At 43.5% G+C, this 144179-nt stretch overlaps 1 protein-coding gene across 1 annotated transcript; it reads left to right on the plus strand.

The window, feature by feature from the left end:
* The first annotated feature begins 22322 nt into the window (after positions 1-22322).
* Positions 22323-104329, plus strand: HS3ST3A1 (heparan sulfate-glucosamine 3-sulfotransferase 3A1). The gene is made up of 2 exons (XM_065910426.1): positions 22323-23689; positions 103406-104329. The coding sequence occupies exons 1-2, from the start codon at positions 23091-23093 to the stop codon at positions 104025-104027; spliced, it is 1221 nt and encodes a 406-aa protein (XP_065766498.1). The 5' UTR covers positions 22323-23090; the 3' UTR covers positions 104028-104329.
* The last annotated feature ends 39850 nt before the right edge of the window (positions 104330-144179 follow it).

Below are 144179 nucleotides of genomic sequence, written 5' to 3' on the forward strand. Positions count from 1 at the left end.
TCATGATTTATGAACAAGCGGAAATAGTCATAAAGCAACCTCTGCTGAGAGAGCAGCCATCAGCCCACCTCTTTCCTTCTTCTTCTTCCAGGACAAAGGTGCTGCTAGCAGCCCTGGGGAGCAGGGAGTCTGCTAGGAAACCAGCTCAAGTCAAGTGGCCTCCCCTCCCATCAATGCCTTCTAGAAAAGCCACTGGGTAACCCCTCACTCGCCCTGCCTCTAGGGTCTCACGTCAGACTCGGCCACTTCCTTGTCACCACGGACTCCTCACTCAGCATCCTGTGCCTCTGTTTCCTCGACTTTGCGCTGCACCTGTTGTGGTTATTGTGTCCAGAATGATGGACTGCATTAAACGATTCACACACAGCAGAAGCAGGAAGTGTTAGTTATCATCCCCAGGTGGGGCTCCACTCTGAGACAGTGAGCGAGCCAGATTGGAACAGGGGGGTCAAGCAAATCCAGGGACAAAGTCCCAGGGATGGGCTTAAAGCCCGAGGTTGTGTTGCAGCCCCCAGTGAAATCAGTGCGAGGTGGGCCCACGCCATGACAAGGGGACCCCCGCTAACACATGGTGGCCCTCAGTGCCTGGCGTGGCTCCATGCAGCTCACATATATTAGCTGCTTGCCAGTTTCACCACAACCCCGGGAGGTTGTAACTATTTATACCATCTTCCTCATTTCTCTAATGAGGAGGTTGATGCCTGTGGACGTTGAGAAAACTCCTTGGGTCACCTGGGATCCTGTGGCTGCCTGACTGGCTTGCAGGGCATGATCTCAGCCACACCACCCTCCACCACTCAGAGTCAACGAGGCGGACCGTCCTGGGGCCAGATGGTCTGAGCTGGGCTCAGCCTTCTAGAGCCTAGCTGCATTGAACGCCTTCATTTTGCAGAGGCAGGAACTGGGGGTGAAGAGACGGTTTTGGATGATGCCATGTAATAGGGCAGTCTGAATCAGAGAGGTTGCTGAGAGTTCTAACTGTGCCGCAAAATAGCCCCTGACTTCAGAGGGCTCACTAATCACTAAATTGCACCTGAGTTTAGATTCCCACACCTAGGGTCCTGCCTCCTGCCTGCCTCACAAGGTGCAGGGAAGACCCTCTGGGTGCTGGGCATGGTGAGTGCTACCTGGGCCGAGGTGGGGTAGGTGTTCTTGCCCAGTTTCATGCAGTTGAAGCGGTGGGGTCCAGAAGTCTGACCTGAAGACTAACTCCAACTCCAGGAGGCCTTCCCCTGCCATCTGCTGTCTGGAGAACAGAAATGAAAAACAAAGCCAGAAGTCTAGTGAAGCCACCTGCCTGGACTCCACCCAACATGGTTTCCAAACCCTCAGAGCCAGGGCGGGTCACAGAAATGGGGGCAACAAGAAGAGGGGCTGAAACAAAGGAAAAAGAGCTGCCAATGTAACCTGGGGCAGCCACTGTGGTAAACAGCAAGAAAAGCTCCTCAAAAAACTAAAAATAGAGCTATCATATGATCCAACAGTCCCACTTCTGGGTATGTATCCAGACAAAACTGTAATTCAAAAAGATCCATGAACCCCGATGTTCATAGCAATACTATTCACAATAGCCAAGACATGGAAGCAATTTAATGTCTGTTGACAGAGGAATAGACAAAGACGTGGTACATGTATACAACTGAATACTATTCAGCCATAAAAATGAACAAAATAATGCCATTTTCAGTAACATGGATGCAACTAAAGATTATAATACTCAGTGAAGTAAGTCAGACAGAGAAACAGAAACACCATAAAATATCACTTATCTGTGGATAGGTGGACCTGAGGAAATGGCAAGCCCCTCCAGTATTCTTGCCTGGGAAATCTCATGGACAGAGGAGCTAGGTCATCCATAGGGTCACACAGTGCTAGGCATGACTGAGACAACTTAGCATATGTACGCATGGAACAGAAATGGACTCACAGACGTAGAGATCAGGCTTGTGGTTGCCAAGGGGATGAGGGTGGGAGAAGGAAGGACAGGGAGTTTGGGATTAGCAGATGCAAATTAGTATATACAGGATGGGTAAACAATAAGGTCATACCATGTACCACAAGGAACTATATTCAATGTCCTGTGATAAAAGGAATATGAAATGAATACACACACACACATATATATGTATAACTGAATCACTTTGCTATACATCAGAAATTATCACAGCATTATAAATCAACTATACTTCAATTAAAAAAAGAAAAAAGAGGGTCTGCCTATAGGAGGAGCATTGACAGGGCAAAGAGCCCTGAGTCCAAGCCCCGCCCCTCACCCATCGGCCTGGCTCTGTGCCAGAGAAGCCAGTGACCCTCTAGGCATGCCTTGACCTCCCCTTCCCAGATCCAGGGCTCAGGTTAAATTGGTCCTCTTCCTAGTTACTAGATGTCCATTCTCTAAGGCTCAGTTCATTTCAAAGTTCATTGCAGGGTGCCCTGCTGGAGATACACAGAAGTACACGGGGAACCTAGAAATGGGAAACCTGGAAAGTACCTGGTTACCATGCGTGGTTGGGGGTGCAGTTTAAGCACACCATGTGGGAATTTTAAGGAGGATGTGGTTAATGCAGTTTGGGAAAGCGAAATGTTGAGCGCTTTGTGTACGCAAACGTGTTTCATCCTGAAAGCATTCTCAGAGATCAACATAGTTAATTTTGCAGATGGAGCTTCAGTGACAAAAGTCACGTACTCAAAAGGTCAGAGTTAGATGTTGGGATCAAACTACGGAAGCAAAAATCCAAGTCCTTGCTACTGTCTCACGTTGCTTCTCAGCGTTTATGGAGTATCTACAGTGGACCAGGTACTCTGCAAAACATGTTGCACATATTAGCTTATTTAATCCTCACAGAACCCTTGGGAGACAGATAATATTAGTCTCAATTTCTAGCAAAAGGAAGCTTTAGTAACTTGCCCATGGCCACATCAGCAAGACAAACAGTAAGATTTTAACTCGACAAGATTTGTGGAGCTCCAAAACCATGCTCCTTCAACTACACCCTCATTTTCTCCTTTTTCTCCTCTCTTTTTTTTCCCTATAAATTTTAAACAAAACATTCCCAGATTCCATCAGGATTTTGATGACAGGCTGCCATTGCTGCAAGTGAGCATAATCCTCACCATCCCTACCAGACCTTCTCTCCTTATTTCAGGGACCAAATATTACCTCTCGAGCCCTACATAGATAGCTGCCAGGTCCAATCACTTCCTGTGATGGAAGACTTCTAGGTCAAGCAGCAGGTTGGTGTTGCGACCTTTGTGTACTTAATCCATAAGCATGCCGCCCGCCCCCCCAATCCAAAGTGACCACCTGTAACCCTTCCTTCTACCTGTGTCCCACATCCCATCAGTTATCAGATCCCTGATGTTCAAAGCCAGGCCCCACTTTCCCATAGGCTTCCTCAAATTCAGGGAACCCCCCAAACTACATCTCTTTCAAACCTCTCCATTGACCTCGGGTGCCAGACACATAACTTCCTAAAGAGCAGCAGAGGAGATATCAGGAGACAAACAGCACAGCATCCTAACTGAAATAGATAGTATGTGGAATGGGGAGTATAGAGAACTGACTGGTTTAATGGTTTTCTGCCGAGATTATGGAAAGGTGACAAAAATATCCCTTCTCATTCTGAGTCCAGAAAGAAGCTTCTGAGTCTTTTCTCTGTAAAGGCAGCAAACCCTTATTTGTCAAAGGAGACGTTTTTTCTGTTACAAAACCCACAGCCTCTGCATTGTTGTCATCTTCATATGTGTGTGTGTGTGTGTAATTTTATTCATATGTTTATTTTTGGCTGTGCTGGATCTTCACTGTTGTGTGCAGGCTTGTCTTGGGCTGTGGCGAGCGGCAGCTGCTTTCTAGTTGTGGCGCCATGGGCTTCTCATTGCAGTGGTTTTGCTCGTTGTGGAGCACAGGCTCTAGACTGTGAGTTCAGTAGTCATTGTGCACCAGCTTAGTTGCCTGCCCCTTGGCATGTGGGATCTTCCCGGACCAGAGATTGAATCCATGTCATCTACATGGGCAGGCGAATTCTTTACCACCTTTTATTTTGAGCCCTCTGTTGTATTTGCATTATTAAAACTCTCTCTTTTGATCGGTCTCATTCTAGTATCTTTTTTGTTGTCTCTTCCAACCCAAAAGGTGATGGAACAGCAGTGAAGCAGCAGTCAGGTGGAAAGGAAGGCAGGTCAGTCCAGGAATCGTCAGCCTGACTCTCCTCCTCAGGTGGGGAGACAGAATGTCCCAGTTTGCCTGGGGACTTTCTCAATCTTAGAACTGAAAGTCCTACATAATGAGAAACCCCGCAGTCATGGACAAATCAGGAGGGTCAGTCACTCTATCTTTCTAAGATGAGAATAGAGAGGGGTAAAGGTGTAAAATTAGTGTGAAAAAGCTAAACTTTCCCTAGGGTTTCTTTTCTTTGGAACTAAGAAGACTTTCTAGAGATGGCAATCCCCCAGAAGATGTGCTAAAAACACAGATTGATGCTTTCAAATTGTGATGTTGGAAAAGAATCTTGAATCCACTGGACTGCAAGGAGATCAAACCAGTCAATCCTAAAGGAAATCAACCCTGAATATTCTTTGGAAGGACTGATGCTAAAACCGAGGCTTTGGCCCCCTGATGTGTAGAGCTAATTCACTGGAAAAGACCCTGATGCTGAGAAAGATTGAGAGCAGGAGGAGAAGGAGGCAACAGAGGATAAGATGGTTGGATGGCATCACCGACTCAATGGACATGAGTTTGAGCAAGCTTTGGAGAGATGCTGAAGGACAGGGAAGCCTGGTGTGCTGCAGTCCATGGGGTTGCAAAGAGTCAGACAGGAGTTAGTGACTGAACAACCGTGCCCACCCCAGTTTCTGCTGAGGATGTCAGGATAGAGTGGAGTACCTGCATTCCTGACAAGGTGCCATGTGATGCTGCTTCTGCCGCTGGTCCAGGGACCACACTTTGAGAACCACCGCTCTCCAGTTTGCAGATCTCCCCTCCAGAAAGTACAGGATTCCTCCGACTGTGATTACACTGGAACCATCTTGCCACTAGGTCTGACCTTGTGCGTGCCCACTGAGCCATTTTATTCTTGCTAAAGTCTTTATTGTTCAGAGAGAGCGAGTGAGTGCCAGGCCAGTGACGTGGCCACCACTGATTAATGAGCCTCCTGCAGCCCTTGCATCTTCGGGAGACCCTGGCATGCGGCTTTTGCCCTCAGAGCCCTGCATTCGAGGGGGAAAGAAATGAGAGGTCTCTTTAGAAAGGCCAGAGGGTGAAGGCTGGAGGGGCCGGGTGAGGCTGCAGATCACTGGAGAAAGACCAACCTGACCCTCTCCAAACCCACAACAAAACCTTTTCTTGAGTGATTAGCCCCAGAGAAAGGTGATTTGTTAAAGCCCTGGGTTCACCGCCTTTGTGTCCTGGGCCTTGGACATCTGGCAGGAGCCAGCGAGTCCTCTGATAGCGGGCTTGAGCCCCCATTCTCACCCAGTGGACTGTGCATCATTGAAACACTGGCTACTTATTCTCATGCTAATCCGTGAACTCGAGAGCAGATGCGAGGCGTTTGGTTCTGTTCTTGCGCGCTTGTAAAGAACTAATGCAACTTTTTGAAAAGGGAAGGGCAGAGTTGGGCTGAGAGAAGGGTGAAGGTGAAGGGGGAGAGGGAAAAGGAGGGGACGGGGTGAATTCCAGAAAGAAAGAAGAGTTTACTTGAACGACTTTCTCTCTTGGTGGGCAAAGCACTGCAGTTCATGCAAACTCCAGCCAAAGAAGTATAAGACAGGAAATGTGAATTAATATCAAAGCTGTGGGACACCTCCAACTTGCAAAGTGGACAATCAATGTTCATAGAATGCAAAGGTGGAAAGGCATAGACCTTTCTCTCTCAGTAAGCTCCCATGAGTCTTTTTCTCTCTGTCTAGTGCAAAAACTTCATCTTCTGGGGCATGGAAACTTTATTCCAGCCAGTAAAGATTACAGGTGGCGCAGCGGTAAAGAATCCACCAGCCAATGCCTGCCAACCCAGGAAAATCCCCTGGAGGAGGGCATGGCAACACACTCCAGTATTATTGCCTGGGAAATCCCATGGACAGAGAAGCCTGGTGGGCTACCGTCCATAGGGTCACAAAAGAGTCAGACATAACTGAGCGTGCGCGCTCACAGATTGCTTGACACACACACACACACACACACAGATTGCTTGACAAACTGATGACACCCTTCGTTTTATAGTTAGAATGCCATTTGAAAATTGAGATAAGTTAAAGGGGAAGCTGGTAGTTGTTCAAAGGACTATGTCTCTATTTTTATATGCATTTCTTTTTTTCTATTGATAAAAAGATATGTATAGATTTATAGAGAGAAGGACAGATAAATAACTTTCAAAGCTGTCAGGAATTTAATACTGTTATTCCTGTGTGGTTCATTTGACTAAAGTGCCTATATTATTGATTGCATGGTAAATCTGTTAATGAAAACATTGATTCTGTGGAATATCTAGATTTGTTTCCTACACTGTCATCAGGAAAATTCTTAAGGAGAAAGACTTATGATGCATTTCCTGATGGTGGACTGTCCCTCTTGCCCAGAATTTGTGACCTATTTAATGCACGCCACGGACATAGGCTGACATCTGCAAAGCATGCCAACTCAAAATTGTTTACAACTCTCACCCAGATGTCCTCTCCGGGCCACCAGCTAGCATCATTCACTTTAACAGCTCTGCCATGTCAATAGCCTCTTCGTGCTAAGTGACCGGACCGCCACCTTCCACTCTTGAATCTTTCAAGAAGTCTCTGAAGTCAGAGTTGTCCAGATTTCCCAAGAGGTGAGAAGAACGTGGAATGCTTGTTACACAAAGACCTTTCTGGGCCTTCCACTAGAGACCTTTATTCAGTAGATGAGAGCAGGCAGGAGTTCTAGCACACCTGCCAGGAGTCCCAGGTGACTCTGACCAGCAGAAATCTCTGGATCACATTGTCCAAAAGAGAGTGTTTTTGACAATTGTGGGGTGAGCAGGGGTCTCGCATGTAACCTGAGCTGCATGCCCGCTGCCCCTTCTCTGCGAATGCTGTCCTCCTTTGTTGGGCAGGTGCTTGGGTGTATAGTATTTAGTTGTAATTTTTAAAATAGCACACCTGTTTCTCTCGTGATCTAATTCTCCTTTGGTACACTTGTGTTTAGCCTCCTGTGACTTCTGATACCTGGCATGCCTGTTTTCACTGTACTGCCATTACCTGGAGCTTCTGTCTCCTGGTACCTGGTCCTCAGTTCTCTGTCTTATAGAACGATGGGCACAGAGACATTTGGTGATGAAATATACAGTGCAGTAAGTGTATGGGCTTCCCTGGGGGCTCGGACAGTAAAGAATCTGCCCACAATGCAGGAGACACAGGTTCAATCCTTGGGTCAGGAAGATTCCCCGGAGAAGGGCAGGGCAACCCATTCCAGCATCCTTGCCTGGGAAATCCCATGGACAGAGGAACCTGGTGGGTTACAGTCCATGGGGTCATAAAGAGTCGAATACGACTGAGTGACTAACACACACACAGACAGTAAGTGTATAATATTTAATTGTAGATTTTTAAATAGTGCACCTGTTTCTTTCATGATCTAATTCTTCTTAGTACACTTGTGCTTAGCCTCCCTTCAGGCGATACAGTGGTAAAGAATCCGCTTGCCAATGCAGGAGACACAGGTGGCGCACTTTTGACCCCTGGGTCAGGAAGATCTCCTGGAGAAGGAAATGGCAACCCACTCCAGTATTCTTGCCTGGAGAATCCCATGGACAGAGGAGCTTGGTGGGCTACAGTCCGTGGGGTTGCAAAGAGCTAGACACGACTGTGCACGAAAGAGCATTTTCTTTGAGTCAGTCACTCTACAAAACCTTTTATTTGTATTAACTCATTTACTGCTCATGTCAACTCAGTCATCATAGATAATCATATTTACTGTCATCCTCCTGACATAGATAAGGAAACTGAAGCCGGAAGAGATTAGGTAACTTGCCCAAGATCAGGCAGCTGACAGGAGGTGGACTCAGGGTTAAACCCAGGTAGTTCAGCTCCAGAACTCAGCACAGTATACACATCAGTTATCCTTTCATATAATCCCTCCGTTCCTCATCTGTAAAATGGGAGTGTTAGATTTGATCTGATGTAACCAAGGACTGTGAGGAAAGCTGAGCACCGAAAAATTGATACTTTTGAACTATGGTGTTGGAGAAGACTCTGGAGAGTCCCTTGGACTGCAAGGAGATCCAACCAGTCCATCCTAAAGGAGGTCAGTCCTGGGTGTTCATTGGAAGGACTGATGTTGAATCTGAAACTCCAATACTTTGGCCACCTCATGCGAAGAGTTGACTCATTGGAAAAGACCCTGATGCTGGGAGGGATTGGGGGCAGAAGGAGAAGGGGACGACAGAAGATGAGATGGCTGGATGGCATCACCGACTTGATGGGCATGAGTTTGAGTAAACTCCAGGAGTTTGTGATGGACAGGGAGGTCTGGCGTGCTGCAATTCATGGGGTCACAAGGAGTCGGACACAACTGAGCGACTGAATGGAACTGAACTAAACTGAACCAAGTTTATTTCTATAATGGGTATATGATCAGAAATTCATCTGTGCATAAATTCCAAGGACTTTTAAATAACTTTTACTGAATGAAGAGTATCTACATTTAGTGATTTTTAGATGTGACTTCACCATGATTCAAATGCACAGGGGGTATAATTTATATCTATTTTCTTTCTGTCAGGAGTCCATTATGTCAGTTTGGTGATGTCAATTTAATGAAGTGAAAGTTCAGCAGTTCAAAACTGTGTGACTAACGACATTGCACTTTAGTCATAATTAGCACTTGATCCAAGGATGCTAGAGATACACCTGGCAAAGTTAGTTCTGCAAAAGAACCAGCGAGACTGGTGGCAAATACTTGCTGCCCTGTGAGGTCACGTGTGTTGGCCCAAGTGATAGAGAACATTTGGTAACAAGCCTCTGGGACACACGGTTGGCCCCCAGGTCACACAAGAGCAGTGGAGTAGAGGAGCGCACAGCCAGGCAGATCAGCAGTGCATCCTTGCTGACACCTGCTCAGCATTCAGAGCCTGGTCCAGCATTGAAGAAGCTGTAGGAGACCTGTAAGCTTTAGAGTGGATACAGATAAAGCATCTTGCTAGTATTTGGTGAGGGGTTGGTTATTTGTTTTTAAAATACCTATTTATTTACTTGGCTGCACTGGGTCTCAGCTATGACACGTGGGATCTTTAGTTATGGCATGTGAGCTCTTAGTTGCAGAATGTAGGATCTAGTTCCCTGACCAGGGATCTGTCCTGGGTCCCCAGCATTGGGAGGGTGGAGTCTTAGCCACTGAACCACCAGGGAAGCCTCATATAGCTAGTATTTTAGACTTGCCAATCGGTAGAGTCTGCCTGCAATGCAGGAGACCCGGGTTCAATCCCTGGGTCAGGAAGATCCCCTGGAGAAGGAAATGACAACCCACTCCAGTATTCCTGCCTGGAGAATTCCATGGACAGAAGAACCTGGAAGGTTACAGACCAGGGGTCACAAAGAGTCAGACTCGACTGAGTGACTAACACAAACAGTACAAAAAAAGCAGCTTCTAATTAAGAGCCAATTCCTTTAAATAATTAAATAAATGAATAAACAAAATATATGGAGAGAAAAATGGATGTAAAGATGCATCTATGCATATGTGTATGGGTTGTGACTTTTAAAAATTTTATTTTTTACTCTAGGCCAAGGTCAAAACCAGTTTGGAAAGTATGCCTTTAGGTCTTCATGTGACCGATAATTGCACCATCTCCAAAAGCCCCGTATCAGCATATACTATTTTTCTAGTCACTCACCTCAAATTCATTGGTTTTTACCATTTCTCACTGTTTGACGCCCACTCACACCTTCCCTTTTATCCCACTCAGCTTAGATTCTACAGTTTTCCATGGAATGGTTTTCCTATAATCCCTCCCTTAACTCCCTTTTCTTCTTTGACTTCAGAGTATTGTTTGACAACCTCTACTTCGGGGTCCCTAATCTTGATGCTTTTCAGCTGTATCCAGGCAACTGACTGACACAACTCAAGAAAACACAACTGTGCTAATTGTTGTTCATGACCACACGTGCCAAGTGGACTGCTGTGCTTGCTATATTTCTGGATAAACTCACTCTCCTACTCTTAGATGACACAGTTTCACACCTTTGTGTTTGTTTTCAATCTCAGGCAAATTCTCTCCACAAGGAGGCTAAGGTACCTGTCTTCATTTTGTTGTATAGCTAAAGACTCCATGATAAGCAGTGTATATTTTTCTGACGCTTAGTAAAGTTCTCGTGAAATACTTTAATTAACTGGGTTTGGGTCCTTTTCCTGTTCATGAGCCAATTACTATGGCCAAGTTCTGACTTTTGTGCCACCCCTCTAAATCAGGCTGGATCCACGCTTTCCAGGCCGTATAGATCAAGAATGAGGGGGTGCTCCCTTCCCAAAGACATATTTGGGGTACCTCCAATGTAATATGAGACAGAGAGTTCTTGCTTTGCATATGAGATTCATAACACAATGCCTAGCACCCAGCAAAGAAACATTGAAAGTGAAAGTGAAGTCGCTCAGTCGTGTCCGACTCTTTGCGACCCCATGGACTAATGTAGCCCACCAGGCTCCTCCGTCCATGGGATTCTCCAGACAAGAATACTGGAGTGGGGTACTATTTCCTTCTCCAGGGGATCTTCCCGACCCAGGGATTGAACCCAGGTCTCCTGCATTGCTCGATGCAAACAGCACATAGAAAAGCTTTGGGATGTAGACAAAGTCCTACTTAGATAAAAAGCTAAACCCTAAAAACTTGCATCACTGAACAACAAAAAAATGAAAATAAATAAAATATGCTCTCTATTCTTGCTCAAGATTCTAAGACAACAAAATACATCTAAGGAAAGAAGAAAAAAAGGAAACAATAGAGTTACAAGCAAAAATCAATTAATCAGAAAATAGAAAACAGTAATTTTACTCATCAGTTGTTTTCTCTTTTTTTAGATATAAAATAAATAAACGTATGTAACTCTGGCAGCTTAATTAAAAGTGATGTGTGTGTGTTGAGTCATGTCCAGCTCTTTGGGATCCCCTGGACTGTAGCCCACCAGACTCCTCTGTCCATGGAAATTTCCAGTCAGGAATACTGGAGTGGGTTGGCATTTCATACTCCAGGGGATCTTCCTCACGCAGACATCAAACCCAGGGATCCAATCCGCATCACCTGCATCTCCTGCACTGGGAGGCAGATTCTTTACCAATGAGCCACCTGAAGGGAGGCTAAATACAGTATACTAAATAAGAATTCAAATCATGAAATAAACAGGTACAATATTTTAAAAATTATTGAATATGATCCACCATTTGAATGCTTTGATGAAGAGAATGATTTTAGCATGTTTTTAATGTTCATTGAGCAAATATTATACAAAGGAAACATAAGCATATTGTCAAAGATAGAAATCAATTACATACAGCAAAAACCAAGAACACCCCCTTTTCCTTCTCTCTTGCACTCTTCTTGAAAATAAGCACTGTCAAGAGTCGAGAGTTCATTATTTTTCTTCCATTGATGATTTACATATGTATGTGTTTATGTCTTTGGTGTCATATGGGAAAATCTACCTGTGAGATAATATTATCCACACTGCTCTGGGACTTACTTTTTCACTTAAGCAAATGAGTTGATGATAAATCTAATGCTGATATGTAGATCTATCTCATATGATTTTATACCTTCACCATGTTCCTTAGGAAGGTAGCCTTTTATATGACTTAACCACTTCTCTGTTGATGGACATTTAGGATGTTAGCAACTTTCTTTTTATAAACATGAAAAATGAGCATCTCTGAATCTTTGGGGTCAAGGGCAAGTATTTCTTTGGAATAAATTCATGGAAGATTTCTATTTCGATAGAGGGTGGCAACTTGTCTTCCTAAAGGTCGACACCTAACTCTTTTTGAATCTTCTTTTTGTTTATTCGTGAAAATGTCTGTCATCAATGTTTTTACTCTGCCAACGGGATGAGGCCACCCAGTAATTTATCTCAGGCTTTCACTGCTCCCCAGCGGTAATTTCTATTACTTATTGATCAGAAGAGTCAAAAGATAAAGCTGCTTCTTCAGCTTTCATCTCTCCAGACTTGGGAGAGACTTAGTAAAATTTCTCAGGCTTATGTCCATTCACTAGAATGGTCTCTAAGGATTGAAACAAACTTAGGCGCAGAATCAAACATTACTGCCCAGCTCTATTCCAATTAGTTTTCCTCTCTTTTTCTTTCATTTCTTTCCTTCTGGTAAATTTTGTAATGGGAGAAAAGTAGCTTGTTTCTCAATTTTTATTCATTTATTTAGGAAATGAGTAAAAGAAATTACTGTGAAGATTTTCTGGGAAAGAGATTTTCGGTGAAGAATTTTCCATCACAAGGGAGAGATGGAGTTGAATCTTTTTTATGAATACAATATTCTCTTGATCCTCACTGATGATGTTAATTTTGTTATTGAAAAGGGTTTTTACTGTTGTTGTTTGTTCTTTTTTTACAATTTACCTACAGATATTGTTTCTTCTTTTAATGCAATTGAGTATCAATCTTACCTGGTGGCTCAAAGGTTAATCAAATGTCATCACTGATTGGCTATTTTGTAACCTATAAAAACAGTGAATTCATATCTTTCAAGTCTTGTAAGATCCTTTGTTTCTCTGCCTATGATTTTTTATGTAGTTTGGGCACTGATAGGGTTACCAGGTGAGGTGGGCTGGCCCTTTGAGACCCAGAGCCTCTGACGACTTCCCCTTGCTAGACCAGACGGCAAGCAGTGTGGGTGGGAAGGGCAGAGGAAGAAGGTTGAGCATCTCCTCCTGTCTCGTCACCCTGAGGAATTACTCCTCCACTTTAAACCCACCTGTGGCTGTGGCCTTGGGACCACACGGCGGCATACTCATCTCACAGCATGTTGGGGAGCACTTGGCTCCCTGTGTCTACTCCATTCTCCTGGCTTGCTTTCACGCACTCAGCAACATTTCTGGTCCACTCATTACACTTTTTCCTTTCCCCTCCAAGGTAATGAGTGCTCAGATTACCACATTGATCTAAATTTTCATGAATAATTTTAAGGAATAATTACTGATTCAAGAAATGGTGGAAAATCTGAATATAGCAACCATGATTTTTTTAAACTGTCATTGCATACCCTTCCCCATTAGGGCTCCAGATTCAAATTGCTTTATGAATAATTTTTATATTACTCTCATATATAGTATTTCTACTCTTGCAGAGTGTGGGAAAAAATATAGACTATTTGGAAAAATATAGATTTTTTGGGATCATTTTAGAAATCCAGATTAATCATAATAAAAAATGACAAAATTGAATACAATAAAAGTTTAGCCTTTTGAATGAATATTGATATAAGCATTTCAAATAAAATTTTAGCAAAACACATACAATAGCAAAATAAAATAATAATAATAATACTACATTACCACAAAGTGCACACACTTCAACATTGACACACATTAATGTAACATGAAATACTACAGAAAACAAATAAAAAAGAATAGGTATCTCAGTATCTGTAAACTATATTAAACAAAATCCCAGTTAATATGTATTTCTACATTTGAAATGAAGTTATCTAGTTCTTTAATAAGATAAAAAAAATCCATAATGGAAAAAGAACAAACATTACCTTTTAACAGTCAAAATACAGAAGTATTCCATAAATAACATAAACAGAAGGACATCTGATATTTTATTATTATTTTGTATTATTTTTGTAGTTCTAACCAATTCAATGTGGCAAGAAAAATGAATGAGGTAGATGATTTGGAAAGCAGATTTAAAAGTTTTGTCTACTAGAGATTAAATGATTGTCAACTGAAAAACAATGAAACTAGTAGGAGTGTCCACTAAGGGTGCTAGTTACTGAACATATGTGGAAAAGGCAGTAGCTTGCTTATATATCAGGGGGAAATCCTGAAAATATCTTGAGGAAAGATTTATTTACAAAAAGATCATACATCTAACTCACATAGGAATAACCATAACAAAAGATGCAGGAATGTTATGAAGTCAATGAAAAATTCATCCTGTAGCCATGCAATATAATTCAATAGAACAGAGTAACTGGTGCTCTAGAATAAGGCATTCCATGTTCTTGGAAGGGATTACACTTATATGTATGTATATACATATATGTCTGTGTTTGGGTGTGTGAATTTCCTCTCAAGTTCAGTAAATTGAATTAAAGTCCAGTAAAAATGTGAACAGCATATGGGGGAGTGGTAGTTGATATAACAGACTTCAAGTTTCCAGGAAAATAAAGATGTCAGAATAGTCAACACATTTTGAAATGCTAGTTTGGGTTTAGAGTCGCAAAGTGATAGTTCACAAGTAATACTGTAATGATAGTATGTGATCCTCATGGGAATTGTGTGTGTGTGTGACATGGTCGTGTCTGACTCTTTGCGACCCTTTGGACTGTAACCCACCTGTAGCCCAAGCTCCTTTGTCCATGAGATTCTCTAGGCAAGAATGCTGATGTGGGATGCCATGACATCCTCCAGGGGATTTTCCCAACCCAGGAATCAAACCAGCATCTCCTGTGTTGCCTGCATTGCAAGCGGATTCTTTGCCCACTGAGCCATCATAGAACAAAACAAAATGTTCCAGGACAGATTTGAATATGGATTAAGTTAAATGTGGGCTTTCCAGGTGGCTCAGATGATAAAGAATCCGCCTGCAGTACAGGAGACTTGGGTTCGATCCTAGGGTTGGGAAGATCCCCTGAAGAAGGAAATGGCAATCCACTCCATTATTCTTGCCTGGAGAATTCCATGGACAGAGGAGCCTGGCGGGCTATACTCCATGGGGTCACAAAGAGTTGGACAGGACTGAGAGTCTAACACTTTTCAAGTTGAATATAGGAGAAGCATGTCATTTCAAGTCAGCAAGGAAAGAATAGGTATTAGGAAAACTAGTTCATCATTTAAGAAGGTAAAGTTTGAAGGTTAACTTGCAATAAGTAGAGAAATTGCTTAGGTAAGAAACATACTCAGAACACCCCTTTCCTGGTGATATTTCCTGGTCTTGCTCATGATCTCTTAGGACATTTAGTATACTAGATTGAATTTCCCTGTTTATAAAGGAAAAAAAAGAGATCTAATGATATACAAAGAAGAAACTACTTTTTTAAATCACTGTATAGCCATGTCTAGAAATGTTTTTTGTTTTTTGGGCAAATGGGTCTATAAAAACCACATTCTTATACAGTCCAGAATTTGAATTATCCCACTTCCTTTCAAAGGGTGAGAACTGTGTCAGAGGCTAAGCTGTAAAAAGCTCAGACATGAGCTTGGGCTTTTAGTGTTTAATTAGTAAAGATAAGCTTTATCTTTGCAGCCCCAGCTAATATTATGCCAGAAGTTGAAAGGCAGAATGCTAAAGAGATGGGGTGTGATCAGATGGATAAAATGACCAAGTCCATGTGCAGAAACTATCAGCAGGAATGAATCTTGCACTCAGTTACTTAATAATATGTCTAGAAAAGGTATACTATAGTATAGTATAGTGTAGTGTAGAAACAATAATTGGAACTAAGAAGTAAAATAAAAGCCATTTGTTGAAAGAAGTACTTTGCCTTGGTATGTCAAGGCATGTTCTGAGGAGTTAACTAAGCCTAGTGTCCATACCTACTTCAGAGAGTCTGTTGTTTAGTCCCTCAGTCATGTCCAACTCTTTGCGACCCCGTGGACCATAGCCCACCAGGCTCCTCTGTCCATGGGATTTCCCAGTCAAGAATATCGGAGTGGTTTGCCATTTTCTCTACCAAAGAATCTTCCAGACCCAGGGATTGAACCTGAAACTCCTGCATTGGTGGGTGGATTCTTTACCACTGCGCCACCAGAGAAGCCCTCAGTGTTCAGTTCAGTTCAGTTGCTCAGTCGTGTCCGACTCTTTGTGACCCCATGGACTGCAGCACGCCACGCTTCCATCTTTATCACCAACTCCCAGAGCTTGCTCAAACTCATGTCCATCACCAAGTTGGTGATGGCCATCCAACCATCTCATCCTCTGTCGTCCCCTTCCCCTCCTGCCTTCAATCTTTCCCAGCATCAGGGTCTTTTCCAATGAGTCAGTTCTTCTATCAGGTGGCCAAAGTATTGGAGTTTCAGCTTCACCATCAGTCCTTCCAATGAATATTCAGGACTGATATCCTTTAGGATTGATTGGTTTGTAGTAGTTAAGAGAATGTAGTGGGCACAAAAAAATCTCAAGTTGGAAATTAAGTATTCACAAAGTAAATTTTTCATACTTTTGAAAGCTGAACTGAATTTCCATTTTTAGTGCCTGCTTTAACAAGTTTCAAAAATGTAATCATAGCCCATTCTGGGTACCCTCGGGGTCTCCTTCTGTCTCCCCTGCTCCCATCCCCTTATCAATTCCTCTGCTCCCACTCTGTTGTCTCTTGTTTGGTCTTAGATATGCTAAGACACCACAGAGAATCTGAACTTGGGCCATTGTTCCCATCCACTGGGCATCGGACGAGCTGTCCTTTGTCCTCCCTGTCCTTGGTCACCAGCGCATGCCTATCGCAGTTGCATCACTCCTTGTTCCTGACCTCCAGGCTTCTCCAGACCCTGCATCCTTATCTGGACCCCACTGCCTCCCGGTTGTTGCTTCTCCCATGACTCTGGCGTTTTGAGGGTGCCTCTGGGGAGTTGTTGCTGGCGCTTCCTGCTAAGGAATCCCACAGCCCTTCTCCTCCTTTGCTCTGAAGTGGGGGGTTTCTTTGAGGCTTGCCATTTCTCTGGGTTTCCCTGGAGGCTGTTGCACAAGTCTCCTTTGTTCTCAGATTCCCTCGGCTCATCTAGAGGGTCTAGCTCCTGCCAGACATAATCTCTGGAGGAGGGTGGACAGGAAGCATCAGCCTGTCTCTCTCCTACTTTTCTTCTGATTCGTATCTCCTTCTCCTGCAACACAGGAAGGTTAAAAATCTTCTCTAGAAGTGGAGAACTAAGGGAACTCACTCAGAATCACCAATCATTCAGGCCTATTGTTTATGCCTCGCATCCTTCTAAAGTTCACCTAAAAGATTAACTCAGTTTGGATCTTCTAGATGGTAACTTCAGACTAAACACAAGATTCCTAGAACACAGCTCTATTGCTTGACCACCAGCCAATCACCCCAAATGCTGCCTCCTGTTTCTGGGGACCAGTGATGACCATCCTGTTAGGTCTCCTGTTTGGCCCCTGTCTATTTTATCTCTGAGAGGCACCAACAGTTTCAAACTAAGTTGCTGTTATTACAAGAGTAAAAGCTGATTTCAGATATAAAACACCCCAACTTAGGTCAGGTATAGAGAGACTTCTGCTCTGCTAGGCAGGCCTATGCCCAGGCACAGCAGGAAGAAGTTACAGAAGAAAGAGACCTCCGCCCCAATTCCCAAAAAGCATCTTGAGTATGAAGTCTCTCAGGGGGGAGTTGTTAGGGGAAGCACACTGCCTGTCCGTACATCTAATGTTACTCAGATCTCAATATTCAACTGCGCCCACAGATGATATAGAAGACCCATGATTGGGCCTTCCACAGAAACAACAAGACAGGGGGGAATGTGAGGCTGTGCCATGACAGGCAGCCTAGGTTAGGAGTAGGCCTGGTTTTCCAGGGTAACATGATTATCAGGCCACCTGGAGCCAGCCAATCAACATGCGCCTAGCAAGAAAAAGGGAACCTATCAGGGGAAAGCTGAAAAGCCCGCGAACGCCCAAGTTTGAACAAAAGCCCGCGAAAGTTTGTACCAATAAAATTGCTTTGCAAACATGTAACCAATCCGCTTAAGCCAGCTACTAACTGCTTATGCTCACCTTATAAATTTGGGTAACAGCCTCTGCTCAGGGCTTCCTGACCCTGCACCACTGCGTTGGTTGCGGCAGTGAGCCCTGACTTGAGTCAGCAATAAACTTCCCTTCTTTGTGGGGAAAAAAAAAAAAAAAACTATGTGATTTCTTTAAAGTTGTTTTTTTTTTTTTAGGTGGACCAGTTTTAAAATCTTTATTGAACTTGTTATAGTATTGCTTCTGTTGTTTTATGTTTTGGTTTTCTTGGCTGAGAGGGATCCAAGCTCCTCGATCAGGGATTGAACACACACTCCCTGCAGTGGAAAGAGAAGTTTTAACCATTGGACCACCAGGGAAGTCCCTATGATATCTTTTAAATAAAGGAAATGCCAATATTATAATGAAACAGAAGAAATTATGGACTCAGCATCCTCTACTTTCAGAAAAGAAACACAGAACAAATTTTTAAAAACCCATATAACCCACCTTGAATCAACTTTTAGCTCTCTGTTATTTATGTAAATAGGTACCGTTTTTTCAAGTAACAGTACTTAATTCTTCTGATGCTTAGCTTTTATTGTATTCAGGAGATTTTGAGAACCTGAGCGATTAGTCTACTGAAAATGTCCCTTGATCCTTTTTCATGTTAATTTACCTCTTGATAAGGTGTATTTCCCAACCTGTACCCATTTATTTCATATGTCACAGAATCGGAAAGAATTGACTCAGGACAGAAGCAAGATGCGTGAGTAATTATCAACCTTTCCAATTATTTTTTTGCCAAATCAATAATTCATGAAAATGACCATTTATCAAGACCTTAGTTAAAGTCCTATCCCTCAGGGGAGGTGTGTCCCTGGAGAAATAATAGAACAAAGAAAATTCCAGATACATGGGTTGAACGTCTCCCACCTGGTCTCAAAGTAAAGCTAGCCCTCACTATCTGCAGCTGAGGCCCCTGTCTGTTCAGAAAACATTTGTCCTCTGAGGTTCCTGACAATAGCAAGCCTTTACAAAGTTTAGGATTACATTTCTTGAGGCATGTTCTGAGAACAATGAATGTTATTGGATAGGACATGGGTAAGAGGAGTCCATGGTCCAAGAGGCTTGGAAAACATTCGATGAAGCAAATTTAACTGGTATCTTTACTAAAAAGTCATCTCAGAGACTGTAGAATGCTAATGTCTATTGGGAATACTCAAGAGGGTACAGTCTTTCGGATTTATTCAACTGTAGAATACTTTGCTATGGAACACCCGCCAGGGTTCGGGATGTAGCTGGGGAAACTCTGGCCTCTTTCAACACTGGAAATGGCAAGAAAAGACTTGAGCATTCACTCAGAGTAGGATGCTAGGAGCAAGCCCCAGCTCCTACCTGGCCTTTAGTAAATATCATTAGTCTCTCTCCCTCATCATCCTTTCTTTTCCAAACTTCAGAGACTAATACTGGTCACTAACAGCAGTAAGACAGCTTCCCTGGTGGCTCAGCAGTGAAGAATTCACCTGCCAATGCAGGTGAAACCGGTTCAATTCATGGGTCAGGAAGATCCCCTGAAGAAGGAAACAGCAATCCACTCCAGTATTCTTGCCTGGGAAATTCTATGGATAGAGAAGCACGGTAGTCTACAGACCACAGGATCACAAACAAGTCAGGCACGACTTACTGACTAAGCAACAACAGAAACAGTGGTAAAAGCACTTCTTAATATGGTCTTGTAATAATTTTGCTCGTTTCTCAGTCTGGAAATACCACTATGCTCATCTCCACCTGCAACAACCTTACTCCATCTTCAACAAGGTCCTTCTTCAGGTCCACTTACTTTGGGAAATCTTGGCCATCTTTCAGGGCACATCCAGGAGCTGGATGTGAATCTGGTGAGTGGGTAGCACCGTCAGTCATTCGCTGGAACACGGTGCACTGTTGCATTCTAAAGAATGTGTGCATGTTTTGTCTCATCGAGATTACAAGCCCCTAAGACCTGTGTTTCCCCTCATGCAGGACATTAGCTGCTTGCTCATCCAGATCCATGTCACCCCCTGCTTTTGCTCCAGGAGGCTCACCTGGAGAGCTGACATCAACAGGCCCCCAAGCTCTCTGGCTTCCATGATGGTTTGGCCACTGCGGGGCCAAACACAAGCTGGATTTTTAAGACTTGGTATGAAAAGAAAGAACATAAATGACCTCAGCCATATTTATATTGACATGTTAAAATCACATTTCTAGGTAGGTAGGATCTATTACTAAAATTAACTTCACCTGTTTCTTTTTACCATGTTTAAGGTGGCTACTAGACATTTAAAATGACCTATGGGGCTTGTATTCATGGCTTATATTTTATTTCTAAGGTACAGGGCTGCCCTAGAGCTAGATATGGTGTGAGTGGTCCTGAGAACCCCAGTCTCCTACATACTGTGGGTGTTTAATACCCACGGAAAGGAAATACCTGTACTTGGAATGTGGAAGTCATGATATTCTGCCATGTTGGAGCTAAAGCTAGAAGGAAACTTGGCCACCACCATTTCCAGATGGGAAAACCCAACCGTGTTTGTAAACATTTATGGGATTGCACATGTTTTCAGAATAACTTTAAAATTATCTTCTCTTTTTTCTTTTTTTGGTTTTATTTCTGCAAATCAGACTGAAATACCTAGAGATAAACTAAAATACATTAAAGCTCAACTAGATTGTTGACATCCAGTATTAGGACACAATGAGGCATTAACGCTTGGCAGGACTTATTGCTCATCCTTGTAAAAGCCCATTGCTTTACGGCAGCAGAACCTAACAAACTCTTCACCAGAGGACAGAAAAGGCTGGGATTGGCACTTCATAAACAGAAAACCACGTCCAGCCCTGAGTATTTATCCAGCTGGCCCACATACAGCTATTCCACCTAGGCACCCAGAGTCAGAAACTGCCAGATCGCCCTGGAAAGGTTATAAAGACTTCACTTCCATGTCAGATGGAGCGCGGGAAGGCAGGCGGGCCAAGTCCCCACACTGGGCAGCAGGAGCTCCCCGCACCCCGGCCCCGCGGCGGCGGCCAGCCTTGGGCAGCACCCACCCGGCGCCCCGAAAGCCGGCCGCGAGGCCTGCAAGGGTGAGTGTGAGGCGGCCAGGCTACCGCCCACATTGCGGGGCGTCCTGCTGAGACCAGGAAACCAAGAAATCAGGAACAAATCGGATTGGAATTAAAAACCACCTCATGCAGGTTCCACGGGCCACCTCCCTCCATTAAACAGCAAGGCGATTTGTAGGCCTTTCTGACCCGCTCTCTGAGGAGCGCGGGGAGAGGATGTAGGGTCAGGGGGGGCAAGCGAACCAGGAAACCGCTGCTCAGGAGAAGACATTTAACTCCGCACTGGGGCGCGCACGGTCGCGCACGAAAGCGCGCACACACACACACACACACACACACACACACACACACACACACACACACACTAAAAGAATTCGCGCACGGTCGCGCACGAAAGCGCGCACACACACACACACACACACACACACACACACACACACACTAAAAGAATTCGCGCACGGTCGCGCACGAAAGCGCACACACACACACACACACACACACACACACACACACACACACACACACACACACACACACACTAAAAGAATTCCCATCAAAAACTGGGCCTATGGATTTGGAATCGTAGTTGATTTCTTTTAAAAAAAATCTGAATTTCTCCATTTGATTCAGTTATTGGCTCATTTCCTAAGAGGTTGGTCCTTTCCAGGTCCAACGAAACTTTGATCATCCAAAACTAACATAGGGAAACAATGAAATGAAAAACAAAAACAACAAAACACCAAAAGCTGCAGCGAGCAGAAGGCTTCGCCCGGGCGTCCGCAGTGGACAGCAGGGTAGGTGGGAGGCGAAGCCGCAGCGGAGGAATCCAGCTCGTCCCGGACAGCCAGGGGCGCGGCGCCCGGCGCGGTCCCGGGAACCGCCACCAACGAAGCTTCCGAAGGTTCGCGGAGGTGGGGAGCTGGCAGCTCCGGGGTCAGGACGGAGCGACCCTGGAGGGAGGGACCCCGAGCACAGGGATCGGAGGGGTCGGGGCTGCGCTGGGCTGAGCGGCGTCGGAGCGGTTTGGGAGCCCCTGATGGAGCGCGTGCCTCGCGGGGTGGAAGTCAGGCCCCGGGGATCCGTTCCCCGCGCCTGCCGGTCAGAGGTCCCCGGAGCCGCCGCAGACCCGGCCCGGCTCCGAGGGGGCGAGGCAGCCGGCTGGGGTGGAGGGGGCGGGGTGGGCGGAGTAGGGGAGGGGCGTCGCCTTGGTCGCCCCCGCCCTCTCCGCGGTCATTGGGCGGCCGCCGCGGGGTCCGCGCCACCTTCCCCCCAGTGCGCCCGCCCGTCCCCCCTGCGCTCCTCCGGGGGCTGGACCGGCCCCGGCCGCTGACGTCACCGACAAGTTTGCTGCCCTCGGAGCTCCACGTGTGGCGGCGGCGACGGCCCGAGAGGCGGCGGGGAGGTGGGGAGCTCAGTGGCCGCGGCTGCAGACGGGTCCCGCGGAGCCCGGTTCAGCCGCGCCGCTCCCAGGTGGGGCCGAGAGCCGCCGGAGCGGCCGGGTGCGCACGGAGAGGGGCGGACGACTGGGCGAGGCCCCTCTGGCTCCCGCTCCGGCAGAGGGACTCGGGGGACTTCGCCCCAGGGCCGGGAGCGCGCACCCAGGCGGGCCGGGGACAGAGCAAGCAGCGGCTTGGAGGCGCTGTCTCCGCCGCGGTCTGGAGCGCGCGGAGCCCAGCGGCCCGGGAGCCGCGCGTCCGCTCTCCGGGACTGAGCGAGGGATGCGCGATCGCTGAGCTGGGACGCGTGCTGAGAGGCTGCTCCGGCCCGGGGCTGAGACGCACTCCTTCGCCACCGGCCGCCGAGATCCCCGTTCCGGCAACTCTCGGGGACCTGGGGCGCCGAACGCGGCCCCGGGCTGAGGACTTGCGCGAGTCTAAGACGATGGTTTCTTAAGCACGGCATCACGTCCCCCTTCCCGCCCCCTCGACCGACCGGAGGCTGGGATCCCGCGCGCGGCTCCGGGGTCTCCTTCTCCCGGAGGAGCCCCGACTGCTGCCGCCCGGGCAGCTTGCACGGCCGCAGGGGCGCAGGGCGATGTGGCCTCGGTCCAGCGCGCAGGAGCCCCTGGAGTATGTCCCGGCACCTGGCGGAGTCCCGGCCTAGCATGGCCCGCGCGCTGCCCGACGTCGCCTCCGGCTAGGATGGCCCCTCCGGGCCCGGCCGGCGCCCACCCCACCTCTGCCGAGCCGCTGTCCCGCAGCGTCTTCCGCAAGTTCTTGCTGATGCTCTGCTCTCTGCTCACGTCCCTCTACGTCTTCTACTGCCTGGCCGAGCGCTGCCAGACCCTAACGGGCCCTGTCGTGGGGCGGTCGGGCGGCGGCGAGGAGGCGGGGACCCCGGGCCGCGGCGTCTCGGCCGGAGGCCCGGGGGAGCTGGCCGCTTGGCCAGTGGCCGCGCGAAGGAAGCGCCTCCTGCAAGTGCGGCCGCGGCCGAGGCGCCGGCCGCCCGCCCCGAGAGACGACGGCGAGGAGGCGGCCGGGGAAGAGGAGCCTCCAGGGCTGGCGGGGAGTCTCGGCGGCTCCGGGGCCGGGAGCAGCGTGGCCGAAACCCCGCCGGGGACCTTGGCCCTGCTACTGGACGAAGGGAGCAAGCAGCTGCCGCAGGCCATCATCATCGGAGTGAAGAAGGGCGGCACGCGGGCGCTGCTGGAGTTCCTGCGCCTGCACCCCGACGTGCGCGCCGTCGGCGCAGAGCCCCACTTTTTCGACCGCAGCTACGACAAGGGCCTCGCCTGGTACCGGTGAGCGGGCGCGGGGCAGGGCGGGGGCGGCCGGAGCGCGCGGTGGGGGCCCCAGGGGCCGGTGGCGACCCTCACCCCGTGCACTCCCTCCCGGGTATCATCAGAGGGGACAGGGTCACCAGTCGCGGTCCTTAAGACGAGGGCTTTCCCCCACCCTGCCTCTGTCTAAATATGGCGAAATATTTAGTACTAAACCCCTGTATTTTCGATTTGCCATATAGACTTTATTTCCACAATAAAGCGGATGGGGGCGAGGGGTGGATATTTTGGCCTTGGAGATATCTTTCTTTAGTTTTTTGGATTCCTTTCCCCCCAAATAGCCCATCTGTTCATTTTCTCCTACTCTGTGGAAGTAGAGAGAAAATGTCCCTGCTAAGTTAGAAACCTGCTCACCAATTACTAGATAATTGGTGGATCCTTTCTACCAATGAAACCTGTTTCTATTTCTCCTTTATCTTCTGGGCGGTTGCCTGGGGTTAATGCAGTCTTTGCCATCGCTTATTTATTTACTTATCTTAACTCTTTGCCAGAGAATTGTCCTGGATGGTAAGTAATATAGATAATTGTTGTGAGTGGTAAGTAATACAGACACTTAAAGTGTCAAGAACTAGACTCTAGGTCTGGGGGTATGTATGTAAGAGTGTTTTTTAAAAGACTTTGTTAGCAATAACTTTTGTTTAGGGCGAGGAAATTCTACAAAATGCCCTCTGTATTTCTGGGAAGGAGTACCTTTTGTCTTTGGACTGGCAGAAACTTTTCTAAAGATCTTCAAACAATTCCCTTTATAAATGAGGTAGCTGAAATTTTTGTTAAAGGAAGAAAAGTGGGGGAAAAATAGGAATCTTGGTAATGCTGTGAAAAAACCCTCCTAATGCAGTGTAGGAAACAAGGCTGATTTAGATCTTAATCTTAAATTTGCCAGTCTTCTCAAATTCAGACCACCTTTAATAACAGAATAAGCCAAACTCTAATAAATCTTAGTGTCACCTGGGTTTTGTTTGCCATAAAATATTGGTGTTTTTTCTCTCCTCGGAGCATAAGGAAAAATATGCTGGAATTTTCCATTTTCTAAAGTTTTATCTTGTTCATTAAAGGTGCCTTCTCGTTTTTTTTTTAACTGAAATGATAGTACAAAAGTTACACCACCATTTAAGTATATTTCAAAAGCCCACTCAATTAGCTATTCATCCCCCAAAGAGAAATGAACGTGATTTGACAAGTTTATTTACTTGAGAGTCAAGCACAGGAAGCAAATTTACAGTAACCCAACTCAGGAGAAAACGGTTTCGTCCTAAAAGTCAAACTTGAACATTAAACATGTTTCAAACAGTAACTTTCCATTTGTTGGAAAGAAAAACAAACAGCCTTCCCGTGCTATGGGCTATATATCATTTAAAATCATCAGCCACTTAAAAAAATCCCCTTGTGTTTCTGTCATTTCTGTTGTATCCTCTGGGAAGTTCTTATAAAAATGACCTGTTGAATCTGGAAACAACAGGTCCTTCTTCTTAGCACAAAGGCAGCTCTGTTTTTTCCATCAAGGACACAAGAAAGAAGTGATTAAAGACCCCCTAAAACTCTTATCTAAAGCAGTTTGCATTGAATGCGGCCCGGTCCTCGGCTGTAAGTGAACACATTTCAAGCCGACTGCCCCAAAACATCTAAGACCATGTTGGACTCTGAGGTGCTATTAAGTATGGTGAAATATTTAGTGCTAACCCCCTGTATTTTCGTTTCGCCACATAGACTTTATTTCCACAAAGTAGGATTGTTTCTTCCCGTTTCAGAGATGAGTATCAGAGGGTACAGTATATCCAGAGAGCTGGATCTTATTTTCCATGGACCTTTCTGAGCTAGTGTAAGAGAAGGGAGGTTTCAAGGTAACTAGAAACACAAGTTTTGTTTTGTTTTTTTTTTTTTTAAGAAGGGAGAGGCAATTTAAAAAAAGAAGAAAAAGTCATAAACTTTTAGGCTGTTCTCTTGCTTGGAAACTGGATGCATGCTGTAAAGTAAATATCTCCTTGGATTGTTTACTTGGGTAGAGGAGTTCTATAAAGCAATTTATGGTGGTTACAAAAATAACTGCACAGTAGACTTCATGGTTTGGTGAATTTAATTTTCTAAGTGTTAGAGCAATGTCTTTGTTTTACCATTTGCAATGGTCTTTTATGGGATGCATAAATTTAAGTTTAACTCAATTACATGGAAAACTCTTATTAAAAACGTCCAACCTATGGAGCCGGGATTATGCGATTATTTAATGAAATTTTGCCACAGTTCTCTTTCATCTTGGCTCTGAACTTGGAGTTAGATATTTGTGGAAAAGACTGAAGACTTAAACAAGAAAAAGAAAATCACACACAGCACCATCTATTAGGCACGTTTTAGCTCTTGTGTTTAGCCAGTATTTAGGTAGAAGGATTCCTTTTAGATCTTCTTGATTCAGTCCCAAAATTGTAATATAGGATTTCTAACACACACTTATGAAATGCCATCCCCCCGCCGCCCCCCTCCCACACACACAAAGGAACAGAAAGAAAACCCTAGTATTTGAGCCCTGAAGTGAGTTATTTCAAGAGGAAAAAATCTGTACAATATTTTTTAGATGCTCATTGACATGGGAGAATCTGCAAGTTTAGCCTTGTTTTTTCACCCAGTGAAGTTTCTCTCCATTTGCCACAATAGTTTGTTGTGGCAGCGCCCCCTACCGTCCTGATGATGGCACAAATCTGTTGCTGATGGGAAGTTGGGAGAAAAATCTCTTGGAAATTGAGTTTGATAGTTTAAAACGCCTCTTGCTAGGATGTGTCAATACATTTCTCTCTCTGGGGAAGAAAATTAATGGTACTTTTTAAACTACATCCCAGAAATAGTGTAATCAATGGTTTCTTCGTTTGGACAAGTGTGTAGCAAAGCTTAAGAAAACAAGTTTATTCAAAATCTCAAAAAAGGAAATTATTCATATTGATTTTAAATGTCCGAATAGTACTCTCAAATCAGTGAAACACAGGGACATATTAGTATGCCAGGGAATTTGTTAATGATAACTTAGGAAGCTTCAGTGGAGTTTTCTGGATATGAAACTCTGCCCTGATGGGGTTTAGAAAACATTCCACATGACTTAATTTAGCCGACATGCTATCAGGACGACGACAAATGTCTGGCTCGCGCATCACGGGAAAGCAGTCCTTCACCATGCTGTGTCTGCACATCCATTGGATGTGTGGCGGGTTCCTCGAGAAAAGTGGGGAATTGTTTCATTAATTTCAAAACTTTAAGATTTCTTCTGAAAGTTAAGACCAGATACCTCTGCTGTAGTTCAAGACCAGGTGAACTTGGAATTCAACAAGAACCCCCCTCCCCCACTCTGCTTGTATGTTTGCACCAATTATAATGTATGGTTATTTTTCTCCTAAAAGATACCTTAGCTTTTATCTTACCTCCTAGGATAAAGAATACCTATTTATAAAGTATTTAAAGATACATGTGTATGCTTATACATACTATGTATTTATATATGTATGTATATGTTTGCATTCTGTAACATTTCAGTCTTTTATTTGGGGACAAGATAGTTAAGTGTTCCTTGTCTAATCTCTTATGCTAGCATATCTCATTCCTATATTTTGATTCAGTTTTTTTAGTGAGACCAGATGATTTCCACAGAGAAAAATGTTTCCAATATTATTTTACTCTGTAGCAGTGGTCCCTAGCCTTTTTGGCACCAGGGACGGGTTTCGTAGAAGACAATTTTTCCACGGACTTGGGGTGGAGGAGGGTTTCAGAATTATTCAAGCATATTACATTTATTGTGTGCTTTATTTCTGTTATGGTTACATCAGTTCCACCTCTGATCATCAGGCTTTAGGTCCCAGAGTTTGGGGACCCCCGTGTAGTAACCAGGAAGATCAGAGATGACTCAGCTTGGAGTTCAGGAGATGGTTCTTTCCATGGCTGCAGAATGTGAAGCTCTCTGGCCCTTCCCGTTCACGGCCTTGTTTATCAGCCACGGGAGAGGCAGGCTGAGCAGAGGCACTTTCGGTTCCTATCGGGGGTGATGGGCGTCTCAGAGCAGCTGGGAGCAGCTGTGGAGCACCCCCGTGTTCGCTTTCCCACCCTTGTGAGCCACCAGCCCTTCTGCAGGAAGGGTGGGGGGTGAAATGTGAGCCACAGGAGTCTGGCCACCAATGCAAGGTCCTGGGGACTGCCGTCCAAAGAGGCCCTGTGTCCTCGGAGGGGAGTGAAGGACCTTGGAAGGCATGAAAGGTGGGGCAGGGCGGAAAGTGGGGAGAAGCAGCTTTGGGCCCGAGTCCTGTGTCTTTGGAGGGGGAAAGGGCATCATGTCTTTCATTCATTTGCTCCCAGGAGTCCTCAGTGACTGGACATTTCCTTTGAGTGGGAGGTTGCAAACGGTGCCTTCAAGAAGCCTTATGCTGCCATTTTGTTTGCCCTGGGTTCATGCCCTGGTAGACCTCCCCGGCAAGACAGGTCCAACAGTCTCGTCTGTGTGTGTGTGTGTGTGTGTATGTGTGTGCACTCAGTTTGTGCATGAACCCACCTTCAAGAGCAGGCACCCAGTAGGTGGAGAAAGTGATAGAACTGATAACAGGAATGTTATTTAGTGGTTAGGGAACTTCTGAGCAGTATCAGACACCTAAGTGAAACAGGGTCTAGGATATTGAGTCCAGCCATTAAAAACAACAACAGCAACGGCAAAGCCATGCTTGGTACAGCCTGGAGTGGGAATACCTGGTGTGAGTGATTATTGCCTTAGAGCGACGAGATTTATCACATGCTGATAGAGCTTGAGATGGCTGGATGGCATCACCTACTCAATGGACATGAGTTTGAGTAAACTCCGGGAGTTGGTGATGGACAGGGAGGCCTGGCGTGCTGAGATTCATGGGGTCGCAAAAAGTCGGACACGTCTGAGCAACTGAACTAAACTGAACTGATAGAGTGTATGTGAAACGCAGAGCCATCTAAGAGCAAAAATCCTATGGTCATCTCCTGCCTTCCCTTTAAAAAAAAACTAAAAATGCTCTGGCCCAAAAATTTGTCTCATGGAAATGTCTGTGGATGGGCCCAGAAAGAGGACATGCCAAATCTGTGTTCTGGAGGGGTCATGAGAACAAAATAAGCTTGTGCAGTTAATGACAAGAGGGAGTGACCTTACATAGACCAGAAGCTCCCATCTTAGGAGAGTCACAGAGCAAACAAACCCACTTGATATAAACAACTAAGGCTTGCCTGTCTCTACGGGATGCGTTTGAACAACTGCACATCACACTTACCATCACTCAGGTTGCTGGGTCGGAAACTTCATAGATGCAGCGCTTTTCCTTAGGGAAAAGCTTTCTCTTTCTCCACCAAGGAACAGGAACTTAGCTGATAAAGAGCGTCATTTTTACGTGTGCTTCCTAGTGATACTGGACTTGAAGCTTTGTGAAAGTTTGTTTCTCCTTAAGTGATGAATCCTTATTGTGGAAATGAGGTTTCTTGTTAAGGCATATGCCTTTAATATTATAACCAGAGGAAATTGCACCTCAGTAATATTTTGGCTCCCTAGTCTTTGCATTTGTAAGGATGTCTTTAAAATGTTTGCCAGCACTTTAAAATCTTTGCTAATTTGATACAGTTAAAATGTCTCTATGGGCATAGGGATATTGATACAGTTAATAAATAGGCCTATGTGAAATAAACTTAGGTGAAACCAGAACCTAGAAATTGAGGAAATGCCGAGTTCAGAGACCTGAAGCATATTCCCAGCTGCTTGCCTCCAGGGATGCAACTTCTGATTTTTTTATATCACTCATGTGGTCATGACTGTTACATTTAATCTGTGATCCTTTGAAAGCTATATTCCAGAAGTTCAGATTTGCTGTCAGATGGCTGTAAATGTGGGCTTCCCAGGGGGCTCAGTGGTAAAGAATCCACATGCCAATGCAGGAGACCCAGGTTCCATCCCTGGGTTGGGAAGATCCCCGGAGAAGGGAATGAGAATGCACTCCAGTATTGTTGCCTGAAAAATCCCATGGACAGAGGAGCCTGGCTGTTTACAGTCAATGAAGTCCTAAACAGTGGGACATGGCTTAGTGACCGAACATGCACGCAAGGCGGTAAATGTTAAAAAAAAGAAAAGAGGGAATATTTACTAAGAAGGAAACTTAGTACTTGGTATTAGGCTTGTGATATTCTTGCAAAATTTTAAAAAAAGAGAAAAAAATCTTGTTCAGGGGACTCTTGAGAGCAGCCCACTTTGAATGTGACGTTTAGCGCCACCTAGTGGGAGGGAGAGTCAGCAAGGAACCCAAAGGGCTGGACTTGGAAAACTTCATGATCAGAGTATATGTGGTCCCCCCATTTTTTTTAAAACAAAAAACAAGGAGGGAAAATCATGCTGGGTAGCACTTACAGCCTCTCTGCCTGAGCCCACTCTTTCAGGCAGGGAGGTTATCCTTTAGAGAGAAATAAAAAAGGCCTGCCTTGACAATAAACCTGAACAACAAGGTAGAAGTGATTAGGAGATTTGTATTAGAAATGTGCATGCCTGAAAGAAATACCATATGCCCCAGATTAGTTTTGTTAGTGGGTTTTGCCTCTGTTTCTGAAAACCAGCTTCACAGGAAAATACTTCCAGATGATTTTTATTTCAACATCAGTCATGCAGTCTTATTTCTTCCACCCCGCGTTGGACGGGCTCTTGAGGAGGGTCCCAGGATTCTTAAGGGGTGGCACCCAGAAGCCGGTTTAACCCTTGATATGCCTGAGATACACTTTGCAAGATCTGTCCGTGTGGGACAGTCTTACAGGAAGGTCCTTTCAGAGTTTCCAGCAGGAGACGGCTTCCTGTGAAGCCGTCCAGGGCCTGGGGAGTGGGGTGGGCAGGTACACAATACTATATATAAAATAGATTAGCCAACAGTGGACCTACAGTATAGCACAGAGAACTCTACTCAGTATTTTGTAATAACCTATATGGGAAAAATATCTGAAAAAATAGATATGTATATGTATCTGAATTACTTTGTTCTAGATGTGAAATTAATGCAGCATTGTAAATCAACTCAACTCCAGTTGTTGTTGTTGTTGTTTTTTTTACGTAAGCATGGGTGGTAAGGGGCTTATAGGAATGTTACAGTGGAGGAACCTGGCAGACCCCACCCAATCCAGGTGATGTGAGTGGCATCCCCTTGTTTTCCTATTGAGATCTTGTGTGTGTGTTTGAGTCAGTCATGTCCAACTCTTTGCGACCTCATGACTGTAGCCCACCAGGCTCCTCTGTCCTTGGGATTCTCCAGGCAAGAATACTGGAGTGGGTTGCCATTTTCTTCTCCAGGGAATCTTCCCAACGCAGGGATCGAACCCGAGTCTCCCACACTGCAGGCAGATCCCTTACCATCTGAACCACCAGGGAAGCCCCTGAGATCTTGTATCCCCTGGTGTAGTGCAGGAAGGAAGACTTCACATGCAGGGTTTTCTGCCCCCGCCAAATGCTCAACCCCCGTCTGGTCATGAGAAAACATGAACGGATGGGGCAGCCACAAAATACCTGAGCAGCGTTTTTCACAAATGTCGAGATCGAGACTAGCAAAGCTGAGACACTTGTCACCGCTGGGAGGGGACAAAAGAGACTAATTACTAATGAGTAAATAGAATCTGGTACCGTCCACTGGGTCCCGGAATAGAAAAAGGGCGTTGATGAAAAACTGAGGCTATGTGACTGGCGTCTGTGGTTTAGTTCATGGTGTCATACATAGCAAGGTTAGTTTCCTGGTTTGATCCTTTTCCAGGGAAGGTGATAACCCCGGGGGAAGCTGTCTGGGTTTCTGAGAATTTTCTGTACTGTTTCGTTTACAGTTTTGTTGTCTAGAATGACCCCAAAACCAAGGGGGAAAGAGCATCATTAACAAAGAAGGCAGAGGGGTGGGATGAGGGTCCGAGAGGGAGGGGCTGTGTGTACTTAGAGCTGATTCCCGGTGTTCTACAGTGGGAACTAGCCCAACACTGTAAAGCAGTTATACTTCAATTAAAGGAGAACAGAAAAACAAAAACAAAGAAGGCGCAGAGGGCTTGGGTGCTCATTCTGAAACCCTCCACCAAGCGAGCCCCTTTCCTCCTCTCCTCCCAGCTCCCCTCCACGCCAGCACCTGTTGCTCTGGACATGCTGATCTTTCCCTCAGCTTATTTCATAATAAAGTTGGCTCGGGGCTCCCCTTCCTGCTCTCTTGTCTCTGAAACATGGGCAGAGACGGTTTGTGTTCCTTTTCTGTTCTTTGTAGCTGGCAAGTGTCACGTCACGAAGGTATAAAGTCGCTGAAGCCCTCTCAGGCTGGAGAGCAAAAGCTTTGATGTCAGTGATGGGATTTTGAGGACACAAAGGACTGAAGTGGGAGTCAGAGGAAAATCTGACGTGGGCATCTGGCTTTGTCTGTTGTTGCTTCCAACCAAGGAGGAGGAGTTGTCAGGGGCGGGGAAGCTGGCGATGTAGGTTAGAGGGATGGACGGACCCGTGCCTGCGGATGCGCCTTAAGCTACCATGACAACACAGTCTAGATTTTAGGGGTGAGCGTAAATATTCTTTTTTAAAAAATATTTATTTATTTGGCTGCACCAGCTCTTAGCTGGGGCATATGGGCTCTTTAGTTGCAGCATGTTGGATCTAGTTCCTTGACCAGGGATCAACCCTGGCCCTCTGCATTGGGAGCGTGACGTCTTAGCCACTGGACCGCCAGGGAAGTCCCCTCAGTTTAAATAGTCTGTCTCCTTACTTGACCTTGTGCTTTAACCTTTGGTTTAGACCCTGGCTTGTGAGACCCGCTGCAGCAGCGATGCAGGTCTGGAGCAATTGCAGATGTGAAGGAGAGGGAGAAAAGGAGAAAGAGGGCTGGACCTGGGCCTTCTGGGTGGTTCTTCCTGCTGGAACGACTAAGCCTGGGATGCCAGTGTTATCAGGCTCCAAGTTCCCGTCCTGGCAGCACACTGGCATTTTCTGCTTCTGTTTTTAAGCGCACAGTTGTGCATCGGAGGCTCTGGCTTAATAGAATTATGAAAATCTGCCTCAAAACATCCCCTTTGATATTTTTAACGACTGTCAAAATAAAAATCACATTTTTACTAAAGCAAAACAAGAAAACAACTCTGGCTACAATACATCTCGAGACTCTAAGAAGATAACAGTATTTCCTCTTAATGCTTGACTCACTCACCTTGATTGAATCTGTTTTATGAACCTGTGTCGTGCCAAGGACAAGCTACTAAATGCTTGTGTAGATAAAAATAATTTCTATGATTTAATGCTATTCTGGGCTTGTTTGGCATTTTTCCACCTTAGACGGCATACACTTTTCTTCATGCAGCTTGGAACTTTATAAGTATAGCAAAATATTTGAACCTGCAACATACATTTGATGAAATGTCATTTTAGTTTCTATTTCACTTATTTTCACTCTAATTTTTGTTATTTTCTTCCTTCTGATAATGTGAGCCGAGGTGGTTCTTCTTTTTCTGATTCCTTGAGGGGTAAAGTTAGGTTGTTTATTTGATTTTCTTGAATGCAGGCATTTATCACTATGAACCTCCCTCTTAGAACTGCTTTTACTGCATCCCCTAAGGTTTTGGTGTGTTTCTTTTCCACTTTTATTTGTCTCAAGTTATTTTTAAAATTTCCTTTTTGATGTCTTCTCTGACTCATTGGTTGTTCTCTGACTCATTGTGTCATTCAGTCTCTACATAATGTGAATTTTCTAGTTTCTTCTTGTCACTGATTTCTACCTTCATACTATTGTGTTCTAAAAAGACATATATCATGATCTCAAGCTTCTTAAAAGTGTTAAGACTAGATTCGTGGTCCAGCCAGTGACCCACCCGTGAAAATGTTTTGTGATGTTTACAGAGTTCATCTGTAAGCATATCAGAAATCCTGAGCCATATCACCCCTCCATTAAACAATAACAATTAGCATGGGAAAAAAAAATCCTCTTTGTTTAGTGGTCCAGATGAGCAAGTTTCCTCCCTCTAAATGGCTGCATGGGGATGCCAAAATATTGTCAGAATTATAACGAGAAGGCCACTGGCTGCTCCTAGAAGTGGGGGCAGGGTGAGTTGGTGGTTGTTCTCATTCCTTAGGATCTTCAACCCTGTGCTCTCTTTTGACTGTGGGACACCCCCAACCACCTCGCCCTGAACATGGCTGAGTCACTGCCAAAGTCCATCTTTCTTACTCTTTTCTGAAGTATTTGCACTTCAGATTGACACTTTTATTCTTTAGAAGTGCTAATACTCCCAGTCAGGTCATAGCCAGTTTTTACCCTCCAGCACTCTCTGTTGATCTTCATTATTATTGTTATTAATAACTTTTATCTAATTATTCTGCCCGTTGGTCATTAGTCGTGCCAGGCTCTATACTATAATGGTCAGATCGTTGCCAAGTAAGACGTGACTGTCGATATGCATTTCTTTGGTTCTAACAATCAGAAACCGTAAAGAAAATTGGAATTAGAAGGTATCTTAGAGATTGTCTTCTGCCTATGCAAAAACAGGGTGTCTTGCCTAAAATTAAACCAAAGACAAGAGCTCAGAGCTTCTATTTTTCATGGTAAAATTCTGGAGACTACAACTGGGAAACCATTGTTTGCTCTGAATTACGTAAATTTATTTTGGAGGATTTATGTCAGTGGCAAAAATACTCCAGAGAATGGAACAATTGATAGCATTATTTTATCTCTTTCCAAGACTGGTGAATTAAAACACTGAATCAAATTGAGTCAGTGATCAATTCATCTTTGCATTTCTGGCTTTCATCTCAGATATTTTCACCAATATTTTGATGCTTATAGATTTTGGAACCCAGCTAGCACTATTGGCCTATGGATCCTCGTAAGTAATTAATTTGTTTTATGGTTGTTACCTGTTTGTAAAAGATTAGTGGGAGAAATCCAAGTACAGACAGGAGAACGTTTTCTTTTTCTCTCTTGAGCGTTTGGAGTAGGAAGTAATCAATCAAATTATAGGAATAAAATTCCTTTCCCTTTTTCAGAGTTCTCATTTGGATTAGAGCTCTCCTTTCCATAGGAAATATCAAAGTTGCCAGGCTGGTTTGAGTGACAAAGTCAAAAATGGTATGTTTGTTACGGTCATAAATCTTTGCAGATACTCATTACGCTCAGGTATTTTAAAAAGGGAACTGGATTAAGCCGCAGTGAAAGTTACATTCCCAGGGCTAACTGCTCCCCTCCCGTCGTCACCTTCCTTAACTGAAGTCATGTTTGCTCCCAGTGGATGCTTTGAAAAGTTCTGGCCCTACAAACCGGCTGCAGAGATGAAGCAATTTCGTTTTACAAACAAAGCTGTTGAGTAAACAAATCTGGCATCTGGTTCTTTTTCTCAATTTTCTGCTGGACTTTAATTATTCTTGTAGTTTTCTTTCATCAAATGTTGTGGGCTTGCTTTCTTTTTTAAGAAATAAAGGCGGCTTGTTTTTCTTTCTACTGAGGTCTTTCTCTTTCTTCTTGCTGTAGGAGGACTTGAGATTACAACAGTATCTGTTAAAAAGGCTTTCCCCAAATCCAGAGGGTCTGCTAAAATGCCCTGCTAAGGTTTAATGATGGAAAGAAAATACATTTAATGTATTTCATGTTTATAAGGGAAAGGTCATGGGGAACTAATGCTTGTGATGAAAATTCTTGGGGTTTTCAGGTGCACTTGCTCTGTGGCAAAGGGTGGCAAGTTGGAAGCAAATATTGGAGAAACCGCTTCTCGGCTCCAGTTGACAGGAAAGTAGATTCTAATTGCCATGCCCTCTGATTTCTCTAAAGAATCTTGGGATGTTGATTTGTGAAGTAATTAGCCTCCAACTAATAAAAATAAATGAAAAAAAAGAGAAAGTTAACAGGAAAAAAAATAAAATAAAAATTATTTTAAAAAAAAGAATCTTGGGATATTGATTTTTTAGAAACCATAGTGAGAAATAACATATTCAAAACAAAAACTCAAAAAAAACCAAAATTCTGCAAAGAATGGAGTAAATCAACCTCTGACCCAGAGTGGCTGCTAGTTTTTAACCTTTGGCTTGCAGTGAAGATCCGTGTCAGCAATAAAAATCTGGTGTGTACTAAGAGTTTTTCAAACTCTGAATTACAAGACATTGGTGTATAATAAAGCCAATTATTATTTTTTAATGGAAGGGGTTATAATAGCATAAAATAGGAGAGTGAATCCCAGGTAGTAACCCAGGCAAATGTTACCTTCACAAACTTGCTTCAGGTATGAACACAGATAAGTAGATCAGGTGTGTGCAGGAAGGTTGGAGATAAAATGTACTTGTCAGTAGTGGATCTCATTAGAAAAAACTTTGAAAAACCCTGGCCAGTGTGAGCAGAGGTCCTGTGTGAAAAAACTACAATGAACATGCCAGGGGTGTCCCTCCAGAAACTCACCTCAGTCTTTTTCCACCTTCTATCTCCGGGCCCTGGAACTTTACCTGTCACAGGAGAGATTCACTATTTGTTTAGTGAAACAAAAATGATGCCTTAGGTCATGGGCCAGCAGTTTTTTCCTGGAAAGGGCCGGTAGTAGATGTTTTAGATTTTGTTAGTCAGATGGGCTCCATCACAAGTATTCAAGTCTGTTTCTTAGCAGGAGAGCAGCCTTCTGGTTTTTCAGTCACTCAGTCATGCCTGACTCTCTGCGACCCGATGGACGGCAGCACGCCAGGCGTCCCTGTCCTGCGCTGTCGCCTGGACTTTGCTCAGATTCGTGTCCACTGAGTTGGTGATGCTAGCCATCTCATCCTCTGCCGCCCTCCTCTTGCCTTCAGTCTTTCTCAGCATCACGGTCTTTTCCAATGAGTGGGCTCTTTGCATCCGGTGGCCAAAGTATTGGAGCTTCCTTATGTGAATGATGGATGTGGCTACCTCCCAGTATGTAAATGAATGGGCTTGGCTATGTCCCAGTAAAACTTTATTGACAAAACAAGCCTTTGGCTCACTGGACATGCTTCTCAGACTTCTAGGACAGGCTAAAAGTTTCATGTATGCCCCAGACCTTCCCTGACTTTACTTATCATGTAACTCTCAGGTGAGTATCCATCATGAACACTCACAGGAGGTGTTGAGGATGCATGATGTAGCTGATGGACTCCCCACAAGGTATCACTCAGAAATTACAGCTCCTCTTGGCCGGATGAGGCTAGAAGAGTCCATCCTGGGAGTGACCTGTGGGAACTTTTTGAAATAAGCAGACTTGTGCAGGACGATGGCATTTCATATAAAGGTGATTCATGTGCTCAATGACAAACATTTTACTTTGGAAGAGACATCATATAAACACATCTAAGCGGTCTTTGGTCTTTTTCTTTTATATAAAAAAAGTTTAATAATGCATTTTGCTCTTTCCTTGACTTTGTACTTGAGTACGTGTTTAATTTGCATACATCTTCCTCCGCTTCTCCATCTTTCCTTCAGTCCTTTGGATGCCTGGGCATCCTGTGTTGGGGTCACTTGACCTCTGTCCTGAAATGCAGTCCCATCCTGTGGTTTCAGCCAACAGTCTGAGTTTGCAGGTGAGGAGTGAGACGTCAAACTGGGCTCAAAGTGTCGGGAAGGATTTTTGAGGCTATTCCATGGCATGTGTAAGGAGACTAATAATATTTTGATAGAAGCCAATACACCTGAAATATTACAATTTCAATGCATAATCAACAGTAAAACATTATCAATGAGATATTTTGCATTTTTCATAGAAAATCTTTCAACTCTCAGATGCATTTTATTTTTTAACACTTTATTTTTTAGTTTCAAGTTTTAAATTTTTTAGTTGTGCCACATTGGCTTGTGGATTTTAGTTCCCTGACCAGGGATTGAACCCCTGCCCCTGCATTGGAAGGTAAATTTCTAACCACTGCACCGCCGGGGAAATCCTTTTTTTTCTTTTAATTGCAGATTGTGTTCTTTGGATAGATGCTTAAGGCTTCCTGCATTAGTTTTTACACACAAGTAGCATCTGATATTCCTATTTAATTTTCTTGAACATTCTGGGAAAAGTGTAGTGGCTAATTTCCAGGGCAGTGATGCATGAGCCTATTCTAAACTTCATCACAAGGGTAGAAGGCAAAATAAACTTGCTTTAAGAATCCTTATCTTACTGAAAACCCACTCAAAATTTCCCTGAAAGAATGAAAACATTTGAATACTTTGTGTTTTCTCTTACCAACACTGAAATTTAAAGTTTCAGCTGTGGATATTCTTTCATTGGTGGCATCTTATTTCTTCTCAATGAATGCCTAATGCTTGTGATATTTTCCTTTTTGCTGGGAATTTTGGTGATGACGAGAAAGCTTTAAAAAAAGGGAGGGGGAGAAAAAGCTGAGAAAAGCAAACCAACGTATTCCTACTGTTTGACTCACAAATTTATTGCTTGTGGGAAAAAAATTGTTTCTGTAGTGTTAATTTCTCATGTAAGTCAATGGCAGTCATTTCTGTCTAATTCTTAGAGGCTCGTGGAGAAAGGACTTGGAGGACATTGCAAGTTGAAAATGACTAAAGGATACTCGAGTATCTAAAGTTCAGAAGCTATTTTCATGGCATCTCTCTAGGTTTAGTCTTGGAATATTGTAACTGATTAATCTATTTCACTATGGTGGTCCTTTCTAGGCCACTCAGAAATTGAGGTGGAGGGGCCTTTAAACAGCATGGTGATGGATCAGGGGGATCAGTTTGGAGAAGAGGAGGGAAGGGGAGTGTGTGAGACTTGCAAAGAACTGTGGCAACCCACTGCAGTGTTCTCACCTGGGAAATCCCAATCACAGAGAAGTCTGGCGGGCTACAGTCCCTGGGGTCACAAAGAGTCAGACACAACTTAGCAACTACACAACAACAACAATAACAAACAAGTTCAGTTCCTAGAGAGCTGAGATTTAGCGCAAAGTCTGTGAAACTCAAACAGGAACTGAATATCATAAAACTAAATCCAGTCACACCGTTCTGAGCCTACAGTGCCCTGGAGGGCTTAAGGGTATACAAATGACTGCATGGACTCTTTGCTTAGCTAATATCTTATTAAAATGAAACCAGTCCCCCCATAGCCATCTGCATTTGTGCGACAGAACCAGAGAGCATTTCACTGTGTGGCCAGATTACTACGTAATTGCAGCAGTGGAGAAAGCAGAACACTAGAAGGGGAAGAGAAAGAGAAACACTTTGAAACAAATGCCTCAGAGGCCACCGATAAAGGGGCCTAGAGACCCACGTGGAGGGGTATGAGGTGGGAAAGGTCGTTCAAGTCTGGCTGGTGGGCGCCCTTCTTGGTAGATTCCTCCACCGAGATGTGTGTCATGGCATGATTCATGTCCAGCAGATTTGTAAGTGAAGTGAAAGTCACACTCTGTCAGCGTGCCTGCTGGGATGACTGTCCTAGACAGCATAGCTAAAAAAGAGGGTTTGGGGAAAATATGACAAAATGTCAAATGTGATTTCTTATAACAGATTATTGATTTCTTAGGGAGAGGGAACAGGAAAATCATGAGTGGCATGATATGATGTGTGAACAGAGGTATACAGTTGTAATAGGTGATTATTATGAAGTCCTTACAAATCCTGATAGCTCAGTTGGTAAAGAATCCACCTTTAATGCAGAAGACCCCGGTTTGATTCCTGGATCAAGAAGATCCGCTGGAGAAGGGATTGGCTACCCAGTCCGATCCCTTGGGTATTCTTGGGCTTCCCTTGTGGCTCAGCTGATAAAGAATCTCCCTGAAATGTGGGAGACCTGGATTCCATCCCTGGGTTGGGAAGATCTCCTGGAGAAGGGAAAGGCTACCCACTCCAGTATTCTGGCCTAGAGAATTCCATGGGGTTACGAAGAGTTGGACACAACTGAGTGACTTTCACTTCATTTACAAATCTGTTAGACATGAATCATGCCATGACCAATCCCCTGATTGTTATCAAACTACATAAATGGAGAGATTTATATACATGCACATATATAAATATGTATATATATGTATAAAATATATATTTGTGCATCCTGAAATTCCCAGATGTAGAGATGTTTGTACCTGCCCCTATAATATATATATAGGGCTTTCCAGTTGGTGCTAGTGGTGAAGAACCTGCCTATTAATGCAGGAGACATAAGAGCTGTGGGTTTGATCCCTGGGTTGGAAAGATCCCCTGGAGGAGGGCATGGCAACCCACTCCAGTATTCTTGCCTGGAGAATCCCATGGACAGAGGAGCCCATGAGGAGTCCAGAGGGTCCCAAAGAGTCAGACACACCTGAAGCTAGTTAGTATGCTTCAGGGCTAAGATACACAGATGCATATGTATATATCTAAAAGTCTGTATTGATATATAGTTGATTCACAATGTTGTACTAATTTCTGCTATGCAACAGAGTGACTCAGTTATACATCCATGTATCCTTTTCCATTATGGTTTATCGCGGGGCCCTGAATACAGTCCCTGTGCTATACCGCAGGACCTTGCTGTCCATCCATTTGGACAGATTGTATTTTGACTCTCTTCTTGCAGGCATTTCCCCTTCATTTATAAAAAAAAAAAACAAACAAATCAAAAGTAGTTCATCTAAACAGCTCTGTTAGTACATAGACTTGAACATGGGACTTCTATGCACCTAGTCTTATAGTCTTAGCACAGTTTTAAAGGTTCAAGTGAAATGGTTCAAAACAGGAAGTTCTTAAAAATTGCATTCTCACTAGATACGTAAACAATTTCAACACAGTGATGTGGGCGTCTGACTTCTGATTGCCTCTTATCAGAACTTAGTAGAATATGCTAGCTCTGTTTTTGAAAGCGTGGGCAAAATCATTTTCCTTAAAGAAAGTACTTTTCGTTCCTCCCCAAGGCCTTACAGATCTGAACTGTTGAACCCGGACTTGAGTAATGATGTCCTATACTTTGCCAAACAAGTCGTTTCCCCCTTTATCACATCCTTCAGAAGGGGAAGTGTCCCGCCGGACAAACTGTTTCCCAGGAAAGGCCTTTTCGTGTGTATGTGTCTGTCTTCTTAAGTCAAGCTAAGTTGAAAATCAGGAAAATTTCAAGTTGGTTTCCGTATTGTTTGCAGGTGATGTTCATGAATCTGAGTCTGTGGGTTGTGTTCTGTCGGCACCAAAATGCTGAAGCATTAATCAAAGAGGAATCTATAATCACAGAAAAATAATGCAGACCGTTTAACAGCACCCGATCATGTAAAAAGGATGGAAACAAGGCATACTTGCAGCTTTCTTAGACACAGCTGCAACTAAATAAAAGATATGTTGTAAGTATTTTTTTGAAAACATGAAAAATTTAGGCCCAGAACAGTGTGACTGAATTTACTTTTATTGTATTTAATTCCTGTTTGAATGTCAGAGTTTGTACTAAAGCTTTCTCTGGAAACTGAACTTGTTTGTACTTATCCCAAAATCAATTATTAAGAAATAAGTACATGATCGTAAAATCTCATATTAGCATTGGAAATGACCGCTGAGTCATTGGCCCAATACTTATCTGATAGACCAAAGTTTATTAATATTAAAACGGCTCCGTAGCTACTCTGGTCAACAAATCATCTCCTGATATATCTTAAAAAACTGATAACGTTTGTGTGTGCTCAGTCTCCCAGTCGTGACCCCATGAGCTGTAGCCCGTTGGCTCCTCTGTCCGTGGAGTTTTCTAGGCAAGAAGACTGCAGTGGGTTGCCAGCTCCAGCCCCAGTGGATCGTCCTGACTCAGGGATTGAACCCGTGTCTCTTGCATTGGCAGGCAGGTTCTTTACCACCGAGCCGCATGGGTTGCCCTTTCCTTCTCCAGGGGATCTTCCCAGACCAGGGATCAAACCCCCATCTCCTGCACTGCGGGTGGGTTCTTTTCCCCTGAGCCACCGTGGAAGCCTGCAAGAAACACTAACTAGGTGAATGCAGAAAACTGCACTCAGCGGAACTGAGTTGTGTGAGAACAGACACGTGCAGATACGTGCCTCACCTATCCACCAGCCACCTCAGCTCAGCTCCAGTTCTGACTCATATTTATCCGTGTCTGGTCAACAACTTTCTGCCGCCTTTTTGACAAGCTTCCTTCAACACTTTACAATAACTCCTAAGCTGCGATCTTCCCAGTGCCCACTTCCATGGAAAACTTCAGGGCTTTTTCAAGGTCAAGGGTCATATTTATTGTTGTTTCTATGAGTTTCTTAACCAGTTCAGGTGTGAAAACTGTGCTTCCCTTATTGTTAGGTTCCTACCTTTCAAAAAAGTGGGCCCCTGATAAAGTTTGAGAGTGTTGTACCCTTACTCCATTTTCCACAGAAGCTCTGTGCTTTTTATAATGTGAGTCTTCCCTGGTGGCTCAGAGGTTAAAGCGTCTGCCTGCAATGCTGGAGACCTGGGTTCGATCCCTGGGTCGGGAAGATCCCCTGGAGGAGGAAATGGCAACCCACTCCAGTATTCTTGCCTGGAGAACCCCATGGACAGAGGAGCCTGGTGGGCTACAGTCCACGGGGTCGCAAAGAGTCAGACACGACTGAGCGACTTCACTTGACTTTATATAGTGGGGGATTTGGGAATGTGTATTGTGAGTTACAGCACAGCTGATTATGTACCATCACAGAAAATGTAGCAATGTGGTACAGACAAGCTTTGTACCAATCTAATGTATTTTTCCCTCAGGCATTTTACTGTGATCGCATATTTTAAAAATTTTGTTGATCTAATTAGACTCAGGGCATATGTACAGTTTGTTAGGAGTTTTATCATTTAGAAGTTTCATATAAACATTTTCTAACTACATTGTTAGACCTTTGATAAATATTGTAATGACTTCTAAGCCCTCTTTTAAGAATATGTCATAATTTACTTATCATTTAGCCTTTAATCACTTTTTGCTGCTGTTCTGCTGCTCCGTCATATCCAACTTTTTTGCAACCCCCCTGGACTGTAGCCTGCCAGGCTCCTCTGTCCATGGGATTTCCCAGGCAAGAATACTGGAGAGAGTTGCTATTTCCTCTTCTAGGGAATCTTCCCAACCCAGGGGTCGAACCCATGTCTCCTGTGTTACAGGTGGGTTCTTTACCCAATGAGTCATTGGGAAGCCCAGGTAATCACTTTTTAATTTGGGACTATTTTACACAGTACTTTGATAGATATATTTGTAGAGCTTTTTGTTATATTGAATCCAACTTGTTTGGAATGAACTCTGAGAAATAGAATCATAAGGTCAAAGGCTATGAATATTTGATACATGTTGCTGAATTGATTTCCAAAATGATGGTGTGAATTTATACTCCTAGCAGTGTTGTACAGGTGAAATGTGATCAAGTTTCTCTGTTTCCAGGATTCTCAAACACAGAGAGAAAATTCTATTTGAACAAGAAGACATGAGCCCTGCATCTGCAGAATCAGATGTTCAAAACTTCTCTCTCGTTGCCTCTGCTGGCTCCTACCTTGTTCTTAGCATCCTGGCTTCTTTTAAATCTCCTTCTAAAATGTCCAGGAGTGTTGTCTAGTCCTTTCAAGTCACATCCTCGAGACAGAGGTCCAGCTGTCCATCCCCTGGGAGACCTGCTCCTGAACCCTTCAGGTGATGACCTGGGACAAGTCCATTCCCCTTGTTAGGACCTCAGTTTTGTTTTCTTAAAAACTTGAGTTCGACTCAGCGTTTTCTGAACATATTTGGCCATCTTAAGAGACATGTTCTCACTGAATTCATAGAGGTAAGAAAGACATGGTAAAAGTTGAGGAGAAGGGAGATGAAGGCAGATGAAAAACATCTATCCCTCTATGACTTAGGAGAAGACTGATTTTCAGAATAGCATTTTGTTATGAAACATTTCAGGATAAAGTTAAAAGGATTTTACAGTAAGTGTCCATCTACTCACTACCTAGAGTCTATTTTTAACATTTTTTTATATTTCTAGTAATTAAAAAAAATTCTTTTGACCACACCATGTGACATGCTGGATCTTAGTTCCCCAACCAAGGATCAAACATGTGCCCCGTTCATTAGAAAGCGAAGTCTTAACCACTGGACTGCCAGGAAAGTCTCACTGTGCTTGTTTTATCACATATTTTTCCGACGACTGTGGATTCTCTTTTATTTTCATGATCCCTCAGGGCATGGCGACTCTCCTCAGACACCATGGGGCTCTGGGAAAGTTGGGGTAGTTTTGGCAGTTAGTCCCTGAAACCATTGGAATTGGCATATTGGTACCCAGCACCATCTTGGATGCCCTTTGAGGGAGATTTTCTTCCTACAGTTTCAGAGAGAAGAGCTTATACTAAAATAATGCATCAGTTGCAGAGTGTAAAATATAAAACTAAGGAGACTGGATAAGAAACAACACAGGATCTGTAGATCCACACGAGCAATGGTCATCAAAGACATCTCACTATAGACATTCCAAGGTTGCCACCACACAGAGTAAGGATTTTTTTCTTTTGGACTTCCCCTCAGGACCATACAACTCACAAGAACACTGACTTTATTGCTCTGGGAGGCACACGCTAGTTAGACTAGTGACGCTGCTCCTCCAAGCCACCCCCAGCCCCCACTTTCTCCCGTTAACTCCAGCTGTGGCTCTTGTTCTCATGACCCATGAGCTTGTGTGGGCTGAAGTCACGAACCCTGAGCGGGATCCCTGGGTTTGCAGGCATCTGAGGAGAGAGCTTTGATGACAACGAACTTCTCTTGCCTCTTTGTGCTGCTGAGCAACTCATCATCAAATGACCGTGGTCATCCTTTCCTTCTCTGTAAAACACGGCCAAGGATTTTTACCTGGTTCGAGTTAGAGGGTTATTGTGATTTAAAAAAAAAAAAAAAAAAAATGAGGTACTTGGGAATCCCACACTCCTGTAAATACGTGAAAAGCACATGGGATAAAATGATTTTAAATAACAGTTTGTGATACTGATGGAGGAGGGCATGGCAACCCACCCCAGTATTCTTGCCTGGAGAATCCCATGGACAGAGGAGCCTGGAGGGCTACGGCCCATGGGGTCACAAAGAGTCAGATATGCCTGAAGCAGCTTAGCACAGCATACATGACACTGAAATAAAAGTAAGGCCAAAAAAAAAAAAAAAAAAAAAATTGAAAGAAGATGCCTTAAATACTAGCATGCTGAAATTAGGTACCAGTGATGATTTCTCTTCCTATTTCCAAGATTGTTTAGACAGTAAGTCCCCTACAAGGGAACCTTCAAGTTGTGGGCTTTCAAAGATGGGGACGTGCATTTCCATGTCCAGTCATGTCAGTTAGCTGACGTGTCTGGAGCACATTGTCAAATGCGTGCATCCTCTACAAGTGGCTGAGCTTTTGTGCCCTTGACTGTATAGCGCTGTGTAGGCTACAGTAGCGTAATATCTTCATTTCAAGCCCAGGCTGTCCCAAACTTCCCAACAGAAGCGAAGTTCCCAAGAAATCTTCCCAAACAGAAGCAAGCCTAAAAAAGCAGTGGTGATGTAGCTGCTACTGCTGTCCTTTTCAAAGTATGGTAAAAATAAAAATGTTTTATTTTTTGTTTGTTTGATTTTAATGTATTATTAGTGTGAGAAGTATTATAAACCAGAGCTTCCCTGGTGACTCAGACGGTAAAGAATGTGCCTGCAATGCAGGAGACTTGGGTTCAATACCTGGGTCGGGAAAATCCTCTGAAGGAGGAAATGGCAACCCTCTCCAGTGTTCTTGCCTGGAGAATTCCATGGACAGAGGAGCCTGGTGGGCTGTAGTCCATGGGGCCACAAAGAGTTGGATGCAACTGAGTGATTCACACACACATGTTATAAACCTAGTAGAGTACAGTATTATATAGGCGATTGTGTTAGTTTGGTACCTAGGCTAACTTGTTTGGACTTACAAACAAATTGGACTTAAAAAACATACTCTTGGAATGGAACTCATTCATACATGTAGGGGACTTCCTACCTTTATCGTGAAAAAGTGTATTAGGTCTAAGCATCTGTTGTTCTCATCATCTTAGGACAAAATGCAAGAAGTGATTTTGTAGTAGCCAGTGGAAGAGGTAAGCCATCAGTCTTCTTGGGGAGAGACTGGAACATCCCAGAAATGAACCTCCTTTGCCTGCTGGTAGCCCCGACTGCTGATTTATGCCTTCTGCAGCCTACGAGCATTTGTTTACTTTGCATCCCTGGGTAACAGCTGGAGTCTCACAAATGTGTTGAGAATATTTGACTGTCAATAATTCTGGAAGGTTTTATCATGTTGGAGCTGTCGAGAGACTTTGAGAGGTTAGATTAACTGCTAGGTTAACTCACTAGCTCCTGTCTTCTGTGCTGTGCCTCTTTCAAGGGGGGATTAGCAGTGCCCGGAATAGAATCCCCAGGTCCCAGCTTCTGTGAGCAGGAAGGTGGGAGGAGTGGGAGATGGCCAAGACCCGTTTTAGGATTTGGGAGCAGAGAATGTGGAAACCAGCCAGGTGGCAAGGGCAGGCATCCTTGAGAATCTTGAGTGTGTTCTTTGGAAGTTCTGTTTTGCCTTTTTTCACCCCAGGGGATTGGATGTACATCAGAATTTTACTTCCAGTCTAGTTTCCTGCATTAAAATTTCAGAAGTTGCTAGTTGTGAGAAATGAACATCTTAAAAATCTTGGCTGGTCAAGTAAGTCAGATGGAGAAGGAGAAATATTGCATGACATCCCTTATATGTACAATCTGAAAAGGAACAATACAAATAAACTTACTTATAAAGCAGAAATAGGCTCACAGACTTAGAGAATGAACTTATGGTTGCTGGGGGGAAGGGATAGTTAGGGAGCTTGGGATGGACATGTGCACACTGCTGTGTTTAAAAGGATAACCAGCAAGGATCTACAGTATTGCACAGGGAACTCTGCTGTGTTAGGTGGCAGCCTGGGGAGGGGAGTTTGGGGGAGAATGGATACATGTGTATGTAATGGCTGAGTCCCTTTGCTGTCCACCTGCAGCTATCTCAACATTGTTAATCAGTTATGCTCCCATAGAGAATCAAAAGTTTAAAAAATTTGAGCTGGAATATAAAGTATAGATCGTGGCTGGTTGTACAGAAAGAGGGGAATGGGATGAGCTGGCAGGACCAGGAGTGAGGACTCATCAGATTCAGTCTAGAGTCAAAGCGAGTGTCAGGCTTTGTGCACACGATGGCATTTCAAGGAGTCTACTTTGGGGGACTTGTGTGCTGTGTGTGTCTGCCGTGTGTTCCCACAACATACGCTTAACTTCCCTCATGAGATGTGGGACCAATATAGTCGCATGAAAACAGCCTGTAATTATTTCAGAAACACTTGCAGGGGACAAGCCAAGATGGGAAAAGACATGCTTTCCTTCCGGCCTACCCTCCGCCGTCTAACAATAAACACACAGGAAATGTTGCCGAAAATGTAACAACCACCACAATGGCTCAGACAGTAGAGAATCTGCCTACAGTGTGGGGGACCTGGGTTTGATCCCTGGGTTGGGAAGGTCCCCTGGAGGAGGGCATGGCAACCCACTCCAGTATTCTTGCCTGGAGAATCCCCGTGGACCGAGGAGCCTGGCGGGCTGCAGTCCATGGGGTTCCAAAGCATCAGACACGACTGAGCGACTAAGCCCGCAACAGAAACACGTGCGCCCCGCCAGAGTCCGGGGACTGGGACTCCCGCCTGCCCGAGTGGTGCAGGCTAAGACTGTGGTGCCCGTGGCGGATGCCCAGGACGGGGGACCTGCAGCCGGAAGGTGGGCGTTCTGGGGTGCGGCCTGTGTTTGCCAGGAAAGACAACACAGTGACCCCTACTTCAGCCCAGTGCCTCGACACACCCCCTGCACTTCGACCTCATGGCTCACCTTCCAGGCTCAGAAAAACGTGGCAGAGAAGCTTGCCTTCTCAACAGGAGTTTGGGCAAAAGAAGAAAAAAAAAAATCACCCACAAAAAATTCAAACCGCGGTTCTGTATGTTGGGATGTGGTCTGAGCTTATACTTCCTGTGAATGTGAGAAGTACTCACTGAGACGTCGACGGGAGAGTTGGTCTCAGGGCTGCTGAAACCCCTGGTGTCTTGGGCAGGGGAAAGAAAAAACTGCTCTGGATTTTCTACAACTTGGTTCCCAAGAGAATTCCTCAGCCTGAACAACCACAGTAGAGGGTGTGGACACCATTAGCAATTTCAGTCACTTGAGAAAAGAAATCAACCGTGAATGAAAGGCAGGAAATCTGGCAAACCCCAGGCAGACCTCAAAGATATAACACTCTGAAAGGTGCTTACAGCTTGTTTTAAATTATTAGAGAAATTGTAAAATATGTAAAAATTTTTTAAAAATGTAAAAATTACAATGAAAAAGTGTGACAGCAGAAAAAGATTTGGGAAAGGACCAAAGAGAATGTGGGAGGAACATTGGAGCTGAAAAGAAAGACTCAGTGCTGGGCTAAGCTGCAGATTGAAACAGAAGACAAGCAGTAATAACCAAGAGATCAATCTGACAGGTTTACCAAACACAAGAGCCAAGCGGCCAGAACATATTGATAACTAAAAGATTTGATGAAATCACCAAAGAGATAACAGGATGGGGGACTGGAAGAGGATGGTTTATAGGCAGAGAATAGACTTGCTAGGTCCAAGGTACATTTAATAAGATGTCCAGAGAACAGAATGTGAAGAACTTTCAGATAAATAGAGTTAACTACACACAGGTTTTTGCTGAAACAACTATTAAATGACATATTTTATCAAGGAAGACTGAATCCATAAGGAAAGCATGATGTATTAAAAATAAAAGCCATGTGGAGCCAAGAATTGGGTAAATATGCTAGTACATTTAAATGAAACTTAATAAAAGTGATAAATGGGTTGGATTATTAATGAGACTAAGAGGTGAAGTGGGGGCAGTGCTGACAGTGATATTCACTTTTGATTTTCTTAAGTTAATCATTAGGCAAACCATTTACATGTAACCACTGAAAGAATAATTTCAAACTGGAGGACAGTAAAATAAAATATGTAATAAACTCAATCAACCCTAAAGAAGTAAAAAAATGAGCCAACCCCGCCCCCCCGTAGAATAGGAACAGTAAAACATACAGATAGACATAGAATCTAGAAAGCAACAGATAAGATGGTATAAAACAAGTCCAAATTTATAAGTAATCAAGCTAAATGTAAATGGATTAAACTCAGACGTGGAAAGATTCTCAGATTGGATAACTTTCTCAGAAAGAAAAGCCTCCATCACAAAGAACCTAGATCTTTGGAGAAAATTTCTACTCCTTTCAAACTTCCTCCATACTTCTATTTTCTACACCAAGGCATTAAAAATACGTGTTGCTGTGCACAGACTGAATAAAGATCAGAGTGTAGAAAAATTATCATTAACACATGTCCTGAGGTGCTGCTGATGGAAGAATGGCTTTTCTTGGATTAACATGAAAAGTTTCCTAAAATCAATCCTGAACTTTTTAGTTTCCTGTAGAGCAGTGGTGATGCTGATTTTGGTCAGGGGGACTGGTCCAAATGTTTCATTGTATAAGAGTATCTTGGACCATTCATTAATAATTAATTAACAAAAACTCTGTGCCCAGCATCAGTGCTAATAGTTACGATTTTGTGACTTTTTAAAATGGGTTTACTGTTTTATTAACATTTAATCTTCACTAAGAAGGAGCTCAAATATATGCCTGCCACACATTCAGATTTTTTAAAGGAAGATAAAATGGACAGCTTTAAGGGTGCAGTGTATTTGTCACTGCACAATATATTCAGCAATTTGACAATCTAGGGAATGGTATAATTGGACAGCAAGGAGATCAAACTAGTCAGTCCTAAAGGAAATCATCCCTGAATATTCATTGGAAGGACTGATGCTGAAGCTGAGCTCCAATACTTTGGTCACCTGATGTGAAGAGCTAACTCATTGGAAAAGACCCTGATGCTGGGAAAGATTGAAGGCAGGAGGAGAAGGGGACGACAGGTTGAGATGGTTGGATGGCATCACCGACTCAATGGACATGAGTTTGAGCAAGCTCTGGGATATGGTGAAGGACAGGGAAGCCTGGCTGCAGTCTATGGGGTCATAAAGAGTCAGATGCAACTTAGTCACTAAACAACAAGAAGTAACTGTAGACCACAAGTACAGCAAAAAGCTCTGAAATTGGAGGGAAAAAACCCACCATTTAGGACTGCACGGAGGTCCTTGGCTGTTGACACAGTCTCCCCTTGACTTCAGACTTGAGACAAACTGAGGGAGTCTGTCAGTACACAGAAACTCTGAACTCAGAACAAAAAATAACAGGATATATTGGCCAGAGCCAGTTCAGATTGTGGGGCCCGGTTCAAAGCCAGCAGGGTTGGCTGGAGGCTGAAATGTTGCAGCCGAGGTCCAAGAAAGCAGACATTTTCTAAAAATTGCTTATTTCCCAAGAAGTCCCTAAGAATTCATTTTCCCAAACAGGAAATTTTGTGATTTTTTAAATTGCCCTCTCATGGTTGATGAAAAGCATCTAAAGAGCTCAGAAACATATAGTCAAGACACGAAGGCGCTCCAGGCATGCTCTTTGAGGTCACATTTGCACAGCCAGAAAGAGAGAGAACAGAGCCCTCAGTACATCGTGGGGACATACATACTCTATATGTCTCAAGAAAAGTCATTTCATGCTTTGCTGGGCTAAATGTCTTTGTATTAGTCATTCCTAGAGGCAAAGCTGGAAAGAACCTTCTGAATTTCCAACCTATCCAGCTACGGCAGACCCAAAGGAAGCTAAATGCCCCCAGCAGCCCTCCCCCTGCCAGCCTCTGCTGGACCAGCAGAATGGCTGGACATCTGTAACCTTTACGTAGTTTGTCCAGGTTCTGACTCCTAGATTACCTACACAGATCCTCCTCCAGTTGCCCTGATTCCAGCTGACGTAACATCCTTGTGCATCACAATCTGAATAGGACATGGATACCGGCCAGCACATGGACCCTTCACGTGCCTCCAAGAGCCGAGAATTCACCGTCCTCTCCTGTAGCATACGGCCCTTCTAAGCCCTCCTCTTCCCTGGGCTCCAACTGTTGTTTCTTTCAAAACGGTTGTCCTCCTGAACAGATGACCTGTGATCTAACCATCCTCAAGGTTCGGGTGACATGTCTGAAGGGCTCATCATTTCCTTTCCGAGTGGGGTCCATCCATCCCCAGAAAAGACTCTGATGCTGGGAAGGATTGAGAGCAGGAGGAGAAGGGAGTGACAGAGGGTGCGATGGTTGGATGGCATCACCAAATCAATGGACACGAGTTTAAGCAAACTCCAGGAGATGGTGAAGGACGGGGAAGCCTGGCGTGCTGCAGTCCATGGGGTGGCAAAGAGTCGGACTTGACTTAGGGACTGAACAACCACAGCAACATCACCAGAGGGAGGAGGGTCTGGAACTAGTTTGGGACGATGGGTTCCCTCCCCGCTGCCTTCCATCTGCAGTGTGCATCCCAGGCATAGGTATTTTACCACCTTCAGTGCAGCCCTGAGAACCTGGGGAACCTGGTTGGGAGCCCCTGTTGGGTTGACTCAACTCGGTTATCCCAGCAAAGTGAGCAAACAACAGCTGGCCGATTCAGCTCCTCGGGCTCTGTATCCACTCCTGATACACAATCCCCTTGTAAAAGAAGCTCAGGCCTTCCAGGCACCCGAAGTTAGAGAAAACTCATCTTTTTTATGAACTCGAATACGGTCCTGTCATAGTAAATATAAGATGGTTTACGGTCACAGGGCACGTCGGCTGGATTCATAAACCCTGCCTCCTGGAGCTCAGCTGGGTGCCTTGATATTTGACTCTACGGATGAAGCTGGGCCCTGGTGGAAATGTTTGCCAGCGATTTCCATCAACGTAGAAAAACAGGACTTACAGCCCATAAATTCTCTGCCCGGCCAGGGCTGGGGGCTGGGGGTAGGTACGGAGGGGCCGGGGGGAAGGGTGTTAAAGGACCTCCATCCGGATAGTGTTTCTCCAGTTTTTGAATCTGTCTTTCACGCTGGACATTTTTATAGGGCCATTCAATCCCAGGATGTAAGGAGATCAGAGGGGGCGGGAGGGGGCGGCGATGTCAGGAATCGGATAGGGTTACTGGCCTCGCCCGCTGTTTGTCCGTGCGTGCCCGGCCGCTGCGCTGGTGACAGGATGTAACAGTGCTCACAGAAGGGGCCGGGCCTGTCCATCTGTCTGTCGGAGGCAGATGGATCTGTCGGAGCAAGTCACCCTGGGCTCTTCTGGGCCAAATCTGTGTCTGACTCATCTTCTGGCACACTTGGCAGGCTGCAGGCTGCAGCCCCCCTCCCCTGGACACAGAGCCAAAGACACTGCTGGCCCGGCCCACGCAGGGCAGCGCGGGAAGGCCCTGGTGGAGGAGATGCGGCAGGGACCGGTCCATCACTGGTTCCCATTTCTAGGGTGTTTGACACTGGCTGGGCTCTGCTGGAGGAGGTAGCTGTCCGTAGAGTTGAATTTGCAGCGGGCTTTGGCAGTGTGGGAGTGTTTCTCCTGCAGTTTGGATCCCAGTGCAGTGCGGACCCTGTCAGTGCAAAGAGCTGATCCTCCAAGGAAGCTGCTGGCGGCTGAGGGCAGTACCAGCAGTGAGAGCCTCCCCTGGCCACCCCTGATCGGGACCTCTGTGCTGGCGAAATACACAACACTGTGGGTGCTTCAGTGCACAAAAGGGCTGCTGTTTGCGGTTGGGCCCATCTCCCGCTAGAATTCCCTAGTGTCTCCAGCCCTGGGGGTCTGTGGCCAGTGCCTTTAGGGATTCTCCTGGCCTGGCATCTCCTCATGAAGAAGGCTCAGGAGCACGTCAGCCGCAGGGAGAGAGAAGTGCAGACCAGCATCACCTCCTGAGATGAGAAACTTCCTGCCTCTCGGCAGTAGACCAGAATACTCAGCTGCAGCCTGAGTCTGGGCTGCCTTCCACCCAGGGCACTGGGTCCCCATGCTGGCTGCTTTCTGGAGCCACCTGGGGAGCTGGTAATACTGATGCCCTGGGTCTCCTGCAGAGACTCCTGTCTGAGTGGTCCCAGGTGGAGGCCAAAGCTTCTGGGACCACGTGCCTGCAGGGTGGGGGCCAGCCCTGCTTAGATGTGTTAGGACCAGAAATGAGGGTGAAGGAGACATTTGTTTCTGGTCTTTTGTGGCTCTTCTACACCCACATCCCCTTGGGCTATAAGCATTTAAGGTTTTGTGTTCTGTTGCATGATCTGCTGGAATTTGTTTGAATTTCACCAACCTGTTCTCAGCCCATGAACATGAGGAATGCCCCTTTAATTTCTCTAACTTTGGTGTCTTTTTCAGTTAAAAAGAGAAAACATTGGAAAGAGTTTTTCTGCAGTTGTTTTATTGTTGTTTAGTCACTCAGTCGTGTCCTACCCCTTTGTGATCCTATGGACTATAACCCGCCAGACCCCTCTGTCCATGGAATTCTCCAAGCAAGAATACTGGAATGGGTTATCATTTCCTCTCCAGGGGATCTTCCTGGACCAGGGATTGAACCCCCATCTCCTTTGTCTCCTGCATTGCAGGTGGATTCTTTACCTGCTGAGGCATTGGGGAAGCCCTAATTACTTTCCAGTAATCTTGTCATTTTTTTCAAGTGCTATTTTTGATCTTGGCATTTTGTAAATATTTTTATGACAGTTATTAGACTTCAGTATTTAACTTGTCTGTTGTTGAAGACTTTTATTCTCTGGTGTCTCCTTTATCCAGCTATTTTTAAAAGACACAATACATCAAGCATAAAAATAATGCAGATAATTTCTCATGTACCAGACCTGACATTCTGCCATATTTGTGAAAGACACAGGTACAGAAGGATATAGATGTTTTCAAAGACATAAGCTGGTCATGTAAGCTAACTCAAGTCTCCTTGAGTCCCTGTTGGATTCTAGCGTCTCCCACCCTCCCTTGAGGCAAACACCATCCTGAATTGCTTTTTTAAATCATTCACTTGCATATTTTTACTTTTATTACCTCTTTATACTGTAAATAACTGCCCAATTTTTTAAAAATTCTGTGAGATATTTGAACATGTTATTCCCATTTATCCGTATAATCATTGCAGTCCTTTAATATTTTCAGCATTTTATTGTGAGTCTTACTAATTTTTTAAAAACCTTCTCTTAAATGAGAAGATTTGTCTTTGACCTACTTCACTTAGTATGATAATCTCTAGGTTGATCCATGTTGCTGCAAATGGCATTATTTCATTCTTTTTTATGACTGAGTAATATTCCATTATTCGTTTACTCCTTGGAAGAAAAGCTATGACAAACCTAGACAGCATATTAAAAAGCAGAGACATTACTTGGCTGACAAAGGTTCATCTAGTCGAAGCTGTTGTTTGTCCAGTAGTCATATATGGATGTGAGAGTTGGATTATAAAGAAAGCTGAGCGCCGAAGAATTGATGATTTTGAACTGTGGTGCTGGAGAAGACTCGTGAGAGTCCCTTGGACTGCAAGGAGAACAAACTAGTCCATCCTAAAGGAAATCAGTCCTGAGTATTCATTGAATGGACTGTTGCTGAAGCTGAAACTCCAGTACTTTGGCCACCTGATGCGAAGAACTGACTCCTTGGAAAAGACCCTGATGCTGGGGAAGATTAAATGCAGGAGGAGAAGGGGATGACAGAGGATGAGATGGTTGGATGGCATCACCGACTCGATGGACATGAGTTTGAGCAAGCTCCAGGAGTTGGTGATGGATAGGGAAGCATGGCGTGCTGCAGTCCATGGGGTTCCAAAGAGTCAGACACAACTGAGCTACTGAGTTGAGCTGAATATTCCATTGTTTGTATGTACCACATCTTCTTTATCCCCCCGTCAGCGGACACTTAGGTTGCTCCCATGTCTTGGCTATTGTGAATAGTGATGCTGTGAATACTGGGGTGCATGTATCTTATTGAATTAGGGTTTACTCTGGATATATGCCCAGGAATGGGATTGTTGAATCATATGGCAACTCTTTTATCAACTTGCTCTTTCTTAGCCTGTCTTTATCCTTAGTATTTCACAATTTATCCATTTCTGTAAAGTCCACATTTAAGTTTGGTGAGTATGGGGGCAGATATCACTTAAAACTTTCTTCAAGTTTTGTTTATTTACTGTAAATCTTTTTTTCCTCTCCAAAATGTACCTCTGCTGTCTCTTTCTATTTAAGGCTTTGTTCCTTTAATTTTGTGGCTTCTCTTTCTAGAACTGATGTCTGTTGTTATCTGTTGAGTCATACTTGAACATTCAAGGTTTTATTCAGGCCTTTAATTTGCTCGAAAAATAGGGTGTGTGATTCACCCCAGATAAACAGGAGGTCCAGTTAATGAAAAATCCAGTCTAATTAAGTGATTCAGCAGCTGGGAGGTGGAGGGAAGAGGTGGCATTTCAGAGGACCCACCAGAAAAACATTTCCAGCCTGTTCTCTGACCCCACGTTTGTTTCTGTGAACCTGCTGGTCTCCATGGCTGCTTTCTGCGTGGGCTTTAGCTCCTTGGGAGTTTGCTGGTTTTGTCTGTTTTTATTCTGTTTGGCCTAGTGGTCTCTGTGAGTCGGTGACGTGACTGTGTCTGACCTACTTCCTCCACCTCTACCTGCTCTTTCAGGGAAATTTCTGCTGTCCTGAGGGTTCTGTTTCTGAGCAAGTCTGTGCTTATTCTGTGATTGCTCCTTGCTGTCTCACCCTCTCTCCTTCTAGGGAGACTTGAGGATTTCCTCCAAGGAGCCCACTACTCACAGCTCATACCTGGTGCACTTAGGAAAGGTGCCCAAGTGTCAGGCCCTTCACATGAGTCCATCTGCGCCCTGGCTGCAGAAGTGCCCTGAGGCTGAAGGCGGAGGCCACCCTTCACTGATTTTCAGTGCTGAGCAGGGTTTCCAGATCTTTATCCTCCTTCTGGCATTTTGTCTAAGCCTGGATGAAGGATGTGAGAGGGAGCGATTTTAACAACGTCAGAGGTGTCTTTCACCTTCATGACGGGTTCCTTTGCTTTTATACTGAGGAAATCCTGCTCCGGGAGTTACTGCAGGTACGGCTCGGTTTTCAGGTCCTTATAGAAAATAGAGTATCTTCCTGCGCACACTTAGGTCTTTTCCCATCTGGAATTTCCCTTCGTGTGTGGTTTAAGGTACAGAAGGCGCTTTATCTCAAATAGTTAAGATTGTCCCAGCACCTTCTGCTGAGTAAGTATCTTTCTAATTTTCATGATTTCACTCAAAAGGGCCACATTTACGTCATAGGTGGATTGTGTCTTGTTTGAATGTGAGATCTGTTTTTTAAATTTATTTATTTATGTATTTGGCTGCGCTGTGTGTGAGTTGATGTGACACGCTGGATCAGTAGATGTGGTGCCTGGGCTTAGTTGCCCCACAGCATATGGGATCTTCTGGGACCAGGGAGCAAAGCTGTGTCCCATGCATCGCAAGGCAGAGTTTCAACCACTGGACTACCAGGACGTCCCCTGAACATGAGCTCTTAAACTCCACATGTAAGGCAAGTTCTTAGAGACTCAAACATTCCCCTGGGAAACCCTTTGATTGGGTCTGGATTGCTGCAGGGCGACGAGCTTTCACCCCGAGGGTCCCCCAGGGAAGGGGGACCCCTGAGGAGACTGCGGAGGTACAGCATCCCTCCTTACTTTCTCAGGAAGCCCCCCTCCTGAATATCAGGACAATCCCCTGTAGTATTTCAGGGCATCCTCTCTCTCTGTTGCCAAACTGAATCTGTATATGTGAAATGGGTTTTTTATGTTGAATATGACAGCCCTTTAAACAAGGGTGGATCCTGCATCTCCACTGGCCATTCTTAGTCTGACACTGTACGAACCCTGGGGTCCGTTTACGAGAGCAGGGGTTTGGGGAAGACCCCTGGAGCAGAGTGGGGAGAACTGCATGCAGACAGCGGGCTCCACAGAGAGGTGTTTAGGCTTCCACCTGTGCTCAGGGTGCCGGGTGTTTCGGATCAGCAGGCATGTGGGTAGCAGGCTGGGGAGGAGTGGGTGTCGGCCCAGGAGAGGTAGGTAGTCTGGGAGTCCCTGGGGGACAGCTGTCACTTCTGGGCCCAAGGGTTGGTTTATTATTTGCTAAGAAGCCAGGTATCCAGAATGGTTTTAAGGGGAATTTAAGAAGAACGATTCAGCAAGATGAGGGTGCAGGAATGGATTAGAATGATGGTGGTTTGCCTACAAGATCACTTATGAACACATCACGTAGTTTAATCCAGATAAGAAGGCAGAGAGGAGCTGTGGGTGAACAGATGCTGGCAGGAGGTGACATCTGTTCCAGGGACAGTGTCTTTCCTGCCACCTACCCTGGCAGATGAGGGAAACCTCGATGAACTTCTCTTCCTGCTTGAAAAACGAAATCTTTGCCTTCTGTCTCTTTCGAAGGAAGCCTAAGCCTGCTTCTAACGAGTTTGCTTCTAATGAGAGTTTGGACATGACAGGTCCTGAGTCACCAGCACTGGGTGAAGAAGGCCATGCCCTGGCCAGGACCATGCAGTGACCCCTGAGTGCCCGGCGGGTGACCGCAGCCCAGGGACGCCAGCACCACGTGAACCTCGAGTGCTCAGATGGCCGCTCTGGTCATGGCTGAGTCTGGGAAAACTTGGCGGGTTTGCCGTTCCCCTTGGAGCACTTTTATTTCTCATTTTTATTTTTTAATAAGCCTGATACATTATACATTGCTCATTTACTACTAAAATTGGAACCAGTAGAGCAATAACTGGCAATTACCTCTTTGAGCACTGCGAGCTTCCCTGCTACTTTTCTGCAGTCAGTGAAGGCTTCAAGCTGCTCCGTCTGCTGGACTCAGGCTGTGGGCTTTGCAGCTGGACCCGTGAAACTCCGAGCCTCTCTCCTGACACACGGACCTCTTGTTCACAGGGCTGGTCTTTGGGCCACAGTGATGCTTGCTCATGAGTCGACTCTGCCCCATGGGAAGGAAAGAAAAAAGATTTTAAATTTACTTGATCATGAAAAACCAGAAAGCAGAAGTCCCAGGGGAACCAAAATTCCAAATGACACCAATAAGGCCACTTCTTGAAGCAGTCGAGAAGCACTCCTTGCTTCAAAAAAGAAGATTTTTCTTGTCTGAGGTGCCTCTGGTCAGCTGATACACTCTTTTCTGAATGCTCTAGAGTTTTTTCCCAGGCACAATATTAAATAGTGTTGATTTTTCAAAAAAATATCGCTTTTTATGTTCACCATTCCTAACCTCATTCCCTTACCCTTTCAAGTTGTTATTGTTGTTCAGTTGCTAAGTTGTGTGTGATTCTTTGCCACCCCATGGACTACAGCATGCCAGGCTTCCCCGTCCTTCACCATCTCCCGGAGTTTGCTCAAACTCCTGTCCATTGAGTTGGTGGTGACATCCAGCTATCTCATCCTCTGTCTTCCCTCTTTTCCCTTTGCCTTCAGTATTTCCCAGATCAGGGTCTTTTCTAATGGGTCAGCTCTTTGCATCAGGTGGCCAAAGTAGTGGAGCTTCAGCTTCGACATCAGTCCTTCCAATGAATATTCAGGATTGATTTCCTTTAGGATTGACTGGTTTGATCTCTTTGCCATTCAGGGGACTCTCAAGAGTCCTTTCCAGCACCACAGTTCAAAAGCATCAATTTTTCAATGCTCAGCCTTCTTTATGGTCCAACTCTCACATCCATACATGACTACTGGAAAAACCATAGCTTTGACTAGACGGACCTTTGTCACCAAAGTGGCATCTCTGCTTTTTAATATGCACCCTTTCAGGTACTTCCTTTTAAAATTGTCAACCATCTTGGCCTAACCACCCACGTTGTTATCAGATTTTCCTTAAAATGATACCCGGGAGAAATCTTATTCCTTTGGAAACCCTTACAGATAGGAACTTCAGAGCAAGGGATGATTTAATAGTTTCCCTATAAAAATTCCAGACAGAATTCCATAGGAAACTTAGACACAAGACAAGGGTACAGAAATATGGGAGCTGGAGACCCCAAGGAAAACCAGAGATTCAAAGGAAAAAGAGCTTCTCCATAATGTAACCAGAGTTGGGGTCTTTCTGTCTCATAGATGAGACATCTCATCCATTCGACAGATCATAGGCTTACTCTTTGGGGTTTTCTTGTTTGTTTATTTTGCTTTGATTTGTTTCTAAGACTTTCTGTTGAGTGGTGAATCTGCTCCGGGCAGGACCGAGGCTCAGGCCTTCACATGTTACTCAAGTTTCTGATTTTTGGCTTGTTGCAGGAAGATTAGGTGCGGGAAGCTGTTTAGCCCAATCTGCAGCTTCTATTTCCCCTTCTCAAGTTCAAGGACTCAGAGATGGCTGGAAGAGAGAAGGTTTTAGCCATCCCTTTCTTTATCTGATGGCTCAAATGATAAAGAATTAGCCTTCATTGCAGGAGAGGCGAGTTCAATTACCGGATCTTGAAGATCCCCTGAAGAAGGCAGTGGCTACCCACTGTTGCCTAGCCTGACAGATTACAGTTAATGCAGTTGCAAAGAGTTGGTTAGGACTGAGCAACTAACACTTTCACTTTTTTCTTTGCTTTAATTTGCATTTGAGAAGTCCCCCCACCCTACCCCTGCCCGCCCTCAGACCACCGTGAAAAGTTACCAGCAACACTGAATGGTCCTGATCCTGGGTTGGTTGGATCACTCTCTCCCCAGCCAGTAGGCAGAGTTCTGGAGATAAACACATTTCAGTACAGATGGGGACTCTTTTTTATAAATAAATTTACAAATGAGCTGACAGAGCCAAAGCTAGCCACACCCCGTCCACCCTCCCTACGTCTACTTATCACATGCCTTGAGGATTCATACCTTCACAGGGAGGTTGTATTGATCAATATCACAATCATATTTTGCCCTGACATACCTTGGCACTTAGATGATGAGTACCATGGTCAGCCAAGGGAAAATTAAAGTGTTCGAAACTAAAACCAGCAATTGCCAGCCAGATAGCCATAAACCCAGATCTAAATCAAACAAGTAAGTGCCTGTCAGCTGGACAAAAAGAGGATGAGACGGAAGATCCCCTGGAGAAGGGAATGGCTACCCACTCCAGTATTCTTGCTAGAGAATTCCATGGACAGAGGAGCCTGGGGGGCTACAGTCCACAGGGTCACAAAGAGTCAGATGCAGCTGAAGAGACTGAACACATATGCACATGGTCCTTAGAACAGGGCAGAGGTGAGATCCAAGCTGGACTTTAGGACCACTCAGTACTGTATGCTCGGTAGGAGGTGGAAGCCTGTCAGGGGAACCTGAACACGCTGCCGGAGCAAATAAATGGTGACCCTGCCTTTATTTAAAAGATTGCTCCTTTGTTTGTGATCGATATTTTTGCATCAGTTCTTATTTCTTAAAATACTGCACGAACATCTTACTTATTCTGATGACTGCATTTTTGGTGCCCTTGAAATTTTACACCAGAGGAAAGTATCTCAGTCATCTTTCCCTGGTCCTGAATAAATCCCTCAGTTTGAATTTCTCCCTAAACCAAAACCAACCTTTCACTTAGGATTAACTCTCTTAACAGTTTTCATATATAATATTTGTTGTTTGTTGTTTTAGTTGCTAAGTCACGTCTGACTCTTTTGTAACCCTATGGACTGTAGCCTGCCAGGCTTCTCTGTCCATGAGATTCTCCAGGCAAGAATACTGGAGTGGGTTACCGTGCCCTTCTCCGGGGGATCTTCCCAACCCAGGGATAGAACCCTAGTCTCCCACACTGCAGGCAGATTCTTTACAGTCTGGGCCACTAGGAAAGCCCCTGAGATCTTGTATCCCCTGGTGTAATGCAGGTCGGGGGCTTCATGGGCTGGCTTTTCTGCCCCCAAATCCTTGACCCCCATCTAGTCATGAGAAAACATGAACGGATGGGGTAGCCACAAAATACCTGAACAGCATTCTTCACAAATATTGAGATCGAGAATAGCAAAATAAGACTGATAAACTGTCGCCGCTGGGAGGGGATAAAAGAGCAAGCAGTGAGAAGGGGGCCGTCTGCAAACCAGGAGGAGAGCTCTCAGCAGACACGGTATCTGCTGCCGCCTTGATTTTAGACCTCATGGCCTCCAGACTGTGAAAAAAGAATGTCTGTTGTTCAAGCCACTCGATCTGTGTTATTGAGTTACAGGAGCCTGAACCGATGGTGACAGTATACAAGAGCAGTACAGTGACAGAGTCATTGAAGACAGTAAGACTTGGACTTGTTAGTATCATTAAATAGCGAGATGTTAAAAGGTGGGGCATAGGGTCAGATGCTGAGGGAAGGGCTTGAGATGAAGGCTCCTTCTCTTCCCCTGACATGGATGGGTGTGGAGGGCAGCTTTCTGTGTAAAAGACAAGGTCGAATGATTTACTAGGTCATAGAATAACGGTGGGAAGTTTGGTCATCTCTGAGTCTGGTGTATGTTCCATGAGGTTCCTAGGCAACCTGGAAAACCTAGGCAACCTGAGTCTGGTGTATGTTCCGTGAGGTTCCTAGGCAACCGTGAGGTTCCATAGCAGGATGTTCACTAAAAGTTGCATGCCGTGGGGTCTTGGAGCTTCATAGTACTTTTTACAGCATCACAGGGTCTAAAAGTCCTTAACATTTAACACATGTATCTCAACTCTCTCTGAACTTATCTATGAAATCCATGTTTTCATGCACATATATTTTCATTTATTCAACACTTATTTATTGCACATCCTTACATGGCCCTGTGCTAGAAAGGTTAATTGTTCAGAGAATGCAGTTTGAGAAATGATGACCTCATCCAAACTCTTTATTTTTTGGATGAGGAAAGGGAGCCCATGAATGGTCAAAAAAGGGAGGAGTTAAAGATGAGTCACTGAAGAGGAGGTCCAGTTTCCATAAGGAAGTCAGTGGGGACGTTGTCTGCAGAATGATGAAAGCTGAGAAGAGTGACATGGAGCTGGCAGGACGAAAGTAGGAAGACAGATCCATTTTTTCCCCTGGTGATGATAAAGGAATGAGACAAGATGGAAGTATCTATATCCTAGCTTCAAGGAGAGAGTCCATATAGTTGTTGTTCAGCTGCAAAGTTGTGTCCAACTCTTTGCAAACCCATGGACTGCAGCACACCAGGCTTCACTGTCCTCCACTATCTCCCAGAGTTTGCTCAGATTCATGTCCACTGAGTTGGTGATGCTATGCTATGCTCATTTTATGACACAAGAGTGAGTGAAAGCACTGGTGGAAATGAAGCAGAGAAATACAGGGGATCTCATACAAAAGCAACCCCTAAAATCGATAAGAGGCTGGAGGTAACAATTCATCTGATACTTTTTAAGTTACTGGGCTGGATGCCCTGGGTAATGCAGATCAAGCAGGAGGCAGTCTCTTCCAGGACTGAGGTCTCTTCCGTGACCTCACGGACAAGGTGATGCCACCCCAGATCCAGGATCCACATTCATCCGTGTCCTGAGCACAGGTTGGCATATTTCAGAGGCCACTCAGCCACAGAAACGGGGCCCAGTGGAGTGGGACAGGAAACATGAAAACCTCTTCTGTTAAGAGAGATGCTTAGCCCCCAAGTCTTGAGAAGGAAGAAAAGGTTTCTCAGGTCATGACGGCAAACCAAGGAGAAAGAAAAATCCAGAAATAAAAGCTCTGCTCTGATGATAAGCAAACCATGGGGTGGGTTACTGGGGAAAGTGCTCCCTGGAGCCAGCACAGGGTCCATGTCTCCATTCATTCATTGTCCCCTGGTCTCATTACCCGGACACTCTCTGGGGTCATTAAGATATCAGCGTGATGTAGGCATATCTGCATGGGCAGTTTAATGATGTCTGGGGAAGGCACAGTGTTTATTCATGGGTGATCTTGGGCAGTTGTCAGACTCAGCCTGGAGATAAAGATGCCAGGTCTCAGGGATGTTAATCCTCCCACTGGCACTTGACAAACGCGGGAGCCAGCTATTACCAAACTGATTATTTCCATCATTAACAACCCATCCATCAGGCTCCTTTGCTCGACGTGGCCACATGCATTCATCTCATCATAAACAATTATCTGACAAGAGTGCCGAGAATTGCTGCTCAGGGGGGAATTGCCCAACCTGGTCCGCCACGGGATGTAGCAAGCTGACCCCCTTGCTAGCACCCTCATTTCATTAATCAGATTAAGACAACAACCCGCGGAGGGAGCGTCTTGTTAAACAACAATATCCAATCAGGGTTCCTTTGTGTTGCCCGCCTCTGCGGCTGCGTTTCCTTTCAGAAGATGAGGCTTTGCAGGTCCCCTTGGAAAACCCGCATCTTTGCTCCTGTGATCACCCACCCATTTATAATAATTACTCCTGTTCCGAGGAGCAGGGTGTGCTGAAGGACTGGGGTGATGGAGGCACCATCTGCTGCTTATCGCTCACCTGAGTCAGAGTCTCCTGACATCTCCTCCACGGCAACATGAGCCAAGCCGAGCCAGTGAGGAGGCTGGGGCTGTGCCAGAGAAATGATGGATGGAAGCAGGGGAGACAACAGCTCTGCTTCCGGGCAGACAGCCCTCTCCTCCAAAGGGTGACTCATGGCAAAGGCAGTTTTGCCCCAGTTACGAAGGTCATCCTGGACCTAGTCACGAAGGACTGATGTTTGTTTCTGTGTGCCTACAGCTTAGACGGATCCCATTACACCTAGGGAAAATAGAACCCTCTGTCCTCGTTCCCCTCTGCTTTTTCTTCTGGTGTCATGCAAAGTTTCAGGGTGTGTTTGTCAAGGAGTTTAGATGATTGCCTTTTCAGTAAACACTTGTTTGTATTTTTAAAGCAAACCTAGAACAAGGAATAAAAACATTCATCCATTGGTATCCATGGGGGATTGATTTCAGGACCCTCCGTGGGTACCAAATCTGAAGATGCCCAAATCCCATCTCAGCCTTCTCTATCCTCATTTCCACATTCATGGATTCAACCAGCCGAGTGTTACATTATATTAATTGAAAAAACTCTCTGTGAATCCACACAATTGAAGCCCATGTTGTTCAGGGTCAGCTGCATATACATGCAGACAGGACGTGAAGATTCATCTGATACTCTTTAGGATTTCTCTTTAAGAGATGAATATCTTCTTAAAGAGATATTCTTAAAGAGATACTTATCTTTAAGAGATGAGTATCGTCTTAAAGATACTCTTTAAGATTCATCTGATACTTTCTGTGCTGGATGTTCTGGGTGATCCTGACATGAGCATACTTCAGAGATACTGCAGTTTTGGTTCCAGATCACCAAGATAAAGAATATTGCAATTAAGCAAGTCATGTGGGCTTTTTGGCATATAAAAATTATGCTTACACGGTGGTCTATTAAGTGTGCAATAACATTATGTCTAAAAATCAGTGTACATGCCTTAATTAAAAAATACTTTGTTGCTAAAAGTGCTCACCATTCTCTGAGCCTTCAGCAAATGATCATCTTTTTGTAATTCTAACATCAAAGATCACTGATCACAGATCACCCTAAAAATATAATAATAATTAAAAAGTTGGAAATAGCATGGAGATTACCAAAATGTAACACAGAAACATGAAGTGACCAAATGCTGTTGGAAAAAGGATGCCAATAGGCTTGCTCAAGGAAGGGTGGCCACAAACCTTCAATTTGTAAAAAATGCAAGGGCGATGAAGCCTCCCAGGTGTAATAAAATGCATGCATATTTAGTCATGTCCAACTCTATGATCCCATGGGCTGTATAGCCCACCAGGCTCCTCTCTCCATGGAATTTTCCAGGCAACAATACTAGAGCTGCTATTTCCTACTTCAGGGGATTTTCGTGACCCAGGGATCGAACCCATGTTTCTTGCATCTCCTATAATGAGGTATGCCTACCTTTATATATGGGTTAGAGTTAGGGTTAGGGTTTAGGGTTTAGGGTTAGGATGGCATTTCATTTGATGACACAAACAACATGTTGATGGTTTTCCATTCATATAATGCTTCAATAATAGTCTTGATTTTCACAACAATTGTACTTGCTTTAAAAAAAGATTTTGGGGGACTTCCCTGGTTTTCCAGTGACTAAGACACTCTGGTGCTAATGCAGGGGACCTGTGTTCAATCCCTGGTCAGGAACTAGATCCACATGCCACAACTAAGACCTGATGCAGCCAAATAAATAAACATTTTTTAAAAAGAAAGACTACATTTAAAAATTTTTTGGAAGCTGAGATTAAGAGATGCCATGCAACTTACCTTCTATAGTGATCTGGTTAGCAGTCACCTTTGATGAGAGGTCTCCTGAGTCCTACTCTTATCACTGAAAATCATCTTAGACTCGTACGAGTCCAGCATTCTACATGATGCTTCAAAATCCTGACAAATGGTTATTTTTGTGAAGGGATCTCATTTCCCTTTGTGTAGATCTCATTCTTCTTTTGAATAACTTTAATCATTAAAACTTCTTTTTTATAATTGAGCCCAAACCTTTTATCTTTATCGTTCTAGTAGATTCTAGATTTCCTCCTAGGAACACAGAGAAAAAAATTAGGTTCTTCATGTCCTAGCCCCTCAGATCAAGACCTAATGTATCCTGGAAATAATCTTTATGATGATTCCAGATCTTAAGGTTTTATGGTTCTGTATGAGTTTGCTAGGGCTTTTCAGGTGGCTCTGTGTGTGCTAACTTGCTTCAGTCATGTCTGACTGTACGACGCCGTGGACTGTAGCCTGCCAGGCTTCTCTGTCCGTGGAGATTCTCCAGGCAAGATTACTGGGGTGGGTTGCTGTGCGCTCATCCAGGGGATCTTCCCAACCCAGAGATTGAACCCGCGCCTCTGGGAACCCCCCCTGCCTCACCACCCCCCAGCCAGGTGGCTCAGCGGTAAAGAATCCACCTGCCAATGCAGGAGACATGGGTTTGATCCCTGGGTCAGGAAGATCCCCTGGAGGAGGAAATGGCAACCCACTCCAGTATTCTTGCCTGGGAAATCCCATGGACAGGGGACCCTGGTGGGCTACAGTCCATGGGGTTGCAGAGTCGGGCATCACTTAGCGACTAAATGACAACAAACTGTTTGTTTGCTGGGGCCACTGTGATAGAACGCCACAGACTGGGTGGCTTAAACTGCAGGAAGGAGTTTACTTTCTCACAGTTCTGAAGGCTGCAAGTCCAGCAGCAGGACAGCAGCAGAACCTCGCTGCTTACAGACGGCCACCTTCTCACTGTGTCCTCATGTGACCTCTCCTCTGTGCAGCAGCATCCCAGGTGTCTCGGTCTTGTCTGATAAGGACATGAGTCCTATTAGGTTAAGGCTCACTCTTGTGACTTCATTAACCTTCTCTGAATACAGTCACTTTGGGGTTTAAAGCTTCAACACATGGGTTTTAAGGAGACATTGATCCCATAACAGGTACCATTAGGTCAAGGCTTTCATTTCTTCAGCCATGCTTTATTATACATACAAAAAACTAGAGAAAACAGCAATTTACACAGATGCAAAAAGAAGACCTGACATGCATCTTCCTTATTGGAATAACCTTCAGAACTTGTGTCCACCCAGTGAGAACTATGTCAACAGCCAACAGATGGCCACCCAGCCATGATGCTTGAAGACTCAACCTAAATCAACGTTGAAACTAATCAAGCTTATGATTCCACTAAAGGAGAAGAGTTCTCAAGGAGCCTGAGTCTCTTAGAGCTGGTGCTATTCTGTAGCACAGGATGTAAAATTGGAAGAGTTGGCCCCTCAAGTCTCGAAGAAACTGGACTCAGGCCTGAATTTCTTATAATATGTTTGGGAAGGTAGAGAGGGTATTTATACAAACTGACTCTTCCATTCCCAGTGTGTATACCAAGAGTGAGTTGAGACAGTGATGAATTGCCAAGGATGAGGTTAGAATAATTTAATAAGAAAAGGTGGAAATGTGGTCTTTAATTCCTAACCTTTTGAGCTGTTGCTAAAATCCATTAATAGAACACGGATTAAGAAGTCTAAAGTACGATTACTCAGCAGCTCTCACCAGTGAATCACTCTGGCACTTGGGCCAGAATTAACATCTGAGGATTCTTTCAAACTTTATGGCTGGGTCTTTTTTTTTTTTTCTTTTTTTCCCTGGCTTGACTTCTTTTGTAGTCTTGGGCTCTTTAGCACAGAGATAGGAAATGTCTGGCATCCATTCAACACTCATTCAAACCACAGGGTAGAAGTATAAAGGAGGCCTTCGGGGATATTCAGGGTCAGTCTGAGTACTTCATATCATAGATTTCAGTAAAAAAAAAAAAAATTCTTTTACACCATCAGTAAGGAGAATTGTATCACAATATACAAGTAGATTTAGCAAGATTTACAAATCCACATGTGTTTCTTTAAGCAGTAGATTTCAAATATTTGGTGACCTTAGAACTCTCGGTTCAACTGAAATTTTACACTGAGACAAAATGGAACAAAGCTGGTGAAAGGAAAGTTGCTGTGCTTAAAGAAGGATGTGAGTCTCAGAGACCCGCCCCCCTTTCCATTTCCCTCTTTTGGGTAGCCCCCAGTGGAAATAAATGCCAAGATCTTCTAAGAAGATAAATTGAATGCATTTTCTCTGGAGGTTCTTACTCTACAGTGATTTTCTCCTGATGAACCACAGAGCATGTGTGAGTGGAAGCTGATCATTAAATAGTAAATCACACCTCTCCTTAAGTTTTGAAAAATATTTTGAAAATGATATGTGATCGTCCAACACAAATGTAGAGATGAAAGGAATCAGATTTTCCCCACTGCAGGAGCTTTTAAAACTCTTTGGCTGTTTAAAGCAAACTGCTGAAACAAGGTATATTTTATCAATTGACCATGCATTTTTTAATCCATCACATCTACAGTGTCGAAGATGGAAGGGACCCTAAAAATTGAAATCAAATTGTTGCATAAAGGTGCTTTGTAACCTGTAAAGCCTTTTATAAGAGTAAGCGTTGATGACAATGATCTTTACTTTTCTTTAACTGGACATATAACATTCCTTTGATGAGCACCGCTGAATCCGTTAATTGGAGCTCAGAGAATGGAAAAATATCTTGCCCAGTGTCAAGAAGCTAGTGACACCAATAACACTAGAACAGTATAGATTGTTGCTTGAGAATATTTTGATCAATTAGAAAAGCTTGGTAATCAGAGTCCATCAGAAATTAAAAAGAGAACATTTACTTTCTTTGTATAAAAATGTATGTCATCTATACTAGAGATGTATCTCAAGGAGCTAATTTTTGCTGCAACTCAAAAGTCTATCTATCAACCTGGACCTGCAAGTCTAAAATGTTTCCATGGAGGGAATTAGGGCTTACTCACCTAAGCCTGGGGGGCAGGGCAGGTACCCTTTCTTTGTAGTTCTGTGGTGACTTTGTTTTGAAACTTATAAGATGGAATCTCATCTCCCATGGTTCATAGTGAGCTTTTAATATCACTGAACTACAGCCAAAATGATCTCTAAGAAGCCTTTAGACCCATGGAAATTATTTTTGTTCCTGGAAATTTGACCAAGAGATTCTTTCTTTTTTTGTTTTTAATTTTAACTTTTTTAACACCAAAAATATTTTGTATTGGGGTATAGCAAAAAAAAAAAACCCCAAAAACCAAAGATTCCTTTTTCTGCATTGTTGGAAGCCAAGGTTTCTTTTAAACCAAACAGGGCAGCATAAAACATTATATGTTTAGTTCTCTTTAAGCGTGATTATTGAGTAGTTGAGGAATTGTCCACAATCTGATTCCACTGTACAAATTTCCTACTTTATCCACAACTTGACTTCTGGTGATAGGACTGATCTGTAACTCAAACAGATTTGAAATTACTCAGTAATAGCAAATCTGCAGTGTTATTTAAGGAAAAAGATGCTCTTCAGCAATAGGTCTAACCTGTGAAGTGAAATAATGGAGAATGACTGACCACAAATCCCCCCACTGATTTTTAGTACCTTCCTCTGAGCTCCGACCTCAGTTTAGAGGAACACTGGGTGATAATATGGGATTGTGTCCAACGATGCCCACCAACAGTTCCTCCCATCCATATTTGTGCATCCCTTTCTCCCATTGAAAGGTGGAATCCGATAATCTAATAAGTTCTTCTCCCTTCGATCTGAGCTGGCTGTGTGACTTGCAGGAGTCAGTAGACAAAGGCAGAGGTGATGCTCTGCCAGTTCCAGACTTAGTTATCCATGTGGAGACCTGACAGCTTCTGCTTATGCTCCCTTGGTACTCTGACCCACAGTGCGAGGAGGCCCACCGTCTGGAGAAGGAGGTCAGCCAGTCCACCTCTTTAGCCCCCTCAGCTGAGGACCCATACTTGTGATGAAAGCTATGTTGTTACTCTAGCCCCAGCTGAGATCCAAGATGAATAAAAGCTACATGAGTCCAGTTGACATCACCTGGAGCAGAAGAACCGCTTAGCCAAGCTCTTCCTAAAATACAAAATGCTTTGTATTGCTTTCAGCATTATGTTGTGAGCACTCCCTTAAACAGCAGTGGATAACTGAGACAATAGGCCAAGAGGTTTCTGATGGATTTGATTTGGTAGAATTTTCCCTGGCACTTTTCCTTCCTCCTGAGAGACTCTTCTGCTTTTGCATCTTTGGATGCTGCCCAGACTCTTGGTGAAGAGAAGTGAAACGAACAAAACATCAGGGACTTGTCAGTGGTAGACCCTGCAGGACTTCCCTTACCCCAGAATGGGGCCGGCTTGGGGGCTGGAGGACCTGGGCCACTCAGTGGGTAATCTGAATGACTGGAAGTAAACCACTGAGCCATTTCAGGGAAGGGTAAAAAATTTTTGGAAAAAATAGTGGGATTGCCCTTGTAAACACAAAGGGTGACTGAGCTGTGCAGTACCACAGTGAGCTTTGTTTCAGAAAACAGCTGCTGGATGTCTGACAGTTAAGGGGTAAGAGATGTTGTTTCTGTTGGGTAAAAAATACTATAAAATTGATGTGTCACGTAAAATGCACAAATATGGCACTTAACAAAAAAAATAGATATTTCTTGATAGAAAACACTTTTTAAAAGAGTGGTAGGGCAAAGCAGTCTGCTAAAGAATGTTTATTGCATTCGTTGAAAACTCAGTTAAATTCAGTGAGATTGTCATCTAAGAAAACAGTGACATCCGGATTTTCATGTTATTGAAATATTGATGGCATAAAGTGGAGGCTGATGAAATAAAAGATCCTTATTACTTTCAGTACCTTGCAATAACCTTCTACCTGTGAACCCCAGGGCGTGCTTTCCCAGTCTCTTCTCCCCACTCCCCTCATCCCTGTCCTGTAAAAGAGGCATCTCTACCCTCAGTTGACAAGTATCTGGTGGAAATTTTACAAGGTTTTTTTCAGCGAGGCATCAGTTGTCTTTAATACTTGAAAGGAAATTGAAGGGAAGGATTCAATTACTCGTGTGAAAAATGAACCTTCTCCCCAAGGTTTGGTCACCGCTGGTGTGCTTGTTTTAAAGCTGAATTATAGGTGCAATACGTTTGCCAGAGACATGGGCATTAATTTTCTCAAAGAATTCAAGATGGGGAGGACATAACTGGGGGGAGTAGAGAGAAAATAAGATAGTAAGAGTTTTACGTTGATTTATTCACCTTTGTGCAAAGTAGCAGGGACAGGCGGGGGACTGCTTCAGGAGCTGTGGAGGGAAGGACTACAGGGCAGCCGGCCAAACAGAAAGTCAGATTGTTGTTCTTAGATGATATAGAGTCGGTTTATTTCTCTAGCTACTTTATAAAAATACATATGCATAAAATATGCCACTGATGCAGCTGTATGGGCCAAGGCCATGCTGTTTATCCAGGAAATGATTGTGTCCCTAACCTGTCTGTCTGTTAGCTCATTCCAGTCATAAAGTTAAACCAGATCTGTGCAGAGCAGAGCCTGTGATTCCAGTGTGTTCAAGTCGACAAGTGCAGAGAGATTGACTCACAGCCCACCCGTCCTCTGCAGATGGATGTGTGGATAGATAAATAAATGGATGGATGGGTGGGAAGAGAGGCAGATGAATGAATGGGTGGATGGATAGTTGGGTGGATAGGCAGATGAATGATTAAATGGATGGATGGATGGGTGGATGGATGGATGGTGGATGGGTGGATGAGTGGATGATGGGTGGATGGATGGATGGAAGGGTGGATGCATGGATGGGAAGGTGGATGCATGGATGGAAGGGTGGGTGGATGGAAGGGTGAATGCATGGATGGAAGGGTGGATAAATAGATGGAGGGGTGGATGGATGGATGGGTGGATGAGTGGATGGCTGGCTGGCTGGGTGGGTGGATGGATGGATGAATGGATAGGTTGATGGATGGATGGATGGATGGATAGGTTGATGGATAGGTTGATGGATGGATGTGTGGGTGGATGGTTGGGTGGGTAGGTGAATGGATGGGTGGATGGATGGGTGAGTGGGTGGAAGGATGGATGGGTGGGTGGCTAGGTGGAAGGATGGATGTGTGGGTGGATGGTTGGGTGGGTAGGTGAGTGGATGGGTAGATGGGTAGATGGATGAGTGTGTGGATGGTTGGGTAGATGAATGGACGGGTTCTTGGGGCACAGAGTTGATGTGCCACAGGTCTGCATAGGTGAGCTGTCCCTCAGAGGTAGGGTCACTACATGCAGATGTGAGAAGCACTGGACCAAGGATCTGGGGGTGGGTCCTCCCTCAGCCATTAATTATCTCCATGCAGGACCAGGTGTGTCCTTTATGGGGCATGATACAGAGTGAAAATGGAGGAGTCCTTGTTAACAAATGCTCATGAAATTTTAGCTGTAACAGCAGAGCACTGAAAGGAGGGTGGAGCCCTTCTGAGCATGGACCCTGAGAGACTGCAGGTCTGATGCCCACAAAGCCCATCCTGACTTTGTGACTTTCAGACAAGAAGCTTCTTCTCATTTGGAGGGTTCTGTTTTCATGCCTTAAACCAACTGGTTTAATGATTAAACCAACTGATTTAATGATTGGTTTAATGATATGGTTTAACCAACTGATATGTTTGGCAGTTTTAGCCATAGCTGGGGAGGGGGCAGTGGGGAAGGGACTGAAGTGCTATCTGGTGTTCCTGAGCATGGGAAGGCTGTGATATCTATGGAGAAAATCAGTGTGTTAGATAAGCTTTGTTCAGGCCTGAGTTAGTGTGTGATTGGCTGCAAGTTCAGTGTTAATGAATCAACAGGATATATTAAATGAGATGTATTTAGATAGAAACACACATAAGACAAGATGATATACTGATTAACTGTTGGGAATTTTGTGATCAGAGGCTCATGGGAACCCAGTATAACAGCATATATCAGTATTCGCTAATTCAGGAGTCGAGGGAAGTTGTAAAGTGCCTGGAATAACGAGAATAGATTGTGTGGTTGAGTCCACCTGTTCATGTGAAGGGTCAAAAGGGCAATGGAATGCATCCCATCTTTAAGGGGTGTTTAATGACAGAGCTGATCATTCATGACTCCTGCTCATCCCAAGTATCTTAAGTACATCACCTTTGAATTCTGAAAATTGGGCATTAAGCCATTTATAGGAACGAAGACTCAGGTTGACATAGCTATGAAGTGGCCCTTGCAGATGTCATGAAAATAGCCTGTTATGTTTTCTTCCTTTTCATCCTGAGTCAAAACCAGTATGTCACTGTATTGTTTACTCAGTGCAAATATTTCTTAAAAATAGTCGAAGCCACCAAGATTGTAAAACCACCAGAACCTGATTTCAGCACGCTGCTTTACAATGTTCTTATCATCTTCTGCCTAGACGTCCCAAATCCCACCCTTTCATCTGAGGACAAAGGAGGATGGTGGCCTTTCCCATCTTAAGTGTCCTGTGAGCGGAGAGAATTCCTTAATTCTCTCCTAAACGCTGTGTCTCCAGATTCCTTTTCTGCCTTGATCTCCACTCTGTTCGTCTTCCATTCTGAGCCCTCAGGTTCTGGATCCTCCTGGAAGTCTCCTTCCCACCATCTTGTCTCTGCCTCCTCCCCACCAAGAATTCAGCTGCTCCTGAAGTGGAGCCTTCTTGTCCTGATTTTGAGAACAGTGGCTTCTTCTGGAACTTGCTTCTGACCCCCGACAGTCTCAGGACCGCACATTTGCCAGCTTGAAGTCCGAACTTTCATGTGGTCCCTCTCGGTCTTCATCTTGCTCCTCTGGGGGCTAGGAGAGTCCACCTGGGTCCCTACCCCCTGTTACAGGACAGCCCGGTCTTTTGCAAATGCCACTGTAAGTGGACACGTGTGCAGAGAACACTTGTGCGTGCAAGGAGATTCCCTCCGCGTGCAGGAGCCCACCTTCAGCTGCTCCCCTCCAGTCTTGAGAGCGATGGCCAGAGGAGTCACTCGCTGGTGGGCTGGGGTACTCTGGTGCAGAGTGGCCGTCTCAACTCATCTGGCCGATTGTGTTTGCAAAGAAGCTTGAGTTTCAACTCTAATTACAGCCGCTAATTCAGGCCTGGCCTTCTGATCATTCATCTTTTAAGTGTTCAGCTTCTGAATCCCATTTGGTTCCCTGTCCTTCCCCCACCCCCTCCCCTTGATGTGGCCAGAATAGTTAACTCAGACAATTAGTAAATGCTGAATCATTGAGTCAGTGAATGAAGCGAGTGTCTGTGTGAGGTATACAACTTCCTGAGTGGGTTTAATGGAAGCCTAAAGAGATTTTTCACAGATTCATGGGTTTTCAAAGGAGAAATTTGCATATTAATAAGAAGCTGTTCAGACTGATTCGCTTAATGTGTTTGGAGTAAGTATAATTAAATGTCAAGGGAGATATATCATGAAGTAATGGAGCTGAAGCCAATTTATCAAAAATAAGGTCTAGGGAGAGACATTTCAAATAATAAACAGTTCTCCAACCTTCCTTTTTAAGGTGATTTGCTTAGTCTGGGCCAAGATTTACACATTTTTTGAGACTCGTTCAAACAAAGATGCTAGGAACAGAGTGGGGGGGTGGGATAGAAGAAATGAACATTTTTTTTTTCTATTCAAGTTTATAACATTCAAGGCAGTCTTTCCTGCCTGAAACATTTTAAGGGAATCAAACCTTTTTAATTTTTTCTCTCAGATATTGGGATGTGGTAAGATCAGCTCCTCTGAGCCACTCCTCATGTACGCAGCTGCCATTTGCAAATTCCTTGTTCTGATGAGAGGGTATGTCACGTTTAGCAGCAGCTGGTCACCCAGGAAATGCACCGATGACAAAAATTGGTTGAACATTGAAAAGGATTCTAATTGTTGAAGGCGAGCATTTACTAATAAGCATGTCTAAGGAGTTGACTGTTCTTTGAACAAACTCAATCCGTGGGTCTTCACCTTGAATGTACTCTGGAGAGAAGCCATGGTAAAAAGTACGTAGACACCTTTTTATGCTTTTCTCTCTAAATGTTTGAATGGACCAAGACATCCAGGGAAGTAGATGAATTCTCTTGAATTCTGGATATCACTAAGGTGACCTTGGGAGTAGATGCTTGAGCAGATCAAATGGAAGTGGATCTTGATTATGTTTATCAAACTCTGAAGCCAGTGAGGTCACTCTGGGCAGACTAGAGTGAGCACACACTCACCACCCCTCTTCAAAGAGGTTTGGGTTGGGAGAGAAGAACTTGACTTAATGCTGTAAAATCACGGGATGGAAGGGAGGTCGTGCCCACCTCATCCCTCTGTGTGATGTCAACAAAATGAAAACTTTAAACATTTACAAAACTAAACACGTTTACAAAACTTTAAACATGTTTCCACATGCAGTGACTATGCATGATGCTGACTGTAGCCATTGAGAAGATTATGTAGAGAAAGCCACTTGAGGATATAAGCTTTTTGAAGCACCATTTAAATTTTGGTTGGTAGCAGTTTCCTCCAAGTTTTGCAAAGCAAACTCACCTTGAGTTTCATTGGGTTTGATCTGCTTTGTCCTATATCTGAACACAGTGTATTACCTAGGGTTTTTTGTGGTTTTTTTTTCTGTTTTTTCCATTTATTTTCAATTGGAGGATAATTGCTCCATGTCCATCAACAGATGAATGGATAAAGAAGTTGTGGTACATATACACAATGGAATATTACTCAGCCACAAAAAGGAATGAATTTGAGTCAGTTCTAGTGAGGTGGATGAACCTAGGGTCTTTTATACAAAGTGAAGTAAGTCAGAAAGAGAAAAACAAATATCAAATATTAACACACATATATGGAATCTAGAAAAATTGTGTTGATGAACATATTTGTGGGGCAGAATAGAGACGCAGATGTAAAGAGCAGACTTGTGGACACTGAGAGGGAAGAAGAGGGTGGGATGAATTGAGTGAGTAGCATTGAAACATGCACATTACCATATGTAAAACAGATTGCTAATGTGAAGTTGCTGCACTTAGGGTTTTTCAGAATTACTTAATATGACTTTGTAATAGCAATGCCCATCTTGGGTTTAAGTCCCAACACTCCCTCTTACCCTTTGGGTAACTTGGGACAAGTTGTTGAGTCTCTCTGCACTTCAGTTTTACCATCCAGAAAGGTGGAAGCCTTTAGAGATAGTGTATGTGAACTATCTTGTTATTATTGTGATTTTTGGCATTTGACCTGTGACCTCATGAAGCCATCATTTTTGGACCACTCATCTGTAAACATCCTTTACATTTAAAATGATTGGAGACATCGGACCTAACCAGGAGAATCCCCTGGGAACTTCATGTGGCCTCTATTTAGAGCAATGAGAAGGAGGACATTTTTTCCCCTGGTCATGTCCCTTTTCCTAATGACAGATAGATTGCAGCTCTGTTTTCAAATGTTTGTACAAAACTATGGCAAGTCTTACTCTGTGATAGAGTCTGTGCTGACTGCATGAGGGAGGGTGGATGTCCATTGCCCACCTGCTTCACCTGCCCTCTCACTCAGCTGTTGTTGTTCGGTTGCTCAGTCTTTGCGACCCCATGGACTGCAGCACGCCAGGACCCCCTGTCCTTCGCCATTTCCTGTTTGCTCACATTCATGTCAGTGACGCTATCTAACCATCTCATCCTCTTTCATCCCCTTCTCGTCCTGCCTTCATCTTTCCCAGCATCAGTCTTTGCCAAGGAGTCAGCTCTTCGAATCAGGTGCCCAAAGTGTAGGAGCTTCAGCTTCACTGTCAGTCTTTCCAGTGAATATTCAGTGCTTATTGCCTTTAGGATTAACTGGTTTGACCTCCTTGCAGTCCAGGGGACTCTCAAGAGTCTTCTCCAACACTGCAATTTGAAAGCATCAAATTAGTAAGCATATCACTTAGTAGGGCATCCCTAATACATTTCCAAAGAACTTTTAGCACTGTTGCAGCCAAATTTGAGTGCATGACTCACTGGATTACGTTTTCTCTAGCTGTTTGGCTGGATTTGCATCATTTTTTTTAAGTAATGTGCATTTTGATCACATCCCTAAAATTTCAGATGGACACAGGAATACTGCCCTGGGGTCACGGACACCAAGACAGCTGTATACAAACATTCCTTCATTTTGCAAAATAGAAAGTTCGTTCTATAGATGATTGCTTGGCAACTCAACAAACCATAGGCCTGAAATTTATTATACCTTCAAGGTGTGCTTCCAGCTTGGAGCTTTTCTTTCAACCCTAGAAATACTAAATATAATATTTCCTGGCTCCACCATTCCCTGGACTTTCCGCACCATGACCAGTTGGAAGGACCCTCCACATACCTAGCTGAGAATGAAGCCTATTTAACTTTATCCTTGAGTCCAAAGGCACCAAATTCAAAAACAAAAGATGGAATTTTGTGAAAGCAATGGTTTTGTTTGCTACTATCACATTTCGATAGGAAATACTTTTGAAATCCTTGAAGTCTGCCAGCAAAATATATTCCCTGTAATGTTACTTCTCTAGTGTTTACTGGTGTTAAGAGGGCAGGAGGATCTTGTGGTCAAATATGAGTGGGAAATGGATTCAACCAACTTAAATGGGCTTTAATGGTGGACTTTTAAGGGTTGTGTTTCTAGGATTTGCTGTGACAAGTAAGTGACATTTGTCATACACGGTGTTTCCCCCGCGACAATGAAAACCCAAAGGACTGTGTGTTTCTTGGGTTTTCGCAAATGAAGTTTGGGAAATGCTGTTTCATGGGTTTTTTTTTTTAATTACTTATTTTTGGTTCACTGGGTCTTCGTGGCTGCGTAGGCTTTGTCTAGTTGCGGCGAGTGGGGGCTGCTCTTTGTTGCATAGCTTGGTCTTCTATTGTGGTGACTTCTCTTGTTGCAGAGCACAGGCTTAAGGCACGTGGGCTTCAGTAGTTGCAGCTCCCAGGGGTCAGTAGTTGTAGCTCATGGGCTTTAGTTGCCCATGGCCTGTGTGATCTTCCCATGTCTCCTCCATTGGCAGGTGGGTTCTTATCCACTCTGCCACCAAGGACGTCTGCTGTTCTGATTTTTTATTGAAACAAATTGTGATTTATAAAATGAAAACTTTGTCAGGATGGATGAACTTCATTGTTAGAATTTGATAGCAGTCTTAAGGAAGTTATTTTGGATCTCAATGAGCAGATCTTTTTTTTTTCTTTCCTGAATAAGTAAATGGGGATGGGAGTGTTAACCGCCAGTTTCTTTCTTGAAAACATGAGCCTGGAGGCTGAATTTTACATGATAGATTGGTGTTACGATATGATTGATTTTGCAGTAACGTGGGACAAGTAATTCATTTTCTCCCTGACAAATAGCAGGTGGTATTCGTCCAAGGAAACCACCTACATAGAAGTAAAATGTCTTTTTTTTTTAGGGCTGTCAGGAGTACTGTGCTATGGAATTTTCCATGTTTTATTGCTTTGGGTAGCTCATTCTCCCAGGGTTACCATTTCCAGAGTCTACAAACCAATAGTGTTACTGAAAGTGGGGGCCAGCTGCTCACTGCTGAAAACAAATAAAGAGGCCAGGTTGGTGGAAAGGAGTGTGTGTGTGCATGCTCAGTTATGTCCGACTCTTTGTGACCGCATGGATTGTAGTGCCTCAGGCTCCTCTGTCTATGGGATTTTCTAGGCAAGAACACTAGAGTGGGTTGCCATTCCCTTTTCCAGGGGGTCTTCCCGACCCCGGGATCAAACCCACATCTCTTGTGTCTCCTGCATTGGCAGGTGGATTCTTTATCACTAGTGCCACCTGGGAAGCCCCTGGTGGAAAGGAAAGTTTGCTTTATTTTGGATGCTGGCAACCTGTGGGGGAGGGCATACACCGGTCCAAACGCCAACTGCCCACCCCCCCACCCCCCTTCCCAACTGGTGGGCAAAAGCTTTTATAGACACAGGGAGGGGCTCCATGCAGAAACAGCACAGTCATCTTGAAATGCGTCATCAGTGGTCTGACCAGTGTCATCTTGATTGTTTTAAATACTATTAGTCTTCAGCTTCAGGATCGGTTGGTCCACATTTCTTTGAGGTCAGTTCTTGGAATTGTGGCAGCTTATGTCATGGCTACAGCCTGGTCATCATGCAGGTGACTTCTCCCACCCAGTGGAGGCTTCAGTATCTGTAAGACAGCTCACAGGATATGGCTCAGAATGTTATCTATAGCCCTTGAGGAGGAACTAAAGGTCCCTGACTTTGCTGAATGACTAAACTCTTATTATTTGCTCTCCTTTCACTGTTTTCCTTTGTTTCTGTGTATTCTCACCTCTCTGATTAAACTTATTCTTTAGCTAAAGTATTTTCCCAGATTAAACGCAGGCTGAGGACATTGGGGGCAAGGACCATAGGGTCCCGCTTCATTTCAGCAGGACTGTACCTGCAAGGCTTCTGTGATGGTGGTATATCTCGGATTCTGTGTTTTCCACCTTTATGTTTCCAGTGTCCCGTCCTGCCTCCACCGCTGCAGTTGAGGAATACTCTGTTCCCACACACCGCCCTTGGTCCCACATCTGCATCTTTATATCTCATGCCTTTTCACCCATTTCTCTGCTGGAAATGCTGTTTTTTCTTTTTCTACCCACTAAACCCCCCACTCATTCTTCAGATGTACTAAGTCACTTCAGTCATGTCCAACTCTTTGCAACCCTAGGGACTGTAGCCCACCAGGCTCCTCTGTCTATGGGATTCTCCTGGCAAGAATACCTCCTCCAGGGTATCTTCCCAATCCAGGGATTGAACCCACGTCTCTTAAGTTTCTTGCATTGGCAGGCAGGAAGCGCCTGGGAAGACACTTCTAGAACCACCAGGAAAGCCCATTCTTTAGAGGAAACCTCAAATGCCACTTCCTTCATGACCATGTTTTCCCACATGGTTGGATTCACCACATCCTTTCCTGAGTTTTATGCCATATTGTTTACATCTCATTCCCTGTCATTCTTTGGGTTTTCCAGTAGGTGGATCCTGAAGAGGAATTAGATGTATAAAAGATGACTTGGAAAGAGGCTGCCTGTGGGGGACAAGGAAAAGAACCTGGATTGGGCAGACCCAGTGTAGACCAGACAGTGTCTGCCAGCCCCAGTGGTTGATGCATAGCCAAGATCACTCATCAGAGGCTGACCGATTTGGGCTAAGCTTCTGTGTCACCACTTTGTCCAGTCACTGACCAAGAGCTGCCCGGAGCAAGGTCTGTGCCTCCCACTGGGATGAACCCAGTGGGCTCCAATGGCTGGGACCTTTCTGCTGGTCACACAGCTGGGCTGAAGGTCCTTTCATGAAGGGAGATCAGCGTTAACTCATATCTGAGCGTTCCATGTTTTTTGCTGCTGATCAGAGTTTTTTTAAAATAGAATTTCACTTCTTTGTTTGTGGCTGTGCTGGGTCTTCATCGCTGCGTGGTCTTCTCTAGCTGCAGTGAGTGAGGGCTCCTCTCTAGGTGCGGTACACAGGCTCCTCACTGCAGTGGCTTCTCTTATTGGGGAGCACCAGGCTCTAGGGTGCACGGGCTTCAGTAGTTGCGGCTCCCCGGCTCTAGAGCCCAGGCTCAGTAATCGTAGCACACAGACTTACTTGCTCCACAGCATGTGGGATCTTCCTGGATCACGGATCAGCCCTGGCAGGCAGATTCTTCACCACTGAGCTATCAGTGCAGCCCCCATCAATTTTTTTAATTCTTTGACCTGAATACCCAGCATGTTAAAACTAGAAGTAATCTCAATGCAAGTGCACTGGAACCTCTACATTTTACAGACAAGGAGGCAGAGATGCTGTCTTACGATTTCCTTCATTCTAGGATCCATTCTGAATTGACTCTCAAATCAGAATCTGCTGGATCAATCCAACCATTCCCATTCTTGTTCCATTCCAGTGACATTCAAGTATCCATTTTCCCAGCCATCTCACTGCCCTTCCCACCCCCGCCAGGAGGCACTGCCTATTCCCGGGAGCCAAGAGAATGAATGCTGATGGGTGTCAGGGAAGAAAATGAGGGAATTATTTGTGATATCAGTGCTTGACCCAGTGGTTCAATGACACCTTTACAGAAAACGGCTTGACACTTTAAATATCAGGCTTTTGTGACTTGAAGTCCCCAAATAATTGCAGACAATAAGGGGAGCTGAACCCACAAAAGCAGATGAGCTGCAACAAAAGCTGGGAGTCTGAGCGCAAATTTTTGTTTGTTGAAGGAGGAACATCGGCAGCAGAATGGAAGTCCTGCCCGTCGTCCTGGGTATCACTCACTCTTCCTAGAAGGTGCTAGGCTCTGGGGTCTTAGATGCCTTGGGGGGAGCTCTACACACTGGCCGTGGGTACCAACCCTTCCTCCTCTCCTGAGAGGTTCGCTCTGCTCTGGGGTGACGGTCTTGCCCTGGCTGCCAACCCCATAGCAGGTGATGTCTGTCTCCTTGGTCCTGAGGGCCCTTGATGACTCAATTCTCTCAAAGCAAACACTTTCCACATCAATAATTAAACAGATCAATTAGGGGGAATTTACCAAGTATAATCAGGCAAAATCAACTCTGTGCCCCTCGAGCATTCTATTTTTCATGCCCCGTTCCCTCCCTCCCCTTCCCCTGAAGTATTGTTTTGTGGACACAGAAAGTCTCTGTTTTGTGTTTTTATAAAGCAGGCAGAAAAGGGGGGAAAAAAACAAACAGGCAGTTGTAAAGGATGGACGTGAGCAGTGGTAGGTGACCCAGGCTGTTCGCTCTCCGCTCTCTCCTTACAGCTCCTGGGGCTTGAGGAGTGGAACTGGGGCAGGTTGTCTTGGGGGCGGCACATGCTGTGGGGAAGGAAGTCCATGGCGAGGGGGCCCTGGTCCCCAGAACGGTGAAGCTTTCAGCCAGAAGCAATGTGTGTTAGGCGTTAGAAGGCTTCTTATCCCACAAACAGAATATAGGCCATCTTTTCAAAAAGCCACAAAACATTGATAAAATGTTCATCTGCTTGGCCACAAGAAGGATAATAAGTTTCCTGAAATGTTTAATGTTAAACACAGTTTGACCACAAGGGGAAATAATAGTAAAAGGACAAATAGAATGAATGAAACCACTGCAAGATTAAAAACCATTTTCCTAAATCCCTGAGTAAAAGAGGAAGTCAAATCAGTGGGAAAATGTCATTTAGAAAAGGGACAAACAGTAAACTAAATGCCTGTCGTACTTGTTCAGTCAGTGATACACAAAGGGTGAAGTCAAGTCCTCACATGTTTTAATATCAGATTAGCAAAGAATGAAATCAATATTCAGATTAAAAAATCAGAAAATGAGCAAAATGCAAATAAAGCAATGAGAATAAATACGGTAAAACAATATCAGTGAAATTAGAAAACATACAAAGAAAGTGAAAATCAGGAAGGTTGTCCGGCTCCAAGACGGCTGTAAGTGAATGGATTGTCCACCTTTGTGAGTGTGGGGCTGCCAGGCAACTGTTGCCGCCTTTCCCAGCATCACAAGAGGTGGGGAAAGGTGTCCACATCTTTCCTGAAAAGCACAGTCCTTTGTAATCATTACCCAAGGCACCGAAAGAGCCTGCCTCACCTTGGGAAGTTGGCAGGGGAGGCAGGCATTCTCTACTTGGGGAGCAAGTGTCTGCCGTGTTGTCAAAACCACCAGCCTTCACCGCCCTTACTCACAGTTGGGCAGCATTTGATTTTTGACATTGTTGGTCAGGACCACTTTTTATAAGGTAGTTTTTCCATCCCCTGTTTTGTCTCTCATCAACACCAGCCTTCGCCTTCCCCACTTTGTTCCATCAGTTGTTAGCATCCTAGACTCAACCACATGATCCTGTTTCCTTCTCAAGAAACTAACCGGGTTCTTTGTCTTGTCTTTATTTTACCCATTTTCTGCACAAATACACAGCCAAATCTTAACATCACTTTTGTCCTAGAAAGGAACAAGTATTGGGGGAAAATGGGTAAAACTTCTCTTGATCTTTTGCCTTATTCTAGAGTCTTCAGTGCTGAACCCTTGAGACCTAGTTCCTCCTTTCTCCCTATGGACCTCCTCACTTGTTTCACAGCTCACTTTTGACTTTACCTCTTGCCTCCTCTTCCTGTCTTGACCTCCTTCTGATCCATTTTCAAACACTCAGCATTTCTAGCTCATTTCAGATGTCTATTTCAGTTTGGGTTTTCCTGGTGGCTCAGTGGTAAAGAATCTGTCTGTCAAGGCAGGAGACACGGGTTTGATCCCTGGGTCAGGAAGATTCCCTGGAGAAGGAAATGGCAACCCACTCCAGTATTCTTGCCTAGAGAATTCCATGGACAGAGGAGCCTGGCGGGCTACAGTCCATGGGGTCGAAAAGAGTCAGATACGACTTGGCGTCTGAGCACACATGCACACAGGGAGCTAAGATCCCCCTGCCGGGCAGCACGGCCAAAAAATACATAAATAAATAAATAAAAAGTAAAATAAGTGCTTTTCAAAAAAAAAAAAAAGAATGCCTTCTCTTATGCGATGCTGTCTAATACGTTCTTATCTTGCATTTTATTGTAGCCCATTCTTTTCACTGCAGGTGGCAGTTTCTAAAGCAGTGATTCCCAACAAGGGATGAGTTTGCTTCCCGGGGACACTTGTCTGGAGACATGTTCGGTTGTTTTCATGCCCCAGGGGCCTGGTGAGATAGTTCTGGCATTTAGTGGGTAGAGGTCTGGCATCTAGTGAGTAGAGGCTTATTGGCTGAAATTGTTTGGGGACTTCAAGTCACCTGCTCACATCCTACACAACACAGGCTTGCCCACCACAAAGAATTATCCGTCCTGAAATGTCCATAGTGCCAAGGTTGAGAAACCCCCTCTCTGAAGGGTTGTGTCCACAGATCTAAAAACACTTCTCAGCCAGGGTTACCAAGAAGGGGGAACACTGCCCCTAATAACTCACCAGGTTTCTTCCAAGAGGAATAATAAGGACAAGTTTTGTCTTTCTGGCTGGTCTCATTTTCCCTTCCTTTAGTGCGTGGCATCCTCTTTCTTCAAGTGTGTGTCAACTAGTGCGACTTAGGTCTCCAAGGCCGCTTGGAGGTTAAAGCTCTAATGAACGCTCCTCCAAGTGTCCACAGAGGCTGATTCAGCACGCGGGGCGATTAGCAGGGTCGGATTAGAACTAATGAGCTCTGGCTGCCAGTTGTGGCCATTGGAGTCTAGTGGGGCTTTGAGACCCAAAAGCCCTCGACTTCATTCTGACCGGCTTGGGCTTCTATTACTTGAAAACCCGGGAGAGAGAAAACTGCTGAAATGGTAGTTTCCTCCCCATCAGGCTAATTACTTCTTTTCCCAAGATCAAGACTGTATTTGGAAGGGCTGAGACATCTGAAAGCAGAGAATATCCTGCCTACTGGGGCAAGGAAGCAAGGGCTGTTGTGTGCCCCTCGAAAGAGATGGGCGATTAGCAAAGACTCTGAAAGCGGAACACGAAGTGGAGAGACTTGGAATAGAGTCTGCAGACCCACCCGGCCAAGAAGGAGGTGGTTGTGACTGGAAACGCCAAAGCCCGGGCCTGGGAGGTGTGCCCTCTGTTCCTGAGTAGGAAGAAAAGATGCCAGTGGGACTGGAAGAGTTCAGCAGAATGCATGAAAGTGATGGAGAATTTGGAAGGGAGCAGATGACGTTGCTTTTGGGTGGCAGGTCACCCAAAAGCTTGGTTAGTCACCAAGCTGTCAGCAAACTCAGCCTAGAGGAATGTGGTTCTAGTTTTCCTATGAATAAGTGATGCATTTTATTTATCTAAATGGAAATATGTTGCCCATTCTTGAGCATTCTTGTTTGTTTATTTATTTTGGCTGCTCCGGGCCTTAGTGGTGGCACTTGGGATTTTAGATCTTCATTGTGGCATGTGGGATCTAGTTCCCTGACCCAGGGATCAAACCCGGGCCCCCTGCCGTGGGAGCTTGGAGTCTTAGCCACTGAACCACCAGGGAAGTCCCCAACATTGTTAGTTGTAATCACTATGGATTGGTTTTACAGATGTGCACTGGTTAGGAAGTCTTTTAGAGGTCGCTCTGGCTTAGAGCGTAGGGTCCTGGATTTTTTATCCTATTTGATTAGTAGTGCTCAGTCACTTCAGTTGTGTCAGACTTTTTGTGACCATATGGACTATAGCCCTCCAGGCTCCTCCATCCATGGGGATTCTTTAGGCAAGAATACGGGAGTGGGTTGCCATGCCCTCCTCTGGAGGATCTTCCCAACCCCGGGGTCGAACCTGCATCTCTTACGTCTCCTGCGTTGGCAGGCATGTTCTTTACCACTAGCGCCACCTGGGAAGCAGTGTTGGGCAAATTATTTTGTGTCTCCCAGCCAGGCTTTTGTAATATTTAAATGCATGGTTGGAATGGTGTCTTATATAAAGCTTTGTTTCTCCTTAAACTTACTATGGATTGAAGAGAATTGGTTGATGTCAGAACTGTCTTGTTAGAATAATTTCTTTACAACTTCACCTAAGCTGAATTAGACATTAAAAGCATACCAGGGAAGGGGGACTTAATAACAAGTGAAAACTTTCGATTGTAAGAACTAAGAGAGTGCCGACAACAACGATATGTTAGTCAGTTTTCATAGATCCTTTGCAGGCTTCTTAGCATTTTGAAGGCAAAAGTAGGGAGATGATGGCAAGTGACTGAATTTGATTTTTATAATGGGATTATTTCATTATTTCCATTAAATGAAAGAGGAAGCTGAGACACCAAGAAATTAAGACACTTATGGGTCACATAATTATTAGGAAACGGAACCAGATGCTTCTAGTCCCAAACTTGACCCATTTTCACAGTATTTTTCCATCCAACCACCTCTAAGTGCTGTGCTTCATATCAGGGGATTGTCTTCTGATATTTTGGATTTTATGGTTATTTTAAATGCCTTGAAGGCAGTTAACAGTATTTGGTGAAGCTTAATAGGAAGAACAGTCCAGCCCAATCAATGAGTTTCTAGTGACTTCTCTTTTTCTAGACTTGATGAAGGTTAAACAATAACAAAATCTTCTCCCAGACAGTCAGCATGAAGGGAATGAAATAACTATGTACATCAGTATCTAGGTATTTACAAAAGATCTCTCTTATTTTCATCATCTGAAAGTCCAAACCAAATCAAGCTCAAGGAGTTTGAGAGATCATATTGTTGTTCAATCACTAAGCCGTGTCCGACTCTTTGTGACCCCATGGATTGCAGCACACCAGGCTCCTCTGTCCTTCACTGTATCTTGGAGTTTGCTCACATTCCTGTCCATTGAGTTGGTGATGCTATCTAGCCATCTCATCCTCTGTCGTCCCCTTCTCCTTTTGCTTCAATCTTTCCCAGCATCAGGGTCTTTTTTCAATGAGTCGGGTCTTCGCATCCAGTGGCAAAACTATTGGAGCTTCAGCTCTAGCATCAGTCCTTCCAGTGAATATTCAGGATTGCTTTCCTTTAGGATTGACTGAGAGATCATATAGCAGTTGGCCATTTCTGTGGCTCATAATAAACTCATCGCAACGCCATCACATCATCAGCTTCACCATACCGAGCACCTTCAACTTGTTTGCTCGTGTGTGCAGCATCTTGGGTAGCTCTAACAGTTTCTCATCACGGCTTTTCCCATTCCTAGGAGACACAAGCATTATCTTGATGGCCTTACCCACCCCCAACAGGAGCCACACACATCCTTACCAAAAAAATAGGCTAAAATAAAGGTTAAGTGACTCCTTCACTCATGTCCAGACCATCAATGTTGCAGACAGGCACCAATGCTGGCCATTCAAAACATTTTGCAAACCAAACCAGTGCTGTAACCACGTAGATTTCATTTTAAGACGTCCGGGATTAGGGTCTATTTCCTTATTTACTCTGCTTTTGGCATTTTAGGACTGAGTTAGGGCTTCTCTGGTGGCTCAGTGATAAAGAATCCATCTGCTAATGCAGGAGACATGGGTTCGATCCTTAGGCTGGGAAGATCCCATGTGCTGCGGAGCAACCATACCGATGGGTCACAACTACTGAGCCTGCGCTCTAGAGCCCGGGAACCACAACTGCTGAAGCCCACATGCCTTAGAGCACATGCTTCCCAACAAGAGAAGCCACCACAATGAGAAGCCCTTGCACTGGAACTCGAGTGTAGCCCCTAGTCTGGAGAAAAGCCCTTGCAGCAATGAAGACACAGCAGAGTCATAAATAAATAACATTATTTTAAAATGAATAAGTTAAGGAAGATAAGTCAAAACAGAAGGAGCAATTCTATTTCTTAGAGGGTACAGCAAAACTTTTGGTGTTGGGACATGTAAGTTGATGAATAATTCCACTCACTAACCTGTTAATAGTTTGGTGAGCATCTGTCCAGATTTTTGGTAAGCCCATATTATATACCAATACATCATGTCAGTTATTATGGCTAAAATCATGTTTCATAACATTACCACAAGACCTCAAAGACATATGGATGCTTATTTGACAAGGCTGCAGGGTTCTTCTGATCTGGGTTGGCCTGAGATTGCAGCTGGCCTTGCTCACATGTCCACGTGTCTGTGGTCAGCTGTGAGTTGACCAGATGGCTGTCTTGATCTTGCCAGGGTCTACCCACATGGCTAGGGAGTCAGCTGGCTGAAGGCTGGTCTCGGGTAGGCTTAGCTGGGATAATTGGGTGACTGAACTTTGTTCCATTTTTTTGTCCACCCTCCAGAAGGCTCGTCCAGACATGACCTCACAGTGGTAGCCAGACAAACAAGTGGAATATGCAGGAGGTTTTTCGAACCTCTTCTTGAAATAACTATACAATGTTACACATTGTATAACTATAACATTGTATAATGTTATAACTATACAATGTTAATGTTCATTGACCAAAGCAAGCCACATGGCTGAACTCAGTATGCAGTCGTGGGAAAATAGATTCCATGTTCATGCTGAAAAAGCTGTAGAAGTCATGGCAAAGGGCAAGGAGAGTAAGAGGGAGCAAGAATTGGGGCCATCAACACACTCAGACCAATAATCACTGAAACATCCTTTAACACATGAGTGTTTATTTATTTATTTATTTTACAAGTGTTTTTTATCATGTTTTTACACATATGAAATAATATCCTATCACTTTATGGCTTCCACAATACTGAAGATCTTTCTTCATTTGAAACAGATACAGTTACATCCTTTTTACCTTGCACAGTGTTTTTTTGGATAGCATATACAGTTTTTACCCAGTCCCCTAATGATGGGCATATAAATTGTTTCCTGTTTTGGGAATTTTTGGATGGTGCTGCCATAGACACACATTTGCATAAAGTTTTCTATACTGATATTGATGCTTCAGTAAATTGAACCTATGGAATCCCTCCTGTTTTATCCTCCAGCAAGACTGAGCCACTTGTAATTCCCTGAATGTGTCACCACCTTCTGCGCCTCCATGCTTCAAACCCTGTTTCTTCTAAAATCCTGCTCCTTGGTCCACTTGACTCATAAGCTCTCGTGAAACCCATGAAAAAGTGAATCTGCGTGTAACATCACTGATGATTGCCTTCACCGCCACCCTGCAGGGTCTCGAGTTCATAGTGTGTGCAACTGTACTGTTATTCCAGCCTTCACTGAGGCACCACTGTGTTTGTGAAGCCTTCTCTAAATCCCTTAGGCAGATCCAGTCCTTCGTTGAACATCTAAACACTCCTATTACAGTCATTGTCCCAAACCCCTTTGCTATTCTGTCTTTCTGTCAAGAGGGTTCCTGGTGGGGTGCTTGATCCAAGTGGACACTTGAAAAAGCTTTGCTAAATAAAAATCTTACACTTGGGGTCAAAACTAAAGGTAACCGTACAATAATAATTCAACAGATACTTGTTCATTCACTTAACAAATAGTTATTGAACATTTGCAGTGAATTGCATGTTTGAAATGGGAAGATGGCAAGAATGTCAGTGTGATTTCTTGACATCAGATAGTATTTTGAGACTTCTTATATCAATGTAAAGGAAATAAAATCTAAGAAAAAAGCCATCTCAGTAGAAAATAATAGATCAAAATACATAACCAGGAAATGTCTTTAGAAATAGCTTTCCTAATAAATGTCTGGGAAAATGTTCACTGACTTAAAACCTAAGTATTAAATATTTTAAAATTTTTTCCATATATTTATTGGCATTAATTATGCAATATTCATAATGCACAGTATAAATGAATGCATTAGAAGACATACTTTAATATATTGAAGTAGAACTGAGATATCTGAAATAATATATTAAAATTCAGAGATAAAGTTTAAATACTTTCATAGAAGGCCAGTTTGCCATTACGATTCAAAAACCTTTAAAATATACACACCTTCCCTTCTACTTCAAGGAAATAATTAAACATGAATGAAATGTTTAACTTTGGAAACAATCTAAGTATCCAACAATAAGGAATTCACTGAACGCTTCGTGGCAGTTCGCATAATAGCCCACTACACGGTCATTTAAAATTAAGTCAGTGTGTATTTAAGGTCAGAAATTTCCTATTTCAAAGTGCGCAAAAGCAGTTCAGAATGGTTTACATACATAATGATCTCATTTCACAAGTGTTAGAAAGAATTGTATAGAATAGCCTGGATGGATAGACTTCAAGACACTTCATCTGAATGTACAAGAATTTGGGGCTTCTCTAAACTAAGTTTTCTACAATGAATCTTTTCAATTTGTATGTTAAATTTTTTTTTAATTTAATTTTAAAAAGGCCTTGGGGACTTCCCTGGCAGTCCAGTGGCTGAGACTCCGTGTTCCCACCACAGGAGGCCCAGATTTGATCCCTGGTCTGGGAAGTAGCTCCCACATGCCAAAACTAAAGAACCTGAATGCTGCAACTAAGACCCAGTGGAAAGCTGCTGTTTTTCTCTGGGGTCGTACCCTGCAGCCTGAGGTGTTTTGTTCCCCTGAACTGATGGGAGAGCGATTCCTTCCTGCTCCATCCCAGAAAGGTGGTGACAGCATGCCTGCAGCATCTCTGCCATGGAGGGCCTCCCTGTGAGTCGCTTCATTTCGAAAGTCCAGTTCCCGGGGACCCTCAGGTTTGTTTGGAGTCAAAGCTTTGTCTGTCTGCCTTTTTTTTCTGCGATGACCTCTCTGAGGCCTGATACATCCTCTTTGTGTGCTTAACAGGTCCCTGGACAGAACTATTCATGCATCTAAACATCTCGTGCGTCTAAACATTTCCAAAGTGATAAACCAAGCGAATAAACTGTTAAACAAAATATATTCTGTTCTTCTATTTTGATAGAAGAAATATTTGAATTTGAAATACTCCTTAATAACAACAAAACAAAAAACAATAGTGCTTAAATCTATTGTTTTTATGTGTCTGAAAGTTTAGGCAAAATACCAGAGGTAACTCGATTTAATTGTTATTGCTCAGTTGGGTCTATGGATGGACCAGCGATGTGTGGGTGAGTAATGAATGGAAACACGCACACATCATGAGCAATTACATCTTCTGCAGTACAATTCATTTCTCATGCTTCATTTCAGCAAAATACTAATTACATTACCGTCAAGATTTTTATGATAATTTTGTTCTGGTGGCAATAATGACCTAGAGCAGGGGTCGGCAGACATTTTCTGAAAAGGTCAAGATCATAAATAGTTTAGACTTTGCAGGCCATCTGGTCTCTGTCACAAGTGCTCGACCTGCCATCCAAGTTCAGAATCAGTCACAGACTCTCCGTAAGCAAAGGGCCTGGCTCCGTGTTCACTATTCGCTACTGAGACAAATAGCTGGATTTGACCCGTGGGCTGCCTGGTCCCTGTTGGAGCCATGATTTTCTCCTCCTGGGCGGCACAGGTGGCAGCCTTGTCGATGGAGTGGATCTGTGAACCCTCACTGATCGCTCTCCCGAAGTTGGTTTTGTCCGTTTGCCTCACTTCACAATTGATACCGTGATTTTGGAGGTTGGTCTCATCTCACCAAAGTGAGACTATTTTGGAAGTTCTGTTAGTGAGACAGAACATAGGTCATTTTTTGCAGGTCAAACCCAGGGAAGCTGATAACAGGTCCTGATGGCCCATTTTAGAAAGAACATTCAGGAGGCCAGGGCCCCAGTCTCTGAAAAACCACAGCTCCATGTTGATTTTCCTGCTTTGAACTTTAAAGGCAGGGGCTTCTATGGTGTGGCTCAGTGGTAAAGAATCCGCCTGCTAATGGAGGAAACACAGGTTCGATCCCTGGTCTGGAAAGATCCCACATGCCAAGGAGTAACTAAGCCCATGTGCCATGACTACTGAACCTGTGCTCGAGAGCCCACATGCCACAACTACTGAGCTCATATGCTGCAACTACTGAAGTCCGAGTGCCCTAGAGCCCATGCCCCGCAACAGGAGAAGTCATTGCAGTGAGAAGCCTGCTCACCACAACTAGAGAAAGCCCGTGCACAGCAATGAAGGCCCAGAGCAGCCTAAAATACATACACATAAATACACTTTGCAGGCATATTGCTGAGCACCCACTCTGTGTCCAGAACCTAACAAACAGAAATCAAGGAAACCAAAACCAACAACAACAAAAAATGCATCCTTATCCAAGTGTAACAAAGAGGCTTTCTAAAATGTCAAGGTTTTTCTCATCCTGCCCCCACGTGTCTCGGCTGCTCTACTGTCCTTAGATCGTCAATTTCAAGCCACGAAAGCACATTTCTTGCCTTATCTGTAGTGGCACGTATGCGAAGGGCTGATAATTCCAGGCTGATGAGAGGATCCGTCTGCAGCTGCATAGAAGCTGACAGCCCTCAGACCAGTCGTTTATAAAACCCTGTCTGGAGCCAGAATGAGCTGAACTGGGGGCATGCATGACCGTGGCCATGGCTGCAGCCCTGGCTATGGCCGCAGAGCTAGGAGAGCTGCCCCCACACTCGGCCCCGGCCCTGCCTGCCCCATGAGGAATTCCACATCTCCTCTGGAGGGTTCATCTTGGAACATGGTTAAAAGTACCAGATAGGATGAAGAACAGCCCCTCCTTTCATCGAGGCTCGTGTTTAATGCATCATTCCTGCCTCAAAAGGACCACAAGGGAATTTCCCCTGCAGGGATGAACTATATGGTTTAGGGAGTTGAAACCTCAGCATGGTCGAACCCAGAGCTCTCTGTATTTCTAGAATTTGAGAAGAATTTTGTATCATGGAGACAACAGTGAACCAGGGCTCAGGTGAGCAGGGTCTAAGCCAAGCCTTGGGTCCATCCAGCTTTGGGTTTTTTCAGAAAACCCGTGGTTTCCCGCCTCTGTGAAACCACAAGACCGGGTCGGGGATTGGGTTGATGCTTTGAGACTCCCTCCAGTTATCCGTCAGTGATGGTGCCCCCACAAGATCACAGTCTACCTACTTCCTTTTCTCCCACTCATTTTGGTTTCTTTTTGGTTTTTACTTTATATTGGAGTATGGTTGGGGACTTCCCAGCTGATTCCGGGGGTAAAGAATCCACTTATAATGCAGAAGACGCAGGAGACCCGGGTTCAATCCCTGGTTCAATCCCTGGGTGAGGAAGATCCCCTGGAGGAGGGCCTGGCAACCCACTCCAGTATTCTGGCCTGGAGAATCCAGTGGACAGAGGAGCCTGGTGGGTTATAGTCCAAAGGGTTGCAAAGAGTTGGACATGACTGAAGCAACTTAGCACGCACTCGGAGTATAACTGATTGACAATATTGTGTTCGTTTCAGGTGTATAGCAGAATGACTCATATTCATTCTACTAAATATATCAAAATACTATTCATTCATACTAAATACATCTGTTCATTTTAAATTCTTGTCCCATGTAGGTTATTACAGAATATTGAGTATAGTCCCCTGCGCTCTACAATAGGTGCTTGCTGATTATCTGTTTTATATATAGTAGGCTTTGTGTGTTACTCCCAGACACCTTTTTATCCCTCTTCCCCCAACCTTTCCCCTTTGGTAGCCATCAGTTTGTTTTCTATCTCTGTGAGTCTGCTTATGTTTTGTAAATAAGTTCATCTGTGTCATTTTTTTAGAGTCCACATATAAGTGATATCAAATTATCTTTGTCTTTGGCTGACTTTCTTCAGCTCATTCTTGATCTGTCTGTCTTTCTGTAATCTCTCTCTCTCTCACACACACACACACAGACTTCTAAGAGTTTATAAATATTATTTAGGCTCTAGATGCTAATTTAATTACAGTTTATCTCTGTTTTCTATCAGGTTCAGTTCAGTTCAGTTGCTCAGTCATGCCCAACTCTTTGTGACCCCATGGTCACATGTTCCCTGTCCATCACCATCTCCCAGAGCCTGCTCAAACTCAGGTCCATCAAGTCAGTGATGCCATCCAGCCATTTAATCCTCTCTCACCCCTTCTCCTCCCGCCTTCGGTCTTTCCCAGCATCAGGGTTTTTTCCAGTGAGTCAGTTCTTTGCAATAACTCCAATTCCAACACTGTTTTCTATAGTCATTTTTTTATAACGATTTAGAAATGTTAAGACATTTCTATTGTACAGTCACTAAATCATGTCCGACTCCTTGTGACCCCATGGACTACAGCATGCCAGGCTTCCCTTCCTTCACTGTCTCCCTTAGTGTCCTCAGAGTTATGTCCATTGAGTCAGTGATGCCATTCAATCATCTCATCATTTCTCTTCTAATTGAATTTCTATGTCCCCTCTGTTTCTTGGACATTTGAGCTTTTCATTTTGCTCTGTCTACTGTTCAATTAAAATGAAATCTCAAGGTTGCTTTTTTGCTTAAATTCTCCTAGATGCCAAGTGTTTGGAATCATTGCCTATCTGAAGATGTAATTTGGATGTTTCTTTCAATGCAATAAAACTGAGCTCAGTAGAAACAGCTCAGATTTTTCTCTTTATAATCTTTTATACATTTTGGGCCCTTATTACTCAGGTCAATGCCAACCCCTCCCCCACCTTCAAAGGTGTCAGTAGCCTAGATATTGTACTGTTTTGTTTGCCTTTCTTTGGGAATGGCCTTGAGATACTTTCTTTATCCTCAAATTCTAGAACACTTTGTGAATACTTTTCAAAGTGTGGATCTCTACCAAGGCCAGAACTAGGATGCAGCATCAATAGTACATAGAATGCAAAAGTCAAGGAGATGCTCACTCCCAGGCCAGCACAGGTATTGAAACCTGTGTACCTGGACAAAATAATGATCATCCCTTCCCAGCGTGATGCATAAAGAACCCCTGACATCCAGAGATAGACCCACTGTGGACAGACGGAAAATCCCCATCTTTTTCCCAGGTCCTCTCTTTCCCAGGTCCTCTCTTAGGCTCTGGTTGTCTTTATCAATTCTGCCACTATTATTAGGTGGTTACCTCTAGATTTTAATGGGGTTAGGGCTTTCTTTCTGGGTGTTCTTTGATATTTTGAGAGGACTTTGGGAGAGGTATATCAGTTCCCAAGAGCCAGACACCATTTTAAAACAGAGTTTGGGGGACTTCCCTGGTATCCAGTGGTTAAGACTTCGTCTTCCAATGCAGGAGTGTGAGTTCGATCCCTGGTCCGGTAACTGAGATCCCACGTGCCTCGCAGCCAAAAAACCAAAATGTAAAACAGGAGCAATTTGTGACATTCAATAAAGACTTCAAAAATGGATCACATAAAAAATAAACTTAAAAAAAATAAATAAACATAAAACAGAGTTTGGGATGCTATAAACGAGGTTAGAAAGGATATTTTCAATCTTATGAACACATGAGTTTCCCAATGAAGTAAACTTAGAAGGAGAAAATAAGAGGGTGGAACAATGAGCCTTATAAGATACTGGTCTATTTTTGTATTTCCTAAGAGTCCACAGATGATAAAAATTGTAGAATTGCTCAGGAAACTCTGAGATCCCACACAGACATCAAGGATTATGGGTTGAATTTATGATCCCAGATAACCCTTGCCTCTTCCCCTTCAGGACTGCCCTTCTATATGACCTGGATCCAGATATATTTTCTGTCCTTTCATGAGGCTCCCCCACATTATCAACCAAGAATCCTTGACTTCTTTCTCCTCCCCTGCAGTGCCAAGGAACATTGTGTTGCTTTCTTGAAATAAACTGGTTTCCATGGTCCATAAGCTGAGGAGGATGAGAACCATCTCTTTCTGTCTCTTTACTTGATTGTTCAGATGTTTAGAAGGAACACTGGCTTTCAGGGCACTGGGAAATGTATCCATCTTTAAGTCTGATGCTTGACGACAGTTTGCTTATCAGATCTGCACATCGATATTCGGTCAGTGTGGGAGCCGGTTCCAAAACCATACATCTTCCTTTCCTACAGAAGCCAACTCAAAAAAATCAGCGAAAGGGAGTTTTCTTTCCAGCCTCAGAAGGCACGTTCGGAGTGGGGGTCCCACGTGATGCCAGCAGGAAAAGAAATATTACCATAGCTGCCCTTGGCCCGGGGGACGTAGGCCCGGCGGCCCTGGAGTTACTCTGCTTCCTGTGCTCCTGGCTCACGCCATCGGAGGCCCCCCTGGGAACCACCTTCACTCCATGGCCATGAAAAGAGCATGTTTTCCCTAGAATTTCCTGCTGCCGGAGGTTTCCAGAAACAGACACACAGTTCTGTTTGGTTGCAGAGACTAAAAGAAAAAAAAAATGTATGTGTACATGGGGCAGATTTATTTATTTCTCAAAGTAAATTACTTTTGCCTTACAACTCAGGTCCTTCCCTTACAGAAGAAAGCCTTTGAAAAACAGTCAGTGTCTGCGACCTGTTTGCAAGATTCCCGGCAGAATGATTCATGCTCTTGAGGTGGATAGGGAAGTGGTGCCTGTCATATTCCCTTGTTGTGACAGAATGTCAGTGACGGATCTGCCATCTGCCAGCAGACCCCTGCCCAGGTCCAAGAAGGTGGAAGGAGCGTGTGCTTTGGGGCAGAATGGACCTGGATTTTCATTCTGTCCATTTCACTCATTACTGTGTGTCTTTGGACAACAACTGTTACCTCTCTGAGCCCATTTTCTCCTCTGAGAAATTACGCCAGTAATTCTAGCTTTTCACTGTTGTGAGATGCAGGAAAGAATACATCAGATCTTGATCTACAGTAAATGCTAAGTATGGGTTCCTTTGCTTCTGTCTTCATCTTGTTCTTCCTAAGACACTTGGAATTGAATTCTTGAGTGTCCTGTGTCTGTTATTGGTAACAGTCTTTTCTGTGGACTTCACTTTCTAGCAGTCACATCTTGTTTTGATGTTTTGGCCACAGAGGATGAGTGATGCAGAGATGGGTCTCCTTCGGGAATTCCCTGGTGGTCCAGTGGTTAAGACTCCCTACTTCCAGTGCATAGAACAAGGGTTTGATCCCTGGCCAGGGAACTAAGATCCCACATGCCACAAACACACACACACACACATACACACACACATGCAGATACAGAGATGGGTCTCCTTTGTCCCTGTCTTCCTGAAGGCAGCAAGATTACTCAGCTGGTGGATGGGCTAGTTGGTCTTTCTGCTGCCTCCAGGCACCAGGGAGATGCCAAGACAGCCTTCATCTGAACCAGCCTCAGCACTTTGCCTTGGTGTCTGTTACTGGAGCTGTATTCTTTTCAGCCTCGTTGATTCTGAAATCAATTCTGTTGATGCCAAGTTGCCCTGCTTAATGATTTGCAAAAGTCTTTTTATTTGATTGGTAGTCACACTTCAGAAGAGATCAGCAAGTGTGAGGCTGGGTGGAACTTTCAATCTGACAGGTTACTAATGAGTTAAAGCCCTGAACATACATGGAACTTTAGAGCTGGGATGGTGTCTAAGATATGGGAGATGGTGGTCTTATTTTGCTGATGAAGAAACCAAGGCCCAGAGAACTTAAGTGATCCACTTAAGGTCACACAGCTTTTAACATCAGAATCAAAGCTGAATCCACACTTCTATTCCCAGTTTTGAGTTTCCTATGAAACTCTGTTTTCTTCATGGAGATGTATGATCCATCTGAGCCATGTTTTAGGATAAAAGCAATCATGTGTTGTCTTTTGTCTCCATTAGAATTCTCAGGCAGAAATCTTTTTTTCTCATGTGAAATATTCTTTAGTGTCTTCTATTTATTCATCATAGAAATTAAGTGATGTATTTCTTCCATTAGTTTTTTTTTTTTTAAATAAGGAGTGTAGCAATGGTCTTATTTTTTTTACTTTTTTTTTTAGTATAGCCAATTAACAAACAATTAACAGACAGTTTCAGGTGACCCTCAAAGGGACTCAGCCGTACATACACATGCATTCTCCCCCAAACCCTTCCATCCAGGAGGCCCACATAACATTGAGCAGAGTTCCTTTTGCTATGCAGTTCAACTGCATTTTTGTTTTGGGAGCTGTTTGGGGGGCTTTTTTAAAGTAAAATTTCTATCATTTTCCACCTGTAAAACTTTGGGATCTTCTTTGCAAACATGCCCTCTGTTCGCTCCATGAATCAGTTGTGTGACCCCCTGTGTCCCCCCATCAGTATTCCTCTCTTTCTCACCACCTTTTTCTTCCTTGCTTTCAGCCCCTAACCCAGGTCCTCCGCTCCTCAAGCTGGGATCGCACTGGAAGAGCCTCCCCAGATATATCTAACTACCTGCAGGGCTTTCCTGATCCATCCTGACTTGTACGCTGACTCAGATTTAATCTCTCACTGACGTTAATCACACCCTCCCCTTTTCAGTCTAATTTCACGCAGCTCCCCTGTTTCAAACAGACAAATTCCTTCATCTGTGTTCAATTTGGGCCTTTCAGCCTCTTCACAGCCACCCTATGGGGGAACTTTCTCACATTATTGGGTCTGCATCCATCGAACTGGCTCCGTCCGAGTCACCCTCTGTATGTCCTTTTCCCATTGCTCTTGTCTGCTGACTTTTCTCTCATCCTATGCGACAGGGATAACCTGGCTGCAGGCACTGGGAGGACCATCCATCACCTCTCATAGACAACCATGGGAGCTTGGACCTGCTGCTTTTCCTGCCTAAATCTCAGCTTCTTCCTCAGAAAAACTGGGAGCATAATGTCTATCTTATCTTACAGGAGAAAACCATTGATAAATGTTTTGCAAGCATACCACATTCTTCAGCTATCTCTGTGCTTGTGTCCACACTGTAGAGACACATCCTCTGTGATACTGTGAACTCCGAGGCGCTTATAGCGCTGGGAGAATCTCATTTGGGACAGAGGCCAGGCAGCTCCTGTTCTGATAACTTGCCCGGGGTGAGGGGCAAGGGGTCCCTGGGAGGACCACTGGTTCCTAGAGATGGAAGCTCAATCCTTGTCCCTGCATGAACTAAACTTCCACAAATTGGAGATGTAGTTGGTTTAGCAAATGCCCCTTTTTATAAATTATTTACTTATTTTTGGCTTTGCTGGGTCTTCATTGCTGCACAGGCTTTTCTCTAGTTGCAGCAAGTGGGGGCTACTCTCTAGTTGCAGCGCATGGGCTTCTCACTGCAGTGGCTTCTCTTATTGTGGAGCACGGGCTCCAGGGTACAGGCTGCAGTAGCTGTGGTATACAAGCTTAACTTCTCTGCGGCATGAGGGAACTTCCCAGACCAGGGATTGAACCCTTGTCGTCTGCATTGGCAGGCAGATTCTTTACCACTGAGCCACCATGGAAGTCTCGCAAATGCCCTTCTTGAAATCCATGTGTTCCTTGGAGAATTGTAGAAAACTGGTCCATCTATTTTTATATGTGCCATAGGTTTTTATTGAAGTATAACACCATCGAATGTGAAGTATAACATGGTGAAGTATAACACCATTCAGAAAAGGACTCAGATCCTAGGATCTGACTCAGTGATGTTTCACAGGGTGGATACACTCAGGTCACCAGCACCCAGATCCTGCACTGGGATATTCCTGACTTTCCAGAAGCCCCTGTGGCCTCAGTCACTAATCCTCCCCCCCACCAAAGGTAACAGCTGAGCTGACATCTAACACTAGAGGTGGGTTTTGCCTGTTTTTGAGCTTTTAATAGGAGAAATCATCTAGTGTATACGTTTTTGTAACTGGCTGTCTAATTCATTTCTATTGATACAATTCGATGTCTTTGTCTTCTGGGTGAGTTCTTTTTTTAAAGAAATTAGGCTAAAATAGACATAACATTTGCCATCTTAGCCATTTTTAACTGACCATTTTAACTGACCATTTCCCAGGTCAGTAGCAGTAAGTCCATTTACGTTGCTAAGTGATCACTCTCCTGAACTCTTTTCATCTTGCAAAACTAAAATCCCCACCAAATACAAACTTCCCCTCCCCCAGCCCTGGCAATCGCTATTCTACTTTCTGTCTCTGTGAATTCAGCTCCCCTAGGGACCTCATACAAGCGGGATCACACAGTCTGTATCCTTCTGAGCCTGGCTTATTTCACTCAGCAGAAAGGCCTCAAGGCCCATCCGTGTTGCAGCAGGTGTCAGAATTCTGTTCCCTTTTTAAGGCTGCATAATATTCCACAGTATGGCTAGATCATGTTTTGTCTGCCCATTCAGCCCTCAGCCCTCTGTGGACACTTGTGTTGCTTCTACTCTTTGGCTATGGTGAATTCTTCTTTTATTTCTTTGGAGACAAAGAACAAAAGTGTGCCATGCACCTGGTAATAATCCTCCATTTGCTTGTGAAACTCTTTCTTCTTGTGAAACTCCTTCTTCTCCTTGACATCTTCAGGAGAAAACAAATAAGCATCTCTAATTTTTCTTTATAATTCTAGTTTCTACCCTTTTATCCTACCCATTTCTACTATAAAATGTCTCAAAATTATTTTCACTCCTGCAAAGTGAATGGAACAGCCAATCCCGTTTGCCTGGAAATTAAGGCATCCTAGGACCCACCCTGTCCATTGTTCACTGGAATTTCTCACCCTGCACCCCAATTTGTCTGGTCTTTAGGCAAACCCACATGTCTTCTCATTGCACTCGCCTCTCTGCTCCCCTCACTTGCCCGGTGTTTCTGAGAAGTTCTCATCGTGCTTGGGTGACTCTTCCATTGAGTGTCCCAGGCTGAGCCCTTATACAGAACAGTCATAGTACATGCTTCACTTGGGTAAGGAAAGAAGATGTCTAAATTCACCTAAACACTTTGAAATACTATATTCCAACATATATGTGCATTTTGTTTTGTGTGATAAAGGAGCTCTTTTCTGAGCATTAAAATTCAAGTTGCAATAAGAAAACGAATCTAAGAATTTAAAAGGGAGATGGCCATTTAAAGAATTCTGAGATGAGTCCTTTTACAAAACAATAATTCTCTGCAATATAAGCCTCATCAAGGATTTACTTGCACTTGCATTTCTTCCTTTATGAAGAAAGTAGGTAGCAGGCAGCCCCTAGTTCACTCGAACTCCCTATCCCGTCCACTTTCCTCATCCTGAAGATTACAATAATTAATGTGTTTTTCCTCTGAAATCCTATTTTAGCTGTTTCCTCTTCAAACTCCTCCTACTTTGGATAGCTCTTTTTCCTACCCTATCTAGATAATTTAAAATAGCATTTCTTTTCTTCAGGGATATGGGTAATATTTCCTCTGGGCCGGCACAATCTATGACTTTAATCTCTGCTGACAGGCCGCTGGGGAGTCTGTACTTCTCCCCGGGGCCGGAGGGCAGGAAGACTGAGATTGCCCACCAGCAGCTCCCATCTGAAGGGTGTTATCTCTATTCTACTGGCAAAATGCGAGGTCGAGTGGTTAAAAGTCAGAGATGATAGGAGAGGAGGCAAGAATGCTGACTCTTTAAAAAAACTCATGGAATACTCCTCCTTATCATTTCAGTGGTGTCTGAGGTGTGTTTTTTTACAGTCCAGAACTTTTTTCACACATTTGATCCAATTTTCTTCCCCGAGATAGTCCAACAGTTTCTGTATAGATCTCCTGGCTCATCTTATAAAAGTGTATTTTAGCTTCCAAAATAGGTTGGTCTAGCCGACTTTTCAGTTCCATGAAGGGGATATATGTGTGTGTGTGTGTGTGTGTGTGTGTTGTTGTTTAGTTGTTAAGTTCTGTCCAACTCTTTCGTGACCCTATGGACTGTAGCCCTCCAGTCTCCTCTGTCCGTGGGCTTGCCCTTCCCCTCTCCAGGGGATCTTCCCGACCCAGGGATTGAACCCAAGTCTCCTGCATTGCAGGCAGATTCTTTACTGCTGAGCCTTGAGGGAAGCCCGTAGATGTGTGTATATATGTGACGAATCCACAGATTCAGTCACTGTGAATATATGTATATACGCACACGTACACAGTGACAAAATATGTGGATTTGTGTCACACGGGGGCCCCAGCATTACACAGGCAGTCATGACCGTCTGTGTCTCCCTTGTGTCAACACAGACCTCCCTGGTCTTTGCTTTTTCTCACCCAGACCTTCAAATATGTCTAAGAAATGGGAGATGGGGACACAGTTAAAAGTTCTGAAAAAGGAATTGCAGATTTCTTAAATCAACAAGGAAAAAAGCAACAGGAATCAGATATCTAATTATCATTTCCCCTCCAAAAGAAAAGTAAAGATAAGCTAACTAAAATATCAAAGAAAGAAAATTGTGAGGAGATCTGTATCATTAAACTAAGCCAGCATCAGTGGCTTATTGCCACGAATGTTGAAGAATTTGTGCCAGGTATAAATGCACATGGCAACAGATTGTTTGTGAAGCAATTGACATGATGTCTGAGATAAACATCAAAGTAATTCATTAGGGGTGATGGGGGAGTTGGCACAGCAGGTTAGGAAGGAAATGAAATGGGCAGTCAGTTGCTTTTTGAAGTTGGATGTAAGTTACGTGAGATATATGTTATAGTTCTCTCTACTTTGGGGTATATTTGAAATTTTTCACAATATACAATTAGCAAATATACAGGAGGAATAAAATTACAGGAAATCAAACAAAAGCAGACTCATGTAACACAGTGTATTTTTTATTACAAAGGTGAAATAGAAATTAATGATAAAATTATGAATGAAACCAGCAAGTCAATCATCAGAATTTAATAAAAGTAAAAGCAATCTTAATGCCTGGACAAAAAAGAAAAAGTATCAAGTACAATTACTAAATATTTGTGAAGTTATGTAAATGCCCAACAGTACATGTCAAAGTTTGGGGAATTTGATCAAGTCTGTACTTAAAGGGAAAATAGTAGCTTCAAATGTTTTTATTACTTGAGATGAGAGAAATTATAATAAATGAACTAAACATTCAGTTAATTAAATTGGAAGAACAAAGCATGAATAGAAAAAGAATAAATGTCATTACAAAAGTAAAATGCAAATAAGTAAATTTGAAAAGTCGTGGGATGTTTCAAGAGAACAGCATCGAAACATGTATATTATCTATAGTGAAACAGATCACCAGCCCAGGTTGGATGCATGAGACAAGTGCTCAGGCCTGGTGCACTGGGAAGACCCAGAGGGATCGGGTGGAGAGGGAGGTGGGAGGGGGGATCGGGATGGGGAATACATGTAAATCCATGGCTGATTCATGTCAATGTATGGCAAAACCCACTACAATATTGTAAAGTAATTAGCCTCCAACTAATAAAAATAAATGAAAAAAAATAAAAAATTATAAAAGATTAAAAAAAAAAAGAAAAGTCATCTACCAAACTAGAAAGAAAGGCAGGAAGAACCCCCACAAAATTATAGTTGAGACAAGGCATAAAACTTCAACTACTCAACTGGGTGATTTTTAGAAAAATATTAATTGACAAAATTCACCGAAGATGAAACAGATCATTACAAAAAAAGCAATAACCACAGAAGAAACTGTAAATGTATTTGAAGATTCTAGTCCCTTTCTTATCCTCAACCCCCAAAAGCACCAGTGTTCGATGACTTGGGGCTCCCCAGGTGGCCCTAGTGATAAAGAACCTGCCTGCCAGTGCACGAGACACAAGACTTGGGTTCAACCCCTGGGTCAGAAAGATACCACGGATCCAGGATTCTTGCCTGGAAAATCCCCTGGACAGAGGAGCCTGGTGGGCTACAGTCCATGGGATCACAAAAGAGTTGGACATGACTTAGCCACTAAACAACAACATACAGATACGTATTTCAAATCTATGATAAATAGTGGATTTAATGGCAGTACACTTTTGGAAAAATACGTAGGTTTTATTTCACCTGCTTGTACTTTTGGACTGGCTCTGAGACCCATCCTTTCTCATGCTTGAACTAGGTAGCAATCTCTCCAACAGGACTCCAACAGGAATTTTTTTTTCGCCCACATGACAATGGGGCGATTCTAACATTTGTCAGGAAGAATAAAGAGACAATAAAGAGACAAGAATCATCAAGAACGTTTTGAACAACAGAGTCAGAATTTACTTTGATGTACATGAAAATATATTACCATAACATGATAGTAACTTAACATGACAGTTGGGCCAACAGAGAGAGGGACCACGATATTTAAACTATTGTAAGGGTGGCCTTTCAAATTATTAGATGATAAAAGATGGATTATTTGATAAGTCTTGTTTGTTATTGGAAAGTTCAGGAATTATAAAGAGAAATATTTTGTGTACTACACAATGATATTATGTTGATTATAATTTATTTGTTTATAGGAAAATGACAAAAAGGGCTCAGGGTATTTTAACACCATCTCACTGCTGTATAATTGTGTTTATTACAATATTCTAATTCACCTAAAAGAATTTGATCAAGGTTATTTTCTTACAGCCTTGTGGGTTGATGATTATAAAAAAATTACATAGCACTTATTTTGTGCCAGGCACTTTTCTAAGCTATCAAGGTATATTAATACCTTTAATATTACACAACATCACAACATCCGTGGGAGGTCAAAATAGTGTTATTATTTCCCATAAAGTACATCCACGAGGAACTAGGGGTGCAGAGTGTCTGTGCAACTTCTCCGAGGTCACAGTGACATACCTAGTAAGGGGAGCAATTCGTGCGTCAACTCAGGCCGCCTGGCTCTGGGTGCATAAGATTTTTGCTCTCCTAGAAAGAAGCTCACAGAGTCCATTAGGGGAAGGCACTCAGGCTCCTGGCTCTAATGTGCCTTTCTGCTCCACTCAGCGACCTGAGGTTCTCATGTCAGATGTTCAGGGCCCTCTAAAAGCTGGATACGGCAGAAAATAAGGGAAGAGGTGACACCAGGAGAGGATCTCAGAGAATGTCGAATCTTTCTCCTTCTACCCTAAACTAAGGTGCCTTCACATCTTAGGTGGATAGAGATCATCTGACCTCCAAGCTTCAGAGGGACGTTCCTGTATCTCTCGGCTCTGAAATTTGGCTTACATTTTTTCATGTTTCTACAACTGTAATTAGACGGAGCCAGGATTGAAAGTGTTGACATTGCAACTGGAAGCTCTGTGATGACCTAGAGGGGTGGGATGAGGGGACAGGTTCAATGGAGGGGCGGGTGGGAGGGAGGGGGTATGTGTATACCTATAGCCGATTCATGTTGTACACCAGGAATTTACGCAACATTGTATAGCAGTTAACCTCCCATTAACAATCAGTTTTTTAAAAGTGTTGACTTGGAGACGTGTGGCCAAAGAGCTGTGACCTCTGACCCGCCCTGGTCTGTTTGCTCCGCGCAGGGACCTGATGCCGAGGACCCTGGACGGCCAGATCACCATGGAGAAGACGCCCAGCTACTTCGTGACGCGCGAGGCGCCCGCGCGCATCTCGGCCATGTCCAAGGACACCAAGCTCCTGGTGGTGGTGCGGGACCCGGTGACCCGGGCCGTGTCGGACTACACGCAGACGCTCTCCAAGCGGCCCGACATCCCCAGCTTCGAGAGCCTGGCCTTCCGGAACCGCTCGGCGGGCCTGGTGGACCGCTCGTGGAGCGCCATCCAGATCGGCCTGTACGCGGAGCACCTGGAGCGCTGGCTGCGCCACTTCCCCGCCCGCCAGATGCTCTTCGTGAGCGGCGAGCGCCTGGTGCGCGACCCGGCCGGCGAGCTGGGCCGCGTGCAGGACTTCCTGGGCCTCAAGCGCATCATCTCGGACAAGCACTTCTACTTCAACCAGACCAAGGGCTTCCCCTGCCTCAAGAAGGCGGAGGGCAGCGGCCGCCCCCACTGCCTGGGCAAGACCAAGGGCAGACCCCACCCCGAGATCGACGCGCAGGTGCTGCGGCAGCTGCGGGATTTCTACCGGCCCTTCAACCGCAAGTTCTACCAGATGACGGGCCACGACTTCGGCTGGGACGGATGAACTTTTAATTTAAAAAGAGAAAAGAAAATATCAGAAGATAATATATTTTTTTACCAATCGGTAGAGAAGAAGCAGTTTAATATTTGCGCTGCTGATATTTGTTTCAGTATTTTTTTTTCCCCATGAATGTTAAAGAGATTGTTCTCCTCTCCACCCTCACTGGCATGAACTACCAACTGCAAAGGTTTCCATAAAAAAAGGAAACCTGCACGAATCTCCATTTTCCATCTTTATTTTATGTTTTACGTGCACAGTTATGAAGTATGAGTGTCAGTTGCCATTAAAACTTTCAAGAAATTCCTGAGAGTATAGCTCACTCACTCTCTTTTTTTTAACACAGCCCAGATAAAACTGGTATCTCTCCTGATGTGTTTCTCCCTTTAATTTTGGTCCTGTGCCACTTTTTCTTAAACCCTTTCCCGATTAATAATTCTGTACGGTTACCCATCACTTCTCGGATGTCACAGTGTTTTCAACTACATCTTTCTTGATCCTTATACTCGGCTGTGATTTAACAACATAGAACAGGAAGGCTATTATCCCCATTTTACAGATAAAGAAACTGAGTATCAGGGAGGTTAAGTGACGTATCTTACCGCCAGGTGGTGGACCCTTGACAAAACTCCATCTTCCACTTATTCCCTGTTTTGTGCCACTCTTCTCAGGAAGTATGGGAAAGGCACAGACATCCTTTAGAAATGCTTGGCTAGTTTGGGGAGGGTTTCCCGTTGCTTTTGAGTTCTAGGCAAGCCTTATGGCGCTCAGACACCTTACACAGTTGTGTTCAAGGAAACGACTCTGTCCTGGACACAGCGTCTTTTAAGAGGCAGTCTTCTTGGCTTGCTAAAGCACCCCAAGAGGTGGAAATCCCGACTGAATTGAAGTGAGCGAAATTACTGGATTGTTGCATGGAGAACAAGGTGGCTACTCACACTAGGAGCAGGACAAGCTGTGGTAGGGGCAGAATTTACGTATTCTTGTTTTGATTACCTTATCTTTTTTTCTTAAAGAAAAACCCACATCAATAAGAGTTTGCAAATATCAACCTCAGTTATTAACCTTGTTTTTTAATAAAGAAAGTCTGCCTCTGTTTATAACATCTTATTTCTAACCTTGGAGCTAGTACTAAAAAAGAAAATCAACATCTTATTTACAAGGCCCTCAGTTTTTTATGGGTGGAGGGAGGGCTGTCACTTTGTCACTTTATTTTTCCCCATTTCCTCTTTATACCAATTATAATATAATATTCATTGATATTTGGAAAATACTCTTAAGAAATGCAGATATGGGTATAATGGTGATTTTTTTTTTCTATTCTCCCATCTGTTTCTGCCTGTTCCCCATTTAAATAGCTCAAATAAATCAATAGTTTATTAACAGTGTTCCTTTCCTCTCTGAGTGGGCATTAACCAGATTAGCATTAATGGGAATTAAATTGGTTTAGAGAAGAGCACATATGCACAAACTATATAAAACATTTATAATTAGTCTGTCAGCAACATTTTATTACAGGTTTAAACCCAAGAGGAAAATGTCTCCAATCTCATGCACGTTTTCCATGTCTGCCAAAATGGAAAGGACCGGACACTCCAGTATTCTAAAACAGTATTCTTTCTTCTTCTCAGTTTTGTCAATTGAACCTAACGTCATTTTAAAATATGAAGTTTTATTGTGCACTTGACAGAGATGCTATTATTGAGTGAACTATATTTTTTGAGAAGTCTAACATGGGATTAAAATGAAGAAAAAAAAACTTAAGTTTCTAGGTATCCTATTCTTGCTTTAAATCTCTGGATTTATTTATTAATTCTCTTTTATGGGTGTTAAGTAGACCCCAAATCCAGGTACCCTTTCCCAGCTGATCTCCTTCCCTTCTGTGCCCTCAGCTTCCTGACACTATAGCCTGTTTTTTTGTTCTACTTGAATCATCAGTACCAGCAGCAAGAAATGCGTTTTACACTCTTCATCTTTTCTCTTATGTCTGTGCTTCTAATTCTCCCATAAGCATTTGCTTGGCCTCACCCAAAGGCGGCTCGCACAAGGAAGCAAGCACATCTAACAGTTGTATTCATCAGCCTTCATCTTTTTATGTTAAGAAATAATAAAAGAACAGAATTGAGTGCAAAGAACTTCTTGCATGTAGATTTTTTTGTTTGCTCATATGATTTTTTAAATGGATGACTACAGAGCATTCTAGGAAAACCTTCTAAGAGTTCATAAGAATGGTAGAAGTTCTTTATCCTAACCAAGTGTATGAAGATCTCAGGTCAGTGTACCCCAGAACAGGAATTTTCCATTTCTGCCTTTATGTGATATTTCCCCTTGCTGTGTGTGGACTTGGACTCAGATTTCTTTTGTACATTTGGCTCCATCACATAAGAAATAGGCTGTGCTCTTGATTTGAGCCTCTTCGTCACCCTTCCTCCAAGCTCTCTGCTCCACAGACATGTCCACTGACCTCCTGCTCTCCTCTCAGACGTAGAGAACAACCAGAGGTCAGCCTCACTCTGAATCATTTTGCTTTTGAGGCCATGTCTACAGTGTATAAATTCTTCTGATTAGTAAGAAATTCTAAGAGAAATAAATTTTAGTCTGTTGACTAGAGATCAGTAAGCTTCTAAAGAATGGATATTTATTATTCCTGGAGTATCAATCCCACTCCAATTATCTTATTTTCAAAGATCCTCAAAGTTAGAGTAAACCTTGACAGTGATCAGGATTAAATCCCCATTTGGCACTTGAATTCTTTCTTTGGCTGGTTGTGCAGGGGTTTAAAACACTGATGTGTCTATCAATTAACTCTTGATTTTTGCAGTTGTAAAGAGGATAAGTTTCTTTCAAACACTTCCATCCTGTCAGCTGAGACCTACCAAATCTGATACCTGTGAAAATAAGCAGCATTTAACATGTGAATAAATAAAATCTATCTGTAAAGCGATAATGTAATAGTTTATGTGAATGTAGCAGATTTACCCTTAAAGGCATCTTTTGTCCTTAAACCAACACCTATTTCCACTCACATTCAGTCACTGTACAGATGAGAAGACTAAGGTTGAAGACAGTGGTTCTCAAAAATAGCAATTTTTCATCCCAAGTGATGTCTGGAGATATTTCAGGGTTCTAAATAAGCATGGTAGAGAATAGGGTACTCCTAGTGAATCAGCGCCAGGGATGCTGCCGAATATCTAATAATGTACATGAGAGCCTTCATCACAAAGAATCATGACACCCAAAATGTCCAATGATGCTGTGGTTCCCCGCTGAAGAAGCAAACCAGTTACAGCCAGTGTGTGTCCAAACCAGGTCTAAAAAGCCAGAATCTCATTAATGCTTGACTGGTAATTCTTTCACTCAGCACTCTAGGTTTTCTCTTGAAAACATTTCTTTCTCTCACTCTATAAATGACTCCATTATAGTGAGCAGATCAGAGTTTAAGGGTGTGCTTTGTCAAGAGAAGTAAAGAGAAACTTTGCTGAGCTGGGTTTTTACAACTGAGACAGAAGCAGCTTGTAACAAACGGTGGCTGCATTTCTGAGACGTGGAAACAGCTTCACATGAAAAAATGTCATTAAACATTTCTAGAGTGTTCCTCAAGTTCAAGTCTTACCACTTCAGTCCTCCTCCATGAGAGTGGCTTGACAGTATTTCTTGTCACCTGATGCAACCGAGTATGAGGAAGTAGAGGTAAATGCCTAGGCTTCTGTTAATCAGCTAAATTCAGATGGACGTGCTGTGGTTTATAATTGACTCCTAGTGGATGCAAAGAAAGATGAATTCTTACTGCTACGTTTTCTACCAGGTCTTTGTATGTGATCACCGCAGAATCAAAGAGAAGTTATGGTTCCCCAAATTAGGAAAATATGGAGTCAGTCCAGTGAAAGTCTTAGTGTAGGAACTTCCCTGGCAGTCCAATGGTTAAGAATTCACCTTCTGGAAGTTCCGTGGTGGTCCAATAGCTAAGAATCCGCCTTCCAATGCAGGGGACATGGTTCAATCCCTGCTGGGTGGTGGGGGGGGAGTAAGATCCCACATGCCACAGAGCAACTAAGCCTGAACACCACAGCTGACAAACAACGCAGCCAAATAAATTTAAAAAAAAAAAATTTTTTTTTTTTTAAAGAATTCATCTTCCGACGTAGGGAACTCGGGTTCAACCCCTAATCAGGAAGCTAAGATCCCATATGCCTCATGGCCAACAAACCAAACCATAAAACAAGCAATATTGTAGCAAATTCAATAAAGACTTTAAAGAAAGGTCCACAGCAGAAAAAAAATCTTAAAAAATAAAAACGGATGTCTTAGCATAGAAATAAAACCCCCACCTATGCTCCTGTTGCAGCCGATAACCACTGAGGATGAATGGGACTTTCAAAACCCAAACATCAAGAATCATCAGTGTTACATGGAGTTTATGATCCTTTAAATATCTTCATCAGTGTGAAAATAGATTTGCATTCAGAGTCTCGGCTACATAGGTGAGAACCATGGATAGGAAAAGCACAAACCTGTTTGTCACATCATGAAATTTTGTAACCTTTAAAACTTAAAAAAAAAAATGAATTTGGGAAAATTATAAAGCAGTGCAACCTCAAATGCAGAGTAATAAAATAATGGATTTTTATTATGTCAGGAGGAAATAAAGCTGAAAATAGAAATCGCTTCTAATATAGGAATCCATTGTGGGACATTTAAGATATTTAGTGAGTATGTTTCAAGCTATAATCCTAATTTTCTAGTTAAATTTCCAACTGTTGGCTGTGTTCGTTTAATAGCTATATGCTCAACATCTTAACTCTCCTCTAATTTCGCTGTCAAAAGGTAACAAGAAACAAGGATCATGCATTCTGCTCTGAGCCCTTTTCATTCCCATCATTCTGGGTCTGATCTTTTAGGTACAAAGGTTCAGACAGGATGAAACAGCGTCCTTTGCTAGCTTTGGCTGGCTGGTATGCGATGAAGCTAGATTTCTAGCTTTCTAATTCCTCAGAGGCGTCAAGGTTACTGTCTAGTCCACACATTGTTAAACGATGGTCCATGTGTTTCTTATAGTAAACATCGAGTATTTATCATCCTTGGGGGCTTCTTTTCATTGCAACGAGAAGTGATGTAGATTTTCCCTCCTACCTCCAAGCTCCCTGCTCCCTTCTACTTTCCAAGTGCCTTTTCTCTGCCTTCAGCTACCTGTGTCCACGGATCCCTGGTGTCCTCAAGGGGTTCACCTACTGATCTAAGTTCTACCCCTCTCTTCAAAGGCACCGTGCTGGATGCTGTCCACTCCACACTTCAGATACTTTCAGTCCACCTAAGGCAGCAGCTCTCAGCTCCAGCTCTAGGGAAAGTAGTCTGTTTATCTGATATAGACACCAGGAGAGACGAAGGTCAGATGGGTTTCAATTTCCCCAATGGTATTTACATTAGGAATAACAGGGCCCACAGGAAGATGGATGAAACAGAGGTGAAAGTTAGGGGCACCCCTTTCACTGGAGCTGGAGGTGTTCTCGGAAGGACACTTCCCAGGCCTCCAGGGCCCCGCCCTTCATCCTTGACCTGAAGGGCCAGGGTCAGCGACTTAGCATTCCGCTCCTGAAAGGTCGTCTGCCTCTGGTCTGGGCAGAGGCATGTTTCTCCCACCTGTTTTCCCACAAAGCCTTATCGAAGCTCGGATTTCTTTATTTCAAGCCTGCAACAGCTGGTCAACCAGGGAACAGTAGGAAGTGAGAAAACTCGACAGTCATTTCACTGCAGTTTTTCAGAGGGAACAAGAGTTCTTGATGAGTTACCATCAACTGATACCTCTAGAGCCAAACCTAGTTCTTATTTCAGACCACTTGATCTTACACTTTAAAGCTCAGATCAGTTGTTCTTAGTCACAAAGAGTCCCAGTAAATATTCTAGAATAATAGTAACTTAACTTTATATAGAAGGATTCAAAGCATGTTTATACTATAGTTAGGCCTGAATAGTTTCTTTCTTTTATTTCTAAATTAAAAAAAAAAAAGTTTAGTCTGTTATAGCTTTTCAGCATTTCCAACAAACTCCACACATCCCATCAACTGAATAACTTACAAATATCTTTGCACCCTTTTTTCCCCCCACCCTTCTTGCTTCCATATCATTTCTCTTCTAGGTGACCTCTTACCCTTCAACATTTTAGTGTATCCAAATCCTATACCAAAAGTCATCCTGCATCCTTATGTTTTTTAGATTCATTCCTTTCTTTTCACTGAGACTCTTAGCTGTTACTTTATGCTTTTGGTAACCACCTGGCCCCAAAATCATATGTCCTTTTTTATTTCCAAACTTGACCTTGATTCTGCCTTCTTTGATCTTCTTCACCTTTTATTAGAATGTGTCTTTTCATTTTGGGCTGCCCTGGTGGCTCAGATGGTAAAGAATCTGCTTGCAATGCAGGAGACATGGGTTCGACACCTGGGTCGAGAAGATCTCCTGGAGGTGGGCATGGCAACCCACTCCACTATTCTTGCCTGGAGAATCGCATGGACTGAGGAGCCTGCCAAGGTTGCAAAGAGTCAGACACGACTGAGTAACTAACACTTTTCATTTTAGGAAAAGTTCTCTTTAGAGAAAAACACCCTTCCCACCAGTATCCAAGCATCTGGCATTGAAACCTTTCTTGAGGGTGCAGCTTTCTTATCCCTTCTTATCCACAAAGATGCAAAAGCACCAAGCGGCCTCGGCTTTCAACTGTAAAATGATTCTGTACTCAACACATCCAGCTCTTCTTCCACCCAGCCATAAATAATGAGCTCCTCTTCAGACTGTTTGGCCCCTGCTATTTGATGAGGCCATTAATAAAAAGTTCTGTATCAACAGAATGGTAAACTCGATTAGCCTGAGCCATATATAATGAATACATAGAAAAATTGGAAGCAGATCTCTTTTGACCAGCCTCATCCTGTCTCCTAACTCAAGTTGCAAATCTCCCACGTGATCATAATGTCCAGACTCCGTCTCCCTCATCAGTACTTCAGCATGTGTTCTTAGCTCTCTCAGCAGTCTCTTCCCTGCTTTTTCAGGCCAGTTTATTCCAATGACATCTTCATTATTTAATTGACTCTAGCTCTAGTTTCTCCAGCTTTATCGTCATCATTTTTATTGTCCTCTGGGCTTCCCTTGTGGATCGATAAAGAATCCGCCTGCAATGCAGGAGACTCAGGGTTCACTCCTTAGGTCGGAAAGATCCCCTGGAGAAGGAGATAGCAACCCACTTCAGTATTCCTGCCTGGAAAATTCCATGGAAAGAGGAACCTAGTGGGCTACTGTCCATGGGGTCGCAAAGAGTCAGACATGATTGCGTGACTAAACCACTACCACCATCTTTTTTTCTAGTATTGTCACCGTGATGTCTGTTATGTATCTAAAACTGTGCTGTCCACCTTTGTCTGACTCTTTATCACCTTTCTAACCAGTCCTTCTCATTTCTTACATTATTTAAATTTTTCCCCCATTCATTGCTTCAGGTCAGGGATATAGCCATGCTGATAAACAATAGGATTATACATTCATTAGATTTACCTAACACTTCATTAGATTCATTAGATTTACTTAACCCACGAGGCTCCTCTATCCATGGGGTTTCCCAAGCAAGACTACTGGAGTGGGTTGCCATTTCCTTCTCTAGGGAACACTTCCTACTTAAATAGACCATAAAAGGAATCCATGGTTTGTCCAATCCATCCATTTCTTAACCCTATCTTCTTTCTCTCTCTCTCTTTTTTTCAAATGATGTTCCAATTCATCAGCTCTTTCTGTGCCTTCATGATGAAACCCCAGGTCTTGTGGATTATCTTGTGAATAGTCTTGATTTGACCAGAAAGGATGAAATCTTGCATGAATCATTCAGTACCACTAAACCTCAATTTTTCTCATTTTCTTTTTAAATGCACAGGATAAACTGTACTGTCAAGTTCATTCCAACTGAAATGTCTGGAAGCATTTTATGGCTGGGGCTGTCACAACGATTTTTCTTCTGTCTCTTAAAATGATTATCATTTCCATCACTTTAACTATTTTCCGTAGTCCACTGAAAACTCTCACCAATTGGACTTCTTGGAAGTCCAGGGGTTAAAACTCTGGGCTACCACTGCAAGGGGCATGGGTTCAGTCCCTGGCTAAGATCCCACATGCTGCACAGCACTGTCAAAAAATAATAAAAATAAAATACAGTTTCTAGATCTGTTCAATCATTCATCCAACTCACCAAACATTTTTTTAAAATTGTGACCGAACTTTGCTTTTATTAATAAGCATCAGTGCTAGCTTGGCCACCAGACATTTCCTTCCTCTCTTGCTTGGCCACATGTGTCAATGTCAGAGGAGCCACGACTACCCTTGAACTGTGAGTTTCTTCCTATATTTTCTGCTGCCCCAGTGTTCTGAATCCTTGACTCTAAGGCCATATCTTTTCTGGATTCTGGAAAAAAAAAAAAAAGCCTTTAATAACAGTTTCTAAACTGAGACTCTCTTAATCCATCCATTTTTGGCCCTTTAATTTACAGACTACCTCCCACCTTGAACAGTAAAATATAGCTATGAAGAAACTTATTCATTCTTGTGTTAATCATTGCCTCCATCATCACTTTGATCTGGTCCAGACAGACCATGTTTTTCCACTGACATATGCTATTTTCTGTGGATTTTTTTACTCTGACTTTTTCTCCCAACTGCACCATCCATTGCCTGCTCAAGAAAGAAAGAGACAGAACCTCACCCTGTGAATATTTCACTACTGAGAGAATCACCATTGATAACCTTTTAGAAATGAGAACTCTGCTTTTTGTCTCTTGCTTAGCCATACAAATGCCTTCTGAGCCCAGTGCTTGCCCAAAGATCACCATCAAGTAACCTGAAAAGACAATACCTATTATCTCATGTCCTGACATGAGATCTAAGGTTTTAATAGTTAAATCCGATTGACTTGAATTTGTGGGAATTTACTTAGTTTCCAAGGGATCTTTGGAACTCTCTTTTTAAAAAGGGATCTTTAAAAAAATTATTTGATAAAATACACTCAAAATCTACCATCTTAAACCATGAAGTGTATAATCCGGTGTCATTAAACATATTCATAATGTTGTTGGGCAGCCATCACCACCATCCATCTCCAGAAATTCATCCTCCCAGACAGAAACTCTAAATCTGAAACTCTAGACAGTAACTCCCCATCTCCCCTCCCTCACCCCAGGCCGTCTGCTCTACCCTCTGTCTCTGTAAATCTGACTCTTCGTGGTACCTCATGGTGCATGTGTGCTCACTCAGTCGTGTCCAGCTCTTTGCAACCCCATGGACTGTACCCCGCCAGGCTCCTCAGCCCATGGAATTCTTCAGTCAAGAAAGCTGGAGTGGGTTGCCATTCCCTTCTCCAGGGGGTCTTCCTAAACCAGGGATTGAACCCAGGTCTCCCACCTCGCAGGCAGATTCTTTACCATCTGAGCCCCCAGGGAAGCCCAGTGCCTGGCATGTAGCAAATAGGATATAAGTTTCAGTGTTTCTAGTAGCTATTGTTTAGAAGCCTTACAGACTCCCTCTCTATCTTTTAGGACATGACCATTTGTATGAATCATTTTACACAGGTATATCCCTATCTTCCTATGCATTTCCTGGCCTCTCCACACAGATTATGCAACTTGGGATAACTGCTCTCCATTTTAAGATTATTTCACCCTGAAATTAGAAGACTGCTCAAACGCATACTGGAAACTTCTGAATCCTAAAGTTCTCGAAGCAGAGATGGAAGGAGAGAGGAGTGGCATAAACCCACTGATGGAGTTCGTGTTTGAGAGTCCGCAGTCACAACCCCCTATTTTGCAGAAACAAATCATGGGCAGGGGAGAGTCCACCTGGGCTTGCTGACTAAATCATCCAGCAGGAAGCAAACCCTCAGAGTTACTTGGTGGAGGGACCCGTGGGTCTCGCCAGAGAAGGGCTGTCAGAAGCCACAAGGAACAGCCCCCATGGCCTCATGTCCCCATTCTCTCTTGTGACTTTCCACTAATCCTTAAAGCTCTTAGAGGCTCACCTGGCTCCTCAGAGAGTAGGTGAGATGGTCTTAAATGTTCCCATCAGCTCTCCATAAGGATAAACACATGTTTTGGTAAAACTTGAAAATAGGATGGCTTGGTGAACCCTAATCATGACACATTTTAACTGTGGCCATGTTAAAGTTTGCTCAAGCTTTGTGATGTCAAATATTAACTTTTTTTTCATCAGCATCCCTGAAGGTGGATCTTTACATGTTCATCACAGAGTATTCCTTGGAGACCCTAAGTTTAATGACATGTCCTCTCTAAGATCTTTGCAACCACAGGCAGAATATTGTCTTTATTTTAAGAATTCTTATCATGGGCACAGAGATCGAACAGACTTAATGTTAATACCAGTGTACACCACATCCCACTGCTGTAATCATCAGGTAAGGAGACAATATAAGTTCACATTTCTTGTTTTTATTAGAAGAGGAAGGGACCTACCTGAGGGTCCAGTGGTTAACACTTTGCTCTTTTAATGCAGGGGTCTCTGGTTTGATCCCTGGTCAGGGAGTTAAGATCCTACTTACTGCACAGTGTGATCAAAAGGGGGAAAAAAGTAAGTAGGAGAGGAAGAAAGACGGTGGTTTGCAAGTTTAAAATATATTGATTTTTCAAGTGATAACTTTAGGGGAAAAAAGCCTGATGAGAGAAGATGACTCATATACTGGCAACCTCTCCAAATATAAACTAGGTTAATCAAACTGGAAAGTTGTGTTTATCAGACTAGTTTGAGGTCATGGAATTAATTCATGATTACAGTTACAAAACCTCAACATGACGCAAATGCTCTTTAGTAGTGCTTCTATAAAATGAAGATATTTACCATGAAATAGGACTTATGTGCTATGAAATAAAACTTTACAAGCCTCCCAGCTTTACAGACTAGGACTATTAGTATTTTATATATCTATCAAATTGGTTAAAGAGTTTTAGCTTCTCTGCCTTTTTTGAAATAAAAAGTTGTAATTTTTCAAGGGTATGTCTAGGCTTCCTAGGGATTTTTGCAAATATATCAAGGTTCATAAAAAACAAGCAAATTCATCGTTTGCCTTGATGGTTGGGTTTCGTTAAAGCCAATGGCACGTGTTTGTTTATTTTCTTCCCCCTGGAGTGCAAAACCAACTGAAAGGAGACCATTGGTGGTGGTGGATGTTGACTCAATGTAATTTATTTTCCCATGTTTGTTGAAGTAGAAATTATATTTACATATATGCTATATTAAGAGGACACTCTATTTGAAGTTCCAAGTTGTTTGGTTGTTTTATATGATGACCATTAACAAAGAAAAAAAAAAGCCTTTCAAAGATCCTTTAAAATATTTTTCTATGACTAAATCATCAAAAAGATAGCTTTTATGTGCTTTGAATTTTCTTTTCAGTATTGCAAATTTTGCCTCATCTGAGACAACTGACCTTTTTATTCCTCTGAAGAAATATAATTTCTTCTTCTGCTTTCAGCCCATAATTTTTTATAAGTTCTTACAAAGCTGCTGAGGTCTTTTATTCAAAATGTTTCTCTTTTATTCCGAATTTTCTTAATTTTTTAACTTATCTACTCTAGTAATTTAAACTAGACCCTATGTTTAATGTCTTAATTGCATTTGATGTATTAAGTGTAAACTTGCTGTGATAAACTTACAAAAAAGAATACTATAGGCAATAATAATAAATTGAAAATTTAAGCTTAAGGGAATTCCTTGGTGGTCCAGTGGTTAGGAGTCCACCCTTCCACTGCAGGGGGCATGGGTTTGATCCCTGGTCAGGGAACTAAGATCCTGAATGCTGCTGCAAATGGCAGAAAGAAAAAAAAAAGATTAAGCTTAAAACTGGAAAATCCCATTTTAAATATATTTATTAAACTGCACCACTATACCAGGTTTTCTATCTCTTTCTAGTAACATGAAATGTGTATGTCTTCTGTGATAAAGATTTAAAGAGTTTAAAACATCTGTTTTTATGTACTTTATTGGCCACTTTCTGTTCCGTGTTATTCCTGTTTAAAAAAAAAAAGATTTTGTTTGTGTTTTATGTTGTGTGTAATAAACAGCATCCATTTCATACAATGCAGGGTCTGTTGCTGGCATTCACTGGCGCTTACTTATGGGACAGTCTGTCTTATTTTACATGGAGATTCAAGTAAAGTAATTCTGACCGAGGGCCAGTATTTGGCAAAACTCTTCTTGGGGTCTCCAGCCTCATCACTGTGGACCATCTCTCAGTAATGTTTGACCCAGGCCTCCCAGGATGGAGGGGATTATTGCTGGTGATCTGAGAGTGTGAGACAAGCACAGTCCCATCACAGAGCAGGGTCTCAGAGCACCCCAGTCAATGAGCCGGTTTATTCTTTCAGGTCCCTATTGAGGGGTCAGTGGAGGCCCAGTGGCACCACTGTGGGGGATGGACGTGACCTGCCTCCCCTGTGTTGTCCACTGCCTCCCACACTCACAGAAGATGCCATTCTCCATTCATAGTGCGATGATGTATTGAACCCTGAATCCCTGGAAAATCCTCCCCAGGCACACGCTTAGAGAACCTACTACCAAGTGGCCAAAGCCGCTGCACATGATGAATCTATCTGCATCCCTGTTGTAGACCTCAGGGCATGAACTCAAGGGATCAAATGGAAAAATGAGGCTTAGAAAGAAAGATGGACAAGATCCCTGGGGCCTCAAATAGTATGAGACCTCTTTGGTAGTATGTTCAGCTTCATCATATTTCAGCTTCCCAGACCTACAGCTATAATACAAGAGCCCAGAGATATCTGGGTTCCCAAAGATCACAGAGTCAGATGATGGTGTTTTTAATTTGCTTCTCTTTCCTATGTTAATTGAGATATCGATGAAATCAGATCCTTAGAATCGTTGTAAAGATTCTGTAAAGTTGTGTGCATCAGGTTCTGAGAGCAGGGCTTGGCAAGTGATGGGTACTTGATAAATGTCAGTTGTCGCTGATATTTACATCAACTCAGGACCAAACAGTTCCCCTCCTGGTGAGGTCTGGGCGGGGGGGCCTTTCTTGTGTGGGCTCGGGGGAACCTCACCCCTGCTCTAGGGACAAGACATGTGAAGGAAGTGACAAACTCCCTCTAAGTTAACCACATCACGTCAGAATAGCTGCATCAGCGGGGTCTATAGCCTTGAGTGAATTCGAATATATTTCCCCCAGGCAACCTGATCCTGGCCCCTCACAGTGCTTTCCATTAACTTTTACTTCTCCTCCAAGAGACTTTCACAGGAAATGTGGTTTTAAAAGTGTTGGAGGAACTTGTCAGCCAGGACCTCCTTCATTATAGAACCCAGGTGAGTAACCAGGGCAGGAAGACATCTGTTCCTTGGCACCCGGCTGCCCCATTGGGCACGCAGCACCCCCACTCCAGGGGAACAGTTCATAGCCGAGTCCCTTCTCACCGCCATCTGCCCCCATAAATCCTGCACGTACTGCACATTAATACCCATGGTATCCTGGGATGCAGCACTTGATTCATTGGCCACCGGTGAGGCTAGGAATCCGAAGGCCTGCCTTTTCTTCTCTGCTTCATTATGTTCAAGAACAGCTAAGAAAAGCTGTGTTGTCATCACAGGCTTGGCCATAAATGCCCTTTCAGTGGGTGAAGCTGTAGCCTTGAGGCAAAGTAAAAGGGTCAGGGGTTTCTATCACATTTTCTATATGAAGATAATGAAGGCCATTGTCAGAGCCTTTTGGTCTGTGTCTCTCAGAGGAGCCTAGTAGGCTACAGTCAAGCTTCCCTGGTGGCTCAGTGGTAAAAAAAAAAAAAAAAAAAAAAAAAAAACCCAACTGCCAATGCAGGAGATGAGGGTTCTATTACTGGCCTGGGAAGATCCCGTGGAGGAGGAAATGGCAACTCACTCTAGTATTCTTACCTGGAGAATCCCAAGGACAGAGGAGCCTGGTAGGCCATAGTTCATGGGGTCACAAAGAGTAGGACATGACTGAACATGCATGCCTTGATATGGACCATTTTTAAAGAACTTTTAAAAAATAATGTTTTAATGTAGACCATTTTAAAAGCCTTCATTGAATTTGTTACAACACTGCTTCTGTTTTATTACTTTATGTTTTGGTTTTTTGGCCAAGAGGCATGGAGGATCTTAGCTGCCTGACCAGGGATCGAACCTATACTTCCTGCATTGGAAGTCTTAACCACTGGACCGCCTGGGAAGTCCCCTAGAGACCACGCTTTTGTAAAGAAAACCACCAAGAAAGTTTCATGAGTGAGTCCTATTGTCTCCTCTTTCTCTGGTTGTTCATCCCTCATTCATACAGCTGTGAGGACCACCTTTCTCTGTGGCAAATACCGGGGCGCTGGCAGGCTATCTGGGCCAAGTCAGTTGACCTCCAGAGCTAGTGTTATACAACTCCTGTATCCTTTTCATCCATGCCAGATGTTACATCCGCTGTCATCATTTAATGCACACAGCATCCTGGTCAGAAGTTTCAATGTCAGATTGTTTCTGGAGAGTTGTTCAGTTATTCAGTCATGTTCGAGTCTTTGTGACCCCATGGACTGTAGCACTCCAGGCTTCCCTGTCCTTTACCATCTCCTGGAGTTTGTGAAAGCTCATGTCCATTGAGTCAATGGTGCCATCCAACCATCTCATCTTCTGTTGCCCCCTTCTCCTCCTGCCCTCAGTCTTTCCCAGCATAAACGTCTTTTATAATGTGTTGGCTGTTGGCATCAGGTGGCCAAAGTATTGGAGCTTCAGCTTTGGCATCAGTCCTTCCAGTGAATATTCAGAGTTTATTTCTTTTAGGATTGACTGGTTTGATCTCCTTGCTGTCCAAGGACAGATCAACAAAAAGGATCCTGTTTTTTTTATGTCCCTGACTTCACCCTACCACTACAGTAATGTTCTAGAAACTTCTTCAAAAAATTTTATTAATCCACTATTTGTCTTCCATAATTGGTCTGGATTTTTTTTTCTGATGCTAATTTTTGTGATTCCTTTCTTCCTTTCCTGCTACCCATCTGACAGTCCACGTGTCCGGCTCATGCCTTTTGGAATATTCTACTTTTGTTCTCCTTCCTCCTAATTTCTCTGCAGGTCGTCACACCCTGACCCTTTCATGACCTTGTTGCAATGCTTTTTTTCATAATCCTTCCTCCAATCACTCCATGACTTCAGCTACTCCCCTTCTCTGAGCCCTTCACTGAGCCTCTTCTGACATCTGACAATCTCTCTCTCTTTTTTAATATACATATTTTTTAATGTTGATCTTGCCCTCTGATGTTAGGGATGGGGGAGATAATCTTTGCACAGGAGTCCACCCTCCCCCGCACCCCCTCCTGTTGCCAGCATCCAAAATAAAGCAAACTCTCCTTTCCATTCACCTGGTCATTTTTATTGGCTTTTGAGAGGCAAGCAGTCAGACCCCACTTTCGGTTACAATGTTGGTACCGTAAACTCAACCATGATGAGAGTATTTACACTGTGGAAATTAGCAAACACTACAAATATGGCCTTTCTTTTCTTTTTTCCTAAGAGAGCTAGTTTACCAAATTCCACTGAAGCAAGTTCATCTCTACTCCTAAAGACAAATATAAGACAGAATACCTGCCCACAGGGATGTTATCCCATTTCTCCTAAAACAGAAACTGTATCCTATCTCTTCGAGGCCAAGTCCATATGAGGAAGTTGAGGCTCACAGCTGACTTTTTCAAGGGAAAGAACAATGAATGGAGCCCCACCAATCATCTAGATCAGCATCTTAGTTCCACCCAGGTCTGGCCTTAAGGTACCACATTTTTTTCTGCCCCAGAGTCAGATGAAGCTAAGCAAGATGGAGAAAGTCAAATGGACTGTTTAACTTTTTTAAAGGATTTTATTGTTGTTCTGTTTCTAAGTTCTGTCTGACTCTGTGTGACCCCATGGATTGCAGCACACCAGGCTCCTCTATCCTCTACTCTCTCCTGGAGCTTGTTCAGATTTATGTCCATTGAGTTTCTGATGCTATCTAATCATCTCATCCTCTGCTGCCCCCTTCTTTTGCCTTCAATCTTTCCCAGCATCAGGGTCTTTCCCACTGAGTAGGCTCTTCACATCAGGTGGCCAATGTTTTAGAGTTTCAGCTTCAGTCTCAGTATCCAGCTTCCAATGACTATACAGGGTTGATTTCCTTTAGGATTGACTGGTTTGATCTCCTTGCAGTCCAAGGAACTCTCAAGAGTCTTCTCCAGCACCACAGTTCAAATGAAGTCAATGAATGCTTAGGATAGAAGGAGCTGCTTCCACCCCACCTCTCATACATTTCCACATCATGCCAGCCCTAATGGGGAGTGACAGCTGATGAAAGCTGCTATTCATGGTCATCTGAAACAGCTTTTCCTCCCAGATGAAATTCGGTGTGGCATGAGTCTAAACATGCAGACCAAAGGCCGGGTGAGTGTATTCCCCAGGTCTCTAAGGGCTGGCAGAGGCAACTCAGTTTGTGAAGGGGGCTTCCTGACAGGGCATCACACAGGCCCAGTGTAAACAATAGGAGTCTTTGTGCCCCAACCCCCCGGCCCTGAGCTTAGGCCCGAGAGGGTGGTCCTGGCCCTGGACTCTGCCCATCTCAGGCTCTCCTCTTTGTTTATAATCAGCAGCAGGCACTAGGGTGACTTTTGAGTTTGGTGACTCGTATTTTCCACCACCCTGTGGAACAAAGCTGGGATTTGTCCTCACTGCCTCCTAGGTGAACCACGTCCCTGCAGGGAGCCATGTTGGGTGGACGACACGATGCTTCAAATGCTTCAAATAGTCAGAGATGGTTATTCTGACTCCTTGTCTGGAAGAACCAAAAACGAATGCATGTCCAGCCAAAGGGCTTTTTGTGTGGACTTTGGGGACATTGGGTTATTCCAGCAAACTGTAGACGGATCTTTACCAGCCTAAGGCAAGCAGGCACCCTTTGGAACAAGAAGGCAGAGCTTCTTGAGTCTTGCCATCTGACACTGACGTGAAGTAACAAGCATATGGTTTCCATCAATACAGAGTTGGCTCTATTCCATCAGCCTTTGGGATCCAGGGACTTAGAAACCGGGGGGGGGGGGGGGGTGGGTAGTTTATCATAGTGAGAGGTTGGGTACTTGGAAGGTGTCTGGGCATCGGGGCCAGGAGTTGAGTCCTTTTGGAAGAACCAATGCACAAGCTCCAAGAGAGTGAGCATGGGCCAAAGTGGCAAGATCAAGAGAATATACAAGAATGAAATACTGCCATTTGTAGCAACACTGACAGACCTAGAGATTGTCATACTGGCTGAAGTAAGTCAGACACAGAAAGACAAAATATGATTTCACTTATATGTGGAATCTAAAAAACAAAAGGTGCAAATGAACTGATTTACAAAGCAGAGAGTCACAGATGTAGAAAACAAATTTATTGTTACCAGCAGTAAGGTAGGAGGAAGGATAAATTGGGAGATTCGGACTGACATATACATACTACTATATATAAGATGTGTGTGCGTCAGTTGCTCAGTTGTGTCTGACTCTTTGTGACCCCACGGACTGTAGCCCACCAGGCTCCCCTGTCCATGGACTGCTCCAAGCAAGAATACTGGAGCCTGTTGCCATTTCCTTTTCAAGGGGATCTTCCTGACCCTGGGATTGAACCTGTGTCTCCTGCATCTCCTGCATTGCAGGTAGATTCTTTACTGTCTGAGCCTCCAGGGAAGCCCCATATATAAAATAGGTAACTATTAAGGACCTACTGTATAGCAGAGGACACTCCACTCAATACACTGTAATGCCCCATATGGAAAAAAAACCTGAAAAAAGAGGATAAATGTAAATGTATAACTGATTCACTTTGCTGTAAACCTGAAACTAACAAAGCGTTGCAAATCAGCTAGACTCCAATAATTGTTTGTTTTTATTTCCCCAAAACTAGAGTCTAGGGCTGAGAGAAAGCTGATTTAGTCCCACGGCTTCAGCCTCCATCCCGAGTCACCTATCAAGATGCTTCTTCTTCCTTGTTCTGAGGTTCACTTCGGTTCAGTTCAGTAGCTCAGTTGTGTCCAACTCTTTATGACCCAATGGACTGCAGCACGCCAGGTCTCCCTGTCCATCACCAACTCCTGGAGCTTGCTCAAACTCCTGTCCATCAAGTCGGTGATACTATCCATCCTCTGTCATCCTCGGCTCTGTTTAAACTACCAGAAATTTGGTTGTGGATGCCCAGCCAGGAGAGGTGAAGCATACTGTACATCACACTGGCAAAGGCAGGCCACTGGGCCAAGAAACCAGAGCAGAGCATCAACGTTTCTCTCTTTGGCTCTCCCGACTCCTGCTCTGTCCCTGAGATCCCTGAGGAATGATTACTCATCTGAGGCCTCAAACGCAGCTTCTCAGACATCTTGTTTTCTCCAGCTAATCTTCTCTCTTTTTTTTAAGATCCTCTATGCCACTGTTCTATTCTTTCCTATCCTCAGGAACTTAAAACTACGTATAGAAACTCAAGAGATAAGTTCTTGAATGTGTAAATTTTAGGATCTTTCAGTTCCCATAGTGCAGTGTTTCAGTGTCTTGCTAAGTGCCCAGGCAGGGGGTGTGTGTGTGTGTGTGTGTGTGTGTGTGTGTGTGTGTGCAGGGTGTGTGTGTGTGTGTGTGTGTGTGTGTGTGTGCAGGGTGTGTGTGTGTGTGTGTGTGTGCTGGGGGATGGCCTGTGTGTGTGTGCAGGGTGTGTGTGTGTGTGTGTGTGTGTGTGTGTGTGTGTGTGCTGGGGGATGGCCTGTGTGTGTGTGTGTGTGTGTGTGCGTGTGTGTGTGTGTGTGTGTGCTGGGGGATGGCCTGTGTGTGTGTGTGTGTGTGTGTGCGTGTGTGTGTGTGTGTGTGTGCTGGGGGATGGCCTGTGTGTGTGTGTGTGTGTGTGCTGGGGGATGGCCTGTGTGTGTGTGTGTGTGTGTGCAGGGTGTGTGTGTGTGCAGGGTGTGTGTGTGTGTGTGTGCTGGGGGATGGCCTGTGTGTGTGTGTGTGTGTGTGTGTGTGTGTGTGTGTCTGTGTGTGTGTGTGTGTGTGTGCTGGGGGATGGCCTGTGTGTGTGTGTGTGTGTGTGTGTGTGTGTGTGTGCTGGGGGATGGCCTGTGTGTGTGTGTGTGTGTGTGTGTGTGTGTGTGTGTGTGTGTGTTGGGGGATGGCCTGTCTGGTCCTCAGTAGAGCCAGCATTCATTGGGTTTTCCTCCCTTGTCCCGTCATTTTCTACAGTTACTTGACCATCCAGTCTGTTGCTTCACCCTTCCTGCGACAGACAAGTCTCTTCATACCCACCTGTCTAGCTCTGAGTTAGCCTTTTCTGTTTCTCTGGGCAGGGGGCGGTGTGCAAAGCAAATATTCACCCACTCTCCGGTGCCCTTCTTAAGTCTAAGGACTCTGAGTCCTCGAGACACCCACCAAGGCTTTTTCTCCCCTAGAGCATCAGAGAAAGGGGTTTTAATCTCCCCAAGCTCCGCAGGCAAGACAGACGCAGATGTCACGGCTGTAACTCTCCAGCCCACCTGGAGCTGTCATCCTGCCGACCTGCCTGAGGACCAGGTGGGCAGAGAGTGGAGCTGCACCACTCCTAACCTGTCTCTAACCTACTTTCTCTCCTCTAATGGGAGAAGGAAATGGCAACCCTTCCAGTATTCTTGCCAGGAGAATCCCCATGGACACAGGAGCCTGGCGGGCTACAGTCCATGGGGTCGCAAAGAGTCGGACACAACTAAACATGAGCGTGAGATGGTTGTCTGAACTCCCTTCTCCGAAAATACTTTGAATGTAAAGTAGACATTACAAACCAGGTAACATGGGTGAGAAAACTGAAGCCAAGGAAAAGGGAATTACTCATCCAAAATGTTCTGCTAGGGAAAAGCAGCAGGGTGACTTCTGTGGAAATTCTGTTTCCCACTTGATGAGTTTAATCAGATTTCTGGTAGCTGGAATAATGGGTGCTAATAGAATAAGCATTTTAATATGGCTTTTACATGAGAACCAGGAATGAATCTGAGTGGTGAGAATTCTAATTTGGGTGTAAATGTTAAGGTTGTAGAAAATACCAAAAGGAAGCTTGAAGTCACTGGCTCCTAGGAGGTGCTACAGTATGAGTGGGGAAATAGCAGAGATAAATTCTGTGGGTTTTTTATTCAACAGTTATTACAACTATGTTAGCACTGCTCTAGGCATAGGTGACAGGAATATAAAGATGAATAAAACACCACCAAGTAAAATTCAGATGTAGTGGAATATGAGTGTTTCGCCTGTCTTTTACAGAGTTCAACTTGATTTTTACTGTTTTCTTTGCTTTATTAGATTTCATAATACATCTATGTGGAATCTAGAAAAATGGTAAACATGATCTTATTTGCAAAGCAGAAATAGAGACAAAGACATAGAAAACAAATATGCAGATGCCAAGGGGGAAGGGGGGGTGGTGGAGTGAACTGGGGGATTGGAATTGACACATATGCAGTGTCGATACTATGAATAAAAGAGATAACTAATGAGAACCTACTATATAGCACAGGGAACTCTACTCAGGGCTCTGCAGTGACCTGAATGGGGAGAAAATCCAAAACCAAGGATAGTGTATGTATATGTGTAGCTTGGAGTAGGAAAAGGCAGCTCACTCCAGTATTCTTGCCTGGAAAATTCCATGGGCAGAGGAGCCTGGCGGGCTACAGTCTCTGGGGTTGCAAAGAGTCAGACACAACTGAGCACACAGGCAAAAACAAATAAACAATCAAATTCCAAGGAACTTTTTAAAAAATGCCTTTGAGAAATGATGTCACTTGAATCGTGCCCTCACTAGGCTTAGGGTAAGTAGTGATGCATGAGAAGACATTTGGCCCCAGAGTTTAATTAATGATTTAGTGATGCAGTAGGTCTGTCTAGGAGGAGGGAAAAGAAAAAAGGTTGCTAGTGAATGAATGAATGAACTCTATGCATCTGTTCATGACTCTTGGGTGTCTGAAGGCAACGGGGGGAATCCGATAAAAAGGGTATGACCAGCTAGAAATCCATTATCAAATGCACAAGTAGCCACAATGCCACGTGCTTTGTGAGAGTACCATCCACCACCGTCAGGAAGAAAATTGCATGTTTTAGAGGAATAAAAGCAGTCATGCCTCATGAACACAAAAAGTTGTTCTTGGAGACAGGAGTTCTGAATAAATAATTGATGCTTCTTTTCGCTGAATGCACAATGGATTTTTTGCATCATAAATAAATGAGCAACCTTTTATTTATCCGGTGAGACCTCCTTGGGTGCACATGAAACATCATTCTTATATCATCATGTTCATTTAAGGGCTAACCAGCTGTTTGCTCTCTGCTCTGTGGGACAGGAGAAATGGTTCAAACAAATGATAATAGCAAGTATGTGTCTGCCACAGGTACTGCGGGTGCCTCGATCAGATGATGTTTTATGGCATTTTCTTAAACTTCACACAAAGAAAAGTGGAACATTGTTTTCTGGGAGATGGGCTTTATATACCTGCATTGGGAGTCATCTTGTTTTGTGAAATTCTCACTTTGTATTACAAAGTGGGTTGCAAATGCGGGACTCAAGAAGGTCATCATTTCCTCCCAGGCATTCTGCTCATCGCTGAGTGCACAGTTTTGCTTAGCTTTAGCTCTGCGGGCCATGCCTCTTATGTCTCCTGCATTGGCAGGTGGGTTCTTTACCACTAACGCCACCTGGGAAGCCCACTAGTTGGATAAAGCGAAGCAAATGGAAGTGATGAAATTTTTTCCTTGCCAATACATCCTCCCTAAGATGCAGAGACTGAAATTAAAACACCCTCTGGTGACAACCTAGAGGGGTGGGATGGGGAGGGAGGTGGGAGGGAAGTTTAAGAGGGAGAGAGCGTGTGTATACCTGTGGCTGATTCATGTTGATGTATGGCAGAAACCATTACAATATTGTAAAGTAATTATCCTCCAATTAAAAAGAAAATAAGACTCTCCATGAAACTTGAGGCTATCAAATAGGTTCTCCCAAGGCCTTTGGAAGACAAATAACAAGCTGGAGTTATTGTGGTCTAAAAGAAAGAGCATGTTGGAAATAGGACTAAAAGCCCTTGGAATGGCTGGAGTCTCACATGTGAGGTGATATAAATAGCTGAATCAAAGGATGTCTGTTCTGTTGTCCTTTTTGCTGGGTATTCTTGAGGGGAGCAGAGCGTGGGGCGGGTCCACTGGATCTGAGGGAGGGAACCAGTGTGGACCAGGAAGCATTGCATTCCTGGAATAAGTCCCACTTGGTGATGGTGGATAATCCTTCTAATACACTCCTGGATAGGGAGGGATTCTTTCTTAAGTAATTAATCTGGTGCATAATATATGTTGTTGTTGTTCAGTTGCTAAATTGTGTACAACTCTTTGTGACCTGGGTCAGGAAGATCCCTTGGAGGAGGGCATGGCAACCCACTCCAGGATTCTTGCCTGGAGAATCCCAGGGACAGAGGAGCCTGGAGGGCTACAGTCCACAGGGTCGCAAAGAGTTGGACACGAATGAAATGACCTAGCATGCATGCATCCAATTAAACAGGCAAGAGAATGTCCACATACTAAGAAATATTAGACATTTGTCTAATTTTAATCCTCAGTTTGAGAGGTCAGGGAGCAGTGAATTCAAACTTGAATACAAGGAGTCTTACCAGAGCTGAAGCTGGAATCTGCCTGGAGGGAATGGCTAGATGGAACATGGTTTTGTTTGTTGGTTTTGTGAATTTTCTCTGTTTGTTCTGTTTGGCTGCTTACAGCTCCTTCATTACAAGTAGCTGCCTTTGTATTAATACCAAGCAGCCCTTCAAGTGTGCACTTGCTGACTCCCTGACCTCAGTTACTGATGATGCTCTGCTGCCAAGCCCTGGTGTCGACACACCTAGAAAGAGCAGGGGTGAGCCGATGCTCCTAGGCTTGAAATTTCTGCCTTCCTCACAAGCCCCTGAACTTCAGTATTTGTGACTCTGCTAAGCTGCTTATAGTCAGTCCCCCAGGCTACATACTTATTCACTCCCTCAACAGTTACTCACTGAGTGTCAATCACATACCAGGTACCACCACCCTGAGTATTAGGGATGTATGAACCCAAAGAAAAGACCTGATCTCAGCCCCAATGAGGTTTTACCACATTCAAGGGAGACACACAACATATACACAAAATAAGGATCCAAGATTTACCATCAATTAAATATTACCTTCTGAATTCAAAGGGGCTTCCCAGGTGGCTCAGTGGTAAAGAATCCACCTGTCAATGTAGGAGATGTGGATGTGTTCCTTGGGTCAGCAAGATCCTCTGGAGGAGGAAATGGCAACCCACTCCAGTATTTTTGCCTGGAGAATCCCATGGAAAGAGGAGCCTGGTGGGCTACAGTCTGTGGGGTTGCAAAAGAGTCAGACATGACTGGGTGACTGAGCACACTCTGAAATCAGATTCTATTGATCCTAAAGATTGAGGTTCTGGATATGGGGTGGACTCAAATTTAACTCAGGACTCTCTGAAGAACTTATTGCTTACTTATGGAAACACATTTTTTGAATTCTGTCCCCAAACTCCAAAAATTAAAAAAAAAAGGAATTCTTAAAAGTTGGTTTACTTAGGTTGCTTTTGTCTCTCTTGGCTAGTGTAAATAACACTGCAGGGATGGGGGGGACACGTGTGTGCACTCATGGCCGATTCATGTTGATATATGACAAAAACCACCACAATATTGTAAAGTAATCATTCTCCAATTAAAATAAACAAATTTTAAAACAAAACAAAAATAATGCTGCAGTGAACATAGGGGAGCATATGTCTTTTTGAGTGACTGTTTTTTGTTTCCTCTGAATGAATACCCAGAGGTGGGATGGCTGGATCATATGGTAGTTCTATGTTTAAGCTTTTTAGGAACCTCCATATGTTTTCCAAAGTGGCTACACCATTTCACATTCCCACCAAAAATTAAAGAACCATTCTTGGCGAGTTTTTTAAGTGTGGATTCTAGATACAAAGCTGAGAGAAAAAAAGCATGTTTCCATTTCTGTCGGTCTTTTGAGGACTGGGCGGGAGGGGAAGTAGGGCTTCTTGCACTGTGTCTGCTGTTTCCTTAGTAAAAACAACTCTTCTAGGTCCCCTATACTTTCCACAGAACTGATTGGCACCACAGTGGAAAGGCTTGAAGACTTCAAGCTCTATTTTGTGTTTCTGTATAATGAAGATACAGAGTCTCATAGCCCAACCCAGGAATTTCTACTCAGAGCCCAAGACTAAAGGAGTTTTCACCTAGCAGGTAATGGAAGCCCCTGTAAACTGGCTAAGAAATTGAGACTGAACACTGTGTCATTCCGCCTCCTGGACTTCGTCAATTCTAAATGAGTGTGAGACAGTCTCAGAGAAAATGAGACCAGTGACCGTAACAGTCATGGAGACGGATGCATGGCTTTCCTAAAACAAGGATGCAAGCTGAGAGAGAGAGATGACAAACACACAGCTTTGGACGGGAGTATTCTTGAAGGCGGAACATTTCGAAAGGTTGTTATCATTAACACCACATCATCCTTTCCGTGAGTCTCACGTCAAACAATAACTTTCTCATTCCCAAATGCAACACTATAAAACATATTTTTGAAATTTATGACACTATATATCCAGTTGATGACGAGAGCCAAACAAAAATCACCCAGGATCACAACACTTAATGCCTTTTAAATGCAGTTATGGAAATAGATGGAAAACAGCCAGCGTCTGCTCAGCACAAGGATATTCAAATCTGATACAATAATCATAAGTTTTATGCTTCTCAGAGCACCCTTCCTCATGTATCAAAAGCCACACGAAATTTAAATAATAGAGTCAATCATCTGGCAAATTTGATTTGGCGGGAAAGGTTTTTCATTAGACTCTCTGGGGAGATTTCAGCCTGATAAAACCCCCATTCTCTAGATTCAAAACCCAGACAATGTTTTGTTGACAAAACATTCGAGAAGCAGGTTATTATAAACATCAAGGAACTCATAACCAAACACTGAAGAACTTCTTGGAAGCCATAATAACCACAGAGGCAGGAGATGCCATGTGTAAAATCATTGATTTTTGGAAGCAAAATCAAATGGTGAATGCTCAGGAGGCGATTTCCATTTGGGTCTAATTGGGCAGTTTTTTGGGTATCACTGGAATCTGGGGAACAATTTCCTCCAGATAGATTTAGAAGAGACAGCGCTCTTCTCTTTAGAGTTTTACACAGAATCACATCAATTTATTAAGCAAAAGTCAGCAAAGGTGGAGACTCCTTTCTATGCAACTCTCCAATCCTTAGTAAGATTGTAAAAACACGGTCGATTCTTCAATGGAAACTGGAAGCCATGTGGAAAATCAAGCCCATGCCGTGATAGGAATGAGAAGACTGCTCTGTGTTGGGTTGTGGCTCTAGTGATAAAGAACCCGCCTGCTAATGCACAACACAAGAGATGCCAGTTTGATCCCTGAGTCAGGAAGATTCCCTGGAGAAGGAAATGACAACCCACTCCAGTATCCTTGCCTGGAAAGTTCCATGGACAGAGGAGCCCACCAGGCTGCTACTCTCTTGCAGAGAGTGGGACATTACTGAGCGACGGAGCACACACACAACACATACCGTGCAACTGGACAATAAGGCTGATCCTGGACTCAATTATGGAGTACGTCTTCCTTTGAGGAGCTGAATCTCTGTGATCTGTCTGACAGTTACATTACGAGCTAAAGCTGCAGAGAAAGTGACGGGCGACGGGGAGAGGCCCCATTCATCCACCAGAGTTTACTTTGGCAAATTACCCAGCTAGGATGGAAAAACGCCACGGGGCCGAGGGGCCGAGAGAGCATTTAGTTATTATTTCTGCCAGCAACCTCTGAGCTCCTGAAGGAATCCCAGAGGAATTCGGACACCCTGGTCGGCTCCATTGCCTTTTTGAGCCTCACCCATGTAACTGATCACTCCAGCTCTCATGCTGCGGATCACAGACGAAAGAGAAGTGAAGAGAAATTTTTGTCAACGATTTTCTGGGAAGAGTGCTGGAGACCCTCATAGCTGGTAACAAGGAACACAGAGGCTTCACTTGAGCTGGCCAGTGGCAATCCTGCCTTAACAATGCACTCTGTGTCTTATTGTTGTTGTACAGTCCCTAAGTCATGTCTGTTTCTTTGCAAACCGCATGGACTGTAGCCCACCAGGCTCCTCTGTGCATGGAATTCTCCAGGCAAGAGAACTGGAGTGGGTTGCCTTCACTTCTCCAGGGGATCTTCTCAATCCAGGAATTAACCCCAGGTCTCTACATTGCAGGCAGATTCTTTATTATCTGAACCACCCGGGAAGCCTCGGGGAGGGGGAGGGTGGAATGAACTGGGAGAGTAGGTCTGACATATATACACTGCCGTGGGTAAAGTAGATCGCCAGCAGGAACCTGCCGTATAGCACAGGAAACACGGCTCCATGCCCTGTGATGACCTAGAGGGCGGGATAGGGAGACGGCGGGAGGGAGCTTCAAAGCTAGGATTGTGCTGGAGTCACTGCACCAACTCAGCATGAAAAACATTGTCCAAAGACCTGTAATTCAGTCCCTCTAGTGATGGGAGAACAGAGGGCAGAAGGGAACCTCCCTCTGTACTTGGTACCTCTGCCTGTATGGGCGGAGTCTGGACCACCCAGGGCTGGGCTGCTGGCTTTTTCTCTATCCCCCGTCAGATTTTCTGTTCTTCCAACAGAAGCAAGAACCTTACAACTCTGATAGAAAAAGGAAAGAGGACAACTGGTCTTCCTCCTTTAGATCCTAAAACATATTCACAGTTGCCTTTTAAACTACACGTCAGCAACCCTTTTATTTTATAAATAAAGTTGTATTGGAACACAGTCACAATCATGTGTGTGCCATTGCATATGGCTGCTTTCATGCAACAGTGGCAGAGTTGAGCAATTTAATGCATTATGGGCTTCCCCAGTAGGTGGCTCAGTGGTAAAGATCCCATCTGCCAGTGCAGGAGACCAGGCTCAATCTCTGGGTCGGAAAGGTTCTCTGAAGAAGGAAATGGCAATGCCCTTCAGTATTCTTGCTTGGAAAAAAAATCCTATGGACAGAGGAGCCTGGCGGGCTACAGTCCAGGGGGTCTCAAACGAGTCAGGTATGACTTAGCAACTAACCAACAATGACTGTTTAGCTTTTTCCCTACTGTAGTGGTGGGGAAGGCAATGGCGCCCCACTCCAGGACTCTTGTCTGGAAAATCCCATGGACGGAGGAGCCTGGTAGGCTGCAGTCCATGGGGTCACTAAGAGTCAGACACAACTGAGCGACTTCACTTTTTTCACTTTCATGCATTGGAGAAAGAAATGACAATCCACTCTGGTATTCTTGCCTGGAGAATCCCAGGGACGGGGGAGCCTGGTGGGCTGCCGTCTATGGGGTCACACAGAGTCGGACACGACTGAAGTGACTTAGTAGCAGCAGCAGCAGCCGCAGCTACTGTAGTGGAAAGTGAGGGGCTGCCTTGGATCTGAGCAGAAGTCCCAGCCCTGCCCCTCACTGGCCATGAGACCTTGAACAAATGACTACCTCTCAAACCATGGTTGTCTTACCTATAAAATAAGAACAACTGTCTCTGTCACAGAAATATGTTAAGATTGTATAAAAAGGGCAAAACCTATTTTTTATGTTTAATCTATTTATTTTTAATGGAAGGATAATTGCTTTACAATAATGGTTTGATTTCTGCCAAACATCAACATGAATCAGCCACAGGTATACATATGTCCCCTCCCTTTTGAACGTCCCTCCCACCTCCCACCCTTTCCCACCCTTGAAAGTGTTACAGAGCCCCAGTTTGAGTGAAATCTATTTTTACTCAATCAGCAGTAGATAAGAGGTGCCCATGGTTGTCTGAGTGGCTTGGTAGGATGGCCCTGGACGAACTTTCCTAATTTTTGTCCTCTGAGTTTTCTTTGGAAGAGTGAATGTTGCTGTTTGGTCAGTGTTTGTATGTATGCCTTTTTTTTTTTTTTTCTGGGCAAATATTGATTTTTCTTGCTGGCTCACTGAACTCCCAAGAAAAACTCTCCATTTCATAAGAGACCATTTGTAAGAGAGTAAATACTGGTCATATTCATAAACACCTGATGAAATAAATTTTATGAATGCTTGGGCTTGACTGATGGCATGACTGGGGTTATGATGTGGAAAGGTAAGCAGGACAAAATCACGGAAACTGAAAGGGAAAAAATGCCATTAGCAGTTTCCCAAATACAGTCCCCAAGAGAGGGATGTTGGCATCCCATTTTTCAAGATTGCCCCTCCCTTTGGGACCCTTCAGCCTGTCATCCAATCTTTTGATCTGATGCACAAATGAGACTGGCTAGGTAAACCTCTTCTTGCAAAACCTTGAGGATATTTACATCAACACTAACACAGGGCATTTCTTTTTAAAACAAAGTTTTATACAATGTGTTTTAAAAGGATTTTGAATGAATTCTGAAGGTCTAGTTGACTCTTTTTGTTTGTTTGTTTCTTGTTTTTGAGAATAAACATATGAACACCAAGGGGGGAAAGAGGTAGGTGGAATGAATTGGAAGATTGGGATTGACATATATACACTATTGATACTATGTATAAAATAGATAACTAATGAGAACCTAGTCAAAGCTCTGGTCTTTCCAGAAGTCATGTATGGATGTAAGAGTTGGACCACGAACAAGGCTGAGCACTGAAGAATTGATTCTTTTGAATCATGGTGCTGGAGAAGACTCTTGAAATTTCCTTGGACTGCAAGAAGATCAAACCAGTCAATCCTAAAGGAAATCAACCCTGAATATTCATTGGAAGGGCTGATGCTGAAGCTGAGGCTCTAATACTTTGGCCACCTGATGCAAAGAGGTGCAAAGACTGATGCAAAGACTCTTTGGAAAAGACCCTGATGCTGGGAAAGATTGAGGGCAGGAAAAGAAGGGGGTGACAGAGAATGAGCTAGTTAGATAGCATCATGGCCTCAGTGGACATGATTTTGAGCAAACTCTGAGAGACAGTGGAGGACAGAGGAGGCTGGTATGGGGCAGTCCACGAGTTGCAAAGAGTCGGACACGCCCGAGTGACTGAACAACAACAAATGGAAACCTAGTGTACAGAACAGGGAACTCTGCCCAGTGTTCTGTGGTGACCTAAATGGGAAGGGAATCCAAACAGAGAGGGGGTATGTGTGTACTTATAGCTGATTCAGTTTGTTGTACAGTGGAAACTAACAGAGCATTGCAAAACAACTACACTTTGGGACAATTTTTTAAAAAATGGTGCATTTATAAACATTGTCCAGATGTATTGTTGACTAGGCATTCATCACCTGGAGGTTTCTTAAGACAGAGGAGGAGGAAGAGCCTCTCCATGTGTGACCGGAGGAAGAAGTCGGGGAGACGGGAGTGGAAGGCTCTTCCGAGTCCCAGTCTTGGGGAGAATTTCAGGGGCTTCGGAGACACAGCTAAGCACTGGCTTCTTTAACTTGCCAGGAGAGAATTTCCGTACTTTGAGAACAAAGGAAACTGAGTGCATGCCACAAATCTGAGAACAAATCAAGAAATAGATCTCAAGGAAAACCCCCTGGGGGTGACTATGATCAGGTCGCTTCACCCACCAGGCGGAAAATCTGAGCAGCTCACTGATAAGATCCCCCCAAGTCACCACAGAGGTTAATCCGTTCCTGATGCTGTTCGGTGGAAAAGGAGACGATTATCCAATGTGTCCTGCTAAGGCATGGCTCTTGCAGGCCTGGCGGCTCACCTCACCGCTCGGCCAGGCGAGAGGCCCAGGTCCCAGGCCCAGGTCTTTCCCAGCAAGCGCAGGATTCCCCCTGGGTGGGCTGAGCTGTCTTCATTCCTGCTAAGGGATGGGACTTCTGACCCGTGAGTTAACAGGAACTGCCCTTTGAATTTCTTCTGGCCTCCGTGCAATCTATTAAGGCACTTAAGCTTCTGCCTTCTACATAAAACACTCCAATTTTTAAAAACAAACTTTTAAGTCAAAAATGACAGGGTTAATTATTCTGAAAAATGCTGTTTACAGCACTAACTCCATAAAAGAGGATTCATGATTTAATACCCCATCCAAGACAGCGCTGGTTTTCATTTCTGCACAATCAGGGCCTAAATCTATGTCACTCACCCGCCCTGTGCACGCTGGAAATGGTTTTATGTTCCGTCTTACTTTAAATTATACACATCAAACTCATAACGGGACACAGTCCACTTTGTTGCCAAAACCTGCTAGGTTAGATCATCTATTAAACTCTTTATTTTTTATGACAAACAAGAAAAATGACAAAGCAGCTACCGAATGCCCACTAATGAACACCAAATGCCCCTCGAGGCTTCCATCCTATCACACTCGTTTGTCTGGGAGTCCACTTAACTTCCTCTTTGATGCCCTACCTCTTAAAAGTAATGCAAAGAAGAAGCTGGTTTTCATAAGCTACCGGGGACGGAACTGGTTACCATCTGCCCTCGCTTTCTGATTCTGGGGTCAAAAGTTTGATTCCACTTTGACATGCAGAGTTCTGTCAAAAGGAGAGAAATTTCACATTCCACTGAAGCTCTTTCTCTTAGGGGCCAAATGAATGAAATGAAAAAATCAACTCTAAATTTGCAAGAATCACCTTTGTATCCACCAACAGTACAAGATAAGGTTAGAGATGAAAACATTCATAGGAAATAATCAAGATAAGGCCAGAGTTTCCTAAGAAACAGAAGATGCGAAAGGGTATTTGGAATTAATCTGATCAACAATTCGGATTTTGATAGCACCACAGATTTTTCTGCATTGTGTATTTTTGCATCTTTGTTTGGAAATCTTTCTAAGTTTTTTTTTTAATAAATTTTTATCAGAATAGAGTTGATTTACAATGTTGCATTAGTTTCTTCTGTACGGCAAAGTGAATTAGTTACATATATACATAGATCTACTCTTTTTTAGATTCTTTTCCCATAGAGGTCATTACAGAGCATTGAGTAGAGTTCCCTGTGCTGTAGAGTAGTTTCTTATTAGTCATCTATTTTATACATAGTAGTGTGTATATGTCAATCCCAACATCTCCCAATTTATTCTTCCCCTCGATTTCCACCTTGGTGACCATAAATTTATTTTCTACATCCATGACTCTACTTCTGTTTTGTAAATAAGTTCATCTGTATAATGTTTTAGATTCCTCAGAAAAGTGGTATCATTTAATATTCCTCTTTCTCTGTCTGACGTACTTCACTCAGTATGACAGTCTCTAGGTTCATCCATGTCACTGCAAATGGTATTATTTGGGTTGCTGTTTTGTGGCTGAGTAATAATCCATTATATCTATGTGCCACATCTTCATTCATCTGCTGATGGATTTTAGGTTGCTTGCATGACGTGGCTATTACAAATAGTGTTGCAATGAATATTGAGGTACATACATCTTTTCAGATTATGGTTTTCTTGAGATACATGCCCAGGAGTGGGATTGCTGGATCATATGGTAGCTCTGTCCTTAGTGTTTTAAGGAACCTCCATACTGTTCTCTATAGTGACTGTACTAATTTTCATTCCTACCAACAGTGTAGGAAGGTTCCCCTTTCTCCACGCCCTCTCCAGTATTTATCGTTTGTAGACTTTTTTTTAAATTTTTTGTTTTACCACATGGCTTGTGGGATCTCAGTTCCTTGATCAGGGATTGAACTCAGGCCGTGGCAGTGAAAGCCCAGAATCCTAACCATTGGGCCACCAGGGTGCTCCCTACTGTTTGTAGATTTGTTTTTGCTGATGGGCATTCAGACTGGAGTGAGATGATATCTTACTGTGGTTTTGCTTTTCATTTCTGTAACAACTAGTAATGCTGAGCATCTTTTCATGTGCCTCTTGGCCATCTGTTTGTCTTCTTTGGAAAAATGTCTGCTTAGATCTTCCACTCATCTTTTGACTGGGTTGTTTTCTAAGTTCTATTTAAAATCATCCTAAATATGCCACGCCAAGCACAGCTTGGTCAAGGTCAAATCCCAGAATGCACTGGTGGTACCCACTACCCCATTGCCTTCTGGGATGAGATCTCTGGATATAGAAAGATGTCCATGGGATCCTGAGATTTTAAAAGAGCAGTGTCCTTCCTTCTCCACAGCTTTACACAGAGGAGATGGAGAAGACCAGCTGCCTAGTTTTGTGGTCCCGTTGAAACAATCAACGTGGCAGACAGAGAGAAACACAGATAGCTTTTCTCGAAAGATGTCTAGCGGACACAAAAGGTTGAGCAAATTTTTTAAAATTAGCTCTTTTGCCTCATTCCCCAGATATGAGTTCATTTGTCTCTTGGTCTTGGGCTGCTGGTGGTGCTGAATGTTTTATTCTTTGTCTTCATGGGTGTTTAAATCAGAAGTTATGGGTGTGGTATCCATTTGCCATTTTGTACTGAAAATTCAGAATGCTCTTTTAACAATAGCACACTGATTTTATTTGGAAGTCTGGGTTTGTAATAGATCCTCTGGAGCTGGAAATATCTAGGCAAAAACATAGTGCAATTTATCTTTTGAAGGTGTCGAGTGACTCATGAAACAAAAGTAAGGAAAAGGCAAACATTGACAGTTCCTAGCAAGACAAAATGTATTTTCTTACTTTAATTGAAAGTATTAAAAAAATGTTCTTATGCGTACTAAATGAGCTTAGAGTGTTTGTGTGTGTATTTGTAGCATGAGGATGGTAGAGATTATGAAAAATATGAAGCACTTCTATAGGCTCAGAATATTCTAGCTTCAAGAGAACAATCAGGAGACAGCCTTCGCCATCTGCTTTATCATGCAGCATAAGTCTGTTACAATAATCCCCACACTGAATTCTTTCATGCATTGCTGACCAGGCCTCCTGACTTGCCGTCCACTCCTCACACAAGGTGAGCTGAAGGATACCATCTAAGGAAGCCCTGACAAGCCTACAGTCATGGCTTTCTTCGTGGGACTCCACATGGAAGATAGTTAATGAGCCAGATTCTGCTCTTAATTTGAATTCACAAAGTTTGATACAATTAGGGAATTTTTTTTCTACCTTTAAATCTTTGTCAGATTTGCCAGGTAAACTGTAGGATGCCCAGTTAAATTTGAATTTCAGAAAACCAACAAATAATTTTAGTATAAAAGATGTCTCAGATACTGCATGGGACGTGCCCATAGCAAAGCTAATTATCCATTGTTATCTGAAAATTAAATTTAATTAGACATCCTGTTTGTTTTTGCTATTATTGCTAAATCTGACATCTCTACTTATAGGGCTCTGCATTTCTTAGTTGTTTGTTTGTTTTTTTAATTTGGAAGATAATTGCTTGGCAGTATTGTGTTGGTTTCTGCTATACATCAATATGACTCAGTCATAAGTATACATTTGTTCCCTCCCCCTTGAACCTCCCTCCCGCCTCCCACTCCATCCCTCCGCAGTAGGTTATCACAGAGCACCGGATTAGAGTTCCCTCTGTCATACAGTGAATTCCCACTAGCTATCTATTTTACTCATGGTAGTGTATATATGTCATTGCTACTCTGTCAGCTCGTCCCAGCCTCTCCTTCTCTTGCTCTGTCCACAAGTCTGAAATATCAGTAAAGAAGAAACAGGGAAACTGTGTTTACCTTCTCCATACCTGGCAACAGATCCTGCATATTTTCCAGGGGGAAAAAATATCAATTTCTGGGGGGAAAAAATGGCAAACGTGAATTTTATGGACATTTAGCCATAATATAGATTCTGCATAGGACATGTATATTGGTGCCAGTTAAATGTTAATAATGGAATTCTACTGACAGTTTCTATTTTTGTTAGAAAATAAGATTACAGAGATTTAGGCTACATTAAAAGTCAGAAGTTATTACCTTAAAAGTATTTCTAGTCACACCTCAATTTAGTAAAGTGAAAGCATATTTAAAATTAGTCTCATATTAATCTCTTAAGTTGAGGAAAGTCAAACTAACTTCAATGGGAAAATCAACAGGTCACTGCCCTGAGACAAAAGCAATAAAGTAATGCACTGTAGGTCACCATCATATCCCGTGAAAAGCCAGGGAAAGAATGCTCTGGCCTCTTGCACTGACAAGATTGAGCAGATCTTAATGGCTATGTGGTCTTGTCCCTATGTAAAAATTAGTTGGGATCACAAGGATTTGTGAGGCTCTCTGTAAGAGCAGCTGTCTAGTCCGAGTTCAACAACTAATACCAGGAAATAAGCCATTGCAGCATTTACACACGCATGCTTCTATTTAATCCCAAAGTCATCAGGGTTCAAGAAGGTTCCTTATGGATTTCATTTCCTTCACAAGGAAAAGATAAATGGGTCCAAGTCTTCCCAATTTAAAAATGAAGAACTGAGTGGCCGTTTTACAAAGAGCTGACCAGCGAAGAGTTCTGAAGCTGCAAGCCGCCTGTTGGCCGGGGCAGCCACCGCACAGCCGTCTGCCAGCCAGGACCACAGCGACAGGCCAGGCGGAGCGCCCACGGGGCCGGCGGACAGAGCCACGCTCCACTCAGGCATGAGACCTCTCCCTGGGGGCGTGTGGTGCCCAGCTGCTGCCTGGGAGGCAGTGGTTTCGAGAGGAATGCAGGACATGGACCAAGCTGTCCTTAAACCGGGGGAGATCTCTGGAATCTGTGGCCAGAGATATCAAATCCCTCCTCCTGGAGGAAAGTGTGTTCTCTCCTTAGGCTCCTGCCGCTGTTACTCAGTAAGTTGTGTCCGACTCTCTGTGATCCCACGGACTGCAGCACGCCAGGCTTCTCTGTCCTTCACTGTCTTCTGGCGTTTGCTCAGATTCATGTCCATTGAGTCGGTGATGCTATCTGATTATCTCATCCTCTGCCACCCCCTTTCCCTTTTGCCCTCAATCTTTCCTAGCATCAGGATCTTTTCCAATGAGTTGGCTTCAGCTGCAGCAGCAGTCTTTTCAACGAATATTCAGGGTTGAAATCATTAAAGTAAAAAAAAAAGGAATTAGGCTCCTAGTTCTTTTTTTATTTTTTCCTTTGCTCATGCCTTCTTTGTGTATGCATGTGTGTGTATGGTAAAAAACAAACAAACAGAAAAAAACCATAACGTGAGATCTCTCCTCTTAATAAATGCTTAAGTGTATAATACAATATGTTAGCTATAGCACAATGTTGAAAGAAGACTTGTAGAAGTTTTTCACCTTGCATAATTGAAAGTTTGTACCTATTGAAGAGTAACTCCCCATTCCACCCTTCCCCTAGCCTCTGGCAACCAGCATTCTACTTTCCACAATGAGTTTGACTGATATAGATGCCTCTTATAAGAGAAATCAGGCAGAATTTATACTTATGTGACGGGTTTATTTCACTTACCAACATGTCCTCTAGGTTGTAACTACAGAATTTCCTTCTTTTTATGGCTACATAATATTCCATTACACACACACACACACATATATATATATGTAAATATACCATATTTTCTTTATTCTTTCATTTGATGATATACATTTTAGGCTGTTTCCAGCTCTTGGCCATTGTGAATAATATTGCAACTAACTTGGAAATGTAGCTATTTCTCAAACATCCTGACAGAAGTCCCTGTAGCTCAAGAGGTAAAGAATCCACCTACAATGCAGGAGATACAGGTTTGATCCCTGGATTGGGAAGATCCCCTGGAGAAGGAAATTGCAACCCTCTTCAGTATTCTCACTGGGAAATCCCATGGATAGAAAAGTACGGTGGGCTACAGTCCATGGGGTCACTAAAGAGTCAGGCATAACTGAGCAAGCACACACACAAAGGTTCAGATTTTAATTCTTTGAGATAAATACACAGAAGTGGAACTGCTGGATCATATGGTAGCTTGTTTTTGATTTTTTATAACAGATGCACCACTTCACACTTTCCAACCAAAATGCATAAGGGCTTCAGTTTCTCCACATCCTTGCCAAGACTTACTATATTCTGATTTTCTTGATAATGACCATTCTCACAGATGTGAGGTAATATCTCACATCAGTGTGGTTTTGATTTGCATTTTCCTGATGATTACTGATGTTGAATGTCTTTGCATATATCTACTGACCATCCGTATATCTTCTTTGGAGATATGTCTATACAAATCCTTTGCCTATTTTTTTTTTTTTTTTTGCCTATTTTTTTAAATCAAAGCAATTTTGGTTTGTTATTGCTGTTACTGAGTTATAGTAATTTACTTTGAATATTAATTTCTTATCATATGTATGATTTCATATATTTTCTTCCATTTTGTAGGTTTTATTTTTTCACTCTGCTAAGGGCTTCATTGCTCACAGTCTCCTTTTAATGTGCTCCCTCTTCCCCCTCACCTTTTTTTTTTCTTTCTTTCTTTCTTTGCTTGTGCTTTTGGTGTCATATTCCGGAAATCATTGCTAAGACCAATACCATAAAGACTGTCATCTATGTTTTCTTCTAGGAGTGTCACCATTTTAGGTCTTAAATTTAAGCATTTAATCCATTTTGAGTTGATTTTTGTGCATGGTGTAAGATAAGGGTCCAACTTCATTTCTTTCCATGTGGATATCCAGTTTTCCCAACACCGCTTATTAAGCAACCATCCTTTTCCCCATTGTGTAGTCTTGGCATATTTGTAGACCAGTTTTGTATAAGCGTGGGTTTACTTCTGGGTTCTCTATTCTATTTTACGGATCTATATGCCTGTCTTTATGCTAGCACCATACTGCTCTGATTCCTGAGGTTTTGTAACATGTTTTGAAATCAGGACCTCTGAGGTCTCTAGTTTTGTTTTTCTATTTCAAGATACTGTTGGGTATTCTGTCTTATGTGATTCTTAAGAATTTTAGGATTTTTTTCTATTTCTGTAAAAACAAAAGTCATTGGAATTTTGATAGAGAATACATTAAATCTGTATATTGCTCTGTGTACTATGGATATTTAAACAATATTTACTCTTCCAATCTATAAACACAGGTTACCTTTCCATTTACTTGTGTCTTTTTAAGTTTCTTTTGCAATATTTTTTTTTTTTAATATTTTGTAGTTTTATGGTATATAAATTTTATATACAAAAAATTAAAATGTATGTAGTTTTATGGTATAAAAGTCCTTAGTTGCTTTGGTAATGTTTATTCCCAAGTATTTTATTCTTTTCTATGAGATTGTCTTTTTAACTTTTTTTTTGGACTACTTGTTGCTAACATATAGAAATACAGCTGATCTTTGTATATTGATTTTATATCCTGAACCTTCACTGAATTTATTAGTTCTAAAAGTATTTGCAGGAAGTATTTCAGGCTTTTCTACTTATAAGATTATGTCATCTGCAAATGAAGATAATTTCACATTTTTTTTTCAATTTGGAGGCCATTTCTTTCTTTTTCTTGTCTAAGTACTCAAGCAAGAACTACGAGTTCTATGTTGAATAGAAATGATGAGAGTGGGCATTTTTGTCTTGCACCTGATCTTAGAGGAAAAACCTTCAATTTTTCACCATTGAGTGTGATGATATCTGTGGAAAATTCAAATATGACTTTTATTTTAGTGAATTAATTTCCTTTCAGTCCTAGTTTGTTGAATGTTTTACCATGAAATGATCTTGAATTTTGTCAAGTGTTTTTTCTGCAACTATAGAGATGATCATGTGATTTTTATCCTTTGTCCTGTTAATATGGGATATCACATTGATTGATTACATGTTAATTGATTACAGTCCCTGTAAAACTAAGGCCAAGTACACAAAAGACAGACTATTACTGGAACGAAGGGAAATTGTTCAGTACTTCTTTCCTGGGATCTGTCTCCCCTGTTTAATTTATTTCCTAGTGTCCTAACTCATGACTCCTGATTCTAAAGTTTAAAGATGTATGAACCTTGGCCAAAGGTTTATGTGGTAAAGCTAGGAGTCAAGGCTGTCTGGCTCCAAAAAAGTCACATTTTATGTGAATTTGAATTAGGCAAATTTAAAACAGTTCAGTACAGAATATTATTTAACATTCATATTTTATACCCCCAAAATGTACAGATCTCAATTTTTAAACAACTATTATGGGTTGAAAAATTTTAAAACTGACTGACAGACCCAATTATAACTTCCTCTGTCATTGCCACAAGAAAAAGAAGCTTTGTCTGGCTAAGAAAAAAACATTATTTTTGTCAGTATTTTATGAAGCATGTTGCAACAAACATGTGTCAATATTCCTCACAATTTTGGTAACCATTCTATTTCACTTAATATGTAGTATTAATATTATAATTTATAATTTACTATGTATTGTTATTATTAATAGAATCTCAAAAAAAAAAAAAAAAAAAAAAACTCCTTTAACTATCCTATCCAAACGTTTACTATGTTGTGGGGCTAGAGCTGCAGCTGAACATTGCACTTGGACATCACTAACTTCCAGAAGCATGTGAGCTGTGATAAAACACTATGAAGCAGGTCAGACTATTAACATGCGCTCTGCTGTTAGTTTTGAGAGACTATGAAGAGAAGCATTAGAGATTGCTGGGGAAATAAAAAGCAGTCTTAAAACAAAAATCTGTAATAACAGTTGAAAGACTATATGGTCCCCAAATTTAATTTGCTCCTCCAGTCCACTTCTACATGTATTCCCAAGGCAAAATGAATTCTGCAAGGTTTTCAGGAATGCACCTCTTACACAGAGTGCAACCACCCCACATTTTTCATTAAAAGCATCTGACAGTATTTTGCCATCCTGTCCAGTTTCATGAAAGAGTCCTGTGGTTTATCAGCAAGAATGGAATTTCCATGAGGACAAAGATTAATGTAGCCCCAGAACCTAATACCACATTTGCCTGGAAAATACTAGTATCTCATAAAAATTTGGTGGATGAATAAATGAATATGTATACAACCTCGGATAATTTAGCACCACTACCCATCCCAAAGAGTTCACTCTACATGTTTCCCTCTAGACCATGTAGAATGGTTTTCATTCCTGGGAAACATAGTTTTTCATCTGAAAACTTGACAATTTATCCCTAGTCTTGCCTGCCAAGTAACAAAGAAATTATTTAGCAATTCTTTAATGACTCAAATAAATAAATCTTTGGCACAAAACTATTTCAAAGTGTCAGAGTCTCTCCTCTATGGGATTTTTTTTTTTAATACAATGCTTTGTTCTGATGCTTTCCACCAATATTAAATATAAGAAATAGCTTTTTGAAACTTGGCCCTGTGTCCATCATAATAGAGGATGAGAAATGGTTAGTTACATTACATAGGGTCCTCTTTATAAGAATTCCTGGAATAAATTACTTCCTATTAGTATCAATACAAATAGATTCTCCTGAGCAACTGATTTGCTTTCATCTCTTTGCAACTATAAATTATGTAACTGACAATGTTTCTTTTTGTTTGTATGTGTGGTGGACCAAAGTAAGGAGGGTTTAGAGCAATTTCTGGTGATAGTTTTTATTCCCATCTTTGCCTCTTTCTTGCTTTCTCTTTTAATTTAACTTGTGTTTTATTCATTTCTCCTAAGCACCTTTGGAACAAGGTAGGGTCTCAAATAACATCAAGATAAATAAATGATGTCAAAATCTACCAGTTTTCATTAACCCTTTAGAGAGATGAATTAAAACACGAAGCATGCCCTGGCTGATGAGACAGGCAAGTATTGCTTTTTTACTAATCATGCTGTGGCTTTTTCTAGGCTGGATGACATTTGCTTAAGTAGCCAATAACTAACTTTGGTTATATGTGGCACTAACTTATCTAGTGGGCTTTCCCAGTGGCTCAGTGGTAAAGAATCCCTGCCAATGCAGGAGACCTGGGTTCAATCCCTAGATGAGGAAGATTGCCTGGAGAAGGGAATGGCAACTCACTCCAGTATTCTTGCCTGGAGAATTCCATGGACAGAGGAGCCTGGCAGGCCATAGTTCATGGGGTCGCAAAAGAGTCAGACATAAATTACTGACAAAACAACAACAACTTATCTAGTATGAAATCTGAACTCACTGCTCTGTAGTTTCCTCTGGGTTTAGGTAGTTTGGAGGTAAGGGATGGGTTGGGGCTGAGGCATAGATCATGTTACCGTTGCTTTAACTCTGAGGCTGCGTGTCAAAACCACCACAATTTTTCAATGACCCCTACATAGTTGTCAACTATGTCTTTACCTGCTGTATTTATATCTG

Source organism: Muntiacus reevesi, chromosome 18 (genome assembly GCF_963930625.1).
Source record: "Muntiacus reevesi chromosome 18, mMunRee1.1, whole genome shotgun sequence".
NCBI classification, from domain to species: domain Eukaryota; kingdom Metazoa; phylum Chordata; class Mammalia; order Artiodactyla; family Cervidae; genus Muntiacus; species Muntiacus reevesi.

Bases quoted from the DNA above. Each gene is read 5' to 3' on its own strand.
- HS3ST3A1 (XM_065910426.1), top strand. From the start codon at position 23,091: ATGGCCCCTCCGGGCCCGGCCGGCGCCCACCCCACCTCTGCCGAGCCG. The intron at 23,690-103,405 runs GTGAGCGGGCGC...TGCTCCGCGCAG, and splicing joins AAGGGCCTCGCCTGGTACCG to GGACCTGATGCCGAGGACCC.